At 36.4% G+C, this 144,179-nt stretch overlaps 2 protein-coding genes across 4 annotated transcripts; one reads left to right on the top strand and one right to left on the bottom strand.

Annotated features, from left to right (window-relative positions):
* The first annotated feature begins 54,005 nt into the window (after positions 1-54,005).
* On the top strand, positions 54,006-126,538 carry CCDC39 (coiled-coil domain containing 39). Of its 3 annotated transcripts, XM_030329055.1 has the most exons (21): positions 54,006-54,067; positions 67,162-67,234; positions 87,420-87,539; positions 89,398-89,544; positions 90,815-90,973; positions 91,729-91,821; positions 91,918-92,046; positions 95,653-95,844; positions 98,584-98,687; positions 99,021-99,153; positions 102,764-102,958; positions 103,899-104,063; positions 106,998-107,135; positions 109,416-109,624; positions 117,603-117,726; positions 121,492-121,651; positions 122,549-122,655; positions 123,163-123,303; positions 123,454-123,633; positions 123,791-123,876; positions 125,012-126,538. In XM_030329055.1, exons 3-21 carry the CDS (start codon positions 87,492-87,494, stop codon positions 125,166-125,168), a joined length of 2,667 nt encoding a protein of 888 aa, XP_030184915.1. In that variant the 5' UTR covers positions 54,006-54,067; positions 67,162-67,234; positions 87,420-87,491; the 3' UTR covers positions 125,169-126,538. The 3 variants fall into 3 exon arrangements, with proteins under 3 accessions (XP_030184915.1, XP_030184913.1, XP_030184914.1); XM_030329053.1 differs by lacking the exons at positions 54,006-54,067; positions 67,162-67,234 and adding an exon at positions 79,028-79,237; XM_030329054.1 differs by lacking the exons at positions 54,006-54,067; positions 67,162-67,234; positions 106,998-107,135 and adding an exon at positions 79,028-79,237.
* A 1,359-nt stretch (positions 126,539-127,897) lies between these two features.
* On the bottom strand, positions 127,898-137,877 carry TTC14 (tetratricopeptide repeat domain 14). The gene is made up of 12 exons (XM_030329056.2): positions 137,534-137,877; positions 136,917-137,041; positions 136,611-136,810; positions 135,594-135,678; positions 135,288-135,417; positions 134,854-135,009; positions 134,381-134,452; positions 133,859-133,978; positions 133,633-133,755; positions 131,516-131,633; positions 130,481-130,590; positions 127,898-129,403 (listed from the first exon to the last, which is right to left on the bottom strand). Exons 1-12 carry the CDS (start codon positions 137,692-137,694, stop codon positions 128,491-128,493), a joined length of 2,313 nt encoding a protein of 770 aa, XP_030184916.1. The 5' UTR covers positions 137,695-137,877; the 3' UTR covers positions 127,898-128,490.
* Between the last annotated feature and the right edge of the window lie 6,302 nt (positions 137,878-144,179).

Below are 144,179 nucleotides of genomic sequence, written 5' to 3'. Positions count from 1 at the left end.
GACAATTCCAACATCTGTGTCATATCTGAGTCTGTTTCTTATGCTTGCTTTGTCTCTTCAGACTGATTTTTTTCTTGCCTTTTGGCATACCTTGAAAGCTGAATACGATATATATATCAGATATAAAGAGCTGAGGTAAGAGGCCTTTAGTGTGAGGATTTATGTTAATGTGGTTAGGAGTTGAGCTGTTTGCTGGTCACTAAAGTTGGCTGAGGCTGCAAATTGTTCTGTTTTCCTTGTTTTTCTCTCTCTTTTTGAATGTGGGCTTTCCTAAATATTTCTGAGTCTATGTTTTGCTTTAGCTTTAATTAGCTCATTATATTGGAACACTTTGGTGTGGTGGTAAAGTGTGGCGGAGCATTCTATAATATTCCAATTAAATCTCAGTGTTTTAGTAGGTCTTCTCTTGGGACCGTGACCTTCACATGTGTTTTCCTCTTTTCTTCCCCCTCCTCTCCCTGCCCCCCTCTTTTCCCCCAGTTATAATATTCCCAGCATAAGCCCTGACACCGTTTGAGTTTTTTTTAAACCCCTTTAGTTGAGACAGGACAGGTAGAGTGTATAGGAATGGGAGGAATGCTTTACTCCAAGGAATCCTACCAGGTTCTCAACAGAGAAGACTAAGAAATATTCCACATGACTCTGTGAAAGTCATTTCCCCTGGGAAGTGGGACTTTGTTATAGAGAAAGCTTAGGGTGTATTTTTATATTTCCCAGTGCTTTACTCTTTCTCTTTCCCTGCAGAGCCAAGAGGGCATATTTCTTGTTTTTCTCTGTGAGAACCTGGTGAAGGTGCTAGAAAAAGCTCACAATATTGCAGCACGATCCCCCAATCCCTACTGTTCCCAGGAGTTTCCCACTCTCATGCTAGTTCATATTTAGCTTCCTGTAGTTTGTCTAAAGGACCATTTAAATGTTCCTACCAGTTGGAGTACCTGGGTGGCTCAGTACGTTAAGCATCTGACTCTTGGTTTCAGCTCAGGTCACCATGTCACAGTACCAGTTTATATTCCTACCAACAGTGCACAAGAGTTCCTTTTGTTCTATATTCTCACCAACACTTGTTATTTCTTGTCTTTTTAATTTTAGCCATTCTGACAGGTGTAAGGTGATATTGTGGTTTTCACTTGCATTTCCCTGATGATTAGTGATGTTGAGCATATTTTCATGTGTCTCCTGGCCAGCTGGATGTGTTCTTTAGAAAAATGTCTATTCAGGTCCACTGCCCATTTTTTTTTAATGTTTATTTATTTCTGAGACAGAGAGAGACAGAGCATGAGTTGTGCAGAGAGAGAGGGAGACACAGAATCAGAAGCAGGCTCCAGGCTCTGAGCTGTCAGCACAGAGCCTGACGTGGGGCTCGAACTCATGGCCCATGAGATCATGACCTGAGATGAAGTCAGTTGCTCAACTGACTGAGCCACCCTGGTGCCCCACCACTGCCCATTTTTAAATCAGATATATATACTTTTTGGTCTTGAGTCTGATTTATTAGTTTTTAATAGTATTCTTTAACCTATTACCTACATAGCAGTGGTTCACAATGGAGGTGATTTTGCTCCTGGGGGACATTGGCAATGGCTATATTTTTGGTAGTCACAACTAGCATCTAGTGGGTAGGGACTAGGGATGCTGTTAAACATCCTATGTTGCACAGGACAGCCCTCACAACAAAGAATTATCTGAGCCAAATTAATAGTGCTGAGGTTAAGAGACCTTGCTACATAGCAATCAACTTTTCTCTTTCTCTTTTTTTCTCATTTCTTAGTTGCATTATTTCTATTTTGTAACAGCATCTAATATTTGCACATTATTATTTCTTTGTCATTTTTTGAGGAAAATCTAGAAAAATATTAATCTACAATCATATTACGTATACATCACATTCATTTTGGCTGATGTTTTCTCAGTTATCTCTTAACTGGCCCAAAAAAATACAATTAGCATTACAGTATATTTTCCATGTTGTTATAAACTTTGATATAAATACCTAATATAGTATTATATAAATATGAATTCATTTACACACTGTCAGAAGGCTTGGTTGTTTGCAGTATTTCCCTATTATACATTTTATAATGAAGATCTTTGTGCAAAGTTTATTTTTCTGAATTTAAATTTTCTTTTCGGAAATGGAATCACTGAGGTCAAGGGCATTCACATTTTTTAGGGTTTTGATATCTAATGTAAAATTGCTTTTGAAAAAATTGTTGTCAATTTATATATCCAAGAACAATAGGATTTCTAGCACTGGAATTTTGAATACCATGACTGATAATAGGAGATTTTCAATAAGAGGCTTTCTATGTCATTGTAAAGCCACTTTATACAGGTGTCTTTTTAGTTTCACTAATTTGACCACATTGCCCACCCAGTCATCGCCTCTATAATGAGACTAATTCTGAATAAGAGATAATATAATCTCTAAAAAATGTGTCTATTCCAGCCCAGAAGAACAATATCTGACATTTTGGGGATGGCCTTTGGATACCATCTCAGTGGCTGTCAAGCTTTAGTGTACTTAGTAATGGGAGGGGTGGAGCTAAGGGTCAAGAATATACAGAATGTGGGCCTCAACTCTAGAGTCTGAGTCAGAAGGTCTGGGGTTTGGGCCCTGGAATCTGTATTTTTAACAAGGGATTCTGGTGTGATGGTCTCTCCCCCTCTGAAGAGAAACTCTGTGTATTAAATCACTGATTAATGTTTCTTTCATGATTAACAATGGTTGATTGTGAAAAGGGAGACATAGGGTAAAAATAACTGTGGACAGTGCTAAGTTCAGCATATTAAACAGGTCTAAATGTATTTTTCAGAATTTTTAACATGCTAGAGATGGTCTGTGACTTTCCAAGGAGGATTTAGTTTTTTTGTAGACTACTCCAAATTTACATAACCCACTGAATTTGTTTTATTGTTTCTTTTATTTTGTTTTGTTTCAGGATAGGCCATTATTAACATCTGGTGTTCTTGAGGACAAAGTTCAGAAATCTAGGACTAAGCAGTTTTTCCTATTACAGTATTTCCCATTGTCCCTTTAGTACCTTGATAGATTCAATAAACTTCCTCAGGCACATTGCTTTTATTATAGTTTAGGCAAAATAAAATCTTTGTATTTTGTAAATCTGAATTATCAGGGCTGGACTAAGTGACTTCCTAGCAATCACACATAAACTTTTTTTCTTTATATTCAAATGCCTTTTCTGTTCATTCTCTTAATAGAAAGTATATCAAAACAACCTGTTTTCAAGCCCTCCATTTCCTATTAGTGCCTATTAACTAAAGTAAGATGTGATCTAGAAGAACTTCACATAATAGAAATCAAGCCCATGTGACCAAAAATTTTAACACTCATGTAACAACAACTGCTTTAGAAGCGTCAGGGCCTTTATTGTTTAGACTTTCTGATGTTGGGGTTTTATTCAAAGGGTTATAAAAAGGTCTTTTGAAACACTCCTGTAGCAAATTATTTTGGCTGAATTATAAATCCTCAAAAGTGGGGTTTTATTATAATGGAAAAAGAATAAACTCTACCAGTGTTTGTAGGCAGCACTGTATAATGAGGATTGAGTGCATTGCTATGTTATGACTGCAAGTGTATCTTTTCACTATTTCAGTAAAGCACTCCTAGCTTTTATACACAGTGTTATTGGTCAAGTGCTTTGTGAGTTTCCCTGTTTCTTTTCATCTGATTGTTTAACACATCTTCTTCATATGAAGCACCATAATCCCAGATGACCCTGTCAGTTTTAAATTATTAGTCCTGCATCATTCTCCTGTTAGAAATGTTCCACATACTTGTCTGTGGAAGTAAATAACCGCTTTAGCTTCACATGTCAACAACTCTATAGAATGTTCTAGCCAACTTGGATGAGTCCTATCTTAATAGCAGCATCTCAGATTTGCTTGGCTGATAAGATAAGGAAGGACAAAGATGGTTAATTAACTAACTTTGTATTGATGCTTTATAATTTACAAAGCATTTAATATACATGATCAAATGAGAGAAACCCCGAAATGATTCTGTGAGGCAGATACTGTTTTTATCTCTATTTTCCAAAGGTGGAGAAGCTGAGACTTAACTAAATTGAGTGACTCATCTAAATGTCTTATTGAGAAAAAGAAGCCTAGGACCCAGAACCAGGCAATTTGATGTGAAAACCTGTGTTCTTTCTATCACACAAAGTTTCATTTTTCTAAGTCACCTTCCACTCAGGATAACTCAGAGATTTGGTTGTTTAAATCCCTGCTCCCCTTAAAGATCACCAAGAAACCCACTGACTTTCCAGTTACAGACCCTTTCCATGTGACCTCATGAAGGCAGTGGGATGTAGGGGACTGAGTGAGTCACAAAGCCCTGGGTTTGAGAATCTGCATCTACTTACTAGTCTTGTGACCTTGAGAATGATACCTTCCATGAGCCTGGTTCCTATTTGTGAAAATAGTGTAGCACTTCAGGTTGTTATGAAATTAAACAAGTGTTATGAAAATATGAAAATATTTGTAGAACATGCCCAGCATAATACCAAGGATATCCAGTAGCTTCTCAAGAAAGTGGAATGGTAGCTATTTTTAATCTCACTTGCAGAATTTGACAATGTTGAATTTTGCCTGAGCCTTCTCAACCTGGAAAACAGTAACATTAAGAAATCCCATCACTCTCTGTGCTCTGGAAAATTACTTAAGACTCACTGATGCCTCCCTTGTTTAAATATAGCAAAGCCAGGGGCACCTGCCTGGTTCAGTTGGTAGAGCATTTGACTCTTGACCTTGGGGTTGTAAGTTTGAGCCCTGTGTTGGGTGGAGAAATTACTTAAAAATGAAATCTTTGGGGGGAAAAAAAGATTTTCTCTAGGGGCGCCTGGGTAGCTCAGTAAGGTTGTGTGTCCAACTTTGGCTCAGGTCATGATCTCACAGTTCGTGAGTCTGAGCCCTGCATTGGGCTCTGCACTGATAGTGGGGAGCCTGCCTGGCATTTTCTCTCTCTCCTCTCTCTCTGCCCCTCCCCCACTCATGCTTTCTCTCTGTCAAAAATAAATGAATACACTTTAAAAAGATAATAAAACAAATATAATAAAGCCAGGCACAGACCCTCAAAATTCCTGTTCTTTGCCACATAGATGATCAGTTGAACTGTTTGTCCCCACTGATCATTTGCAACAAAACACTTGTTAACCAAAGTTTGGTTAATTCTCTATCCTCCAGGGTCCTGAACTTTGGTGCACCCTTTACATGAACCAGCTTATGATTATTCCTGAGGGATGGGAAGGTAGGAGGGGAAAAAGGAAAGAGCAAACTGTTTGGTGTTTCTTATTGTAAGAATGCTAATTCCACTAGGTCAGGGCCCCACTCTATGACCTCATTTAATCTTAATTATTTCCTTACTTCAGATGCAGCCACAATGGGGGTTAGGGTTTTAACACACGTATTTTGGGGGTTTGGAGGTCACATACATTAAGTCCATGACACACATACTTACTATAAAGCGGTTAAATAATTTAATGAGTTTATAAAACTCATTAAAGGTGCAACTGGTCCCTTTTACTTTTCTACTTCTACCCCAGAGACCACCACTGTTCAGGAGTCTTCCTATGCTCACACAAACATTCATGGAGGGGGAGGATACATATACCTATGTATATATACACACATTTATATTTGTACACATAGCCACATATGTGTAGTTACTTTTTGGTCTTAATGGAATCATATATTCCATATTCTGCATTTTGCTTTTTTTATTTTATGGTACATTCTGGACAGCTTTCCAACTCAGTTCCTGTGGATCTATTTTATTATTTTAAATAGCTACTTAGATTCCTTTTGGTACCATTATTTGTTGAAGGACATTTAGGTTACTTTCATTATTTTCAACTATGCTACCTTTTAAGCATTTTATTTATTTATTTATTTATTTAAAATTTTAATATTTATTTTTGAGAGAGACAGAGACAGAATGCAAGTGGGTTAGGGGCAGAGAGAGAGGGAGACACAGAATCTGAAGCAGGCTCCAGGCTCTGAGCTGTCAGCACAGAGCCTGACACGGGGCTTGAACTCACGAGCTGTGAGATCATGACCTGAGCCAAAGTCAGACGCTCAACCGACTGAGCCACCCAGGCGCCCCTTAAGCATTTTAAAGCAAGGATAAAAATCAGTACAGTATAAACCTAGTTTTAAATAAATAAACATTTTTAGAATGCTAGAATGAAATCTAAATGTAAAGAGTCCTTTTCTATGATGGCAGAAATATAGTTTTTGTTTTTGTTTTTGTTTTTTTTTTTTTTTTTTTTTTTTCAAATTCCACAAGTTTTATTTGTATTATTTTCATTATCTTTTAATTCTAAGTAGTTTACATAATTTCCTTTATTATATCTTCATTGACCTATATATTCTTTTTTTTTTTTTTTTCTTCAAAAATATAGTTTTATTACTTTAAAAAATAATTTGCTATATCCTCTGCTTCATACTTGGTAAGGTTACCGAACATTTTTTTTCAGTCTTCATTTAAGTCTTACCATCAGAGTGTTGGGGAGTTCTGCTGCAAAGAGGACAAATACTTCAACTATTGTGTGAGTTACTTAGTTTAGTTGTAAACATTAACCAGAATTATTTTTTATTTATTTATTTATTAAATTTTTTTTTTCAATGTTTATTTATTTTTGGGACAGAGAGAGACAGAGCATGAACGGGGGAGGGGCAGAGAGAGAGGGAGACACAGAATCGGAAACAGGCTCCAGGCTCCGAGCCATCAGCCCAGAGCCTGACGCGGGGCTCGAACTCCCGGACCGCGAGATCGTGACCCGGCTGAAGTCGGACGCCCAACTGACTGCGCCACCCAGGCGCCCTAACCAGAATTATTTTTAATTGCATTGTCATCGTCATTATCATTTTAATTATATAAAGCAGGAACTTCTTTTTGGAGAAATTGTCAAGAAGAATGTATATGGGATTTCATGTTTGGTAGACTTGGGTTTCAAACCTAGTTGAATTGTGTGACTTGGGAAGGTTAACTTTACTTCTCTTGACTCAGTTTCCTCATCTGCTAAACAGAGAGAATTGAGAGGAGCGCCTGGGTGGCTGGGTTGGTTAAGCAGTGGACTTCAGCTCAGGTCATGATCTTGTAATTTGTGTGTTTGAGCCCCGCGTTGTGCTCTATGCTGACAGCCCAGAGACTGGAGCCTGCTTCAGTTTCTGTGTCTCTCTCTCTGTCTGCTCCTACCCAGCTAGTGCTCTGTCTCTCTTTGCCTCTCAAAAATAAATAAAAAAGGTTGAAAAAAAAAAATAAACAGAATTGAGAGAATCAAGAAGTGAAGGGAATGAAGAGCCCACTTGCACGCGTGTGCAACAATGCTGACACACCATTTATTTCTCACTATATGCGTTAGTGGTGGGTGGAGCCTATAGTCTGTAATGTCCTTCTGGCCCTCCTTTGAATGGTTTGAAATATACAAGCAGTAATATTGGAGTTCTCTCTCTGTAACAGGTTTACACAATGGTTAATCCAGTCCTATGCCATTTCTCCCTTAAATTGTTTTTATTCTGTGCACACTTGCCTTTTTTTGTTATGCAAGCATTTTAAAAGTTATTTTGAGGGGAGGAATATTGCTAATGCTAGGCTGTTTTCAAGAAAAGGTCAGGACAGATTTTGATGGGTCAGGTTACTTCCTCTGGCATCCTGTTGGAAAGCATCTGAGAGTGTCTGCAGTGCCCTTGGGCAGTTCTTCTGCTGAGTATAAACAATTGGGTCCCTGTCACACACTCCAGCCAGGTCTGCTCTCAGACTCTTCTTCCACACTCTTACAGTAGGAGGGTGGTGGGGTTGAGGAATTGGCTTTCTGAGCTCTTTCCCCAGAGCATCAAAAATGACCTGGCTGCAAACTGTTCACCAAAGCCTAGGAACACAGGATACTCTTTAGCTGGACACAAACTCCACTCCGTCTACATTTAAAGGAAAAAGAAAAAAAAAAAACCATAGACATTGTAAGCTGTCAATACAAAGCCAAAGGTATAAAAAATAAAACAAAACTAGAAAGTCTTCCATGTTGCCTTCTTACCCACTGTTCTTGAAACCAATGCACACAGCTTGGTGTATATAAAAATGTAAAATATATCCTTAACTCTACATATGGGGCTGCGTGCACATGTGCGCGCGCACACACACACACACACACACACACACCCCATCTATCTACCTATCTATATCTTAACCTGGTTGTGTGTGTAAAAATTTTTTTGTTGTTGCTAAAAGTGGTGTCATAATCATCATATACGTGTAAGATAGTAGTGCTAGGGTGGCTGGACATAAAATTATAGAAGCATTTTGGCTTCCATTACTTTAAAAAAGTAATTTCACATATTTAAACTTCTTTCCCTCTCCTGGTCCCCCCAGCCTCCCAGCAGGCAGGCCTTGGAAAGCCTCACTAAGATCTTTCTTCTCAAATTTGCCAATAATTTCTTCCATGGCTAAGTTTCTCCTAGTGTAGAGTTTGTGCAGGAAAATGGTCTTTTTTGCTTAGGTATGATCTTTGTAATTTTATTTTTTTACTTCTCCAATTTGTAGACTAATAGATAGAAGGGACTTTTTTTTAGAATAGAATAATTTGAGTATTTATTTTGGAAATCTTTATCTTAGACTGTTGGTTTTGTGTCTAGCCAAACCACCCCGAGTTCAAGCTGAGACACATACATAGTCTTTGTCACAGCATTTATTGAATTCTGCCCCCACAGCCAGGCATTATAATAACTACATTAAAAGATATTTATAAAACAAGTTAGTTATGCCACAATTTAAGGCTTATGTCTTCTTATTTTCTGAGGGTACACAGAGCAGTTATTTCTGATTATAGTTCTGATTAAGCCAATAATTGGAAAATAATCACATCCAAATGGGCTTTAAGATCTTGAATGGCACTTGGGCACTAACAAATATTTCTCCTCCAGGAAGCAGGCGGTGTGGAAAAACACAGTACAAGATGCTTTAGGATGGGTTTGCCTGGCAGTCATTCTGTATCTTCTAGGGTTATCTGCAGAGAAGGACTGGCAGGGAGCGCTTTAGTTCTATAGAGTGGAACAAATAGCGATTCTGGCACTTTGCCATGTTGTTTGGCCTCAGGGTAACTTGCCAGGTCTTTAAAAAAAATACATGTCATTAAGTTCTGATTTACTGCCTATTTCCAGGTTGATCCTGAATAAAGTTCTATCTTTCCAACTAGTCTTTAATCCCTGAGGAAAGAGTTATTGGCAGCCAGGAGTAAGGTGTTTTGGATGACCAGCGGTTCTCCCCCTCAATCAGTTGCTACCTATTGAGAGCACAGTTGCTCTTTTCCCCTCTTCATGGTTTCTTTGGGCATTGTCCCTCTAGCCCAGGTGAGTTGAGGTGATCAGCAGTGATGACAGAAAGCCACAACTTTGTGATTATTTTTGTACCTGAATTGCATTTAAGAAAGAAGTCGCGATGACCTGGATATGTCTTGCTTAAAAAGCACCATTATTTTCCTCTAGTATATTATGTTTTAAAGGTCTATTAAATTCCTTTTTTTTTTAATGCTTGTTTATTTTTTTTTTTTTTAATTTTTTTTTTTCAACGTTTATTTATTTTTTGGGACAGAGAGAGACAGAGCATGAACAGGGGAGGGGCAGAGAGAGAGAGACACAGAATCGGAAACAGGCTCCAGGCTCCGAGCCATCAGCCCAGAGCCTGACGCGGGGCTCGAACTCACGGACCGCAAGATCGTGACCTGGCTGAAGTCGGACGCTTAACCGACTGCGCCACCCAGGCGCCCCAATGCTTGTTTATTTTTGAGAGAGAAAGAGAGCATGAGCAGGGAAGGGGCAAAGAGAGAGAAGGAGACATAGAATCTGAAGCAGGCTCCAGGCTCGAGCTGCCAGCACAGAGCCTGATGTGGGGCTTGAACCCATGGACTACAAGATCATGACCTGAGCCAAAGTCGGACACCCAACCGACTGAGCCACCCGGGTGCCCCAATGCCTATTAATTCTTGAGACAATTTTTAAGTTATTGTTGATATTTGTTTCTATGTTTTATAGGGTCCATGAGAACAGGAACTTTTTTTATGCATTGCTATATCCCCAGTACCTAGATAAGTACCTGGCACACAGTAGGCCCTCTATAAATATTTGTGGAATGACAACTGATATTGTTGCTTTACAGCTTTCAAGGGTCTCAGCCATAAGAAAGAGATTTTAATGTTATGTGTAGTAGGTGCTAGGTGTTTTTTTGTTTTATTCACTAGCAAAGATCTGTAGTTCAAATTCCTTGATAAGAAATATGTTCCCAAAGCACCAGGAAAAGAGCTCTCCATAGGTCCTCAGTAAAGGTTGCTGAGTACAGACTTCTTTCTAGCGACATTTGGTTGAGAGGTGGTTCAAACTCTGAACCCTCTCCTGACGTGGCCAACAAGAGCACCAGTGAGTACCCACTTGTTCATGTGGAACCATGGATCGTGAACTTTGGTTTTACCCATTTTCTTGATTTGTTGTCAAATGAAATCATTCCTGACTGTTTACTTGCATCGCAGTCAAAGCACCACACACATGAACAACCAATATACAAGCCACCCCGTGTGACTGCCTCTGTTTGTTGTATTGTACGTCTCCTGTTTTCTACCAGAAAAATCTTTTGAATGCTTGTCTGTGCCACTGTGACATCGTTGTGACAAGATGTAAAAGGGCAAAATAGGAACTGGTATAGGGATTATTGTTGTCTTAAGAAACATCACGTATACAATGTTATATGAAAATTATAGTATAAACAGTTAAAAATGTAATTAACCTAATAAAGTTCAGCTGAAAAATGGAATGAATGAATAGAGAGTAAATGGACAAAAAATAGTTAATATAAAAATCCATGTGTCTTGTACAATTACTAGATCTCAGGAATCTTGTTCTTTTTGTTGGCAGCATATGTATATTACATGGTCACATGTTTTAAAATGCTGTGTGTGGATTGTCTATATCACCATAAGAAGAATAGCTCACATTTCATAAATTTCATTGATAAAGTACTGAGGAAAAGATTCGCAGAGATTGTTTTCCCTCAATTCATTCCATTCATTTTTTTCTCTTCTTTTGTCCAATTATTCATTTATCCCATTACCATAAAAGGTGCTAGGTTTGCTAATACACTGGGGGAGAAAGTGCGATCTTTGGTCTGAAGATGCGACGGGGACTTTGTTAGAAACAGTTTTATTAAAATAATGCCTTAATTGCAAGAGATTTGGAAATTCTGATGTCAAAGTCTGAATTAATTGCCAGAAAGGGAAACCTTTTTGTTGTCCTGTTTAATATGCTCCTGCTTGACAGGGGCCTTAAAGCTGGTGTGTTCAAAAACTGAGTCCAGTGGGTTGAATGGATTCTGATCCTCTCAAGGTGGTTCTGATGAGGCAGTATCCAAGAGCACTTAGGTCAGAGTTAATGCTCGTTTACTTGTTGTTGTTGTTGTTGTTGTTGTTTTCCTTCAATTACTGCTTGACTCCTCTAAACATGATCTGTGGTTATTTCAGAAATCACCAATTCCTTACCATCAAAAATTGAACCAGATTTCTGAGAGCAAATTTAACCTGTATTTGAGAAATATCATGGTTGCTCAAAGTGTCTTAGACTGCGTTTGTTTTCCTTGATGCAATGCTTTTAATTTCTCACGCTTGTTTTTAATAAAAACAAAAAGTGAACTGAGAGGGGACGCTATCATAACATGCCTTAATCATGGGGAAAGGTAAAAACATACAGGAGATAGGAGAAAAATTATATTGCATGGCAGGAAAAAACCCCACCCAAATGCACGTTGAATTTGGAGCCCTTCAATACTTTACTGCATGCAAACTTTACTCTTTACTCTTCATTGCTAAAGAAACTTGTTTTAGTTGCCCAACTGAGAAGGATTTGTTTTGCGTACATTTGTGGAGATGGCTAATTTCAGTCACATTAAAAGAATACATTTTTACATGTATACATTTATACATATTTATTTAAAATTACTCTTTTTTTTCCTGTAGGAATGACTTTTGTTGTAAACTGTCTTGCTGAGTAGCCTGTGTTTCTATATAATGAAGTACCACTGGAGAGAAAAGTCACTTGTGGCAGGTAGCAAAGAAATTTCAATAAAGTAAACTCTTAGTATTATCAAAATTATACATTTGGGGCTGTTAGCATGGCCTAGAAAAAGATGAGGACAGGCTCATCTCATTAAAAGAGAAGAAATAGTGGAATTAGCTTGAATCTAATTACAAGCCACACTATCTAATGTAAAAACATGACTGTTTTTTCACTCCCATTCATTTTGACTAGTAATTAGTTTTGGCCTCTAAAATGCCACCCTTTAATCATCCAAACACAGATGTGATTTGCCGTGCAATTTAATCTTGCTTTAATGAAGAACTAATGGACGCATCGCAAATTACTTTCCCTGTTGGAGAAAAATTCTATTTCCTGCTTTTCAAAAGATCAAGAGTATCTTGTGATAATAGCCCAAGCGGCCCTGGCAGCCTCACCGCACAGAGCAAACAAGCTCTTTTACTCAACTCCCAATTCAATGGAGAAAAAGAGGCTACAATTAGCAACAAAGCAGGGGAAACGCAGCATTACAGCCGAATCACTTTCTGTAGCTCAACCCCCAGCAACCACTGGCTTGTTAGAGCCAGGTCTAAAGTGTCAGGCACGAACAATGCGCTGTGATAAATTACTCTCTTCAAACAGCTGCACTGCTAATTTTCAATTATACACACAAATGGCTCTCAGATTGGAAGAAAATGGAGTGCATGGGGAGAACAGTAGTAGATTTCTATGTTTGTTTGGTAGTGAGTATGGAGGCGGGAGAATGACATCTTGAAAAGAAAGCCATAGTGAGGAGTCAGTGTCTGAACTTCAGAAGATGATCCATGCGAAATCTTAGGGAGACCTGTGGTTTCCCCATTTTGCTCTGGGCTCTGGAAGGTGTGAAATTTCGAGTTACTCTCCTTCGTGGGTTTGTTTGTTTTGACCCATCACTAACTTATAATGAAAATTTGCTACTGACCTTGCTGCTGCTCTGATTTGGTGAGGAATCCCAAAGCCTTCGTTCCCTGGATACCTTTCCTTACCATTGTTGTACAAATCCTTGCAGACGCTTCCGTCTCCTTTCCTACTTCCTTAGTTCCCACCAATCTCATTGTACTTCACCCCTTTACTCTTTTTACTCCCATCAGCTACAGTCCTTAAAACCAGAGTTCAGTGCTTTATGCCTAGACTCTGAAGACACATCTCCTCCACACAAATAAATTCACCTCTTAGAGGAAGGAAAACTTTCTCAGGGTTTTTTTTTTTGGTGAACAAGATTTTGCCAGCAGGGTACTCAGGTTTTGCCCTCAAATGAAAACAGGTGTCACGACATACTCCTTCTTAATTTTTGGTTCAGAGATGTGAAGTGTAAATTAACACACATTATTATTCTGTTTTCTTTACCCATGTGTTTTCCTTGTGTCCTAAGTGCCAGATTATTTTTTAGTTAGTTTCAGAATTAGAGTTCAGGGAGGTACATGCTGCTGGACCATCTCTTATTCTTTCAGGAAGAAAGAATGGTGGACCTATACCCAAACCTGCCCCACCCGGGACCACTGGCATGTACCTTTGTGGAACAAGTGCTCCCCTTGCCCCATCCTATTTGATCAACTGTGGCTATTTCTCAAGAAACAAAAGGCAAGCGTTGGATTTTTCATAGAAAGACACTTGCTAAAGATCTGAATGGTGGCATAAATTTACTTTCTTATAGAAAACAGAAAGACTGTTCTTGATTAATCTGTTTCTGTCTTATTCCAAGCAGGAGGCTATAGGCACAAGTGCCTTTAGCTCACTTTTTTGGAAATGGATTTGTGACCACGGGAGCTGCTCTGTTGTCTTGAGGCAAGGATGTTGTTGTTGTTGTTACTGCATTTTTCACCTTGAAGATGTCATAAATCCCTTGCTGCTATCAGCATCAGTTCATTGTGTTCAGTGACAATGATGCACTGAGTTTTGGGTAACAGTTGGGTAACAGTCTGGGTAGGCAGGCCCCTATCTTACTGTGCTGATTTAAGCCCAGGCTTCCTTTGACTTTAGTAGCCGGAAATAAGACAACAAATGGTCTCATCTGTTTAAGGTCCACAAATTAACAAGACATAATAATTTGGCCAGAAGAGGATAATGGCTATTAACTGTTCTGATTTCTAACTATTTTCTAGAAGATTAAATGTAATGTAAATTAATGTTCAAAGGGGCCTCCAAAATAGAATTTGTTTTATTTTTTAATGTTTATTAATTTTTTTTGAGAGGGAGCAAGAGAGAGAGAGAACAGGGGAGGGATAGAGAGAGAGAGAGAGAGAAAGAGAGAGAGAGAGAGGGAGAGAGAGAATCCCAAGCAGACTCTGTGCTGTCAGTGCAGAGTCCGATGTGGGGCTTCATCTCACAAACAATGAGGTCATGGCCTGAGCCTATATTAAGAATCACGTAACGGACTAAGCCACCCAGGTGCCCCCTGGAATTTGTGTTAAAAAGAACAACCATTTTATGTATGTATGTATGTATGAACAACCATTTTATTTATTTATTTATTTATTTATTTATTTATTTATTTATTTATTTATATATTTTTTAATGTTTATTTTTGAGACAGAGCATGAATAGGGGAGGAGCAGAGAGAGAGAGGGAGACACAGAATCCGAAGCAGGCTCCAGGCTCCGAGCTGTCAGCACAGAGCCTGATGCGGGGCTCGAACTCACGGACCGTGAGATTATGACCTGAGCCGAAGTCGGACGTTTAACTGACTGAGCCACCCAGGCGCCCCTGAAAAACCATTTTAGAAGGGAGGGTAGGGTAACCACTTCTGGAGTAGTGTTCCTCAGCAAGGAAAGACTGTAAGCATTATATGTTTGAATTAGGAATATTACCATTCAGAGAAGACTATTGGAAAATTTGAAATGCCAGTTATTAAAAGTTACTTTTCTTGATGCAGTTGGGGAAGACTACTGGGAGGTGGGGGATGGTTGTAATAGTGAGTGGAAATGCGGTACTTTTTTTTTTTTTTTTTTTTTTTTTTTTTTTTTTTGCTGAAGTGGGATTTTATTCCTTCTACTTTATAATCGTTACAGAAATTTAAACCTCAAACCATTTCAGCCCAAGCTTATACTAAGCTTGTTAGTGGTTTCTGATGCTGTGGACGATAATGCTGCAGCATTACCATAAATCAGCAGAATTAACTATGATCTTCAGAAGCATGCTTGAAAGTGGGTGACAGAAGTCTGCAATTTGGTGCTCTGAATATTATGATAACATTCTATATTAAATGTTCATAATCTACTTAAAGCTGAGCTTCAAGTACATTTTGTATTTGTGCTTTGCCCAATATTAAAAACCTGTAACAATTATTACAATCCATATGAGGCTTCATTATTTGCAAATGAAAAATGTAAAAATATATGGTCACATATGTACCAAGTGGCCTTTTTATTAAATTTTTTAAAGTGTTAATTTGTTTTTAATCTAAATGTGGTTACTGCTTTGTCCATTTAAGAGTTGGCTTAAAATTGTATCTTTATCACATTACCAGTCACAAGGAAAATCGTATATAGATTCAAATACATTTTGGATATTATATTGTAAACTTCTAAAATATGTTATTCACTCTGCCTTTTGCATCAGATGTCAGTTTTTATATAATCTTATGCCTTGAAAGGGTCCATATTGGACACAAAGTCCCAGAAGCTAACACTCTACTTTGGAATAAACAATAATTAAGGTCTGTAATATGTTTTTTATACACTCCCCCCCCCACCTCTACTGCGATGACATACTCTCTGACTTGGTCCCCAAATGACCCATTTGTGAGCAAATTGAGGTTTCTTTATTGCCCTTGTTATTCTGTGTTACATTGCACATATACCAAAGCCTATTCCTCAGTGCTCTAGAGGTGAGACGAAAACATCTAGGCAAGTCATTCTTAGCACGTGGGTAGAAAGTGAATTTTTTTACAGTGTTGAAAAAAATACAATTGTTCATTGCTTAAACTGAAACCATCACCCCACTGGTTAAGCTTACTTCTAAATAGCACCTCCAACAAAGGTTATATAGCACAATTGGTTGGCTAATTCAACAGGCAAGCAAGTTAGATACACCAAGCATTTTAAAATTGTAATTTATTGGCCTAAAATGAGGATCAAATGATGCAAAATGTAAACTCAACTTTATTTTCCCACTGGTTTTGTGCAAGTGTGAGGAAATTAGAATTTTGACAGTATTTTTCATTTACAATGGTTATATAGAAAAGCTCATCTAAACCAGATCCTAAATGGGATTAAATGTGATCTATTTTAAATGGATCATCTTATAAAAACCTCATAAATTTCTAACACTCAAATGCTTTCAGAGAAGCTCTGCCTCTTAGGTCTTGATTGGGGATGCGGGAGGACTGAGTCCTTGAGATTCTGCAGGGCACAGTGCTTTCCTCAGCGCCCTCGTTCCCCGCCACCGCAGCCAGCAGTTGCCAGCAGCCCTCCCTCTCAATGTCTCTGTGCCCATATTTCATCCATAAAAAGAACATCAAGAGAAAAGATCCACAAAAGCACTTTGAAAGGAGAAACTGCTATGTGTGTGCAAGAGATACAACAGAGTAACAATGATAAAAATCACAATTTACTGGATACCTACTAAGTGCTGCAGTATTTAAATGCTTTACACACATTTTTCAAACTCTTACAAACAGCAGACAAGGTAGGCATTTTAACTTTTATTTTATAGATGAGGAAATTGAGTCTCCAAAGAAGTTAGCTTACCATGACCAACAATTTGAATCCAGGGGACTGATTCTAAGGCTCATAATTTAAATCTCTGGACTACTCTGGCTCTAATTATTTAAATATATCTATATCATCATCATTTTAAAATGTGTGTTAAAATGAATGCTCTAAATTACATGGTCAATGTGTTATCACTTATGAAAACTAGGATTTTGGTGAATTTCTTTTCCAAGGGAACCAGATTTGAAAGGCATTTATCTTTTGACCATATTATTGGGAAAACAAGGAAATGTTGGGGTTGCCAGGGGGTTGGGGTTCTCAGAACACTCAGTCAGGGACATAATGACTTTGGTATAAAGATGTAGTGGTTGAATTTGCTACTTTAAGTAGCTTCAAACTGAGACTTTGTTTTCTTTTTCTTGGCATGGAATGCATTAATGATGTTTTCATCAAAAATAGCATTTTCCCCATGAGTCTAGCAAAGTTACAAGAATAAATGGGCATGTAAGGTATACATGGGCCCCTTGGCATCACTGTTTATAATACTACAGAAAATTTAGGAAGAGAACTATGTTTAGAGACTTGCCTTATCAGTAGCAAAAGAAGATGATATGCTAGTCAAGATATGCTAATATGCAGAGGGGTTTTAATTCAAGAATAGACCAAGGAATCAGTGGGACAGAACATAAACATAAGATCAATGTATACATAGGGATGTAGTTATAATAAAAGCACATTTCAAATCAGTGGAATAGATGTACTCTTCAATCCATGTGTTGAGATAATTGGTTGCCAATTTGAAAAAAAAACCTGGCAATTACACCCCTTCTGTTTACAAAAAAGTCCAGAGGAAGTAATAATATAACAAGCAGGTAAACATACAACAAAGCCAACAAAATAACACAGCCAGAAAAATCCTAGAAGAAAATATAGGAGAATTTTTTTTTTTTTAACATTAGGGAAAAATGTTTCTTTAATTTGATTTTTTAAATCTTTATTTATTTTTGAGAGAGAAAGAGAGAGAGACCGAGTGCGAGTGGGGGAGGAACAGAGAGTGAGGGAGACACAAAAGCCTAAGCAGGCTGCAGGCTCTCTGAGCTGCCAACACAGAGCTTGACGCAGGGCTCAAACCCACGAGCCATATGAGTTCCTGACCTGAGCCCAAGTCAGATGCTTAACCTAACTGACTGAGCTACCCGGGTGCCCTAGGGGAAAACATTTCTAAGCAAATCACAAAACTGCCAAGTCATAAATGAAAAGAAGTGACAAGTTTAACTACAAAATGAAAATCTTTTCTATAGCTAAAGAAAGACCCATTAAAAAATACTAAGACAAGTAAAGGCTGGAAGAAAATATCTGTGATATATGCAATATTCAAAGATGTTATATCTACAATATGTAAAGTTCTCCTAAAAATCCAACAAGAAAAAGAAAAATATTCCAATGGAAAATTGAACAAAGGATATGGAGAGGCAATTAATTCCTGGAAGATGAAATACAACTAAGTAGTAAACACAGATGCATAATTTCACTAGCATTCAGGGAAATGCAAATGAGAACAAGTTATCTTTTTATCCATTAAAGTAGCACAGATTTAAAAGCGTACTCATATCCAGTGTTAGGATATAAAGAGCACACTCATACTGTGGTAGAATGTGAGTTGATACAATGCCCATCAAAATTAAAAATACCTAAACTACCTGATCCAAACAGTCTACTACTAAAAATAATCCTATAGAAATATTTTGCACATTTGCTCAAAGATGCACATACAAAGGTGTTCATGATAACATTTCTTGCAATGACAGAAAATTGGAAACATATTAAGAGTTTATCAACATTGGGATAATAAATATGGTACAACCACATGTGGAATGTTATACAGCCATTAAAAAGAATGAAATATAGCTATAGATCAAAATAAGGCCATTGATTAATGAAAAAAGACAAATCTCAGAATATGTGTGCTGTAATCCTTTCTATGTTATCTATATGTATATGTGTAGTACATAGAAAAGTTCTGGAAATTGTTAATATGGGAGGTAACGCAAGACTAAAATTGGCAAGTTGCAAAGTGTGTGTGTATGAAGGTTTTACTCACTATACTTGTGTATTGTTTGAAAAAAATTTTTACAATGGTCTTGCTTTTTTATTTTATTTTTTGCAGTGAAAGTAATAGTAATAAGAAACCCAACCATGTAAACAAAGCATATTGTGGGGAAGACAAAAGTTCTTATTAACATATCCTTGCATATTTTCTAGTTGCTAATCCTTTCCACAGTTTAGCACTGAGTTAAGAGAAAGAACTTTTGAGTCAGATATGTGCGGATTAAAGTTCCAGTGGAAAGTTGCTGAAACTTTGGAGGACTCAGTTTCTGCATCTGGAAAATGGGGATGGTGGTTCTTATCTTACAAAATTGTTGTGAGGGTTTATGAGGTAATGAACCTCAATTGCAGAGCTTGCAGTCTAGCCCAGAGTCAGAGTAGATTAATGGTGGCTCTGTTTTTATAACTTTACAACAACTCTGTGATGTGGGAAGACATATTTAAACTCTAATTTTTTTACAGATGGAGATATTCAGGCTCAGACAGGTTAAATGGCCTTTTCAAGATCAGACAGAATCTGGGACTAGAATCTGGATCTAATTATTATTATTTTGGCTTCTGGTTCTTTTTCTTGGAAGCTGAAGAAATTGAAGGTTGGATAATTTTTACTCTAAAAATTACCAATTTTTTTCTATATTTTAGAAACTACTACTGTCACCTGTGAAATGTTAAAAAAAAAAAAAAAAGAAAACTAATTTGCAGTGGAACTTGGCATTACAGGAACCCAGTAGCTCTACATAATTTTTTATGAATTGCCTGGCTTCTAGTGTAGAAATATCTGTCATTACTGGGGCACTAGGGCAATGAAAAGGGCAGATGTCTGTTCCTTCCTTCATCTGATTCAAATAATCTCTCCTTCCAGACTCCCATCTCACCCCAAGTAGCCTGCCCATTCTTGAAACTCAGCTTTCCCTTTTAGTTGATAGGATCGTCTTGTCTCCCGCTTGCTCCTCTGTCACCCTGATTCCTCTTTTGTAACTATAGTGCAGTGCCTGCTACCCATGTTCATTGAATGATGAATGGTTATGGAGTTTCACATGATCTTTTTTTTCCCTAGTTCATTAAGGAGGCAGAATGTTTAGTGCTACAGATTTCAGTTCAATATAAGGAAGAAATATCTAGCAATGGGACAGGTTGTCTGGAAAGGTTTGAGGATCATCTGTCAAGGATGTCTGCAATGAGTAGGAAGCTACAAGATCATATATACAATCTCTTCTTGACTCTGGGACTCCAGAATTTTAAAATAAGTGTTGAGAATTTGTTTTTGTTTTTGTTTTGTTTTTGTATCGGATACTTGAATCCTGACGTTAGGTAAAGACAATAATTTTTTATTTTTTCTTCATAGAACTCAAAACCTAGAATTAATGGGTTGGCAGACATGGGAAAAACATAATCTTAAGGAATCAGTCTTAGGACTGGAGGTTGGTGGGAAGTTTAGAGTCTGGCCAAGCAGGGCATGAAGGACCTGGGAAATTGACATGTCTTTTGGGGTGTGCTTTCTTGGAGGAAACCGAGCTGGATGCAAGAGGATATCCAGAGACATCAATAGGTGGTGTCTGGTTAGATAGCAACATTAAATGGTAGAGTTAAGAGAAAGGTGTTCTCAAAGATCAACAGAGAATCCTACACTAGGAACCATGTGGAGATTCAGGAAGAAGCCTGAGGCAAAAGTGGAAGAAGGTGGCTAGCCTCCATCTTCAGACTGGAATTCAGGGACAGATCTCCAAAGCCACAGGTGACTGGGGAGAATCAAGTAGGTGTCAAGGTAAGAATACAGTGCAGAGCATGGAAGTCACTACTCAGTTCAAGGGATAAGGTAAGATGCCTGGTCAAGATAGAAATCTAGTTACTAGAAATGGAGCTCAAGGTCAGAACACAAAACACCAAAGACAATGACATAGGATTTTTAAGTTACTCCTACATAAACCAACATTAGGATGAGTTCTAAAATAGCCTCTCTTGTCCCCAAACAGCCAGGAAGCATGTAAGGAACTGTTTTTACAGTTAATAGCCAAGTGGGACATTATAGTGGTAAAATAAACTAATATAGAGGCCATTTAAAAAGAAATGAAAAGATATGCAATGTATCACTTTATTAAAAAGGCTTTCCTCATACCTCCCACCCCCCATTTTGTTTATTAGGAACATTTTTGCAGGTGAAATTTCATTTAGTTTTACATTAAGAAAATTGAAAGAAGCAGTAGCATTTCTTCTGTTATTTTTTTACAGTAATTATTTTCAACTTTTTTTTTACTATAAACTACTTTTTTAAATGGTAGAATTATTTGCTCAAAAATTATGCTTATGTAGCAGATATGGTGTATATATCCAATGGAATACTACTCAACCATTAAAAAAGGACTGAAATTTTGCCATTTCCAACAACATGATGGACCTTGGGGGTATTAAGTAAAAGTAAATAGGAGAAAGACAAAAACAGTACAATTTCACTCATGTGGAATCTAAAAAACAAATAAAAGCCCACATATAGACACATACCAGAAGGGAAGAGGGTTAGCGGGTGGGCAAAATGGGCAAAGGGGGTCAAATATATGGTGATGGATAGTAACTAGACTTTTGGAGGTGATCACTTTGTAATGAATAAAGAGGTAGAATTATGAAGTTGTATACCTCAAAATTATATACCAATCCTACTCAGTAAAAAAAAAAAAAAAGTACGCATAGCCTGAACAAGTAAGCAAACAAAAAATTATGCTATGCAGTTGGAGAAAAAAATGACCTGTTGGTTGTTAATAGTCACAAAATTACCACTTAGCATTATGCAGTTTTTATGAGCCATCATCTATTTTGAGTAAATATTCCTGTGATCTGGACCTAACAATACTCTTTTCACAAAAAGGCCAAATAATCAGGTTACTCTGATCAGCGCAGAAAATAAAATCAGGATCTTTGGGCCTTGCCTTTGGCTGTGGAACTAAAACTGGGTCTCTAATGAAAACATTTTAGAAGACCAGAGATGGTATGAGTTTTCTTTCGGTTGACCACCGTAAGGCTTCAAGGACTTCCTTCCCCTATGAAGATGGTTTTCTTCAAGACTGTGGTCCAGACAGACACTCCAGGAAGCCAGCAGGTAGCACACAAGTTTTATGAGGGCTTTGATTTGCATGAAGTCTCCTGCACACTTCTGAGCAAAGGACGACAGGAGGGGGAGATTTTCCATGAGGAGATTCGTTGAGTTTTTGTGCCAATTGAAGACTATGAATTAATGCTTTTCTGATATTCCTAAAATTAAAACCCCATGAACTAACCATTTCAGGGTATTAAGCTTTGCTTCAAAATGCATTCTCCACAGATGAATCAAAGGGCCTAATGCATTTGCTATTTGGAAATAATAAAGCATGAAATGGGGTGCAGGACTTATATATTTACATAAGAAGAAAGAGCTGGAAAAGTTTAGGAAAAACAACAACAGAGGAAGGTGCCAATGTGAGACTTGCTCTGAAAAAGCAGACGTGTAAACCGCTCCTCTTCAAACTGCCACCAGGTTTATGACAATTGAGATGCAGAAAGGATTTTGGAGGTGTCCCCTCTTCCTTGGGTTCCCTACAACTTCCTCTAGATTTTGGCATTTCCCTTGCCTTGCTGTGTACTCCCAAAGGTCAAAGAGAAACAAAGGAAAAGAAAAACATTTTTTCCCCAAATTTTCAGTGTTGGTCAAGAATCATCACAATTAGGAAAATAATATTTAGAATGGAAGAGAAAAGGTCAGGTATAGGAACTATAGGAATACCAGAGACCTAATTTTTACCTTAAAATCAAGTCAATTCAGACATTGCATTTTGTGTAAGAAAAAGTTGTCTAAATCACATGTAAATATGTACAGCCTCTTTGCAATCTCCTATACCACCTTGTGGCCCTCAAGGTAATTCCATTGAAGACTCGTGGAGTCACATAGTGTTGTAGCTATGCATTGAATATCCTGTTAAGGTAACTAGGATTTTTGTTGTTGCTGTTAAACAAAGATATCATTACAGCATCTTTTAAAATTTTATTTACTCACAGCAAAACAAATTCACATCCAGAGTCCTGCTTTACAGTCCCTAGGCAAACAGAGGCTGTGTCAGTTAGCATTGAATTTGACTGCATGTGATGTCCAGTCCAAAGTTATAGAGACTTAAACAGGATTAAAAGTTTACTTTTCTTTCAAGTGGAATTAATGTGGAGGTAATGAGTCCAGGGCTGATGTGATAACTCCATGGTCATCAAGGAGCTCAACTCTTGTGTTCTTGCTGCTTTGCCATTCTGAGTTTATCTCATGTCCAGAAACAGAAGTTCTTGCTCCAGTCATCATGTTTGTATTTCAGCAAAGGAAGGAAGCGAGGGAGGAAGGAGGGAGGAGAGAAGGAAGGAAGGGTGAGAGAAGGAAGGGAAGGAGGGAGGAAGGAAGGAGGGATGAGAGAAGGAAGGAAGAGTGAAAGAAGGAAGGAAGGAGGGAGGGAGTATAGAAGATGGAAGGTAAAGGAGATTACCAGAAGCTGCCACAAAGCTCTTCTAGTGTATTTCTAAACCCATTGCTTAATTTAATGGCTATAGCTAGCTGCAAGGAAGGCTGGGACTGTATTCTTTATTCTGGGCAGTAAAGTGCTGGTGTTTTATTAGTCAGGAAGAAGGTGAGAATGAATTTCAGAGTAGATGGCCACCAGTCTGTGTTTGCATGCCAGCTAGATTCTTATTCTAATATCCAGTCTTCATTCTGTTTATTTCTTCACTTTTAACCAAGTTTCTCCTGGATGCAGGAGAAACCAAAGTACAGAGTACCAAAACACCAGTTATATTATGCAATGCCTATAATAATAATTGGGAAGACAAGAGGTAGAGATGGTTTCTGAGAAACAAAAAACAAGGAGGAAAGGCCCTTTTCAACTTTTTCTCTCTTGCCCCCCTCCACACAAACTTGTATTACAGCTATTTTTTTCTTATTACTTTGCCAAAGCACCTCACTATATAGTTGAAAATGTTTCCTATGATCTGGAGAAGAGAAGGATGACCATTACTTGGCTTTTTCGGGCTTAATGGCAGATTATTTGACAGACAGGTCAGCTGGTTTGTCTAGGGAATTAGTGTAGAAGAAAATATATAAGGGCCATCAATTATAAGAGAGATGCAAAATCTTTTTTTTTTTTTTCTTTTAAATCACTGTTAGCTGAAGGAAGTCAAAGCCTTGAGTTTTCTTTGGTAATTTCAAATACTGTCATTATATATCTTTTGCTCTCAAGTTTTTGCCAACCATGATAACCAGTAAAAATGGTGAGTTTTACCTATAACATCAACATGTGCTCAGTGTTAGAAATTCATTTGTTATCTATTTCATCTTCAGGGTATGAGTTGCCTTAATTAGGTGAAGTTATCTGGTAACATTCAAAGACAATGTAGGATAAGACTTGATTGTGCTGGCCTTGAGAATAAAATGATGTGAGTTAAGACCAAAATAATGTGGAATACCTGGGTAGCTCAGTCGATTAAGCATCTGACTTTTGCTCAGGTCATGATACCACAGTTCAGTTCATTAGTTTGAGCTCAGTGAGGCTCTTGCCCTGACAGAGCGGAGCCTGCTTTGGATTCTCTGCCTCCTTTGGATTTTCTGTCTCCCTCTCTCTCTTTCTGCCCCTCCTCTATTCGTGCTCATTTGCACTCTCACTCTCTCTCTCTCTCTCTCACTCGCTCTCTCTCTCTCTCTCTCTCACACACACACACACACACACACACACAAATAAACATTAAAAAAAACAAAAATTTAAAAAAACATGTGTTGATTAGATGATAGTGGTACAATATGGTAAAAATAACATATACTAGAACTGTGTTTCTTAAACTTGAGTGTGTATGATAACTGAGGGGTTTGTTAAAAATATGTGTTCCTGGTCCAGCCCCCAAACCCAGGTTTATCCCATCTGGGATAGGGCCTAGGAATCCAAATTTTTGACAAGCATTTTAGGACCAAGCTTTAAGAAATACTGACCTATACATTCCGGTAGCATGAGGACATTGATAGAACATGAGGTTTAATACGTTAAGAACTGGATTTGGCTCATCTTCCCCATTTACTAATTCTGGGAGCTTGGGCAAGCTACTTAACCTCTAAACTCAGTTTCCTCATTTTTAAAGTGGGTAAATATATAACTACCTTACAGGATTGTTTTTCAGATTAACCGGAAAAAGACAGGTAAAAGCATACTGTACATTGCTTGGTGCATAATAAACACATAAAAAAGTTCCTCCATCATGGCATAACCTGTTGTGCTCCATAGAGACTATCTACTTGAAAGCTCCATCACTAAGCACCCAAAATTCCTACCAAACAATCAGGCCTTTGGGTTAAAACATTGTCTTTAGAAAACACCTGTTGTTTCAAAATAAGTCACTTGGAACTGCTAACCCTTATCTGTTGCTTCCTGGGGTTTGTTGTGTGGAACAGGAGTCCCATGAGACATTTAAGAAGGGGTATAAAAATGTGTTTTTTGGTCAAATAATTTTGGAAAATATAGGATTAAATGGAATCAATAAAGTTTCTTTAGTATAAGACTGCTCTGAGCCTTTAAAACGTTAATGTACAATTTGAGTTTATAAGAGGGAGTTTTTGTATAAACAACTTCCAAATTTAATGGGAAAATCCCTTTTAATGAAACTTAATCAGGGTATTTGGGTCTACAGAACACACCTGAGAAACACAATGACATATTTCCACACTCTGAAATTTTAGATTTGCTAGTCGAGACCAGTAAGTCATGAGAGACACTAGCATGGTGATTTAGGGGAGAGGGAATAGAAAAAAAGCATGGGACGTGGGATCTCGCCTGAGAGGGCAGATCCAAGTGAAGAGCTCCCAGCAGCCAAGGACATCATGGGGATTCCAGGGGTCCTGGAGGCCCTAAGTAAGAAGGATTCAAAGTTAAACTACCTTAGTCACAGTTTAATACTGCTTGACTGGGGGAACAAGTTCCCCACTTGCTTTCTCGGTTCTAATTTTTACTTTTATAGTTTCTGATCTGCCTAATTGAGGTCACCCAGGTACTCACAATGAAAGTTCATTTCTCTTCTCTTCCACCAAAAAAAGCAAAACTCTTATTGGATATTTAACATATGTCAGACATTGGACTTGGAACTAAGATTCAAAAGATGAACAAGTTATTTATGTTCTTTAAATTTTTTTTTAAAAAATGTTTTACTTATTTTTGAAGGAGAGAGAGAGAGAGAGAGAGAGAGAGAGAGAGAATATGAATGAGTGGGGGAGGGGCAGAGAGAGAGGGAGACACAGAATCTGAAGCAGGCTCCAGTTTCTGAGCTGTCAGCACAGAGCCGGACTCGGGGCTCAAACTCACAAGCCGCGAGTTCATGACCTGAGCCGAAGTTGGATGCTTAACCAACTGAGCCACCCAGATGCCCCTATTATTTATGTTCTTGAACACCATCTAGTAAGAAAGAAGTATAGGTAAATAGATGATTAAGATTGTGTGGTAATGTCAATTAAGTTACATATACCACTTACAGTGAATGAGGGACAGTGTTTCAGGAATTGGGGGTATCAGGAATATTTCAGGTATAAAGTTATGGTTTAGCTATTTCTTAAGGGAATTAAGGGTTGCCTGAAATGCAAAGGCTTAGAAAAACTAAGGATAATAAATTTCTAGAGGACAGATTTTTATCTGGAAGCAAAGGAGCTCTCATATTTAATAGGAGCACATAGCCCTTTTATGTCATAAAGGATTGGAGGTAAATTCTTAAAACAATGATGCTAAATCCACCCTATAATTAAGAGCTATTTTTGATTCATGACACAGTGATATTTATGAAAAAAAGTCAGCACTTAATAGGCTACAGATAGAGGAACCTAATGGACTGGGTGGTCATCCTGATGGATTTTCCTCTCAGATGGGCTTTCTTGGAAACCCTCATGGTCACTGCTGAGTCTTGTTTTTATCATCTGTGCTCTTTGCTTAGACCAGTTCTTGGATCAGATTACCAATCTATTTTCATCTGAAATTAACTTGTGCTCCAAGGGGGAAATTCAAGCCTCAAACATAACCAGTGTGAAACTATCCCTGACTATTGGTGACTGATCCATAATACCATCTTTTTCTGAATTTATGGTCTAAAAAGAACATTAGACACACAACTCATTTGCTAGAGTTACCTCTTATATGGGATGATTCCTGAAAATTTCTTAAATTGCCATTTAAATTGATAGGGTCTGAGCACTCTGAAGTTAAAAAAAACAAGAATTGACCAATTTTGTTTTTCTCCTCTCTTCCTTGAAGCAGTGGTATTCAAGGTTTCAATTTAACTATAGAATGACAAACAGAGAAAATAGGAATTTCTCCCTAAGCGGGAACACTATATGAAATGTGAGGTTTAGGGACATGTCTAATATCTCTTTTTATTTTTCCTGGTTTCTTGTATGGTTCCTTGTTGGTTTGTTGGTTAGTTTGGGGAGAGAAGTACTATAGGCTCTTAGAATTAGAACAATGAAGCTACTTTCCTGAACAAAAATGGCTTACTGTGAAGGTAGCCAGAGAAGCCATCTCTCTGCCTCAAAGTAAGTATCTCTGATAAACACCTACCTTTTTTTGCAACACTCTATGTATTTAAATATTTTTTAAAAACCTGGAATTTTATGAAATAAAGCTGTTTTCTCTTAATTTTCAGGGAACAGGAGTTTTAAAATATGCATAGGCAAAGCAGAGATAAATGTCCATAGACCTATTAATTATTTAAGTTCTGATAGGGGAACAAAACTGTGCGATTAAAGAAATAAGAATGTTACAAGCCACTAATGTATATGCCTCCAGTACTTTTCAACAAAATGTAAAAGAGAAAAATAGAACACTGTCTCCTTCATAACTGCTTTTGCTTTAGGCAAAACTTTGGCCATGAGGTCTGCTGCCTTGCTTCCGTGATTTTCTTATTTCAACAATTGCACTAAATTCTGGGTAAATTAATTTTCCCTCAAAGTGAAAGGCTCTTTTAATAATTCCTTGAATGTTCACATCATTGTCATTAATGGGCTTTGTTCTGTTCGCTGTAGGATAACTTCTTTATATACTTGTCTTTTCAAACGCTTGCTTCCCATGAATAGACATCATAGTCACTTGAAAAATCTCCTGTAAATATGAATTTTTTTCAATATTATCAACCATTGTCTCATAATTTTCTTTTATAACTCTGACTTGGAATTACAGAAACCCTGGTCATGAATACCAGGTCAAATTCTATACTTGTAGCTTGAAAAAAGCAGTTTGATAATAAATACAAAGCTTATTGTAGTTAAAAAAAAATAATAGTAAAACATCAATATGGGTTAGGATTCTGAAGAATTTATTTTTTAAGTATCTTTTTGTTCTCATTCTATACTTTGAGGTTTAAACTGAGAATTCAAGATATAAAAATATGAAGAGTTAAGAGTTCAAGGAAATGTCATTTTTGGAGACCATATTCTTGAGGTTTTTGTTGTTGTTTTTTTGTTTTTAATTGCCAAGAGATGTATTCAGAGTAGAATAGTGTTAACCCTGTAGGCTCCATTGAGTGACACACCTGACTGAGTTCATCCATTGACTCCTCCACCCATTAGCTGTGCAACTTTGGTACATTCATCTATAAGTTGGGGATAATAGCAGCTATTTCAAAGGGATTTTTATGGAAATTAAATGAAGTAACCTATATAAAGGGCTTGGCAGTGTCTTAGAGGTAGCTATTATTTTTATCATCAAGAAAGCTATTGTTGTTGTTATTGTCTGTATCTATTATTTTGGCATTGTATGATATTTGCAGCAAGGAAACCAAATAATTCCAGGAATGAAAATTTAGAAACTTTCTTTTTTGTAGAGCCCCAAAGAACCATATTCAGGGGTTATAGTACTTTCATTTGAGGGGCTCCAGTAAAAATACAACTTTCCAGGAGAGCTATGTGATTAAATTTTATTTTTGTGTCCTCCAAGTGACTGGCTAGCCATGTAGAGCAGGTGAAACCCACACTCTTAGTTCTCAACATAGAACAACACATCATCAGGGGAACTGAGAGTAAACTTACACACCACATACCCAGTTGTGTCAAGAAGCACTTTATTTTTCTACAGGTAAAATTAATGTCTGACTCTAGCTCTCATTCCACTGAGAGACAGGAATTCAGTTTCTACCTAATTCAAGTTTGCGTCTAATCCTGCAGGGTTTACATGGAGCACACTCAGTAAGGGTTTGGGAAGCTTGGCTCAAAGAGCTGGGTGCAGGATTCATTTTCCAATTCATTTTATTTTTCTTATTAAAAAATATTTTTAACATTTATTTTTGAGAGAGAGAGAGAGAGACAGAGTGCAAGCAGATAGCAAATAGAGGTTGTCTAGACAAGGGGAAGTTAAAGGACAGAGGAGGATACAAAAGAAAGTAGTGTTAGAAGGTTAAAATGGATTGGAGAGGCACCTGGGTGACTCAGTTGGTTAAGTGTCCGACTCTTGGTTTGGGCTCAGGTCATGATCTTGCGGGTTCATGAGAGAACCTGGCTATTACTGCAGAGCCTGCTTCAGATTCTGTGTCTCCCTCTCTCTCTGCCCCTCCCCCGCTCATGCTCTGTCTCTCTCTCTCTCTCTCTCTGTCAAAAATAAACATTAAAAAAAAATTAAAAAGCCTGTGAGTTCTTTGTGTCTCTGTGTGAATATGGACAGTTAGCATTTAACAACATGCATTGGTCTACTTTCTCTTGTTTAAAAAAAAGAAAAAAAACTTTAAAAATGGGGTTATAGAAGGTTAGCAAAGGGTGGGTTTGAGATGTTTGGGTGGGGTAAGGGGCATTTTGACAACATGGCTTCTCCTTTGGCATGTTTAATTGTGATGTTTAACAGACATCCTTGCAGTTGAAGATGGCACTTTTATTTTTTTTAATTTTTTATTTTTTTAAATTTTTTTTTCAACGTTTTTTATTTACTTTTTGGGACAGAGAAAGACAGAGCATGAACGGGGGAGGGGCAGAGAGAGAGGGAGGCACAGAATCGGAAACAGGCTCCAGGCTCCGAGCCATCAGCCCAGAGCCTGACGCGGGGCTCGAACTCACGGACCGCGAGATCGTGACCTGGCTGAAGTCGGACGCTTAACCGACTGCGCCACCCAGGCGCCCCGAAGATGGCACTTTTAAAATGAAATTCTCTCTTAATGATGACTTGAGACCTGTCACTCAGTGAGAGAATCAGCAGAACCCATAGGATCTTATTTGGAATTGACATTCTCTGTTGTAATTTTGTTCCTATTTATTTTTAAATTTTCTTTTTGTTTCACTGGAAAGGAAGGATGATACTCAGTTTTAAATGTTAAAAGTGTATGAGTTGCAGTGTTACAATAAAACTAAAGGAGTACAGGGTGGCCTGGGTGGCCCAGTCGGTTGTGTCTGACTTGATTTCCGCTTAGGTCATGATCTCATGTTTTCCTGAGTTGGAGGCCCACATTGGGCTCTGTGCTGATAGTGCAGAGTCTGCTTGGTTGGGTTTCTCTGTCTCCCTCTCTATCTGACACTCCCCTGCTCATGCTGTCTCTCAAAAATAAATAAATAAACGTTAAAAAAAAAAAACCCACCTAAGTATGTACACAAACACACACACACACACAGCCGTGAATTCTAAAGAGCCTGTAATAGTAATCAGAAAATAAGAACTGAGGGGCGCCTGGGTGGCTCAGTCGGTTGAGCATCCGACTTCGGCTGAGGTCATGATCTCACAGTTTGTGGGTTCGAGCCCCACATCAGGCTCTGTGCTGACAGCTCAGAGCCTGGAGCCTGCTTCTTATTCTGTGTCTCCCTCTCTCTCTGCTCCACCCCCACTCGTGCTCTGTCTCTCTCTCTCTCCTTCAAAAATAAATAAAAACAAACTGAGGGTTGATGGGGGGTGGGAGGGAGGGGAAGGTGGGTGATGGGTATTGAGGAGGGCACCTTTTGGGATGAGCACTGGGTGTTGTATGGAAACCAATTTGTCAATAAATTTCATATATATATAAAAAAAAAAGAAAAAAAAAGCTTTGAGAACCGTAAAAAAAATAAATAAATAAAAACATTAAAAGAAAATTAAAAAAAAAAAAGAATTGAATGCATCTGTACTCTGCATTCTTTTTTAAAAACTTTATCTATTTTGGGAGAGTGGGGGGAGGGGCAGAAAGAGGAGAGACAGAATCTTAAGCAGAGCCATATGTGGGGCTTGATCCCATAAACTGTGAGGTCATGACTTGAGCCAAAATCAAGAGTTAAGACACTCAATTGCCTGAGCTACCCAGGCACCCTAAGTACTCTGCCTTCTTGTAGGTCATCCCTCCTTCTCTGAATAATGAATAGTTTTGGCCAAGTGAAAAAAAGTCACAAAGTAATATAATATTCTTAGAAGGGAGAGATCTTGTTAATATACCCAAGTTTCATCCTGTTACATCAACCAATCAGTCAATTCAGACTGTGGATGTGGATATTTGTAATGATTAAAAATATGAATCAGTGATACTTCCCTAATATCCTTTGGTTATTTATTCACCATGTAAGATGTGCAAAGAGATGGAGAAAGTGTTTTTTAATCAACCAGTTAGCAAGTAGGTTTGGGGGTAGGAGTGGGATAGGGATTGCACCATATGAGTTATTCTGCACAGTTTAGCTAATGGGAATCATTCTCCATGGCTAAGAGTTTGTGTGCATTGCTATAACCACACTCTTGAAAATGTAACAAGCTCCTATAAGAGAAAGAAGTTGGTAAGTGTAAAACCTGGTATTAAAATAAAGTGGTGGTAATGTTCATGCCAATATAAAACAATGGCAAAGGCAGCTACCATGCAGGCTGTAGGATATCTAGTGATATAGTGGCTAATTTCATCCCTGATTTGTTCCCTTATGGCAGAGAACTTATTCATAAAACATTTGTTGAGCACAGAGCACTGGACATGAAAAAACAGTAATATACAGACCCCAGTGTGGAACTCGTGGTATGGTGCAGGTGGACCACTGCTGATTACCCTCTCATGCTCCGACTCTCCCAGTTTATATGGATTATGATCCCAAACTTTATTTCTAATTAGTTTGAGCTGTTTTGTAACACGTAGATTTATTCTCCTTAATAGCAAAGAGTGGTGAAGATGAGCAACTATTGGATATTATAATTGAGTGCATTACTTTTCTTTGATAGCTTTGAAATTCAAAGCCAGGTGTAGGAGAAAAGGTGTTTTTCTTCTCAACTCATTTATTCTCTTACCCATTTCTTCTTTTCTTCACTCCCTATCTACCTGCTAGAGCCACAGTGAGAATTATTTTAATTTCTAAAAGGCACTTCTGTGAGGGAGAGAGAGAAAAAAATGTTACAGTGGAAATAAACGTTGGAACAGGCAGAGTGCCCTCTATGAAGGACACTGAAGTAGTTAATAGTTCCCCTAAGATATTACCAGTGAAGTGGTCCTATGTGAAAGAAAGGTGGCATGAAAGATCATTGCTTCAGTTATTTTTAATGGATTGCTATTCCCACAAAGATCATGTGGGGAATGGTTCTGATTGGTTGACTGGTGCCATCAGAGGTAGTTTGTTTAGCTGTGTGACTAATGCCACTGTTTTCAAGGTCTGCTCATGGTACTTCAATTAGATGGAGGCTGTGGCAGTTAGAGAAGCTTTCTTGAACTCTTCCCTGAGTTTCAGGAAAGGAAAACTTTTCCATTAACTGTGAAGTTTAGAAAAAAAATCCTATAATGTATTTCTTAACCAGATTAGAAACCAGAACCCTGGTAGGCTTTTGTTTAGCTATTTTGCTGAGGGTGTTCTGCTGAGGCCATGCAAAGAATGAATAATTCACATTGAAAACCTTAGCATTTTACTTAAAAGCCTTATTTTCATTTTTGGAAAATGTGACAGCAAGAATTAGTACTGGCACTTCTGTTTCAATAATGGTGGTGATGTTTAAATGACAACAAACACATAATTGGACTTACATGCACATTTATGGACACAAAAATGTCATTACCTATTTTGGTGGAACATTTTACACTTACTCTATAAACAACAAAAATCAGCTTAAGTTGTTTTCATCTATAAGCAATGAATCAATGTGAGAAACCCTTGTGGCATTCACACTTTGAGAAAAATATTCTTTTTCTAATTCCCTGATCTTGAAAGGATGAAATTGTTTGTTTTAAATAAGATCGCGATGAGTCCTCCTAAAATAAATGTTAACCCATTTTCATAACATTCCTAAAGTTCCTTTGAATATCAATAATTAGACTCCTCCTCAGATTAGAGATAAACTGTAGCAGAATGATTTTTATGCTTCCCTCAGTTTGATTGAGCTGAAATTGTCTGAATAATACAGGGTATGAGATTGAGCATTTTATGGTGAGAACAGAGGAAAGAGATTAGGAAATCGAACGTTGTGGGAAGAATGGGGGAACTCATTAATACTACCGTGGGTACCAATCATTTCACCCATGGAAAACACAAGATATAAATAAGTATGCAGTGCAACAAAGTAAAACAACTCTTCTCTCAAGATTACTTAAATACATAAATAACTTAAAAAAGTAAAAATACATTGCCTTAGTAGAGTGTTTTCCTGGATGTTGCTAACCTTAAACATTACAACATGCATTCGATTTGAGTGGCCATGAAACATTGATAGGTTTCTTCTAGAGACCCTTTTAGTCCACCTATTAGTTGGGACATATGGGTAAATTCTGAGAATTAAATACATAAAACAACTAGCTGTAGATATGTTAAGATCGACTGTTCTGTCCTTAACAACTTTAGAGGATGAATCTGTGTTTTCTGTCTTTCAGTGGCTCAATAAGAATGTAGCTGCTGCTGTGTGTTTTATGTGCTTCCTGTTCCTTTCTCAGGTCCAAGTGATGCTCTGTTCTTGCTGTTTGACCAGGTTGCTCCATAACTCAGGAGCCCTCAGTGGTTTTTGTGTCAAATACAACTCACTTCTCTAGCAGATGGTTCAGTACAATTTGTGTTTATCTTGGGTTCTGCCCAGGAATGCAAGCTGTCTCAAATGCAGTCCACAGTGGACCCCTTGCACCTTTGATCCCTGACATCTGGCTTACTGCTCCCTGCTTGGTCACTGAGTGCTTTCATGTTCTTTGTCCTATCAAATCTAACCCCAAGAAAGATTTTAAACTCACAATGTGGTTGAAATCAATTATATTGTTTGAAGTGTTATGTCTCTTTGGCATATCTACATTTACCAGCCAACGCAAGTTTTAGATAATAAAATTATTCTTTATTGGTAGAATTTTAAGTCTCAAAAGACCTAGGAAAAATTTTTGGAGGAGGGTGGGGGTGCAGGTGAGTCAAGGGGTCTTGTCCAGAACCTTGGAAAATACTCCCAGTCTCTTACTCTGCTTACTTATAAGATTAGTTCTGGTGAGGCATAACTCTCCTTCTCCCAAACCATCTCTCTCTCCCACCTTTATACTGAAGATCAGGGAAACCTCCACTAAGAAGCTTTTCTTGATTAGTTTCACCGTGCCTCAGCCAGCCTGTTTAAATTCTGGCCTCCTCTTCCACTGTTATCAGGCTGTTAAAGACCTCCCACTTTTATAGGCCCTACCCTACATCATATCACTTCAAAATGCACAGACATCCCACATTAACTATATTTATTTTTTCTATAAAAACAATTTAAAAGGATCATAATACTTTTACATCTAGAATTTTTTAGCTATGTATAACTTGTTTAAGATTGACTGTAATATCTTGGCAATAATTGTATATTTTCAAAAATCTTTGTGATGAGAATATATACCTTTTCTTAAAATTTTTTTTTTTAATTTATTTTTAAGAAAGAGAGTGCAAATGGGGTGGGACAGAGGGGGGTGGACAGAGGATCTGAGGAGGGCTCTGCACTGAGAGCAGCAAGCCTGATGTGAGTCTCTGACTCATGAACCACGACATCATGAGCTGTGCCAAAGTCAGACGCTCAACCAATTAAGCCACCCAGGTGCCCCGAAAATATACCTTTTTTAATGTAATGAAGTTTTATGAATATTAAATTTCATAGACAATTAAGAATGCATTAGGGTGACAGTTTGTGGAAATATAATTAGCACTTGTTAATTTACTTTAAAAGTTTTTTGGGGGTATCTGGGTGGCTTAGTTGGTTAAGCATCTGACTCTTGATTTCGATTCAGGTCATGATCTCACAGTCAAATTCCTACTTGGGATTCTCTCTCTCCTTCTCTCTGCCCCTCTCCCACTCAAATAAAAAAAAAACATTAAAAAAATCTTTAAAGTTTTTGTATCTTGAACTAAATTTTCTTTTCAGGTTTCAAATATTTTTACAAGTTCACAGAATGCTCATAGGCACTCATTTTACTGATTTCTATGTATTAGGCAGTGTACTGGCAGCTGGAATTAAAAAGCTGAAAAGACAAAGTCCCTGCCCTCAAAGAGTTCAAGGTGTGACAAAGATATTTAAGTAAATAATACCCACACAGTGTGGTAAATGTGCTAATAAAAATAGCATTAAGCACACAGATGACTCTGAATAACTCTGCCCAGCCCAGCTCCCAGGGCTTTGAGCATAGCACTGACTGACTTCCTAGATTGAAGAGTCCCTGGATCTAGGTACTTCATAGAGGATTGTCTCATTGATTATTTTCACATTCTACTTAATAGCTAATACATTCTTGAGTTCTTGTAGAAATCTGGAACATCTACCAGAATTGGTCTGACAATTTTCAACCCATCAGGCCACACTTTGTTTCCAGCTGCCTCCCCTTCTGCTGTAGAGATAGAATATGAACCACAGGGTGATCCGTTTGCATGTAATCTTCTTCACAGAGAACCTTTGAAGTCAATGCTAGCATGATTCCATTGAATAGGTGAGAAAATAAAACCTCAGAGGAGATCCATTTGCCTAAAATCAGGTGGCTAGTAAAATGGCAGAGCTGAGATTCAATCTCCTGTGTGTGGGACTCCAAAAACCTTACCCTCACCACTCTGTAGATTAGGACACTGAATAGCTCATCCTCAAACGCATTTGTGTGGCTGCTGTTCTCTAGGTAACTTTGTATATACGTTTTCTCATTAATTTCCTTCTCTGTCGATGAAGTGTAAAGGGACTTTGAAAAAGGAAAAAAAAAAAGAAAGAGAAACTCTGTCTCAAAAAAGAGGTAGAAAACTTTTATTGGGAAAAGATAACTCAGAACGGAAAAAATACTGAGTATAAAATCAATTCCCTCAAAACCCTTAGCTTTTCCCATAGGTTCTTTTATAAAGTGACAAGCATTTCCATCTTCACCCTACATTTTTTTGCCTACCTTAGCAAGAAATATTTTGCTTGATACATAATTTTTGATAAGGGAAGATTCATCAGAATAAAAAAAATCTATAATATTTCATATACTTGAATGAATTTTAGGATGGAAGTTAAACAGAACAATAGGAGTATTCATATTATAATAACCACTTTTAATGATCTAATTTTCAGATTTTGTTAGAAGCTGAGAGTAGAACCCACACAAACATTGAGTTAGTGAAAGGTACTATTAGCAAAAATTCCTCGGAGTCATGAAGATTAGTCTTTGCTGTAAGTTAGGATAATATTCTGTTAGAAGAGTTCTGATTTTAGTATTGTGTAAGCTGTTTTCTTAATACGTATCTACCCTCTGCCTAGGTGATATTCATGAAATAAGGCATAGATAATGCATTTAGTAACACTGAGCTGAATCATACAAAACATAATTTGTGTGCAATTTTGGGGAGTGTAAAATAAAAGTTGTTTTAAGTGTTAGAAAAAGAATCCATAAAAATAAAGCATTTTAATCAGAGAAAAAATTCAAAAGCTTGTGTCATAAAGGAAAACAATTTACTTGTGCTGGTACCCTTAATAAGTGCCCCAAAGCGTTCCAGTGCTGTTACATTCTCTAATGATATTACAGTATGTGGCACATCTCATCTAATCTGTTAGTAAAATCCTAAAGTCACTTATGTCAGTCTCTAATGCAAGCCAAATGAGTCTTTCCAGTAATAAGAAGCTTCGCAGAATTAGTTTTCGTTTTGCAGAAAATTGCCATTGGGGCTGGCACTTTTATCTAAAAATTTCACTCGTGCATAAGCAAAAAACTCATATATTATTTGGTTACATTCCATCAGTATGAGAAATAACATTGTGAGAATTCTATGCATGCTAATGATATATAGAAATCCACCTGCTTTCAGATAAAATGAGTTTAATTTTCTGTTGCCCACTGCCTGGTTGGCCTTTCATAAATTACTTATGCACAGCTATTATTAAAATAGAAGGAAAGCAAATTAGAAAGTCCTCCTATCTCTCTACTGGATTTAGCCAAGGCAGGGCTGTGACAGCTAGAGTCAGCGTTTTTGAAAAAATTCTGCTCTCTTGAAAAATTTTGCATCTCTATACAATTCTATACCACTGTTGTAAACGTTCTGACCTGCCTTCTTACCAAATTAACCTAAATCCTTTCTATTTTTCAACATTAATGGAATCCTCTAGAGTCCTGCTGATATATATTAAAATATATTTATTGGTTAATTTGAATTCCAGCATTTTGTACCTCATTTCCAGTGCTCCTGTTATATCTGAACAGCTTTGAGCTTTAGCATTAAAAACTTACAAATTAAGATACATACAGTACATCTTACAATTATCAGATCAAAACAACTTAACTTTTATTGGAGTATAGAATGGCAAATTTAACTTTCTGATAAAAACAGAAAATGAAGAGTGTGAAAGAGTTAATTGGATTTCGAAGGGTGTTTTTTAGATGGTGGGGGAGGGGTCTTTATTGGTCAATGAATACTTGACCTTTTGGTTTTAAGGACAAGTGAAAAGTTTTTATTTCTAGAGGATTTTGAAGCCCAAAGTTCCCAATCATTTAAGACTAATTTCTATTAATTATTTTGCTCTGGTCAATTATGATCACAGGCTTCTTAGAATGTATCAGGTGACCATGTCTTTGAAGGCTGAGTAAGCATCCATGAGGCTCTACCCTTGCCATGCTGTGGTGTTAAAAGAGCTATCAAAGTACTGCTTGCAAAGTGACTTCAACTGCAGTTCATATTGAAAAAGATAAAATAAAGACCACTTTCAAGCCATTTCATAAAATCTCAATATAAAGAGATCAGTTTTTAAGACAATTGCATCCTATGCCAGGAAGGATGGTTATATTACTCAAGTAGCAGTTTAACCTAATATTGGAAAATAAAATATGCTCATCAGTTTCTCTTGTTAAGATCTTTTTTATAGTGTTTTGATACAAGCTTTGTGTATAACTCAGTGGAGTTTTTAAGAATATCTTGATAGTATAAGTTTTTAATACATATAAAATTGAAAATATGTATTTGTGGTGTACGTGCGAGGTAAGGGTGGAACAGTTTTAGGAAACTATGGTGGAATAGGGAGGGAGACACATACCTCTTTTTTTCCTCATCTGTGCCCTGAATTCTAACTAGCCATTTTGTTTTCCTCTTTGGGAGGAATCTTTCAAAGGTAACCAATGAACTTACACTGATGTTCAAAATAGATGTTCAAAAAGAATACCAGGAAAACAAACCTAGCAACACAACTAGAAGACTTACAAATGACTTTGAAATTCTGCTGTTGTAAGATATCAGAGGAAAATTTTATTTTCAGGTCTGTCTACAGCAGTGTTCACATAGAGTCATCTTCCTCCTAATAAAGTTTAATGATAAAATGTTCCTTCAGAGAACCAGATGAAAAATACTATTTATATATCCAGCATCATTAATTCTAAAAATTCAGCATGTAATTACATGGTCTTATGATGCCTTTAAAATAAAACTATTCTGAAATTTGCAAAGTGAATTATCTCAGAAAGATAGAATACAGAATTTAAGATCAGTCAACCATGATATGTTAATCATCTGTTTATAAAATACTTAACTAGCTGAAGCTTCTTAGTTGTCATGTTTTTACCTTGGCAGTGGTGGTTTGAGCCAAGAAATCCCACTGAAGACAATCAGAGTGTCATTACTCCCTCCCCAGGCATCTGCATAAAGTCTAGCACCTGCATGAAAAGAGAAACATCTATTCCTTTAGATACTTTAAATTGTCAGCATGGTTGGCATTGTGTAAACACAGCTTCCTATCAGTTCTAATGGTTACTAGGAAGAAACATAAATCTAAATTGAGAATAGAAAATGAATTAAATTTTCAGGATAATTCAGACAAAAAGCCAAAATAAAGTGTAACAAATAAGCCAATCACATGCTATTCCTCAAAAACTGTAACTTTTCCTTTCAGACCGGTTGCTTTGAATTAATTCATCATTTAATTTATCAGTTGTTTCTCTGTAACTTGCTTGAAAGACAGCATGAATGGGGTTGTACATGAATGGGGTTGCAGCATGAATGGGATTCAAAAGCTAGGAACTTTTGAATTTGACAGAGCTAGATTTGAGACTTCGTTACGGCATTACCTAGTGATGTTATTCTTGCTAGGTATATAACCTCACTTAAGCCTCAGTTTCTTCATTTATAAAAATGGGATAATACCTTACTCATAGTTTGTTGGAAGGATTGAATAAGATCATGTATAAAAATTATTTACTTTTGAGTTTGTAGGTGCTTGATAAACATTAACCTTACTTTAGTGCATTTAATCAGCTGTAGGTATGTAAGGCTTTTTTACTTAAGTTTTTTATTTTTATTTTAGAGAGAGGGCATGAGCAGTGGAGAGGGGCAGAGGGGGAGACAGAGAGACAGAGAGACAGAGAGACAGAGAGACAGAGAGAGAGAGAGAGAGAGAGAGAGAATCTTAAGTAGGCTCTATGCTCAGTGTGGAGCCCGACTTGGGGCTTGATCCCACGGCCCTGGGATCATGACCTGAGCTGAAAGCAATAGACGGTTGCTCAACCAACTGAGCCACCCAGGTGCTCCTGTAAGGCTTTTTATTTTTATGTATTTATTTTTTAAAAACATTTTAATTTTTTTTAAATTTATTTATTTATTTAAAGAGAGAGAGAGAGAGAGAGAGGAAGTGCAAGCGAGGGAGGGGCAGAGAGAAACAGAGAGAATCTCAAGCAGGCTCCACACTGTCAGCACAGAGCCCAACATGGGGCCTGAACCCATGAACCATGAATTCATGACTTAATGTGAAATCAAGTCACCAATTCAACTGACTGAGCCACCCAGGTGTCCCCACCCACCCAAGGCTTTTTAAAATGTGCTTCAGATCTTATACATTTTTTGGTAGTATTATAGGTATGATTTCCATATATAACTTCCCTTTAGTCATCTGTAGGTATATAAAAATATTTTTGTTGTTGTTGTTCTTTTAGATCTTATATGTGGTTTTATAGTGTATTGGTATGATCTCCACATATAACTCCTCAGTGTGTACATCCCTGAATACAAAATTTTGTACATTTTGGAGATTTTGAAAATATGAAGGATATCAGTATATTCTTGAATATGAAAATACTTGAGATGCTCATTATAGAATATGTATTTGGGAATTATAGAACACTAAGTTAAAAAATGAAAATCTTTCCATATTCCAAAGATTTTTCAGTTGTCTTTTCAGCTAATTTCTATACATTTATCTATATGTTTAATTGAGATCATATTGTATTTGCTAAGATTTGGTACACATTTAATTTACTAACATATTAATCGTTCCTGATGACCTAAATATTTTTATAAGCACAATTTTTAATGACTGCAAAATATTCAGTTGGGTGACCTTACAGTAGTTTATCAAACCATTTGCTATTTTTGAATGCTTAGATTGTTTCTAATTTAGGTCTATTGTATAAATTTATTTAACAAACATTTTTTTGTTGCTAGTGGGTTTGAACTGTTTAAATGTGTATTTGAATAGTCTTTGGAGAATCATCTTTTCTTATCCTTTTATCATTTTTCTGTTGGTGTATTTATCTTTTTCTTATTGACTTATAAGACCTATGTATATATTAAAATATAAATCCTTAATCATTTTGCATTTTTTTGCCTTTTAATATTATGTTTTAAAATATATATAGTTTTACACTTTTATAGTGAAAAAGAAATCCTTCCTTTTATTTGTAATAGTATAAAATTTAATACTTTTATAAATATTACTTCCAAATATTTTACTTTTGGAAAATAGAAAAAATATTGCTTAAAATTAATTCTTTTTATAGTTTTATTTATTAAAAAAATTATTTTAATGTTTATTTTTGAGACAGAGAGATAGAGACAGAGCATGACTGGGGCAGGGGCAGAGAGAGAAGGAAACAGAATCCAAAGCAAGCTCCAGGCTCTGAGCTGTCAGCACAGACCCTGATTCAGGGCTCGAACCTGTGAACTACAAGATCATGACCTGAGCTGAAGTCAGATGCTTAACTGACTGAGCCACCCAGGTACTCCTAGTTTTATTTTTTACATTTTATACAATTCACCTGAAAGTAATTTTTGTATTTATGAAGAAGTAGGGTATTAGTTTTATTTTTTTCATAGAGTAGGCCACTTTTTCCTATTTCTTATATTGAACAAGTCTCATAGATTTATGATACTTTCTGACTTCTCAGTTATCTATTAGATCTGTTTACATCTGTTTATCTGCAGGTATTATTTCTCCCCTAATATTGTGTTCTTTTGTGCAATACAAACCTTGGTTATTTTTATCACTATTTTGGCCATAATAAAATAGTTACAATTACAATAAATGATAATTATGAAGAGGACAAGAATTTATCAGTTCAGTCAAGTCAATGACCTATTTGCTAGGTAACCGTGGTTAAACTATTTACCCCACTTGGGGTAAGTGAAGTGGGAAGGATCTGTAAAATGGGGACAATAGTATCCGGTGAACATTGTGGTTGACTCCTCACTAGGCATTTTACTCTAACTCTTTACTCCAACAGTTATGATGGCCTCATCATGGTTAACAGAAATTGGTTTAGATAGAGTCCTGTCTAAGCCAATTTGGGCCAATAACACTTGAGAAAAGTCTTGCTTAGGGCTTCTGAAAGGAGTAACAGATGGGCAGGATAGTTCTGGCCTGTCTCTGACACACACATACATTCCTCTTGAACATGAACAAGGAATTCCATTTTTTCTGTCTACTAGTGGCAGTCATCTTGAGATTGTGAGGCAAGTCAGTCTGAGGACTAAAGCTGACTCAAAGAGAAAGAAAAAGCTGAGGAAATAATGTGAAGTAGATCCTGAAGCCCTTATATCCCTTTGTCTGAAAGCCCACACTATTTCTGGAAGGTCACTGTTAGTTGAAGTTGGAAGCATCCTGATTGATACATATTCCCTCTTCCAAGTTTAGTGTGACAAGCAAATAAAAGCATGATTCCTTAGTGCTTTAGACTATTGCCAGCAATAATATGTGGTTGTCATCATCAAGATGTCATTAAATATGAAAATGTTGCTGTCATTATGCATGGGTTAGTCGATCACTCATCTATACCAGCAAAAAATGAGCATGTAGCTTCAATCTATTTATTTATTAGATACATTACTGTGCATGTATACATGATAGAGTGTATATTAGATATATATAACATTGCATATTATTGTATACATTATAAAAATTCACAGAAAAGGAAGGAACTAGGAAGAGAAATAAGAAATAACTAATTTAAAATCATTTTTTTTGTTCACTGATGTTACAAAAAACTTTTTCCTAACAGCATCATTATTATTAATTTTTTGTAAAGTATCTGCCGATAACACCCCATTGCCAAATACCATCATAGAAAAGGTCAACAAATCATGAGCAGTTATCTTTAAAAAAGTGGCACAACTCTCCTCATTAACTTCAACAACTCTTTTAAAGGGCTTTTTAAAGAAACTACTACAAACACCTATAACATACCAGGCTTTTCATGGTCACTCCCAACCTATTTCAGATACTGTAAAGATTCTATTCTTTTTTTAAAATTAGTTTATTTTGAGAGGGAGAGAGCGAGAAAGAGAGAGAGCATAAGTGTAAGTGGGGGAGGGGCAGAGAGAGAGGGAGAGAATCCCAAGCAGGCTCTGTGCTGTCAGTTCAGAGCCCCACACAGGGCGCAATCTCATGAACTGTGAGATCATGACCTGGGCCCAAATCAAGAGTCAGACACTTAACTGACTGAGCCACTCAAACGCCCTCAAGATTATATTCTTTAAAGTAACATCTGTGTGTATACTTAGTCTCACACATAAGCTGCAATAGGCTATAATATGCTGAAAGTTTATAGACTTTCAAGTAGAACTTTCCTGTTGACCCTCTGCATTGCTAAAATCACTTATTTCCCTTCACCGTACTGACAAACCTTTCCTGTTAAGTTGACCAATTTAGGGTGTCTATGTTAACTATAGTTAGGTTGACCAATTTAGGGTGTCTATGTCAACTATATAATACTTCTAGTGTTTATTTTATTCCTTTTTAAGAAAAATATAAATATAAGCTCATTATTTCTTTCCATAGATCAATGGATTATCTTATGTCCTCTTGGTCTATGAGCATCCTGCACTGGGATCCATTAGTTACATATCACTTGTGAGCTGTTATTAAAGAAAAACTAACAAAGCCTTTATACAAATCTGTTTTTTTTTTTTTTTCAAAAGCAGCAGTCATGAGATAACATGTCAAAACAGTTGAAAACAGATCCTACGAGAAGACTACTCTAGTTGACACACTGTTATAAATGCAATGGCTCTATGCCATACATAGATCTCATACAATGGCAAAGGTTTGTTATGGTATGAATTATAAAGCTTGTAATCACAGTCACAAATACAAAATAAGACTAGTTGTTGCTAACAGGGAAATAGAGGAAAAATAATACTAAATCAATGAGATTTGTTCTGGGTAAGGGACAGAACTAGGAATTTATCATGGTGTAACCAAACCACATGAAGTATTATCTTAAACACTTTCCACAGAAATAGAGAGCCAATAACATTTTCATTTATTTGTGGTAAAATTTAGCTGGATTGAAAATAAGGTAGAAATAGTTACATCGGGGTACTCTGAGCTCTTGGCAAGTGAGTTACACTGTATAGCCAAAGTGTATTGCTTCCTAAGGACTAAACACTCAATAATCAACCTTTTTATTATATTTTAATTTTTCTGGTATGAGTTTCAATCATTTATGAACTAAGCAAAAATTTCCAAGACTCTTCTGTAGATTGTTATAGAGGGCTCATCTGAAGTGTGTAAGACCATTTGTTACATCATTAAGCAACTCTCTACACAGCCACCCTTTTTGAATTCTTGCTTTGGTTTTTACAGTGTCTCTCCTCGTTTCTTTTCCTTATATATAGTCATTTCTTGTTAATAAATTAAAGTCTGCCTCTCCAGCCCTTCTCTCCCTTCCTAATTTGATTCTTTAAATCACTTTTGGCCTTGAAAGAAGTTAGAAATGTTCATTAAAGACTAAACTGGTTTTGATTACTGGCATAAGTTCTCTCCTATGAGCAGACTATAAATTTTACTGCCTGAGTATTATAACATACATTTTGGTTACTTAATATTATTTTTTTTGGTTTTGGGATTGGTGAGGAGGCTACAGACCCATGGTTCCGAGTGGGTTAGCTGTTACTTAAGCACACAGTATTTTCTGCTTTTGACTTGGTGGTAGTGGATTCCTTCAAATATGATACATCTGTTGATTGCTAAGCCTTTAATACACAAAAGATAATTATGACTCATTTCCTGTTATCCAACTTCCTGAAAATTTTTTCTCTCAGAACAGGGAATTTGGAAAAACATATAAACATCCTAAGAAATGCCAAGAAGGAATTCTGCACTGAACATTAGTGACACCCTATTTAATTTTTGTTATTGCCTTAATCTAAGACCAAATTACAAAGTATTAATTGACCATGAATTGTTTCTTATTGACTTAGGAAAATTCAGAGTCATTGCCGCAATTTTTGGCTGAAATAAAGAAGTAAATTGAAATAGTAACTAAAATAAAATAAAATAAAATAAAATAAAATAAAATAAAATAAAATAAAATAAAATACAATAAAATAAACTGTATTATTTGCCCTGCAATAACTTTCAAATTATTTGACTACTTACCAAACTACCTAGGGTTGACAGTGTTCACTTGATATTTGAAGTGCATTTCATAATATTTTTTTTGCAATTTTGTAATTATTTAAGACCTATTCCTTGAGAAGTTACAGAAATTTAGTAATCAGAATAAAGTCCAATACTACTGCTACTTTCTATCTGCTTTGTATTTACAATCTTCAAAGCATTCTGTCTATAACTTACTTTTTTTAGTTTTTGGAGCAGTGCCAAGAGGCAAATGGGGCAGGTATTAGAACTATTTTACAGATGAGAGACTGAGACACTTTAAAATTGCAGCTAAGGGACTGACCAAGGTCACAGAGCTGGCTTGTAATTGGTAGGACTGGGATGTCAATGCCTTTTGCCCTTTAGTATGCTGCCAGAGGGGGCAGTTCATAGAACTGTTACGAAGGTGAATGCTTGATAAAGACCTACTGATTAGGGGCACCTGGCTGGCTTTGTCAGTACAATGTGTGACTCTTGATCTCAGGGTTGTGGTTTCAAGCCCCAGGTTGGATGCACATCTTACTTAAACATAAAATCCTAAAAAAAAAAAAAAACAAAAAAAAACCCACCAAGAACCTACAGATTAATTGATTGGTAAAGAAGCAAGTCCTCTCTAACTGAAGTGACAAGAAGCTGGCAAGGATCTCAGAACAGACCTGGAGAGGACCTAGCATGTGCCTGTGCATTTTCATTCTCAGTCACTGCTAGACCCTGTTCGACTGTGGATGAAATGGCCCAGGAGTCCTTCTTCCCTGACAGTGGCTGTTATATGTGAAGCAACTCTCCATTTAACTAGGATTGAGGAGGGACCATAGAAGAGTGACAAAGGGAGTCATCTCCTTACTAAAGAGGCTGAAAAAATGTTCAGATTCACAGTTGTTAGAAACAGCAGATCTTTGACACCATACCATGTGGAAAAAGACAACTGGTGGAAATTCCAGTCCTTCAAAGTTCCAGGACTTCAGAGTTCTGTTGTTTCTTTGAATCTTCGAAAAGGACTTTAGGATGATGTACCACATATCAATACATATAATATTTTACAATAATCAGTCCTTTGTCCTCAGAAGTTAATTTTCTTTTTTATTTAGCATAGGACATATCCTAGGAACTTACTAAAGGGCATGCTACAATATTAAGAATTCTATAATTAATGTTGGCCAGGATTTGAATTTAAATCCTTTACTTTTCAGGGTCTAATTAAACTGAGACATTATTGTGAGTAGAATGAGACATTTTCATGACCAACCATATATTAATGGTTTAACGTGTAAGGATTTTATGTTAGAAGTTTAAAACATATTTGGAATAATGCGTTTTCCTTTGAAGTTGAGTAAAGTGAAAAGTTATCTTGCCTTAACATAAAAGGAAATCACCTTTGATATAAGAGGCCTTAGTAGGGCAAGTATTATTTTATTTCTTTACAATACTCAGTAGCTCTAAAATACACCATAAGATTGTAAATGTAATTATAGACACAACAGGAAGATAACCGCTATAGTTTAGTAGGTTTTGGTTCTAAATTACTAATTCATCTTAGATCACATTTTTAGCTGTTCAGTTGAACTCTTTGGGGAATGTTAATATTTGCAGGTAGCTTAACTGCAAAACTGTTGATATTATACAATTGTGCATTCAAGTGCTTAATTTCAGGTTGTACTTGGGCTATAAAATGTAGTTTAATATATGTTCTAGAAAGTAAGCAATTAGAAAATAATCATCTGTTGATGTTTATCGTGTACTCTACAAAAGAAATAGTATTCATTTTCTGGCAATTATTTTTCCCCCCAGAACTATAAATTGTATGCATTAACAGCATTAACATCTTAGATGTCTACAGCAATTTTTTCTCAAATAATTCCAGTGCTTTTTACATCTGTTATTTCATTGAATCTTAACATCACTGTGTTTCATTACATTTCAAACTTACTAATCAATGTTAATTGAAAATAGTATTATAAAACTTAAACCTGAAAGAGAAATGCATAATCTGAAGTTTATAAACTATAAATATTACAAAAAGAACAAACCTCCAAAAATGCTCTGTTCCATAAAAGAATATTCTTCAGATTTCTCAAAGACCAACATATTAGTTAGGTTATTTAAAACTCAACTAATGTTGAATAAAATCACCAGATATAAATAAAACAGCCAAAGATGCTACAAAATAAGCCTTCAATTTTTGTGTAAAATAAAAGTGTGTTTTCATGCTCATACAAGCTTATAATCTTCTTCTGCCCTACTTCTCTGATCTTAGGAAGAAAGGATCAAGTTCTTTTGTTTTTTTTCAGTTTTGTCAAAATAGAAATCATAGATCTTAGGAGAAGGGGACAGGGAAGCGCAAAAAAGGTCAAAGCTGAGGGCCCAGGGGACTGAAAAGAAAGCTGAATACATTTTCCCCGAATCCGACTGCTTTCTGGAGTTGGCTTATCAAAGTCTCGTGTTGTAGTAGTAGTATAACTGTCATCCAGATCTATATTCTTCCTGCAAATAGAAAAGTAGCCTATTAATTTTAGGAAGACTGTAATTTTCACAAAGCCCTTAGATTAAGGCCCAGCTCACTGAAAGGAATGGATGAACACTGAGAGATGTTTAATTTAAGATTGAACTTGGACGATTTACCTTTGTCACCACCAGCAAATCCCAAAGTTGGATCTCTTGAAATTTACTGTGTTTGGTTTCAGTAGCACAGGGGTTAAGTTTTCTTCCAACTTGCCCTAGGCTCTTCTTAGGAGCTGGGAAAGCAGTTCTCCCAATTCCCAAGTAAGTTTATTCAAGACAGCATAAGGCAGAGCTCAAATTCTTCTGTTGAGAACTTATCACTACTCAAACCATAAGGAAATCTAAAGAAGGCTGCCAAAATGCTTCTCTGCTCCCTTCCCGCACCAAGAAAGAGATAAAAATGGAAGATTTATAGAGCAAACTACAATGTGTGGAACACACACACACACACACACACACACACACACAAATTTTTAAAAACCCTACCACTTTGTCTTATTTGCATGAGCACAAATCGCTTTCAACTTAATGCCAGAGAAAAAGGCAACATTCCCTGTGATGACTTACTGAAAAGCTCACTGTATTTGTTTGATAATGGATTTTAGTTCATTGTCATGTACTTCACTCTTCATCAGCAGGAGCACTTCAGGGTAAAGAAACAGGCTTTTACCACACTGGAACAAAAGCTATATAAGAAAAAAAAAATCCTGAGCAGATGGAATATTATTTGCATTTGCACAAATAGTGCTTTTTAGCACAATTCATATTTCTCCATTGTGAGCTAAAGTAAGCCAGATGTGTCTACAGCATGCTGCAGGCGCAGAATCGGCTTTTTGTTTGTCAGACTCAGAGGTCTCAACCTTATGATATCTTTGTACTTGTATATCCATTAGTTTTATTTCATTTACTTATCAGGAGGGAAAAGAAGAAAGTGGCACTATGTATCTAAGACCATTGCAGAGATGGCCAAATTAACTATTTTTTATTTTCATGAATGAGGATCAAATAGGTTTTAGTTATCTGAATGTCCATCTAAAGGTCTAGATGATGATGTGAAATTAAAAAGCAGAATATAAGTGCAATAAAGTTCAGTTCTCTATGATTGCATTAAATAATCTTCGACATATTTTTTTGTTAAGTATCTCTCATGAAAAGTAGATCAACAAATTATTTGACATGATAGAATTAAAATAGAATTTTAGGTCTGAAAGGGATCTTTGACACTATCTTGTCCAACTTCCTCATTTTACAAGTCAGGAAACTGAAGCTCTGGAACTGAAGTGACTTATATGGAGTGGTACAAACAGGATTGGAGCCTGGGCTCCTGACCTTGAATCCAGTCATCTGTCTCTATATCAGCATTTAATAAAAGATTTTACTTGGGCGCCAAGCTCAAAGAAGTTTGATATTTAGGCTTCGGAAAAGTTAAACTAACAAATTTTTCTCAGCTGTTAGTGTGTGCCGTCTGTGTTGGACCTTTCTAAGAGCAGGAAATATCAAAAGCAGCCTTTCCCAAAATTATTTAGGACCTCCTTTTTCCATAGTACACACTAAGGGTCACTTGTGTAGAATGTCCTTTTGGGGATTGCAGCAGCGGAGCACTACATCTCCTCTATGGTGAAAAGACAATGAACCAGTTGAAAGAAATCACAGGAAAAGAAATGGATGACTTCAAGTTCTGGGAAAGATAAAATGAAGATATTCAGTTTAAGTAAAAACAATGAGTGATACATATATATTTTTAAATAGACTTATGTCCAGTGTGGGGCTTGAACTTATAAGATCAAGAGTTGCATGCTGTACTGACTGAGCCATCCAGGTACCCCCAAAACAATGAGTGACATTTTTAAAGATACTAGACACTGTTTTTTTTTTATCAGTTAACATTCATTTGTTTCATTTCTTTTTTTTTATTTTTTTTTTAAATTTTTTTTTTTTCAACGTTTATTTATTTTTGAGACAGAGACAGAGCATGAACGGGGGAGGGGCAGAGAGAGAGGGAGACACAGAATCGGAAACAGGCTCCAGGCTCCGAGCCATCAGCCCAGAGCCTGACGCGGGGCTCGAACTCACGGACCGCGAGATCGTGACCTGGCTGAAGTCGGACGCTTAACCGACTGCGCCACCCAGGCGCCCCTGTTTCATTTCTTAAACCTCTGCTTTCCACGTTTTCACTGTGCCTTATATATAATAGTATGCTCATTCATCCATGCTGATAGAATAGTGGCTGCTTTCCACCTGTGCTAACTCAGGGTCTAGGGGGTAACCTGAGAGGCATTTTGAAAATATTATTTTTTATTAGAGAGAGAGTGTGTGAGGGGCAGAGGGAGAGAGAGAATCTTAAGCAGGCTTCATGCCCAGCATGGAGTGTGATGTAGGGCTCGATCTCATGACCCTGAGATCATGACCTGAGCTGAAATCAACAGTTGGACGCTCAACTGACTGAGTCACTCAGGCACCCCAAGAGAGCCATTTTTATTTGGCTTTGAGATGCTTTCATTCATTTGACCATTTACTCATTCATGTTATGATGGAGCTCCTGCTATGTACCAGGCACCGTGCTAGACATTGAGACAATAGAAGTAAATAAGATAGAGCAGTTCTCCTCAAGGAGCTTATGGTCAGTTTAGTTAGGGAGAACAAAAAAAAGAAAAATAAGCAAACAAAATCCAAACAAGTAAACAAATATATCAAGAAAAAAATCAGTAGTTATGATAAAATACATTATACTATAATCTATGTCAAATCTTCTAGCATACTCTCTGATATCATCATGTACAATAAGTGCATGTAATAGGATACCATGGAAGCATATTAAACAGCATATTATACAGACCAAGAGGTTGAGGAAAGCCTTTTTCAGAAAGGCTATCTCAGCTGAGACTTGTAGGAAAACCAGATGTCAGCTATTGTTAGGCATGATGGGAAAGGGAGAAAGAAAAGGCATTCTGGGCCATTCTACAGACTAGAATGTGCAAAGACCAAGAGGTGAGTGAGAACTTGGTATGTTCTATGGGTTCTGGTGCTAGTGTTTCCATATGCTGGGGCAGAGATTATGACAAAAAGGTTAGAAGATATAAGGCTGGAGAAGTGAGTAGACACCAAAAGATGAAGCTCTCGGGAACTGTGTTAAGGAGTTGAGACTTTATCCACTGAACAGTGAGTATCAGAGGCCTCTGAGGGATTTTACCTGGTCAGATCTGCACTTCAGGATGATCACTCAGCTTGCTGTGTGGACTGAAGGGGAGGTGGCAAGGCTGAAAGTACACAGACAAGTTAAAGCTGTGAAATCATTCCTGAGGAAGATGCTGGTGAACTGAACATAGTGGTGGTGATGGTAATAAGTGGACAGTGTGAAAGACATCAAGGAGGCAACATATGCAGTTCTTAGTGATGAATGACTAGTGTGGACTGAGAAGGGAGAAGACTCCAGATGACTCACAGATTTGGAGCGTTTGTAGGTTGCTTTACTTAGTCATATCTGGTTTAGGTTTTTTCTCTATAACCATCTGACGGCAAAGGAGAAAAAGTGCCTTTACTGAGATTTGAAATGATATAGAGTCATAGAGACGCAGATAAATATTTAATTTGTTTTCCCTAAAAGCTGAAGTTAAAGGAAAAAATTTTAATCTGTTGTAAAAATATAAACATTTGTATCTTACTAACTTTTTAACTACAAAGGAAGCACTTTAATTTAGGAAATGTGCATGATCTATATGAGTAGAAGAAGATAATGTGTCATTTCTCACTCAGAAATATTTACTATTTTAACATACAGATATTTCTTACTGTCTGGATGCTTATTATCTGAATTCAGGAACTGAATTTTGATAGCACGGAATATTTGTATTTCTTTCTAATCTTTTTATGTATACATTTTACAAAATTGGCCTCATATTGTATGTGTAATTGTGTCCTGATTTTTTTTTTTTGTTAAACATTACATTGCATACACTTGCCCTATGTTATCATATAATCTTGAAAAATGGGATTATACTGATGATACAATAATCCACTGCACTGTAATTTATAGAATCATTTCTCTATTGAAGAACATTAAGGCTATTTTTTTTTTTTTTACCATAAGACTATGGCAATGGACATTTAAAAATTTTTTTTTTCAACGTTTATTTCTTTTGGGGACAGAGAGAGACAGAGCATGAACGGGGGAGGGGCAGAGAGAGGGAGACACAGAATCGGAAACAGGCTCCAGGCTCTGAGCCATCAGCCCAGAGCCTGACGCGGGGCTCGAACTCACGGACCGCGAGATCGTGACCTGGCTGAAGTCGGACGCTTAACCGACTGCGCCACCCAGGCGCCCCTACAATGGACATTTTAAAATACAATATTAGCCTTTGATTGTTTCCTTTACAATAAATTTCCAGAGGTGGAATTAGTAAATCAGAAGTTATTCACATCTTGAAATGTCTTTAATAGATAATGCCAAATTGACCTTATACTTTATATCAATATTTTGAGTGTTCCCTGTGTTCCTGGAAGACTATTTGAATATTTCCAGAAAGCCGAAGTATTTTTAAATCAGGAATACATAACAGATATTTGAATTAAAGGAAAATGTGACCATTTGCTTTGTTATTCATTTGAGAAGGGAAAGTAGATATACCTTCCATAATAACAAGTGCACAGTGCCTCTCACACCAAGTGAACACACAGCATTTATCATGGCCCACAAAGGTGGGGATGGGGAAAAGAGATATGATCTGATATGAAATGAACTTATTTAGTTATATAGTCAGTGGAGAATAAATTGGGCAATGCATGATCAAACGTTGGACTTACATACTTTCATCAAGAAAAAAAGAAAGTTCTTTGTCTTCCTTTCCACTTCCCAAGATATTTCATACAGACCCACTTCTTAGCTGAATTCCTTTTCCAAAATGTTGTATAGACATTTATCTCTTCTCTGCTCTTCCTTCAATAGCACTCTTCCAGTGCTAAATTATAACTTTCAGAGTGTTTGAAAATTCAATGAGCACTACAAGTACCGGCATGTCATGTTACCCAGAGAACTTTCCAGACAAGTACCATCTGATGTCTGGAGAGGAGTGGAGACTTGGTGTCCAATGGAGTCTATGCTGGATTCATTACAGGACTCGTGAGCCAGAACCACATAGTCTTCTCTTTAGACAACCTCTTCCAAAACAGCAACAAAAATGAAGTATATCTGGGTATCTTTTTCAAATTTAATGTATGTGTGTTTATAAGACAGTATTCAGTGAATACTTGAAAAATGTATATATCATTCATTCATACCTGTGCATGAGCAGTATTCTTCATAGCCAACAGAGCTCAGTTCAGCACAACTGCAAGTAGGTTACTGTAAGGTGTTTAAAATAAAATTTCTTCTAGTCAGTTATTCTTTTAATATAAGTGCCTATTTAAATGTGCCTGTTAACTTTTGTTGAATAGAATTCATTTGTTGCATTAAAAAAAATACAAGTCTCATACTCATACAAATGACTATCATACAAATGTAAACACATGGCAAAAAGTTTTTAAATGTTTATTTTAGAGAAAGAAACAGAGCATGAGTGGTGGAGAGGCAGAGAGAGAGAGAGAGAGAGAGAGAGAGAGAGAGAGAGAGAGAGAATATCCAAAGCAGGCTCCAGGCTCTGAGCTGTCAGCACAGAGCCTGATGCTGGGCTTGAACTCACGAACTGTGAAATCATGACCTTAGCCAAAGTTGGATGCTTAACCAACTGAACCACCCAGGTGCCCTGGCAAAAATTTTTCGACTTATTAGTCATTGAAGGACTGTCATTGAAACAATTATGATCATATTGAAGGAGACTTTGAAAAGCAGAGATATGTGCAAGTAGTTAGGAATGCAGAAATGAACGTACTAGTAGATGGAAAACTGGTTAGTATTCTTTAGGGCAATAAAATGGTATGTTTGAGGTTATCTTTTCTATAGGGCAAAAGTCAATTATACCTCTACTGGACAAAATTTATTTGTATTGCCATTACCAAGAATAATTGCATTACTATTTAGGTTTGCTTGTTTGTTTGTTTGTTTTGCAAGTAAACTTCCACCTCTACAGAGTTGTAAAATAGTTCATAGCAAGTTAATTGGAGGTACTATACATTGCTACAAAAGCAGATAAATCCTGGAGGATCCTCGGAGGACATTTAATAATTGTTTATGCCCATTTCGAAGTTTTGGATATTTTTCCTGACACAATCATGTCCTCCATTTTGGTTATATATATTTGAAATTTTTTCCTATTGTTAAAAAACTGTCCTATTTGTCTCACTTTCAAGTTACCTCCATGTTTCTTTATTTCCCTTTATCAACTTCTTGCAAAGTTGTCTAGACTTTCTGCCTTTATAACCCCCCATCTCATTTATACAACAATCACTATAATCTCCTTTGAAACTCAACCTTTCACTAGAATTGGAATTACAATGATCATCCAAGTCTTATCTGTCCAATCTCATGCTATAGTTGCAGACCTTGTTCTGCTGGATCTTTCTAGAGCATTTGGCACTGTTTAGCACTCCATATTTTCTGAAATGCTCTTCTCCCTCCGTTCCATGTCCCTGTTTCCTCCTGATTACCCTCTTACTTCTTGACTTCTTATCTACTCATGCATGAATTCGGCACACATTTCCTGAGAGGCTGGCTGGTGCCAGTTACTTTGTCAGAAAACAGAGACACAAAGATGAGTAAGACACAGAAGTATGGTAAGTAGAAATAAATTTATAAACAAATAATATCTACTGTTAGTCTAGTGTATTCTGTATGCTAGTCACTGTACCAAAAGCTTTATACATATCCTTTTTCCTCAAAATAACCTAGCTAGGGAAGTATTTTCGTCCCCACCCCCATTTTTTTTGTTTTACATAGGAGAAACTCATGACTCAAAAGAGGTTAGATAATTTGCCAAAGGCCACACAACTAGTGGATCACAAAGTGGAAATTCAACCCAGGTCTTTCTAAATCTGTAGTCTGTATTCTTGTCCTCAGTGCTACAGAATAAAAGTATTATAAGAATTACAATAAGAATATTATTGTGCAAAGTCCCAGGGGCTTGGCACAAAGGTTGAACCATTCAATTCTATTAGAGGATGAAGAATGAAAGATCCAACAAAACCTTGAAGTAATGTTATGATTGTGTCATGTCATTACAGATGAATATACATTCATGAGGTAGACAAAGGGAAAAGAGCACTCTAGAGGGAGGGAGCATGAATAAAGACCTACTCTTTAAATGCTGATGTTTTCACATCTAGTGGGTTCACCTTTTGCTATCTTTTATTTCTCACTTTATGGGCCATCTGTGAACAATCTCATCCACTCCAGAGGCTATAAACACTGGAATAGATATATTAGTCTCAAGCCTATATATCTAATGTGATCTTCTTAAGGATCACCAGAACTATATTGGTAACTCACTGGATGGCTCTATTTGCATATTTAACAAGCACTTTAAATGGAACATGATTTTTTCCTTTCCAGCCAGGGTTTCCTCCTATATATACTTAGATTAACCTGATTTCATAATCTTCTAAGATTTCTTATGTTTCCTCAATATTTAAGACTCTTTGAAAACAAGGTCACTGAGAACCATTATTTCCCTCTCTTTTTTGTTTTATTTTTTTAAATGTTCATCTATTTTTGAGAGAGAGAGAGAGAGAGACCGAGTGCAAGTGGGGGAGGGGCAGAGAGAGAGGGAGACACAGAATCTGAAGTAAGCTCCCCCCTCGGATGCGGGGCTCAAACTCATGAACTGTGAGATCATGACTGGAGCTGAAGTTGGACACTTAACCAACTGAGCCACCCAGGTGCCCCTATTTCCCTTTCTTAAATATCTCTTGATTCTGTTTTATCCTCCTATTCTGGCTGCTGTAGTCTTAGTTCAGGCATTTATTATTTCATTGAGTATATAGCTTTCTAATGGAAAAGAAGCAATGTGGCATAGATATAGTAAAGTGGAAAGAAGATAGGCTTTGGAGTTGAACAAGTCTTTAGAACATAATCTTCAACTCTTGATAATTAAATAAAGTTTTGGAACTTACTTAACTTACTTGAGTCATGATTTTTCCCTCTATAAAATGAGGAATCATAATGTCTACTTTTCAGATTTATTGTAAACATTTAATATGATGTGCATAAAGTACCCAGCACCATGCCTGGAATGAAATAGGTATTCAGTAAATGGCAGGTATTTTTTTATACTTGGTTGTTGAGTGAAATAAATGCAGTTAAAAGACAAACAAAAGAAGAGTAATATTGACACATGCAGCTGAGAATTTTAAGACATTGTCAATCCAGGGCTGACACAACATCCTTAGAGCTCTCTTTTTCCTTTTACCTATATTTTTCTAATATATTGGCATGTGTTTTACACAGACTCAATGTAATGGCCAGATGGTTGCTGGGAACTCTCAGCTTATATACTTAGACTATGTTAACTGAAAGGATTCATGGGTTAAACCTCAGGAAAGAACCCAGATTCTCCATGTGACCTGAGTCACATGCTTACCCATGAACCAATCATGTGTCCCAGGAAATGTAGCATTAACCCTGACCCAACCTTATGGCTCTGTGGGACATTGTGATTGACAGTCCCACAAAGACTCTACGAGTGGAGAGGAAGTTCTCATGAGGGAATGAATGTTTTCAGACAAAAACATGCCCACCATACCTTTCCTACCCGATCTCCTTGTCTCCAACATTTCTATCCACTGTATCTTCCATGATATAAGTGAATTATTTTTCTAAAATGTAGAGTGTATTATGTGAGTCTCGGAACCTTAAGAACTTGTACCTTTCTTAAAGAACATAGAGCCATCTTCTTTAGAGAGCTTCAAATTGCACACTATCTGACTCCAACCATTCTTCCATTTTTTCCCCACTGTGTACCAACAATACCATCCATTTCCTCAACATACACTGAATCTTCCCTCTCTCTTCCTCTTTCCCTCTTGAGCCTTTGCTCAAACTGTTCTTCTTAGAATGACCCTTTTCTCCATGTTGGCCTGGACGTGGCCAATCTGTCTTAATAGACTACAATGGAATTCATTCTTTTGGTTTACCCAGAACTCCTCTTTCTAAAAGAATCCTCTTCTCTCCCATTACAATTTTGTGTTTCTGAAAGCCTTACCAAACACAGTAGTGCCCCAGTTTGGGCTACATGACCCAGGCCAAACATATCATGCTTATGGCCACAATGATTGATCCAAGAATGAACAAGTAGCCCAAGCTGGGCCAATTAGAGTCCTTTTGAAAAATTTTAAATTTATTTTTATTTTTTTTAATTTTTAGAGAGTGAGAGAGCAAGCAGGGGAGAGGGGCAAAGGGAGAGAAGAAGAGAATCTCAAGCAGGCTATATGCTCAGTGTGGAGCCCAATGCAAGGCTCCACCCATGACCCTGGGATCATGACCTGAGATGAAATCAAGAGTTGGATGCTCAACCGACTGAGCCATCCAGGTACCCCTAAAGTGAAGTCCTTCTTAGAATGAAGGTAGGCAAGATAGATTATTTCTTTCTGAGTCATTAGTTTGGAATGATGTGTAGCCCAGAGCTACCAGTGACTGTATCCCCTAAACAAAAAGAAAGCATACATGCAGAAGGCAATGAGGCCAACATGTAAAGAGAATCAGATAAGAGAGGTGGAGAGACTAAAAGTTCCTGTGTTCCAGTCCTTATTTTAATAATGCCAACCCATAATCAATCTCTCTCTCTCTCTGTCTCTCTCTCTCTCTCTCCCCCCCTCCCCCTCTCCCCCTCTCTCCTCAACTGTTTGAGTTGAGGTTCTATTACTTGAAAGAAATAGTCTTTCAGGTCCAGCTTGAAAATTTCTTCCTTTGGGCAGTCTGTCTAGACCGAACCATTATAGACCTGTTTTATTATACAATTACGGTCTGCTTTTTAGAAGGTATAATTAGGTATTTACCTATTCCACTATGATCATTCATTCAGTAACATTGGCCCAAGTGCTACCATGTTTCTGGCTGTGCTAGACTGAGAGTTTAACTCCTACCCCACTCAGCACAGGGCCTTGTACACAGCAGAGTTAAAACATGGTTATTAAATTGAATTGCCAAAGGTCATTGAAAGAACGTTTTCTTCCCATTGTGCTTGATAACATGTATTTCTCTTTCCAGTCCAAGCTCTGCATTGGTAATAGAATCACAAATAATCTAAAATATTTCACTAAAAATGTAATTTTTGAAAAAATATGTGAACAACTGGAGAACATGAGCTACATTAGAAGCAGAAAAAGGTTAAGTTTTCAAATAATGAACTCAAGCCATTTCTATGTCTCACCTCTAAATAGCAGGTACAAATTGGTTTATTTGCATTTTCTTGGTTAATTACACATTTTGGAACGATCTTTCCATGTGGAAGTCATTGATAACAGGATCTAATTCCAGAGACCAAAGTGCCATTAGTTTCTTTGAATTGAAGCATTTTCAGAGGTTGGAGTCAAAGCCTGGGAATTAGAAATCGTGGGTTTTAATTACATCTTGGTCACAGATTGGTTGTTTTCTTGGAAGCACATAACCTCCAAGAATTCAAGTGCGTGTAAAATGAAGATGAGAATCTTTGCCTCCTTCAACATCAGACTTTTATGTAGTTTAATGAAATATTACCTAAAAACACCTTTGAATTCCTAGGATGGTATGTATTACTTGAACAGAGTGGCTATTTAGCTTCATGAACAAATAGGTAAATTAAGGTTACTGGTCCAGTGGAGAGCAAAGTCTAGTTGTTTGCAAAGGATGTCACAGAAATAGAGAAGGGAAAAAAGTTGGTCTGGATTGAGTGCCTACTATACACCAACTGGGTATTGGGCAAGGCTCTTTATTTATCTTTAATCCTTAGAAAATTTTTGCGAGCTAAGCAGAGAATACATTTTACCCATAATGAATCTGAACCTCAGATACCTTAAGTAAGTAATTTTCTTTAGAGTTACACCAACAACAGCTAGACGATGGTCTGTGTGCTGGTTTTTGTAGAATTAATTGTGATGTAAAAAGGCTGTGCTACTGGTCTGGCAAACTGAGACATTTACTTATAACATTTAATAAAAGCTAGGTACCCATTTTGGGTGTCTTTTCAAAAGTTTTATATATTTATTCCAATTATTGTCAGCAATAAGGGGAACTTTGTTTTTGCTCTATCAGAGTGACTCATAAATTTAAAAAGCTTACCCTTGAGTTTGTCTCTAGATGGAACTATAGGAATGCTATGGGCAACTATTCTCAAACTCTAGATTAGGCATTAGATTCACTTGTGGAGCATGCTGGAAGCAGACTCTGAAACGTGTGTGTGTGTGTGTGTGTGTGTGTGTGTGTGTGCGTGCCTGTGTGTCTACACTCTCCTCTCTGAAATAGGAAGATAGTGATCCCAGAATGACAAGTTTCCTGTGAGAAGACTAAAGCCAGGCCTGTGGAGATAGATGGGAGTGAGAAAAACTATGAAATCTAGGTTCTCTTTAGGGTAACCTAGAGTCCCTAAACTCACTCTATAGTTGCAGGCATTTCTAACTTGGGTTCAGAATTGGCCTGCTCTTCATATGACCCACTTGGCAGAGACAATACCTGGTCCTGAAAGGTTTTCTTCTCTCATCTTGGAGCACGTTTGAGTCAAAACAGCTAACAGAGGTGAAGAGACAGCATTCTGGGTGAATATGCGAAGCAGCTAAAGTGAGAATCCTTTGGCAACAAGCCGAAAACCATGCCATTAGGGAGGCTGCACCCCTTTCAACCACCAGATAAGACAGGATAATACCTTCATGTTTCACATGGCCAATTCATAATGTGGCACTCGAAGAGAATCAAGTCTGTCAAGCTTGTGTCTATATTATCTGATTTTCCTCACACTTCCCCTGCCATCCCCCATTGTGTCAGAAGTGCATTACTTGTTGGAGCAGTGAGGCTCAACCAACATGGAGAGTGGGGCTGGGAGGATTATGGTGAAGAGCAGTGAGGCTCATCTAATGTGGGGAGTGGGGAGAGCAGGGAGACATATGACAACACAAGCTCTGCTTTGACTCATGTGACCAAATCCAGTTGAAAAGGCAGTTCAGATTTTGGTGTAACAACTCTATTGGCAAAAGACAGCAAGAATTTTCCCAAAGCTGTTTCTTTTGAATTCAGATAAAATAGTGTTAGAAGGATGGAAATGCCACTCCCTTAATTTAATTTATTAAAAAGAGGTTTTGTGTGTGTGTGTGTGTGTGTGTGTGTGTGTGTGCGTGCGCATGCGTGCGCATTCATTACTCCCTACATGGAAACACAGAAGGAGTCTCTCTTGAAAATGGCCCTAGTGTGCTAAAGGATAAAGCTATTTCACTGATCTTTTTCTTCTCCATAAGACACAGGAAATTTAACCTGATATTTTTTTCCCATGGAAACTGGCAGTAGTTAAACAATACAGCATGGGTGTCAGATAAGGATTAGGGTGTATGAAGGCCCACATTTTGATTCAAGACTGTATCCATATGCAAAAGCAAACAGTCTGTGGCATAGTCAAAACAATCAGTGTAGGCTGACTATGGATTCTGAATAGTTCATGAAAATGGTCCATTATTAACCAATACAGGAATAGTAATCACATTGGTTATTAAAACTGGCTTTAGAAAACATGAAGGTCATTTAAAATGTTGACAGTTTGATAAGTTTAAATATTTCTGATTACATATGATGCCTTGCTTTTTTAAATCTACGTACTAAAGAAAAATTTAAATTCTTCAGGTGGGAATACCACTTAGAAAGTTCATGGTGGGGCACCTGGGTGGCTCAGTCAGTTGAGTGTCTAACTTCGGCTCAGGACATGATCTTGCAGTTTGTGAGTTTGAACCCCACATTGGGCTCGGTGCTGTCAGTGCAGATCCCACTTTGGATTCTTTATCCCCTTCTCTCTGACCCTGCCCTGCTTGTGAGCTCTCTCTCTCTCTCAAAAATAAATAAACATTAAAGAAAAAATGCATGGTAACTTTTACTAGAGAACTTCAAATGTACCTTTTTTTCAAATTAAAGGGTTTTTTTTTTTTAATTTTAGAGAGTACAGGTGGGGGATAGGGACAGAGGGAGAGAGAGAGAGGGGGGGGGAGAGAGAATCTTAAGCAGGCTCCACGCTCAGTGCAGAGCCTCAGGGGGGCCTCCATTCCATGCCCCTGGGATCGTGACGTGAACTGAAATCAAGACTCGGATGCTCAAATGACTGAGCCACCCTGGGGCCTCTCAAATGTACTTAAAAAAATTAAAAAAAAATTTTTAATGTTTGTTTATTTTGAGAGAGAGAGAGAAGGAACAAGCAGAGGAGGGGCAGAGAGAGAGAGTGAGAGAGAGAATCCCAAGCAGGCTCCACACTGCCAGTGCAGAGCCCGATGCAGGACTCGAACTCATGAACTATAAGATCATGACCTGAGCCAAACTCAAGAGTTGGACACTTAACTGACTGAGCCACCAGGCATCAGATGTACTTTTTAAATGAACATTAAAAAAATAATAAGTGATAATAATAAAAACAGCGTCCATTTACTGTGTAGCAACTATATAGATGATACAGTGGTGTTTAACACATATTATCTCAATAAATTCAAAAGCCCTATATTCTTAGTGTTGTAGTATCCCCATTTTACTGATGAGGAAAATAAAGCCTGGAGAGTTCAAGTTCACACAGCTAAAAAAAAGGGTGGATGTAGGGATGGAACCTATAGAAGCCTGATCCCTGGAACCTGGCTCTTAACGATTACTGTATCCTAGAATCACAACCCCCTTCAGCATAGCCCAGGGATGTAACAAGAGGAATTAAATGGCTTGTCATGTTAAGTGGGCTTTCCCAAATTAATAAATTAGAAGTTGTTACTAAATCACATAAAATCTTCATTAAAGTAAATCAAGTAATCTTCCTTGCTAGCTTGATATCAATAAAGGATGCGGCAATCCCTATCAAAATAACATTGCATTCTTCACAGAGCTAGAACAAACAATCCTCAAATTTGTATGGAACCAGAAAAGACCCTGAATAGCCAAAGCAATCCTGAAAAAGAAAACCAAAGCTGGAGGCATCACATCCTGGACTTCAAGCTGTAATACAAGTTGTTATCATCAAGACAGTATGGTACTGGCACAAAAACAGATACTCAGATCATTGCAACAGAATAGAGAACCCAGAAATGGACCCACAAACATATGGCCAACTAATCTTTGACAAAGCAGGAAAGACTATCCAATGGAAAAAAGACAGTCTTTTCAGCAGATGCTATTGGGAAAACTGGATAGCAATGTGCAGAAGAATGAACCTGGACTACTTTCTTACATCATACACAAAAATAAACTCAAAATGGATGAAAGACCTAAGTGTAAGATAGGAAGTCATCAAAATCCTAGAGGAGAAAACAGGTGACAACCTCTTTGACCTCGGCTGCAGCAGCTTCTTACTTGACATGTCTCCAGAGGCAAGGGGAAAAAAAAGCAGAAGTGAACTATTGGGACCTCATTAAGATAAAAAGCTTCTGCACAGTGAAGGAAACAATCAGCAAAACTAAAAGGTACCCAATGGAATGGGAGAAGATATTTTCAAATGACATAGCAGATAAAGGGTTAGTATCCAAAATCTATAAAGAACTTCTCAAACTCAACACCCAAAGAACAAATAATCCAGTGAAGAAATGGGCAAAAGACATGAATAGACACTTTTCCAAAGAAGACATCCAGATAGCTAACAGACACATGAGAAGATGCTCAACATCACTCATCATCAGGGAAATACAAATCAAAACCACAATGAGATACCACCTTACCCCTGTCAGAATGGCTAAAATTAACATCTCAGACAACAACAGATGTTGGCAAGGATGCAGAAAAAGAGGAACCCTTTTGCACTGCTGGTGGGAATCCAAACTGGTATAGTCACTCTGGAAAACAGGATGGAGTTTCCTCAAAAAACTAAAAATAGAACTACCCTATGACCCAGCAATTGCACTAGTAGGTATTTATCCAAAGGATACAAAAATGCTGATTCAAAGGGACATATGCACTCCAATGTTTATAGCAGTTGTATCAACAGTAGCCAAAGTATGGAAAGAGCCCAAATGTCCATTGACTGATGAATGGATAAAGAAGATGCAGTGTATATATATAATGGAATATTATTCAGCAATCAAAAAGAATGAAATCTTGCCATTTGCAACAACATGGATGGAACTAGAGTGTATTAAGCTAAGCGAAATCAGTCAGAGAAAGACAAATATATGATTTCACTCATGTGGGATTTGAGATACAAAATAGACGAACATCAAGGAAGGGAAGCAAAAATAAAAACAGGGAGGCAAACCATAAGAGACTTTTAAATACAAAGAACAAACAGGGTTGCTGGTGGGGTGTTGGGTGGGGGGAAGGGCTAAAGGGGTGAGGGGCATTAAGGAGGGCACTTGTTGGGATGAGCACTGGGTGTTAGATGTAAGTGATGAATTACTCAATTCTGTTCCTAAAATTATTACACTGTATGTTAACTAACTTGGATTTAAATTTTAAATAAAAAAAATGAAAAAAAAAAGGGTGGACTAGGGAGACTAGATTTCCAGTTAAAATTAAAAAGCTTACATGAACAGCCAAGCCTCGTTGTTCATGTAAACTTAAATAATGTAAGCTCCATCCTGCTGTCAAAAAGACTCCAGAGATATTCTATTAGATTTTCTTTAGGTTGCTTTTAAATTAAGAATTGCTATTTAGAAAAGAAACATATTTTCATTGTAAAAATAAGAAAGAAAAATACAAGTATATTTAAGAAAAAAAATCATCCATTCATAACTCAGAGACCACCATTTATGTCTGTTCATATTCTTCTAGTCTGTTTTTTGTGCCCATATACAAATAAAATATTTTTTAAATAAAAAATATTTTTTAAGTAAAATATTTTTAAAATATTGATTTTTTTATTTTTTAAAATAAAAATAGATTTAACATAATATAATTTTATTTACTGTCTTCTCTTATCCATATATCAATATATGGTTCTGCAGCTACAACCCAGCCTTACATCTTATGAACTGTGAAACTTTGGGAAAATGGCTCAATTTCTAAGTGCCCCATTTGCTTTTCTGTAAAATTTAAGAGATATTAGTACTTTATAGTGTTGTCATAAAGTTTCATTTTTAATATATGAAAAATGCTTAGAGCAGTGCCTGATACATAGTAAGTACCACATAAGTGTTTGGTAAATGAAAAAAAATAAATATTGGAGCAAAGGATATGCATTTTTAAAGGATTCTGATGCATATTACCAAATTACTTTCCAGAAAGATTCTACCGATGTATAGTTGTTATAGCAGGATGTAAGTGGAGTATCCACTTTCCTGCCCCCATGGCAAAGTGATTAAAAGTATGGGAGGTCAGGCCACCTTATCTCAAATTCTGGTTTATCACCCAGTAGCCACTGGTAGTCAAGATCTTGTGATATCTTGACCATGCTAAGCTTTATTTCCCTTTTCTGTAAAATGGGAATGACAATAAATATATACTTCACTGGAATGCTGTGAGACTAAGACGAGTTTATATAAATAAAGTGCTTGGTATAGTGCCTAGCATAGAGAATGGAATCCATAAATGTGAACTACTAGTCTATGTTTGCAGTCTCTCCATTTTATTTATTTTTATGTATGTATATATGTCTTTAATGTTTGTTTATTTTGAGAGAGAGAGTGCAAGCACTCATACATGAGGGAGGAGGGACAGAGAGAGAGAATCCCAAGCAGGCTGTGTGCTGTTAGTGCAGAGCCTAATGCAGGGCTCCATCTCACAAACCGTGAGATCATGACCTTAGCCAAAATTAAGAGTCTGACACTTAACCAACTGAACCAGCCAGATGCCTTCCATTTTAAAGACAAGAAAAATCAGGACCAGAAAGTATGTCATCCATGGCTGAGACACTAAGGTAATAGGTCAAAATGACACAGGAAATCCAGTGAGAGAAAGGAAATATCTGGTTCTAGGTGATACATCTTTTGTGCATGGCTGATCAACATAGATCCCTTTTAAGACATATTTTCAGGATGCCTTCCTGTGACTGCTCAGCATATATTAGTGACATGGACAGTGAAGGCAGAAAGTATGCTCATTAAACCTGCCAGTGTGAGGGAGGGAGTGAGCGAACTTCATCTTGAAGAACCAAGAAGACCTGATTCTACAAGGAAAAGTGATAGATGGCTACTTGGAAAGAAAAATCATTTGCCCAAGTGCCAAGTGGGGAATGAGTGATTATGCTCAAACCAGGCAGCAAAAGTTGCATTAGCCAGTCTATGCAAAACAACAACAACAAAGAACCCAAACAAGCAAACGAAAACTTATGATGAATAGAATTCTATAGATTATGTTGACCTAGGAGACTTGAGTAGATAAACTGAGAATGGAGTGGTATTCTTCTGTTTTTGGACACCACTGGTCAGCTTTCTATAAGTAACAAGGTGGATTGGGTTCCCTAATTAGCATCTTGCAGAATATAGGATGTCATCAGAGACCTACAATACATATGTCTGGAAAGAGAAAAGGACCTAGCATTATTCATTCTGGGGAATTTAAGTTAGACAATTTTGTTATTGTTTCAAGTATAGACAAGACTCTCTTAGAAGGAAAAGTGTACAGTTGTTTACTTCTACTGAGAATAGAACTATAGGAAGTGGATTTCAAACTGCAGCATGAAAGATTTAAGTTGGAATGATTGAAAAAATATTAGTAATATGAACCATAAAACATTGCAAATGATTACCAACATAAGCTATGTAATCTCTTCAGAATTATTTAAAATAGGACTTTTTTTTTTGTATTGGCTTTAAATTATTTTAGTAGGTATTAACTAAAGGCAGGAGAATAGCCTGGGTAGACTCTCAAGGTTCCTTTCTATGATTTGATGATAAAAAAGACTTGATCCTATAAAGATTGCTCTGGCTTCTTTTCTATTGCAGCTACCCAAGGAACAGCTGTTGCCTTGACAACAAGAGACAGTCTTAGGTTCCTCATATGCTAATAGGAAAACGGCCAATTTTCTTGTTCATAAAAGAAAACTGTTGGTTAATGTGTGCATCTCTCTGTCTCTTTTTCTCCTACCATTACTAACCACCTCTATGTGAACCTCAGTGAGAGGTAGAGTTAAAAGAAAGAGGGTAGAATAGTTTGTATTTTCAGAAATCCTCACTGAAACTTAAGAAACTCATTCACAAAGGAGTTTGGAGTATGGTAATGACATGGGAATAACAAGAAATCAGCATTCAGTGTGCAGAGAAGAAAAACAATGGAGAGCATAAAATTCTAAGTCTACAGTAGAGTATAGGCAGACACTCTGAACAGATTGCAAGAGGAAAGATTCAGTATACCTTCACAGATGTCTCAACACCGACAACATCTGCCAGGCAGTTTCAACCACTTCCAACTGTCTAGGTGCATGTATATGCAGACATCATCAACTTTTGACCAAACTGAGTAGATTGTATGTGAATATTATAGAACATAGCAGAAGAAAAGCAATTACTTCCAAACACAATTCACTTAAGTAATAGGCAACAATTAGTTCTCCCAGGGAAAAAAGCATGTAATAATCCCTGCTTTCTCCTTTGCTATGTGAAAGATAGCCAAATGCAGGCTAAGAAACACATTGACAGCTGATAAAAAGTACTTTGAGTAAACTTACATATTATGTGGACAGCTATAGCTCATTGAATAAAAGCAGGCCACCTCTCTGCAGTGTCTTTTAATGCTTTATGAAAAAGCCAAGTTTCTTAGCCCTGTGGAGTGGTGCTTTTTCCATATAGCAGTATGGAAGGTGCAGGCTGCGGCCCCATACCAGCCTTGTTTTTATACTGGTTTCACATGGATGGTGTGTACGGCATCATGACAAACACACGTTTCCTTGTATCTTTACCCTACATTTTTTGACATAGTAGTTATATGGTGGGTATGTTTTTGTTTACTGTTTTCACCACTCCTCATTACTTCCCAAGGATTTTGGTGGGGGGGGGGATATTGTTAAAAAGTGTTTTTCTTCTGATCATAAAATAATTAATGCTCATTATAAAGGTATAAAAAAAGTTTACAAAAAAAGAGGGAAATGAAAGAATCTTTGTTTTATTTTGAAAAGCAATGCTAAATGCAAAGGAGCCCGTTACCAGTCCATTACCAGTATTTGTTTTACTAATTGCTAGGACAGCATAAGAAACAGATTATATACTTCCTCTCTGCCTTTCCATGTCTACCACGGGCCCTGGATAATAAGAACACTGATGATATACACAAACCTGCAGGAACCTATGGGTGTTACTACATGCTCTAATGACTTAAAGAGGGGGATTGTCAAACACATGGGAGAATATATAAGGTTTAGAAAGCTAGGTGAAAACACATTTACAGTTTGACAGTATAATTTTAAGGAGGTTTTGAAAACTTTGCTATTTGTGGGACAGTATTGCTGGCAGATTTTGGAACTAGCTTTTCTCATCCAAAGCCCACTGGTCCCTGATATTTCCAACAGGATGAGAAGACCACTCTCTTGGTTAGTCCTACCTCCAAAAAGTCACAAAGTCTTACCATCTGCCTCTTTTATTTCAGATCATCATTACTGATCTCTTTTCCATTTGTGTCTCCCAATCACAATTATTTGATGTATCCCTATTATCTACAAGAAAATATTTTTGTGACCTGGTACCTTTCAACTTTCCCAGCCTCATCTCATATTGCCCTCCTAGGCAAATGCTATGCCACAAAAGTCACCCCATTCCCCATTCAGCAGTGTTGAACTACTTGTAATTTCTCACTTGCCTTTATCTCCCAGGTTCAAGATTTTTCACAACTTTCTCCCTCAACTTTTCACCAGAAACCTTTGTATCTCATCTTTGAAGTTTCAGGTAAGACCCTATTCAATAGGTGACTCATCTGTCCCTGATGCCCTCCTACCTGGAGACAGACATGCTTTCCTGATGATTCCTGATAGCTTTTCCAAACTGTGTGCACTCTGTCTGCTTTAGTTAATTTAATGAAAGTTCTGGAAGGCAGCATCCTAGTCTGTTCCATTCACTGATACATGTCCCTATCACTTACTACAGGGAGCGTGTCACACATTAGGTGCTCAATGACTATACAATGAATCAATGAATGAATGTCTACTGTGTGCTTAATGCTTGGAAGCCAGGGTTAAATGAGCTACACACTCTCTGACTTACGTTGCTTATAGTGTAATAGGGGAGGTGGAGAAGTAGAAAGTGTAAGTGTCATGACAGTGAAAATATGATGCTGGGGAAGCACATTTACATCAGGGAAGGTTGACATTAGCTGGGCAAATATGGGAAGAGTGGACCTTATAAGCCATGTTAAGGAGGCCACTGAGAGCCAAAGAGAGGTTTTTGATTGGGAAGGATAATATACTGAGATTTGAGGTTTAGAAAGATCTTTTTTGCTGAGGTGTGGAAATGGTATCAGAGAGGTCGATTATGAAGGCAGTTACCGATTAGGAGGCAGCTTCTCTGCTTAATGGTTAAACTCTTTGAGGGAAAGAATAACCTCATTTTCAATTTTGTAACTTAAGGGCTAGGTCAATTTTTTTTTTAATTAAAAATTTTTAAGTTTATTTAAAAAAAAGAGGCAAAGAGAGAGAGGGAGGAGAGAATCCCAAGCAGTCTCTACACTGTCAGCATGGAGCCTGATACAGGGCTTGAACGCATGAGCCATGAGATCATGACCTGAGCTGAAATGAAGAGTCAGACACTCAGGTGATTAAGCCACCCAGGCACCCTGGGCTTGGTCAATGTTTTAACAAATGTGATGTTTCTTTTATGAATGAAGAACTGCTTTTATGTCCATTATCGTATCTCAGAAAGACAAAAACAAGCCACTTCCTTTAAGAAGTTGTGTCGCTGTGGTTCATCTAGTCATTGGGTCAATGTTACTGCTTCCAGGTAAGCTAGTTACAAAGGAGATTTAGTGGCACCCAACCCTGAACTTGCTCTCAATAGACATATAAGTTGATTTATCTTATCTTATCTATATTATAACCAACTATATGAATTGTATTTTTTTTTTTTTTTAGCTTTTTCATCAAGATGTCATTCCTGGATTAAGACCGTGGCTTTTTCATGTTGTGTAGTCTACTTAGGAATAACTGATTCAGTTTTGCCTCCTTGAGTTTGTTCAAGGACTGGTCAAAGCATTAATGAAAATATGAATAAAGGAAAACATAAATGACAAAATAGTCAACTAAAAGGTTCCTACTGACTCCCTTATATTTGTATTAAAATCTAGTCCTTAAAGTGATCTAATTCACTGAATAAAACCATTTTATTAAGCCTTTGGTCAGCAGATTATTAATACCTTTATTATGTATAGAACTCATCTAAAATTAGTGACTATAGCTCTCCTTTTTCTTTGGATACAATGAAAAGAGTAAAAAAATTTAAATAATGCAAAAGGACATTATGAAATCATATCACCATTAACTGAATCAAAATTTAATACAATACATTAATACAGTACTGAAAATGTTCTAATTTTTATATTAGTAGTTGATGTCCCCTTACCCTTGATTTACAATAAAATGATTTCAAAGCATTTTGAATTTGTTAGCTAATAGCATTACAATCTGCACAGTAAAAGGAGACAAAAAATATATAACTTCTGATTCAGATTATATGTCAGTTTAGTTGTGTTTATAATATGTAATTAACATAAATTAACCATTTGCAGGTTGCTGGGTGATACAGATTATTTGTGCTGATACCTAGAGTCTCTACTTTTATAAAGCTTTCAGGTTTTGATGATTCACAGAGAAACAATTTGTATGGTCAAGCTTAATTGCTGATTTAACAATAAATTTTATCTTTATAAAAATTTATATACCTATGTTTTTTGCCGTATGTTATCTTCTTCCATGGTAAATTTACATATTGATCTACCCATTACAATCCTAAATTTAAACTTTCATTGTTACCTATTATCATTGTTATGGCTGCTTCATAATAATAGCAAGTAGTAATATTGAGAAGAATAAGAAGGATTCTGACTTTGCATCTGGATGTTTTTAATGGACTGACATAGAATTCTGTGTGACACTAAAGATTTTGTCATTTTAGAGTGAAAATGAGCTGAAGAAAAAAAAAACTGTTAATAGATTATTCGGTTGGTATTTGGTCCACAATTATTTCTGGGGGGTTTTCTACTTAAGTACATCTTTAATGCTACACCCAGAGATTTGTCTCAGGTGTCAGGAATAATAAGCTTTATTATAATAGTAAACCTTGGTGAGAGTTCTGGCTAAAAAAGAGAGAAAAGATAAAAAAGAAAAAAAAGGGCATTTGTGGTACTTTACATATACAGACATGTAGCACCATCTACTGGATTAGAGTAAATGAATAAAATCTGTAAAATATGTATTTCCACTAGCAAAAGTATGAACCCATGAATGTCAAAGGTTTGTATAGTATTGGTTTAGCCAATTCTTTGGTTGTAAGTGGTTTTTGGATAGGTGAGAATATTTGATATAAAGGACCTTCTTTTTCCCTTTGTCCTTGCAGCTAAGAAATAGTCACAGACAATTGTTAACTGTTTAAGTTACCCATCTACAGCAATTGATTTTACACATGTACATTTGTGTGTGTATGAACACGTGTGTGTGCACACACACATACCCTACTGTACCTGACTCGATTTTGTAATACTTTTTTACAAAGCAGTGGTTACCATGGGCAAAATAACTTTTGTGGACATGTATTTCTTAGAAAAGGATATTAGTCTGTAAGTAGAGAGGTTTTTCTTCTACTGTTTCTCTGTAGTAGAAAGTGTTTTAAGTATAGTTATGGCCTCCTGTTACCAGGAGAAATAAATCCTTGGGGATAATCCATTCATTAATTCAGCAAGCATTAAGTAATTATTGTGTTTCAGAAACAATGATAAAAAGATTGAAAAAAAAGAACAGTGATTTCAAAAATACTGCATAAGACTGGGCTGTGAGGTGAATGTTCCTTTGTAAAGACTTATATCCATCTTCTTCATTAACAGGGTGCATCAGAGCAGTCAAATATCTGAGACAGCCTTATGAAATGTACAGGTTTGCAAGATGTTATAGATAATGGTCAATATATTCACCACTACAAATGTGTTTTACACAAGTAGGGAGGTTGAGGAATAGGACAGTTATAAGACTCCTCTGACATTCTTCCCATAAGACTGTTAGGTCCTTATCCAAGTCATTATCTATTTCATAATATTGACTATTCCTCTGGAGGGAGTGACTACTTCAGCAGCAGAAGCATAAAAACATTGCATGGTGAAGTACATGTTATAGCCACTGGCGTTCTTGGAAGTTTCTTCTGAGTGTGTGTAAATACTCTGAATCTGAATCATATACAACTATATTAAGAATGAATTGCATAAAGGAAAATATGAGAAAATGGAGACATTCACCATTTTCCTGGGTAGGAAGACAATAAAATAAAAGTTTCAGTTTTTCTGAAATTATTATGTATATTCAAAGAAATTTCAGTGAAATTCCTAGGGTCTTTCTCTTTTTTTGGCGGGGGATGAGGAACTTAACAATTTGATTTCAAAGAAGTGTTTCAGAATAGACAAAAATAGTTGTGATGGTGGTGTTGGATGGTGTGTTTGACTCTAGCATATTAAGAAGCTGTGTTACCCAAAACAGTGTGGTACTTTTACAGAGATAGGTAAATACATCAATGAAATGCCACACACCCAGAAACATACCTTTGTATATATAAGAATTGAGTATATAAAAAGGATGCGTTTCAAACCAAAAAGCAAGATAGACTATTTAACAAATGGTGCTGGGAAAATTACTATTTGTTTTGAAAAAGAGCTATGAGTCTACTTCCTCTCACCACGAACATCAATTTTATGTGCATTAAAATTTTAACACATATTATAAAAGTACTAGAAAAACTATTGGAGGTCATTTTTATAGTGTTCTGGAAAGGGCTTTCTCTAAGTGTGGTACAAAACAAAAGTTATTGAAGAAGAGCAACAGATTTAATTACATAAAAATTTAAAATGCCTCTTTTAATTCATGTTTATTCTTTTGGCAAATTTTTATTGAGCACTACTTGTACAGGTATTGTTCTAGTTTCCAAATATAGGGTGAACACAGTGCATATGGTCCCTACTGTCGTGCATATTATAGTCTAATGGCAAAGATAAAAAAATAAGCAAACAAGCAAATAAAAACATTAACTACCAATTGTGGTGAGTTGTCAAGTAAAATTACTAAATGTGAAAAATTTGCTTTAAGAGGAAATAACAGGAGGGGTGCCTGGGTGGCTCAGTTGGTTAAGTGTCCAACTCTTGACTTCCACTCAGGTCATGATCTCGTGATTTGTGAAGCCGAGCCCTGCGTTGGGCTCTGTGCTGACAGTGAGGAGCCTGCTTGGAATTCTCTCTCTCTCTCTCTCTCTCTCTCTCTCTCTCCCCCTCTCTCCCCCTCTCTCCCCCTCTCTCCCCCTCTCTCCCTCTCTCTCCCTCTCTCTCCGTCTCTCTCTGTCCCTCCCCTGCTGGAGCACATGTTCTCTCTCTCAAAATAAATAAGTTAGGGCCACCTGGGTGGCTTAGTCGGTTGAGCAGCTGACTTTGGCTCAGGTCATGATCTCGCGGCTCGTGAGTTTGAGCCCCGTGTCGGGGTCTGTGCTGACAGCTCAGAGCCTGAAGCCTGTTTCAAATTCTGTGTCTCCCTCTCTCTGACCCTCCCCCATTCATGCTCTGTCTCTCTCTTCTCAAAAATAAATAAACGTTAAAAAAAATAATAAATAAATAAATAAGCTAAAGAAATGCAGAAATACCAGATATAAGGAGCAGTCATCATTCTTAATTCTGAGATAGAGTGTCCTAGGAAGAAGACCCTGTCAGGGCTCACTGAATGGCAAAACTCCTTGTGCTGCTGGTTGAACTTGCTGGGGAGTGAATGGGGAGATGTCTCATTAGAGGCACTCTGCTGAAAAACTGCCCAAGCTGGGGTGGGGGTAGGTGCTAGGGGAAGCTGCTATGCACTGCAGGAGCTGGGAGCTGGAGAAGCCACCGGCACTGCAGGAGCCTGATGCTACAGATACTGCTTGTGCCAGGCAGGAACCAGATGCTGGAGAAGCTGTGCGTGCCTCAGGAGCCTGCCATGTGAGAACACTGGAACCAGGAAGAAAAAACACATTTTCCCTCCTGTAGGGTCTCTTATGTGCCCTCTGTTGATAAAGCTTGATTTTGTACCAATGGTCAAAGGAGAAATATTTGAAGAGCCCATATCTGTCTTCACAGAGCAGACAAAATGGGTAAATTTGGAGCTGAAAGGCAACACATTGCAAAATGGCACAACATAGTACTTTTCCATTTATTTGAAGTTTTAAAAGAGAAGAAACTAATTTATGATAGAGAAAACATTTGAATAGTAGTTGCCTCTGGGGGTTGGGGGGAGGTGAAAGCCAGGATTGACTGGAAAGAGGCAAGTGGGAACTTTTAGAGTAGTGGTAAGTTCTACATCTTAAGAGTTTAGGTTAACTGGATGTATGCATATGTCAAAACACAAGATTTGTGTATTTCCTTGTATATAAATGTTACCTATATAGGAAAGAATATAAACAAAAGTAAACATGTGTGGTGAAGCATTTAGGTGGAGAGTATATTTATTCTTGCAATTTACTTTGAAATGCATCAACACAGACTGGTGAATGAATAGATTGATAGACAAGTGTAGTAAAAAGTTAATGGTAGGATCTGGGAAACATCTAGATCAAGGGGATATTGATGCTCACTGTAAAATTATTTTGACTTTTCTGTATGTGGGAAACATTTCAAAATGAGTTGTTGGAAGTAAAAGATTACCTTAACTGTTGAGGGAGAATGGATTTTAGGGGAACAAGAGTGGAAGTGGGGAGATGGATTGGAGTGGCGGCGGTGGCGATGGAGAGAAGTAGAATCAATATAGTCCTGCGGGTGGAAGTGATATGTCCTAGTGATGTATTGGAGGTGGGAGGTGAGGAAGAGGATAGAAATCGGTATTGACAGGTGGGATCTGATTTTGTACAACTGGGTATATGGTTTTGGTTCTACTGTGCTAGGGAAGACTGAAAAAGAGGCTTGGAATATGTGTGGGATGAAATCAAGAATTTTGTCTTGGGCCTGTGTATTAGATTTGAGACATCTCATCTAGGAGACATCTCAATGGAACTGTTAGGAAGGCAGTTGGATATACGTTTGGAGTGTAGAAGAAAGATCTGTGACAGAGAAATGCTAATGGAAGTCGTTAAAGAAACCTGTGGTATTTATTATTTAAAAAACTTTTTTTAATGTTTATTTTTTGAGAGAGAGACAGAGTGTGAATGGAGGAAGGGCAGAGAGAGAGGGAGACACAGAATCCAAAGCAGGCTCCAGGCTCCAAGCTGTCAGCATAGAGCCTGATGCGGGGCTTGAACCCACGAACTGCAAGATCATGACCTGAGCCAAAGTCAGATGCTTAACCAACTGAGTCACCCAGGCACCCCAGAAATCGTATTTAAAGCCATGAAAATGGATATGATCACCGAGGAAGCAAGTCTAAGAAGAGAAGAGTAGAGAGGCAGGCTTTGCATCTTGGGGAAAGCAACATTAAGAAGCTAATTAGGACAAGATAAAGGAACAAATGAAATTGAGAGGTTAATGGGAAACGGACAGTCCTAAAAGTGGAGAGAAGAACTAGGGAAGGAAAAGCTGAGCTGAATGCAGCCCACAGATCTGGCAAGTTGATGACAAACTTACCTGTTGGAATATGAAGCATACTAATGGTGACAATAGCAGTTTCTGAGGTGTTTATGGCAAAATATACCAAAAGTAAAGTTTTAAAAACCCCAAAAACAGATTGGGAGAAAAATATTGTTCATACACACATGTCAGATACAAACATACACAGAGAATACTGTCCATAAAATAGAAAGCACTGCAAAAAGAAGAGACAACCTAATGGAGTAAATGGGCAAAGGATACGATACATTTTATTTATTTTTATTTTTAAAAATTCCAGTATAATCAATGTACAGTGTTATATTAGTTTCAGGTATATAATATAGTAATTCAATTCTGGACATTACTCAGTGTTCATCATAAGTGTACTCTTAATCCTCTTGACTTGTTTCACCTACCCCCCACCCACCTCCCCTCTGGTAACCATCTGTTTGTTCTCTGTAGTTAAGAGTCTTTTTGTTTGTCTTTTTTTATTTGTTCGTTTGTTTTGTTTCTTAAATTCCACATATGAGTGAAATCATACGCTATTTGTCTTAGGATCTGATAAATTCTTAGCAGAATAAATGTGATGCTCAGTCTCATAATTATAAAATTGTCAATAAACATGAGACACCACATTTTTCTCTTTAGGTTGTAAAATATTACTTTATAATATACAGAGTATGCAAGAACACTGCCATATTCTGTTGGTATGTAAAATCTTTTTTTTTTTAATGTTTATTTTTGAGACAGAAAGAGACAGAGCATGAGCAGGGAAGGGGCAGAGAGAGAGGGACACACAGAATCTGAAGCAGGCTCCAGGCTCTGAGCTGTCAGCACAGAGCCCGACACAGGGCTCAAACTCATCAACTGCAAGATCATGACCTGAGCTGAAGTCAGATGCTCAACCAGCTGAGCCACCCAGGGACCCCAGTATGTAAAATCTTTTTGAAAGATAATTTAATAGTATCTATCAAAATAAAATTGCTTATACATGTTTTTCATTAATTTTACTTCTAAGAATATGCCATACACTTAATGCCCACACATAGGTGTGCAAGGTTATATCTTATTCACCAAATTGAAGACACCACTGATTGAAATATGCATCCCAATTTTAGAGATACTAAAATACGAAAATAAGTATACCCCAGACTTGATGAAATACAGTGTTACAAGATGTTCATTGTAGCATTGTTTAAAAAGTTAAAATTGATGGATAATATTGAATTTTAAGCTGCTGTTAAAAGACCAAGGATCTAATGTACTGATACAGAAATATGGCCACTATTGTTAAGTGATAAAATGAATCTGCAAAAGAATATTTATAATATGATTCTGTTTCTATAGGAAAAACTAATATATCTATAGATTTATTTTTTTTATTTTTTTAATGTTTATTTTTGACAGAGAGAGAGAGAGAGAGAGAGATAAAGCATGTGTGGGGGAGGGGCAGAGAGAGAGGGAATCACAGAATCTGAAACAGGCTCCAGGCTCTGAGCTGTCAGCACAGAACCCGACGCGGGGCTTGAGCTCACGAACAGTGAGATCATGACCTGAGCTGAAGTTGGACGCTCAACTGACTGAGCCACCCAGGAACCCCTATGGCTTTATTTTTAAAAATGCTGGTAGGACACAAGCCAACAGTGGCAACCTCTTGGGAATGAGGTTGGCATGGAGGTGAAGGATATCTTTTCCTTTATACACCTATCTTCTTTCCTTCTCTTTCTTTCTCTTCTTTTCTCCCCCTCCTTCTCCTCCTCCTCCTCTTTCTTCTTCTTTCCTTCCTCCTTTTCCTCTTTTCTTTTCTTTCTTTCTTCTTTCTTTTCTTTCTTTCTTTCTTTCTTTCTTTCTTTCTTTCTTTCTTTTTTCTTCACATTATTTTTGCAAAACCAAAATCTCTTCATATTTTAGCCTGAACAGTGTGATCTGGATGAAGTTATCTACTTGGGAATGAAGCAGTAAAGGGATAGCATCTACCTTAGCATTTTGTAATTAAATTGAGTATTTCATGGTCAGCAACAAGGCTTGAAAAACTTTGGGTTTTGTTTCCAACTCTAGATTTTAATAAGTCAATAGAGTTATAATCTAGAAGTTGTAGAATTATAAAAGTGGGAACTAGATGATATGGAATGCCATGGTGATGAGGTGGAAAAGCATGACTATCATTTTAAGGCAGAAATGTAGAATTAGGAGGAGGCATGGACATTTTGCACAAAATTCAACACTGTATAATTGTCATCCTGAAATTCAAGAGATAGAATCCCTGAGATACAGGAAATGTGGCTCTTTGCATGAATTTGGCTGCCAGACTTCTTATGTCCTTGGGCCTACAGGAGTACACAGCAAAGACAGCTGCAAGCATGCATTTTGGCAGCTCCTGCTAACACTGAGAGGGGTGGATCAACAGATTGGCACAGGCTGAGGCAGCTGCCTCAGTATTCATATTAGTAATGGGGATGAGAAATTAGAAAGGAATGTTTAAGACACATGGGCAGTAGCAACACTAATAATTTTAGGAAGCACACTGCCATAACAAATCTCAAGTATAAATAACGATGTGCCATCTTAATATATGCTGGATGCTAACATTTTCATTACTAGAAATGAGTAAATTGTTATAAAATAGAAGATCATCTTTTATAAGGTTATTTAGACTCTAAAATTTCGTTATTCCAAATAGGTTGAAATTTCCTCTACAAGCTTTCTCCTCCATCACATTGGGAATTTAGGCATTGCAGAAGTGAGGAATAAAATGCCGTGGTAATTCTACCATCTATTGAAGATATTTCTAAGAATGTTGTATATGTGAATAAGTACAACGTTTTCTACAGTGAATGATGTTTCACCACACTGTGCTGCATTTTATATGGTCTATAAAGACATGCATATGAAAATTATTTCTAAAAATGGTAGTTGTATATATAGATATAGTATTATTTCAGTAAAGGGATTTGTTCATTAAACTTTGACTCATGAAATATACTATGCATAGTCAAATGTATAAAAGTCATTTCTAAGAATAATAGAATTCTGCTGCATCTGAGTGAAATTTCATTCAGTGAAATAATGTATGCTGCATTCAATATATCTGTAAAATATGCCACATGTATAAAATGTTTCTAGTGTTAGAATTTAAAAATATAAATTGTTTTTAAGAACACAAAAAGCTAAATCTAGTCTTTGAGACTAGAGAAATATTCCATATAATTCAATATATGGAAAACCATGTAAACACAAAGAGACAAAGCTACTACAAGATTTCAAAAGCATAATAACAAACCAACAGTAAAAAGACATTTTCAGGACAATTGAAGAAATATAAATATGAAACAGTTATTAGATGATATTCAAGAATTTTGATGTTATTAATTTTGACAGATGTGATAGTAATACTGTGTTTGTGTTAGAAAACATTGAATGTTAAACATTAGTGATGTATGCTCAGGTAGTTGGGGTAAAATATGATGTCTGATTTGTTTTAAAATGCTTTAGCAAAATAATATAGATGAAGTGAATGTGGCAAAATATAAATGTTAAATCAAGATAATGAGTATGTGGGTGGGTATGTGCGCGCTCTCTCTATATACACACATATATATATTTAAACTTTTCATAATAAAAAGCGTAACAAGATAATGGTAAAATAAAATTCAAAAGGGCAAAAAAGGCTACAGATAGTTGCTTATTCGATAAGCAAAGTTAATTTATGTTCATGATGCCGTAATAGAGGGTATTTCAGCCAAGAACAACTCTCATTGCAGACAGCATAGTTTGTAGTAGGAGATCTGTATCCTCATTTAGGTTCTGCTGACTTTAATCGCTTCACCTCAGGGAGCCTCAGTTTATTTGTTTGGAAAATAAAAGGATTAGATTAGTTGATAGTTTTATCCTTTCCAGTTCTGAGATGCTAACCAACAGAGGCAGTAAACTCAAATACCTACCAGTGCTAAGCAGGTAATTCAAATTACTGAATAGGTGTAGTGCTTGCCACTCTAACTGGGACTCTTCTTCAGCCGAATGCCTTCATGATAATGTGGACTCAGTGTTGCCTAGCTTTTTTGGAGATTAGGAAGAAATACAGATTTTTATGTGAAATTGAAGATTTGTGTATGTTAATAGAAAAGGTACAGCGAGGGGCGCCTGGGTGGCTCAGTCGGTTAAGCGGCCGACTTCAGCTCAGGTCATGATCTCGCGGTCCGTGAGTTCGAGCCCCGCGTCGGGCTCTGTGCTGACAGCTCAGAGCCTGGAGCCTGTTTCAGATTCTGTGTCTCCCTCTCTCTGACCCTCCCCCATTCATGCTCTGTCTCTCTCTGTCTCAAAAATAAATAAACGTTAAAAAAAAAAAGAAAGAAAGAAAACGTACAGCGAAAAGTGTAGGAGTGGTGAGGCGGGGGTGGGGGTACTACCAAACCCTGCTGCAGTCCATGTCCGCGGTCAGCTAAGACGCTGCGAAGGGCAGATGAACACGGGGAGGAAGACCAGGAGATTAAAACAAAAGATGGAAACACACATCAGTGATTCTAGGGAGTGAATTCTGCTTCAAAATATCAGTCTACCTCAGCCGACGAGATTTCATCTATGGATGAAACTCAAACACCACTTGAAAAGAAAAGTCTGTTTTCGATAGCTCTCATCTTCTGCGTGTGATCCAGCAGTTGCGGGGCGCAATGCCATTCCCGTTACCAGTGTCCCCCGGAGACCGCAGGCGCCACAGACTTTACACTCTCTGGGAGCGCCCCGGGGGACGATCCCGAGCTGCAACTTGAGGGATAGTTATGCTGGGGCCGCCAACCCCAGCGAACCTGTGGAGTAATTGCTTCGCTTCCTCGGAAGTTTAAAAGAAAAGCTGCTCCGGACCGGACCGAGGCAAGAGTTCTCAACCGGAAGTTTTGCCTTCCTGCTTGAGCACTTCCTGTTTGGTAACTAAGGACGCGGGGCGGTTGCTGGGGTTATCGTGGTAATTACTGGGGAGATTTGCGGGTGTAGGGAGTTGCCTCGTGTGCTGCTCCCAGGCTATACGAGAAGGTGGATCTTTCCTCCCCGCCCTGTCAGAGGTTCTCTATCCTTTTGCCATCATGAGTAATGAATTCTTGGCGGAGCTGCATTGGGACGATGGGTTCGCCATCCCGGTGGCAAACGAGGAGAACAGGATCCTGGAAGATCAGGTAAGGGTCAGGTGAAGAAGGCCGGGAAAGAGGGGGTAGTTTCTTGGTTGGCAGGAATACCCCAACCCTTTTATTCTTCCCTTTTCCGTCCCCAGTTTTATCTCTTTCTGTCTAATGCTCACCGCACCATCTCCTTCCTCCCTAACCTGTTTGCCCATTACGGTACTTGCAAAGCATTACAAAATGTATATTGAAGGATGATTGATATTCGCGACTATAAAGTCTGAATCGTTACTCTCTCCCCTCCCACTCCATTTCGCCTCAGGGGCAGGAGAGGAAAGTCTGGTTCCTGCGTCCCCTTTTCCCTTCCTCAGAATTAAGCGCGGCTTGCAAAGGAACTCTGAGGTTTTCCTGGCAACAGTTGTTTGCGGATGTTTATAAGCAAATCACGCTCTGGTTGACATTACTTTTTGAGTTTCTGCCTAAGACATTTAAAGTTGAAAGGGACTTGAAGAAATATTTTCAAGAGAGACGTTTTAGTAAGAATGTAAAATGTGCAGTTTACAGCTTTTCAAAGTGAGGATGTTGTCACAGAGTGATATAAAAATATTTTACGTTGTAAGGAATATTTTACACCGGCTTGCAACCAATGAATGCATAGTAGTTGTTAAAAATAAAATTGCATCTGGCTCAGAAAACTTTTAAAAACCTTTAGCAGTTAGTCTAAAGTTCTGTCACATGGCAGTGTGTTGTGTAGAGGAGGATCCAGAAACAGATGACGTTTACATTACTTTGTAGAATGGAAGAGAAGGTTTTCTTCCCTTGGAAAAGAAAATGAAAATCCATCACTGTTTTTTGAAGTTTTTTTTTTTTTCCAAAATATTCTGACCTGTTTACTAATGTCTAAATTAGATAGCTGCAGTTTTTTGTTGCTTTGTTTTAATGAAGGGCAACATTAGGGAATATAAGAAATTTGGCACTAAAAAAACCAAAAAGCAGAAATTTGGCACTGAGTACTGAGGAATAATAATATTAACAAGTTTCCAGCCCTGGGTTCAGATCCTACTTACCAGCAGTGAACCTGTTTCTTCTTATATAAACTTGAAATAAATAATCATTTCACAGGGTTGTTTACAGCTCTAAGGATGTTAATGTGGGTTAAAGTTCCAATCAAATATTAGTTTTTTTTATTATTTCCATAATATTTGTCTCATATGATTTTATATACGTATTAATTATATTAGCTATTTAAAAAATATTATGGAGCAATAAAAAGAAGAGTGAGGGCCAGAATCACTTTACCTGAATAAACAGTGGCATTAAAAAGGCAACTCTAATAAGTTTAAGATATTCAAACAGAAGGGTAAAAAATAAAAAATACCCACTATTGACTCTAGAAGTGACTATCATGGCATTAAACAAATATTCCAGACATCATAGTCTACAGTTATATAGATAGAAAAGACAGACAGAAGTATCATTGTTTTTTAAAATTTAAATCCAAGTTAGTTAACATATAGTGTAACAATGATTTCAGGAATAGAATTTAGTGATTCATCACTTACATATAACACCCAGTGTTCATCCCAACAAGCGCCCTCCTAAATGCCCCTCACCCATTTAGTCCTTCCCCCCACCCAACACCCCTCCAGCAACCCTCAGTTTGTCAGTTCTATGTATTTAAGAGTCTCTTATGGTTTGTCTCCCTCTCTGTTTTTATATTATTTTTGCTTCCCTTCCCCTATATTCATCTGTTTTGTATCTTAAATTCCACATATGAGTGAAATCATATGATATTTATCTTTCTCTGACTGACTTCCTGTAACGTAATACACTCTAGTTCCATCCACATTGTTGCAAATGGCAAGATTTTGCTCTTTTGGATCACCGAGTAATAATATTCCTGTGTGTGTGTGTGTGTGTGTGTGTGTGTGTGTGTGTGTGTGTGTACCCACCACATCTTCTTTATCCGTTCATCAGTTGATGGACATTTGGGCTCTCTCCACACTCTGGGTATTGTTGATAGCGCTGCTATAAACATTGGGGTGCATGTGCCCTTTCAAAACAGCACACCTGTATCCCTTGGATAAATACTCAGTAGTGTAATTGCTGGGTCGTAAGATAGTTCTATTTTTAGTTTTCTGAGGAACCTCCATCCTGTTTTCCAGAGAGGCTTCACAGTTTGCATTCCCACCAGCAGTGCAAAAGGGTTCCTCTTTCTCTACATCCTTGCTAACATCTGTTGCTGCCCAAGTTGTTAATTTTAGCCATTCTGACAGGGGTAAGGTGATATCTCATTGTGGTTTTGATTTGTATTTCCCTGATGATGAGTGATGTTGAGCATCTTCTCATGTCTGTTAGCCATCTGGATGTCCTCTTTGGAAAAATATCTATTCATGTATTTTGCCCATTTCTTCACTGGATTGTTTGTTTTTTGGGTGTTAATTTTGTTAAATTCCTTACAGATTTTGGATACTAACCCTTTATCTGCTATGTCATTTGCAAATATCTTCTCCCATCCGTCTGTTGCCTTTTAGTTTTGCTGATTGTTTCCTTTGCCATGCAAAACCTTTTTATTTTAATGAGGTCCCAATAATTCATTTTTACTTTTGTTTCCCTTGCCTCTGAAGACATGTCAAGTCTCCAGAAGTTGCTGTGGCTGAGGTCAAACAATCAGGTTGTTGCCTGATTTCTCCTCTAGGATTTTGATGGCTTTCTGTCTTACATTTAGGTTTTTCATCCATTTTGAGTTTATTTTTGTGTATGGTGTAAGAAAGTGCTCCAGGTTCATTCTTCTGCATAAGACAGAAGTATTATTAAAATGGAATCCTACTATATGTGCTGTTTTTAACATAAACATTTTTATTTAATAAAAATTTTAATTTTATTTGTCTTAAGAGAAAAAAAGAAAGGAATTATTGAATTTCAGGTAAATATTACTTGATTACAGGAGATAGTGATTGCTAAGAAACTTTCTTAACATTAAGAAAAACTGCATAAGAAGAAATGGTTAGATTATTGTTTAAAAAATTCTTTGTTTCATTTGTAGGCAGTTATGGGTTGACTCCCTGCCCTTTCATTTTTCATTTTTAAAGCAAAGAAATTAGCTCTCTCACTTCTTTACACCATCTTTTACCCATATTACCACTATTAAAAAATAGTGGCTTTATTATTTTTATATTATCAAGCTTTATTTTTTATTCCATTCAGTGCCTTTAATTTACTACAAGTGTTTAGCCTTAATTTTATATGAAAAAAATTTTAATGTTTTTATTTTTTATTTATTTATTTATTTTTAATATTTTTTTTAATTTTTTTTTAACGTTTATTTATTTTTGAGACAGAGAGAGACAGAGCATGAACGGGGGAGGGTCAGAGAGAGAGGGAGACACAGAATCTGAAACAGGCTCCAGGCTCTGAGCCATCAGCACAGAGCCTGACGCGGGGCTCGAACTCACAGACCGCGAGATCATGACCTGAGCCGAAGTCGGACGCTTAACCGACTGAGCCACCCAGGCGCCCCTGTTTTTATTTATTGTTGAGACAGAGAGAGACAGAGCATAAGCAGGGGAGGAGCAAAGAGAGAGGGAGACACAGAATCTGAAGCAGGCTCCAGGCTCCTAGCTGTCAGCACAGAGCCTGACACGGGGCTCAAACTCACAAACCACAAGATCACATGACCTGAGCCAAAGTCGGACACTTAACCGACTGAGACACCCAGGCGCCCCAGCCTTAATTTTATATTTAAACTGGCTTAATGGTCCTTAATGTAGCCACTTTTATTCAGTTTATCTTTTCTTGGATTTTTCACTTTGATTCATCTTTGCCTAGTTGGGTCCTATCCTCAAATAGTTGTTTCAAGAAGTGTCCATTGTTTTGTGCTTTTGATTCCTTGCATCCTTGGTTGCCAATTGATTTCTTGCATTGCTTGCTTTAAGTTTGTATTCTTTTAATCACAGTATCAGATCTTCAAGATACCTTCTTTCTGCCTCTACTCCTTCCTTCTGGAGTCCTGTGTTTTTTTAATATGGACTGTTTTTCCACAGACCTATTTCCCAATTGTGGACTACAGAATTCCCTTTATTCTTTTACGTGGTCGATGCTCTACTTCCTGTCACATATCTTCTTTCTTGGGTTATCTCCTTATCTCCTTATCTCAACATAAGGAATACTTTCTTGTGTCTTCCTAACAAGGGTGTATAGGAGGTAAACCCTGAATCTGAAAATGTTTTTTATTTAATCTCACATTTGATGGTGTTGGCTGAGTCAAATGTTCTAGGTTAAAATTTTTTTTATGAAGAATTTGGAAAAATATTATCTTCCAGTAGTGATGTTGGTGAGTAATCTGCTATTAGAAATATTTCCATTTCTTTGTAGGTTGCAATTTTAATGTCTGGAAGCTTTTAGGGTTTTGTTTTATGTTTACATTGTAGTTTTTTTTTGGCAACTATATCATATTTTTGATTTTCAGGTTATTTGTTGCTTTTTTGTAGCACCTGGTCTTCTTTTAGTAGTACAATATCATTTACAATCTAAGTGTGTGTGTGTGTGTGTGTGTGTGTGTGTGTGTGTGTGTGTTTAGTTCTTTTTTGTGTCTTGAATTATGTTTCCTTTGGGATCTTTTTACTTGTTTATCTTGATATCTCTCACTTGATGTAAGTCTTCAATAAATATCTGGTGGTCCTTGCATGTCCTTTTATATTTAAAAGAAGCAAAAAATGCCTGGATATTCTGTGGGGAAGGAATTATCAACTTGTGGAGAGTTAATCATTATGCTTTCATTAGGAAAGCAGATGCCTTTGCTCTGGGTTCATTATGCAATCATAAAAGTTAGTAAATGATGAAGAAAATAAAAGTCATAAAGCTGTATGCACCAAACAACATAACAACTAAGTACAGAAAAGTAAAAACTATTATAAATACAAGTAGACTTTGACAAAAATACAGTTGTAGTAGGATACTTCAATATTGACATCAGAATTGGACAGTTCTAATAGACAAAAATAAGAATATAAAGGTATGAATAATGCAGTAAAAGTAAAAACAGAGCATATATCCCTTAAATAAACAGTTTAAAAAATATGTCTGTAAACCATTTAACAAAGGTGGATCATTTACTATACCAGGATGAAAACCTTAATGCATTAAAAGTGAATGATATAGGAATGCAAGCTGGTGCAGCTACTCTGGAAAACAGTATGGAGGTTCCTCAAAAAACTAAAAATAGAACTACTACCCTACGACCCAGCAATTGCACTACTAGGCATTTATCCAAGGGATACAGGTGTGCTGTTTCAAAGGGACACATGCACCCCCATGTTTATAGCAGCACTATCAACAATAGCCGAAGTATGGAAGGAGCCCAAATGTCCATTGAAGGATGAATGGATAAAGAAGATGTGGTATATATATACAATGGAGTATTACTCAGCAATCAAAAAGAATGAAATCTTGCCATTTGCAACTACATGGATGGAACTGGAGGGTATTATGCTAAGTGAAATTAGTCAGAGAAAGACAAAAATCATATGACTTCACTCATGTGAGGACTTTAAGAGACAAAAGAGATGAACATAAGGGAAGGGAAATAAAAATGATATAAAAACAGGGAAGGGGACAAAACAGAAGAGACTCATAAATATGGAGAACAAACAGAGGGTTACTGGAGGGGTTGTGGGAGGAGGGATAAGCTAAATGGGTAAGGGGCACTAAGGAATCTACTCCTGAAATAGTCGTCGCACTATATGCTAACTAATTTGGATGTAAATTTTAAAAAATAAAAAGTGAATGATAAACCTTAAGGACCTTATACAAAGTGAAATAAGATGGACACAAAAGGACAAATCCTGTATGGTTTCACTTATATGACATACCTAGAGTAGTCAAGTTCATAGAGACACAAGTAGAACGGTGATTTCCAGAGGCTGGGTGGGGGGTAAGAGGAATGGGGAGTTAGGGTTTAATGGGCACAGAGTTTCAGTTTGGGAAGATGAAAATTTTTAGGTGGATGGTGGCAATTGTTGCACAACACATAAATGTACTTAATGCCATTCTTCTTCTTTTTTTTAAGTTTATTTATTTTGAGAAAGCACACAAGCAAGGGAGGGGCAGAGAGGGAGGGAAGGAGAGAGAGAGAGAGAGAGAGAGAGAGAGAGAGAGAGAATCCTAAGCAGGCTCCATGCTGCCAGTGCAGACCCTGACGTGGGGCTCGAGTGAGATCATGACCTGAGCTGAGATCAAGATTTGGATGCTTAATGGGCTGAGCTACCTAGACAACCCGATGAATGACACTCTTCTTAATGTACACTGAAAAATGGTTAAAATGATAAAATGTATGTTTATGTACATTTTACCAAAATTAGAGAAATGAGTGGTGGGAATTTTATAGGCCATATTTTTCTGATCATAAGCCAATAGGATTTATAGTAAATGATTTAAAAAATTATTCTCCATTTTATGGACTGTTTGCCTGCCCCTCCCATTCAAATGTTGAAGCCCTAATCTCCAGTGTGTTGGTATTTGGTGGTGGGGCCTTTTGAAGGTAATTAGGCTTAGATGAGGTCATGAGAATGTGGCTCCCATGATGGTATTATATCTTTATGCGAAGCGGAAGAGAGACCAGTGCTCTCTCTCTCCACCATTTAAAGATGCAGCTAGAAGGCACTGTCTGCAAGTCAGGAAGAGAGATTTCACCAGAACCAAATTTTCTAGTACCTCAATCCTGGGCTTCCTGGCCCCCAGAACTCAGAGAAATAGATTTCTATTCTTTAAGCCACTCAGTCTATGATATTTCGTTATGGCGGCCTGAGCTGACTAACACCTCCATCTTAAATACTTAGGCCAATTTCTCAGAAACCTAGATAACTCTTCTATCATGGAGAAATTGAAAGGGAAAAGTTAGTCTTTAGAAAACAATAAAAAGAGACTGCTTCATACCTGTATCCGCTGGAAATAGGAAAAATCTTACTTAGAGAAAAGTTACAGGCTTAAATGCCTTAAATGCCTTCATTTTTAAATCCATGCTTTAGTTAGCTTGGGTTGCTATAACAAAATACCATAGAGTGAGTGAGTAAAAAGACATGATTTATTAAAAAGACATTTATTTCTCACGGTTCTGAAGGCTATAAGTGGAGATCAGGGTGGCAGGGTGGTTGGGTTCTGGTGAGAGCCCTCCTCTTGGCTTGCCGATGGCTGCCTTCTCACTGTGTTCTCACATGGCAAAGAGAAAACAAGCTCTGGTCTCTCTTCTTCTGACAAAGACACTAATTTTACAATGAGGGTCCTACCTGCATGTCCTAATTTAAACCTACTCACTTCCCAAAGGCCCACCTCCAGATACCATCACATTGTGGGTAAAGGCCTCAGCATATGAATTTGAGGGTGACACAGACATTTAGTCTATAGCATCAATGTGACAAAAAAGTAAAATAATTAAAACCTGTTCTTAATAAATTTTTAAAAAAGAATAACAAAGTGAACCAAAGAGGGAATTAGAAGAAAAACTGAAATTAATGAAATAAAAACAAAAATACATATTTAGTATGATTTACTATGTTTAATGAAATATAGGAGATAACATATAGTACATTAGTATTTTATTACTTCCTTATTTAAAACATTCAAATAGCGTCTTTTGCACTTAGTGGATTTGTTGTGCTCCTCCTGGGTTGTAGCCCCAAATTTGGGAACCACAGATCAAGACTATAAGGAAGGATATTTTTGTTATGTTGAGTTTTTATATTGTTTTGAGGGGTGATGTATTCTAATTGTCCTGGGAATCTATCTTGTAATTTCCTAAAGTTTTTTGTTTGTGTGTTTGCTATGCATTTACATTGTTTTGTTTCTACTCAGGGTTTTAATTCAATGACACACAACATACATTAAGAAAGAGGTCTTAAGCACATGGAAGTTTGTTCTGTTCTGTTAAGCTCTGTCCAAAATCTGTTTATTTTGAATCAGGGAGGAGCTTGTTATACCTGATGTCCGCTGCTTTTAAAATTTATGGTTTGTGTTCTGTGTTTTTGTTACATCTGTTATTATGCTCTTGTTTGCTCTAGAGATGTTGTGGTTTAATTATGTAATAGGATCTCTTTTTTTCCTTTTAAGTACTGCTGTATGAAAATTGCGTTTTAGCGGTGGTTCCTGAAAGATTTCTGAGAAATCTTAGAGATTTCTATTCTATTTTAATATAGTGCTAATTTTCCCACAGCAATGTCTAAATTATCACATGTATTATTTACAGTTGTCAAAGCTGCAGGAGGAAAAGTCAAGCTTGCAAGATCAGCTACGTGACTATGAAGATCGAATTAATGCTATGACTTCTCACTTCAAAAATGTTAAGCAAGAGTTTTCGTTTACGCAGGTATAGTAATCTTGACATTCATGTTGATTAGGTCATGTGTAGTCATGAACATTTCACATTGCATATACATCTGTGATTTTATTTTAGACATACACGAAACTTTAGCATAGCTAACTATTGTAAATGTAACCTTGAACCTGAAAGTAAGTAGGAAAAACAGGCTTTTGAGGAATTCGCTACCGTCACCAAGTTCGAGGAATAATTAACTCATTTGAAAGAAGAAATCATTCATACAGTGTAACGTAATATTAGGCAGCAGATTATATGAGAAGGGTACAGTGACGGCAATGAGAAAAATTCTAAGCCAAAATAGACCTAATATAACATGTGACAGAATTTCCACCTCATTTTCACTTTTACAGCACGACCCACTGGGGCCTTTTTGAGTGGGAACAAATAGTTCACACATTTCAGTAGCCCTTAGGACACCACATTATTTTAGGATCCTGAGATAGTAGGAAAGTTAAATTATATCTAAGACACTAGTTAAGATAACTGGGGAAAGTATAATGCATTTTAGAAATATTACTACAAATAATAAAAGTTAAAACTTAGAGTGATAAGTATATTTGTTTTATGGACAATCTATTCATGTGTAGAACATCATTCCCTGATGATGCCCAGCAAATAGCTCAGCAAATCAGCCTTGGAGAGTTTACTAACTTCCATATCAAACTATTTTTTTAAAAATGCATCTACCTTTCTTTGAAAGGTATGTAATTCTTAATAGTGAACAAAGCATGTTTTTAATACCAATTTATAATTAATATTGATAAGTAACCATTGTGTGGTTTACAGATTTTATTAGGAAGCAGCAAATTGATGAACTTTTAGAAGCAATACTTGAGAGTTTTGAATCCTGATATGATTAATTAATAAACTGGACAACATCATTCTTTAAGTTATTAAACCACTGAGTTGGGGATTTGAAAGTCAGAGATTCTAGGGGTGCCTGGGTGGCTCAGTCGGTTAAGGGTCTGACTTTGGCTCAGGTTATGATTTTGTGGTTCATGGGTTCAAGCCCCACACCAGGCTTGCTGCTGTCAGCCTGTCAGCTCAGAGCCTGGAGCCTGCTTCAGACTCTGTGTCTCCCTCTCTCTCTGCTCCTCCCCTGCTCACACTCTGTTTCTCTCTGTCTCTCAAAAATAAATAAATGTTTAAAAATTAAAAAAAAAAAGAAAGTCAAATTCTCTGTGGGTGTATATTTCATTATAGTCAAACCTTAGTTAAATCGGATAATAGTTATAGAAGACAATAAACTTCCTATAGCATTAACAGCTCTAATAATGTAAAAATAATACTGATGATGATAACTTAGAAGCACTACAAACTCAGTAGTCAATAAATACAATTTTATTGAGTAAAGCTTAACACAAAGGCATGGTTGTTTACTAATATATTCTATGAAATATTTATAACCATCGGTGTTTACATAGTCACTTATAAATTATCTCTGCAATCAGCTTATGTAGTCAGTTTATAGAAACAACCCATTTCCTAAAGTATTTTTAAATAAATTTTATTTATTTTTTAGGTAAGTCATGAGTTATATCTTTTTAACTCTTACCATATAAACTTTGATTTTCTGCAGTTTTTCTAGACCAACATAAAATCTAAAAATGGCTGACAACAGTATTTTCTTCTAGGTCATTCCATGAACTGACTTTCTTACAACTAGTAAGCAACACCAACTACACTGAATTGTAAAGTCTAACATGGCTTAGGTTTCAGAGAAGTGGAATTACTAGTACTTAATCTAAGTATTTTGTGGGAACTTTTTTTGGGCTAATGGGTTATTATAAATATTGTATAATGTTAAAAATTAAAAAGTCTTTCTATCTTGTAAATTATTCTGTAGTCTCTTTGTAAAGCAAGAGAGCATGAGATTGAAAGTGAAGAGCATTTTAAGATCATTGCTGAGAGAGAACTGGGACGAGTGAAGGATGAAATCCAACGACTACAAAATGAAATGGCTTCAATACAGGAAAAGAAAAGTGATAAGGAAGTATGTGTTGAAATGTTACTTAAAATTTTGTGCTATTAGTTCTTTTTTCCCTCACCAACAAACACTGATTTTCTTTTCTTTTCTTTTCTTTTCTTTTCTTTTCTTTTCTTTTCTTTTCTTTTCTTTTCTCTTCTCTTCTCTTCTCTTCTCTTCTCTTCTCTTCTCTTCTCTTCTCTTCTTTTCTCTTCTTTTCTTTTCTTTTCTTTTCTGTATGGGAAGGGCATTCATTGGTTTCCTGACATTTACAAAAAACATTGTTTTTTGGACAATGAAAGGCTTGCGGAGTTGTCATTTGAATGAAACAATGATAGAATGTTGCACTTATTTTCCTACTATTCATTTGCCAAATAGTCATTGAGCTATACCACGTGCAGAGTACCATACTGGCTATCTACTATGCAATACTAAGCATCATTTATTCATAAGTATCATATGATACTAGGCATAATTTATTCATATATTTTTAAGGGCCACATTAAAAATTACTTTTAATATTTTCATTTTTAATTCAAAATTTTTACCTTTCATATCAATTTATCAGCCTATGACTCTAATATTAAGCTACTATAAACTCTTTTTCTCTTTTCCTTCATTTTTAGTTACCTGATTTGGACGTTCTTTCCAAATTTGATTCTTCTCTTTACATATGCATATATATATATATATATATAAACACACATATATATGTATATGTATGCATACATATTTTAATATATTAATTTGTACTTGTTTGCATATTGACTTGTTTTCTTTTGTGGATCTAGATTTGTTAAATGAATACATTTACAGAAACATTTTTATCTCGTTAACAACTATATTTATTTCAATTAGAAGTACTTCTAAAATTTGCATACCACCTCTTAGTGGCAGCAATCTGATTGGAGCTGTAGGGGACTTGTCTCAGGCTTAGTTAGCATATCAAGTACATTATTTTTATTCAGATTTGGTGGAGTGACTAATATTAGAGATTGCTCTGGGGGAGTTTCCCTAAAGCCTTTTTAAACAACCTGTGGCTCAACTATGATTCTCATCTTTTATAATCTTCTCCCTTCTATTTTATAACTAAAGAATTAAATATAAATGTGGTTACATGATTAAATATGGTATGTTACACACACACACACACACACACACACACATATATGTGGTGGTAAGAACAGGATTTCTTCTTTCCTTTTTAATATGTTCTATAGTATTTAATGTTTTATTTTAGTTTGTATAGTAAATAATATTTTGTAATCTCCCCCTAACCCTTTTCTTTGGAAATTAGACTAACATATTTAAAACTACTCAAAAATTGGATAGTTTGAAATGTCAGATGAACTGGGACCAGCAAGCCTTGGAAGCCTGGTTAGAAGAATCAGCTCATAAAGATAGTGATGCCCTCATTCTTCAGAAGTACGCACAACAAGATGATAATAAAATTAGGGTGAGAAATTATAAATTGTAATGTTAGGTTTTCTCTGAATCTGTAGTATGTGATCCTTTTTACCGAAATTTGATTTATAATTTTAAAGCAGTAGTTCTTAAACTTTTTTGAGTCAGAGACTCCTTTGACAATCTAATAAGCCAAGGATCCTCTCTTTAGAAAAATGACTGTACTCAAATAGTTACAAAATTTTACTGAGAGTTTTATAGATCCTCTGAAACCCTCTGACCATTTAGGAATCCACAGACTCAATTCTGATTGAGAAGAATTCTCAAAAGTATTTCAGAGAAGAAAGTTTTTTACTAAAATGTTGTATAAATATTTTAACTACTTTTATCTAAATAACGGTTTGAATTTAACATAGTGTTTGCTGATTTGAGACTATAGTGCTATTGATTACTTAATATATTATTATAACCATTACTTAAAATCTACTTGTAATTAAATCTGTTAATACTTTTGTATTATGAAACATGCTATTTTCTAATAGATATGATACAAAATGCATTATTTTAAATGACAAATTGTTAATGTTTTTTCTAACTAAAAAGTATTAAAAGTCTTTTTAGAAACAGTTTAGTTTTCATTGCAACCCTTTGGAATTAAAAGGAAATGTATGAATTATTTCGTAGTTGTTTTAGATGGCAAATAAATGTGTATCTATAATATAATAATACTTAACGTAAGACATGCTAATAGCTTTTAAGTGAATAAAACAATAATTATGAATATTTTTACATGTAACTACATCATAGGCACTGACATTGCAATTAGAAAGACTGACTTTGGAATGTCATCGGAAAAGAAAGGTACTTGACAACGAACTTACAGAGACTCTAAGTGCACAGGTTAGTTTAGTGAGTATTTTTATTTCTTAATTGTCAAAGGGATGTATGCAAAAGCACTTAAATTCACAAAAATGTTATTTGCTCTGTATTTGACAGTTAGAATTGGATAAAGCAGCACAAGATTTTCGTAAAATTCATAATGAAAGACAAGAACTCATTAAACAGTGGGAGAACACAATAGAACAGATGCAGAAGAGAGATCGAGACATTGATAACTGTGCCTTGGTAAAGTAGTTGTTTGGTCCTTGCAATGTTCAAAATTATTCTCTTTTGTATTTAACCCATTCATTTCAAATGTAACTCACATTGCTATTTGAAAGTCACTTTTGTAGCAGGGTTTAATAGTTTTGGTAAATGTTTTCCAAGCTTAACTCTTTCCATTTAGATATGTGATTTTATGAAGATTATTTACTTATGGTATAATGATGCTGAAGACTGGATCCTGCCATCTCTGAAATGTGGAACAAGAGAAAGTCAATAGATAATGTTGGTGCAGTAAAGCCAATGCTCTGACTTACACATGGTTATCCACAGTGTTTTGAATTTAACGTATGTGCTATTTGGTAGTAATTACTGGTGTAGGGAAATGAGCTTCATGGATAGTCAAGAAACAAAAAGGGAGAGTCAGGAAAGAAACCTAAACTGTGATAAAGCTTTCACTTTTGAAACTGAGGCACCCATAATAGGTTAGAAGCATGGAAGGGAAGGAATACCACACTGATTAAACATAGACCTAGTGTTATCTTTTGCTATTTTCAGAGGTTAATTTAGAAGTTTTTTGAAAATCATTAAGGAACAAAATAGGGGTGAGTAAAAATGGGAAGATTAGGGAAAGTTGGGAAGGAGAAGGAATTGAGGAGGAAATAAAGCAGATGAGAAGATGTTTTAACTTCCATTCTAAATCTACTACATGGAAAGGCATTTGGCAAGTGGCTCAGGTCACTGGAAGTTTGGAATTCTCATATCTGTATGAGGTTTACTTGTTATATGTGACTTAAATATAAATATTTTATTTTAAATGTCTGTAAGTGACCAACATTTTATCAACAAAGTGGCCTATGCCTTCTTTGGAGGGACAAGGGAGAACCAGTTTTGACTATGAGTTCGACTTAATTCTTAATGCTGATCTTGGCTTTAAACATCAAGTCCTGACTGCTTCCTCTTTGTAAATCAAATGTGATAGATCCAAGACTGCAGATCTATGTGCAATAGAACTGCATTCTCTTACAACCCCACAGCTAAATTGACTCAGCCTGCTGATTTGGCAAAATATACAGCTGGTCTCTGGTCATATTCATATTGGTTCCTTATTGACATCTCCTGGTTGTCTGTATTGTAAGAGAATAGGGAGGATGCTAAGAAGTGGCTCCATAGGTAGGGGTTTGCTTCTGAGTGTTTAACAACTGGCTCCCCATTTGTAGCATTTCTGATTTCTGTGGTGAAACTACTTCCATACCAACATGACTCTGCTCAACAGAGTTGAAAAGAGATGTGTCAGTCAGTTCTGGTGAGCCAGTGCAAGCCAGTTCATACCGCTAGAGGATTTAATCTCTTGTTCCTCTTCCTCCAAAACAGTTCCTGCCTTCTTAGTGTCTTCTTGGCAGGAGTCTGAGTATATGAACCTATGAACCTGAAATTGGCTTTTTTTTTTTTTTAAGTTTACTTATTTATTTTGAGAGAGAAAGGGAGGGAGAAAGCGTGCTTGAGAGTAGGGGAGGGGCAGAGAGCGAGGGAGAGAGAGAATCCTAAGCAGGCTCTGGGCTGTCAGTGTGGAGGTTGACATGGGACTCCATCTCATGAACCATGAGATCACTACCTGAGATGAAATGAAGAGTTGGATGCTTAACTGAGCCACCCAGACTCCCCTGAAATTGGCTTCTTAAAATAAACTTTTGCATCATTTGGAAAAGGAAAAATATTTTTCTATTATGCTTTTATTCCAGTGTAGAAATTTTGGGACATTGCTGTACTTATCAGCATCACCTACATAAACTTAACTGTGAGTAGATAACACTGTTAAAAAATGTGAATGTTGAAGTAGGTGTTAGAGTATCTGATTAAATGGTAGAAAAATCAATATAAGGCAGAAAATTCTAGAATGGTCATTTGACATATATGAACTTAGGAAGTTTTGACCTGTCTTTGGTTGAATAAACACAGCAGATCTATAGAACGCTACATTATATAATGTTAATTGTTATAGAAAACATATAGGAATACTAGACTGAATAAAGATTTTTAAAAAATGTACATTTCAGATATATATCCACTTAATATGCTAATATGTACAATATTACCTGCTGCATTTCTAAAATTTATTGATTTCAGATACCCTCTGAAATTATATGATTTCACATACCCTCCCCCAACCTGATTTTCTGTGATTAGTTGTTTCGTGGGACCCCATTTGGGAAAACTTGAAAGAAATACATTTTAGAGTAAATTTTCCTTCTCCCTCCAATTCATTCAATACATTGCTGTCAACATCACTTGTAAAATCATAGATGGCCTTTTTATTCCTCAGCTCTAAAATCTTCTTTGTTTCACATTGCTTAAAAATTGAACCTCTTGGGGGATGCCTGGGTGGCTCAGTTGGTCCAGCATCCAATTCTTGACTTCATCTCAGGTCATGATCCCAGGGTTGTGGGATTGAGCCCTGCATTAGGCTCCGTGGTGAGCAAGGAGCCTGCTTAAGACTCTCTCTCTCTCTCTCTCTCTCTCTCTCTCTCTCTCTCTCTCTCCACCACCGCCCCTGACTCCTCCCCCACTTGGGCTCTCTCTCTCTCAAAAAAACACAAATTTTTTTTTAAAAATTGAAGCTTTTTAACATGGCAATTGGAAAATTGAATTTATTCACAGTTGGGTCCTAACCTCTACCTTTCCAGCCTCATTCCTTTCATCTGTACCTCCCCCTTCTTAATATATGCCCATTCTATGCCTGCTTTCCTACCCTACACCTTAACCACATTAGAGCATTTATGCATATCCATTTATTTTTTTAGGTCTGACTTAAAAGAAGCCTCTTAGGTAATGCCTTTTGATAATTCTTCTCAGGTAGACTTCATCATCTCTTTGTTCCCATGGTGCTTTGTTCACATCTCAGTTACTACTTTGTATATTCTGTTTATTTTGTATTCCCAAGACCAAAGGTCTTGAGTGAAGGTATTCTTATTGAAACCAATAACTAAAATTTTATTCTCAAAAGATGAAAAAAAAAAAAAAACTAGTCCTGTGAAATATTTGGAAAAACCATTGGAATCCAACTTTCTATGTAGAAATATTCAACACTGTTATGTTTTTTTAGATGTCACCTTTTGTTGATAAAAGATTGATATTTTTCTCATCTCTTTAGCCAAGTACCAGATTAAAGAGAAAGAAATCCTTAAAAATATGAGCTTATAGATACTGATGTATAGCCTATTAATATTTTGTTTTTATTCATATAAAAATAAACCTTTTTTTATACATTTTTAAATGTTTTATTTATTTTTGAGAGAGAGAGTGCAAGTGGCAGGCGGGGGGGGGGGAGGGGGGCAGAGAGAGAGGGAGACATAGCATCTGAAGTGGGCTCCAGGCTCTGAGCTGTCAGCACAGAGACTAATGTGGGGCCCAGACCCATGAACTGGGAGACCATGACCTGAGGTGAAGTCAGATGCTTAACCAGCTGAGCCACCCCAGGGCCTCTAAAAATAGACTCTTTAAAGAAAATATTGTCCTAAGAATTTTTGATCAAATACTGAATTTGGTTTAATAGAAAAATAATAACTAATTTCCATTTTGTTTATTTTGTTCATCATATTAAACATATATTTAACATATTTTTAATCTTAGGCATTAGCAAGGATAAAGCAGGAAATAAGAGAAAAAGAAAATTTGGTTAAAGAAAAGATCAAGTTTTTGGAAAGTGAGATTGGAAATAACACAGAGTACGAGAAAAGAATTTCTGTTGCTGATCGGAAAGTTTTAAAATGTAGAATGGATTATCAGCGTCATGAAACTAATAGAAATCAGCTGAAGGATGAGGTATGTTAACTAATAAGACTGGTTTGTGTGTTTATGACAAATTACTATAAAAATAAGCATAAAGGCTCTCCTTTGATTAAGGAACTGCCTTCTAGTTCTTTGTCTTATGTCCCTTCACGTTGTGGAACTTTTTGGGTATTCCAATGGCGCCCTGTTTGGTGAAGGCAACAGGAGTGCCAGTCATATCACATGTGGTATGAAGGGGTCCCCCTGGAGTTGTATAGCACACACCTTGCTTGTCACACGTGGTGTTTTGTAGGTGACTTGAGGCAAAATGCTCCTGAGGGGTCTAGACTGGAAACCATAATTATAACTTCCAAAGGGGCAGATGTGAAGGTGAATGTTGTAGTGATGACCTGAAGTGGACATATAACATGTCCAGTGCTACATATGTATGGTGGTTTTAACTCAGAGTAGGTGGAGCTATTTGCTTAAGTTCAGTTTCTCACCTTGAGAAGGGATAATATTTCAGTCTGGTAGTGAGACAGTGTAGGGGTAAAATACCTTGAACAGAGAACAAAACTTTTCCTGCTTTGTTCATTTCTTCTTTCGCAGGCACACATGCCCAACTAGATTGTTCCATAGGGAGTGTTTGCCACAAAGGAATTTTTATGAAATTTGTGTCTTGAAGTCACATTAGCTGAAGTTACTGCTGTTTAGTCAGGAAACTGGAATATTGTAGAGCATTTCATTCTATAAGTTGTTATACTTTTTATTTCTGATAAAGAAGGAAAGATGTTTTATTGTCCAAAAAAAGAATAATTACTTAAGATCCTAAAATAGTAAAATAAGCAAATTTCTTGCCTAAATTAAATGTCATTGCTAATAGTTCATTCTTAAAAATTTTTAAATTGCAGAAAAGAATGCAGGGATTCATTCATTCATTTGTTCATAATTTGTTTATTGAGATGCAATTCATATATAATAAGTTACCCTTTTGAAGTATGTAATTTAGTGGTTTTTAATATTTCATAGGATGTGCAACCATTACCACTATCTAATTTTAGACTGTCTTTTTCTTTCAAAAAGAAACCTTTTGCCCACTAGCAATCACTCTGCTTCCCTCCACCTACCCAGCCCTGGCAACTACTAATCTACTTTCTGTCTCCATGGATTTGCCTATTTTGGACATTTCATATAAATGAAACCATATCATACAGAGCACTTTATGTCTGGACTCTTTTACTGAAATAATGTTTTCAAGGTTCATCCATGTTATATAGCATGCATTAGTACTTCATTCATTTTTTTCTCTCCAAGTTTTAAAATTTTGTTAAAGTACACATAACATACAGTTTACCATCTTTTTAAAAAATATTTATTTGGGTGGGGGGTGGGAGACACAGAATCCAAAGCAGTCTCCAGGCTCTGAGCTGTCAGTACAAGCTGTGAGATCATGACCTGAGCCGAAGTCAGGTGCTTAACTGACTGAGCCACCCTGGCGCCCCTACAGTTTACCATCTTAATCATTTCCCAGCATGCAGTTCAGTAGTGTTAAATACATTCCTAATGTTACCCAACCATCACCATCATCCATCTCCATAATTCTTTTCTTCTTGTAAAACTGAAACCCTGTACTTATTAAACAGTAACTTCCCATTCCCCCCTCTTCCCAGCTCCTAGCAACTACCATTTTGCTTTCTGTCGCTAGGAGACTACTCTAAGTTAACTTCACATGAATCAGACAGTATTTATCTTTTTGTGACGGCTTATTTCATTTATTTTACTTAGCATGGTGTCCTCAAGGTTCATCTATATTGTAGCATATGTCAAGGTTTTCTTACTTTTTAAGGCTGATTCCTATTCCATTGTATGTGTGGACCACATTTGGCTTACCCGTTTATCTGTCAGTGGACACTTGGGTTGCTGCCATGTTTTAGCTATTATGGATAATGCTGCTATGAACATGGGTGTACAATTATCTCAGAATTTCTGGATGGCAATTATGGTAATTATGTTTCTGATTTTTTAAGGAACCACCATAGTGTTTTCCATAGTGGCTGTACCATTTTACATTCCCACTAACAGTGCACGAAGGTTCTAATTTCTCCATATTCTCACCACCACTTGCTATTTTCTTTTTTTGGCGACAGTCATCCTCATGGAAGAGTGTGAGGTGGGATTTCATTGTATTTGACGTGCATTTCCTTAGTGATAGATGATGTTGAACATCTTTTCATGAGCTTATTGGCCATTAGTATATCTTTTTTGGAGAAATGTCTATTAAAATCCTTTGCTCAGTTTTGAATCAGTTTATATTTGTTGTTGATGAGTTTTAGAAATTTTCTGTATATTCTAGATATTAATCCCTTAGCAGGTATATGATTTTGCAAGTATTTTCTACACTCTGTGGACTGCATTTTAACTCTGTTGATATTGTCTTTTGATGCACAGAAGCTTTTAATTTTGATGAAATCCAATTTGTCTATCTTTTGTTGCCTGTCATATACAATTAATCATTGCCAAATCCAATACTGTGAAGCTTTTGCTCTTTGTACCTGTCACACATCTATGTGGGACTCTGTAATTTGCCAGTATCATACAATAAGTCATTGAAAATGTAATATCAGATCAAAAAGAAAAACTGTTAATATGTATTACAGAAACATCGTTATTGTGTTTATGGGTATGATGTAGGTTAAAAATTAATATGTTCAGAACAGAACTTCTCAAAAAAGAAATTACCTTATAAGATGTAAAATAAATATATATAATTTCTGTCTGTTAACTAATAAATAGCTGGATTCTTTAAAAGCCACTGTGAATAGAAGTTCTAGTGATTTAGAAGCTCTGCGGAAAAATATTTCCAAAGTAAAGAAGGACATTCATGAAGAAACAGCAAGGTAAGAAAAAAGATATTTAAATATGTTTATAGTTTTTGACTACTTCTAGAAAAATTATTAAATATTTAAGTTTTTGTTAAATAACTGAAAAATTATAGCTACTAAATTATTAAACGTGAAAATAAATTTTCCTGGGTTTTTCATCATAAAGGCTTAGGAATAATATTTTTGTGGCTTATTAAATATGTATTTAATAAATATATAGGGTTTACATAAAGGTAATAAAAAGGTTTATGGCAAAAGAAACCTTCAAGTTATATGAAGATAAACTATTCCTTGTTTGTATTAATTTTTAGACATGTTTTCTATTTTTTCTTCATAAACTCTCTCCAGGTTACACAAAATTAAAAATCATAATCAGATTGTAAAGAAAAAATTAAAGCAGATAACTGAGAAAACTATGTCTGTAGAAGAGAAAGCTACCAATTTGGAAGATATGCTAAGGGAGGAGGAAAAAAGTATTAAGGTAAGGTTTACTTTCAGTTTTTAAAGAGTCACAATACATTTAGCAATAGTGAATGAGACTCTTGCGATTATGGGATAGGAGGTCTTTTAAGAGGCTCTGCCTTCTGTTGTGATCCCATTTGTAATTTGTAATCAGAATTTTGAGTTGTTAGACCTCTTTTTATGTGTGGCTTTCTAAAGAGGTTTCTGACCTTCTCTTAAAGCTTCTAATTCTCCTTTAGCTTCACGTTAAGCATTTAATATTGATGTCTTCTTTTGAAGGTTACAGGTAGCCCCTCTACCTTGGATCTCATCCCTTCCCAATGCCTAGTGTGTCCACGTCTCTGCTTGTCATTCATATGTATGTTCTTATATTGTAAACATACCTGGAAAAATGCCTGTTTTACAATTGATTTCCACCTTTACAGTAGGCTGTCATTTTTTTGTTTTGTTTGTTTGTGATCATATCCCCCCCCCCCCCCCCCCCCCCCCCCCCCCGCAGTGGTCTACGTTTATTGCCTGTATTTCTTTATCATTTAATGTCTCTGACAGTCTGGCACCATTTATTAGTAAATGGGCTCTTAAGTGCATTACTTTACTAACTCTATTGGAATCTCTTTGACATCTTGGTAGCATTTAGGCCAATTTTGAGGAACTGGAAAAGGCTGGTTCACCATTTCCTCTTTGAAAACTTCAAAGTGACTTCTGTGACCTGACACAATTTGCACCACTTCTTGCTTTTTTGCTTTCTTTGAGGGGCAGCTGAAGATCATGGCGAAAATCCCCCATTTGCTACATATCCAGTATGGTTTCACTTATATTTAGATACAATCCAGCTTCTTCAGTATGCTGTTGTATATTTAAATTCCTGAATAACGAAGTCATGCATCAATATGGACTTGAGCAGTATTTGAGTCCAAATCACACATTATTTTTTTTTTTTAATTTTTTTTTCAACGTTTTTTATTTATTTTTGGGACACAGAGAGACAGAGCATGAACGGGGGAGGGGCAGAGAGAGAGGGAGACACAGACTCGGAAACAGGCTCCAGGCTCCGAGCCATCAGCCCAGAGCCCAACGCGGGGCTCGAACTCACGGACCGCGAGATCGTGACCTGGCTGATGTCGGACGCTTAACCGACTGCGCCACCCAGGCGCCCCAACATTATTTTTAAAAAGTTATGTTTTTTGTGTGTATGTGGTTTTTTTTTTTTCTCCTAAGAGAATGATTTTCAGTTGTCCATGAGATGGGACTATATTAGAACTTACTAGAAATCTGTAAAGACTGAAATTCATATGAAATAGGACTTTTGATGATGACATTAAAAAGGAATGACATTGTAGGGACACCTGGGTGGGTCAGTCGGTTGAACGTCCAACTTGGGCTCAGGTCATGATCTCACCATTCGTGGGTTCGAGCCCCACGTCGGGCTCTCAGCTGACAGCTCGGAGCCTGGAGCCTGCTTCAGATTCTGTGTCTCCCTTTCTCTCTGCCCCTCCCCCATTCACGCTCTGTCTCTGTCTCACAAAACTGAATAAAAGTTAAAAAAAATTTAAAAAACGAGTGACATCGTTGAAATTAGCTAAATTAGAAAAAAACATAGGGTTGGCAGTGTATATGTGCTGCTTGTGCTGTAGCAAAGTTATATTCACAGTCTTGAGTTTTGTAGTTCTTTGTTTGGAAAAATCCTAACCCTATGTTTTGGAGATGTACTATGTTATTAACCACCAAGCACTGACTTTAAAATGCCAGGCAATCTTTGGGAAGGAGTTAAAACTAATAAAAATTGTCTATTATATAAAAATGAATTTTATAAGATTATATTAGATTATATTTCTTACTTTGTGAAAATTTAATGTGCCAATCACAGATTTTTCTTTTTTTTTCATATTGAAGTTCATTTGTTGCCAAAGGGAAATATGCATATCTGGCTGTAAGAGCACAGAGGGAAATTATTTCAACATTTTAAAACGATAACTTTCAGGGCACCTGGCTGGCCCAGTCAGTACAGCATGCACTCTTGATCTCAAGGTTGTAACACCCCATGTTGGGTGTAGAGGTTACTTAAAAATAAAATCTTAAAAAAATAAAATGATAACTTTCAACAGATGTTGGCATGGGAGATCTATTTGAAGCCTTGAACACATGGTCATGAAGCCTTGAGGTCAAGACAAATCTGCCTCTTGAGAAATGAGCAGTGGGAATCAGGGACTGGTTTCTGTTTCCTAGAAGGCTGCACTTGTGGGGAGGCCAACTGGAGGCAAGGTGTGAGTAAGGGGTAGTGCCAGTAGTGTGTTGGGCCAGCTCTTACCAGCTCACAAGAGTTGATAATTATATTTTCTGGAATTTTGCAAGTCAGCTGCTAAACATAGCTATTATTAAAAATTAAATTATATAGACTTATAATTAAATACATAATATTAAAAAAAAAAGTAATCAGTACTGAGTAATCAGTACTCATCACTTCCAAATTATTTTACTACATTTTACTATTATCTGTTTATACTCTTAAGTTTCAGGTTACTTCCATTTACAGTGTATGGTGTAACCTCTGTACAGTAGAAATGCTACATAATAATCTGCTACTGCATATCACATCCCAACTCTGCATTTAGTAGAATCGTGTCAGTAGCTTGAAATTGGCCAGATTGGGAATATTTATACGGTGAAAATCAGCTTCTTCCCCCTAATCTCCCATCTGCTGGAAAGCTGGTGGTGGTGGTTAAATATTTACCTGCTCACCACTAGATAGTGTCCAGAAGAAGGTGGGAGATTGAGTGATGTGATTTCTTCCCTGTAACACTCTCAAGACTTCAGCAACTTTTGTGAACTTACAGGCTGTGTTTCAGCAGTATATTTTCTTTCCTTTCTTTCTTTTTTTAATGTTCATTTATTTTGAGAGAGTGTGAGTGGGGGAGGGGCAGAGAGTGAGGCACAGAGAGAATCACAAGCAGGTTCCATGCTGTCACCACAGAGCCCAACCTGGAGCTTGATCCTACAAACCATGGAATCATGACCTGAGCTGAAATCAAGAGTTGGATGCTTAACTGACTGAGCCACCCAGGCACCCCTCTTTTATTTTCTAAGGAAACCAGTGAAATGGCCAAGTTCCAAGGTCAGAGTGACATGGGGTAGAATTAAAGATGATAGATCAAAGTGAATGATGTGGGGATAGAAAACTGCTATTCTGGGGCGCCTGGGTGGCGCAGTCGGTTAAGCGTCCGACTTCAGCCAGGTCACGATCTCGCGGTCCGTGAGTTCGAGCCCCGCGTCGGGCTCTGGGCTGATGGCTCAGAGCCTGGAGCCTGTTTCAGATTCTGTGTCTCCCTCTCTCTCTGCCCCTCCCCCGTTCATGCTCTGTCTCTCTCTGTTCCAAAAAGAAATAAATAAACGTTGAAAAAAAAATTAAAAAAAAAAAAAAAAAAAAAAAGAAAACTGCTATTCTATCTACTAGAATAGAGTAGACTACAAGAAATGTTGGAGATGTACTGAAATTGTGGGAAGGGCATTTTTATATTCTGAAGGGCTAAATGTTGGGGGGTTAATTTGTGACCCCCAAAATTATAATGTTCATATAATAAAACCTTTCAAAGTATTATAATTTCATTGATCACTGTTATTCTTATCATCAGGAAGTGCAAGTTCAATTGAACATAATGAAAGATGTGCTATTTAAGAAAGTTCAGGAATTACAGACTGAGACAATGAAAGAAAAAGCTGTCTTATCAGAAATTGAAGGAACTCGTTCCTCTCTAAAGCACCTCAACCATCAGTTATATAAACTGGATTTTGAAACCTTGAAGCAGCAAGAAATTATGTACAGTCAGGTAGATGATACTCTTATTAATATCTTCCATATTGATTTGTTATAGTTGTGGTGGTCAGGATACTGCAATGTCCTGAAAAAAAAACAAAGATTTTGAAAGCACTCTTGGAGGGATAGATGGATGCTGAAGATGGGGTTTCATGTTTGGTCAGTAGTAGGGTAAGGGAGCCTTAAAAACTATTTTTTTTCTTGATTTGAAATAAACTGGTAAGAGGATAGACAACTCTAGTGAGGGACAGCCATGCTTTAAAGGAACATAGGGCAACCAGGCCTGGACTGAAATAAAATAAGGAGTGAGATATATGAGACCTGGAAAAATTGAGTCTTAGCTGTGCAAACATAGACATCCCACCCCGACCTCTAGACTGATAGTTTAAAAGTATTTTAAAAGTTTTTCTTATTTGTTCTATTCATAGATTCTGTCTCATGAAGCCTTAATATGACCCCTCTCTACATCTTAATTTCCCTGTCTAATGTATTCTTAGTTTCTCAAAATTAAAGATGCTAAAGTATTATTTAAGAAAATAATTCATTGGAAGTTCGTTGAGCCACACTTGTGGCTAACAATTTGTGACTCCTTTTGTGTATCCCTTAGAAAATGTACCCTCGAAAATCCATGTCCTTGTAAATCCATTGGATTTACTGCAGTTCCATCCTAGTAGTAGGGGAAATACCTTCCTAGCTGACTTCTTATATTTTCAGAAGATTACTTACTTCTATGTCACTATTATGTATCTTGGTTATTGAAGAATAGTTTGCTATTTCTCCGCTTAGAGTTAAGAAGGATTTTATATTATAAATTATTGAAGGATTAAAGTGACTTTAGTAAATGATGACACCTAAGACTAAACTTATAAGAAAGTGTTTATTGTGTTTTTACATTTGTAGAAATGGTTTTAACTTTGTTTGTCTTTGCTATCTATTTTTAAAATATGTAATAGGATTTTTACATTCAACAAGTGGAACGCCGAATGTCACGATTAAAAGGAGAAATTAATTCTGAAGAAAAACAAGCTCTTGAAGCAAAAATTGTTGAACTTAAAAAGACATTGGAAGAGAAAAAATCTACATTTGGCCTTTTGGAAACACAGATCAAGAAGCTTCATGTAACTTAGTCAAAGTACTTTTGATGCTTTAAATATCCTAGTCATTAGTTACTCTGTTTTAAGTCAACATGTTCCTAAGACTTTACTTTGGATAAGATGATTGCCAAGTTACCTGCATATATAACAAACGTATGAACTAATGTTCATGTTTCTATACTGACTATGAGAGAGAATATAACATTACCATTGATTATGCATTTTTTTAAAAAAATTTTTTTTTCAACGTTTTTATTTATTTTTGGGACAGAGAGAGACAGAGCATGAACAGGGGAGGGGCAGAGAGAGAGGGAGACACAGAATCGGAAACAGGCTCCAGGCTCTGAGCCATCAGCCCAGAGCCCGACGCGGGGCTCGAACCCACAGACCGCGAGATCGTGACCTGGCTGAAGTCGGACGCTTAACCGACTGCGCCACCCAGGCGCCCCGATTATGCATTTAATATATTCCAAGTATATTACATGTCTTTAGCATTTCATTTAATCTTTATCAGTGTCTTGTGAGGGACATATTATTATTTGTGTGACAGATTAAGTAAATTGTCCATGGTTACACAACTAGTATGTGGAGAGCTAGGATGTGATCCCTGGTCCATCAAAATACTCTTAAATAGTACCATGATTTAAAACATTGATAAATTCCATTTTTGATTTTGTTTTTTCTAGATAACTTGATTGCCCTTTATCACTGAAATGACCCTTTATGGGTCATCTGTTGTTGTTATTCATATATTTACTTGGTAACAATATTTTGAATGACTATTTGTTAATAAGGTAAAAATGTTCTTCACCTTTCAGTATTTTAATGTTTATGGTCATATAAAACCTGTATTAAGGGAACCTATGTAATGTAAAACCTATGTTAAAATTTAACTGGAAAGTAAGAGTGAAGGAGTGAGATCATGGATCTGAATGGGATGAGAACCCCAAAGAATTTGTCATTTACAATTTGAAATGCTTGTGTTGAGTGTCCTCTAGTGGTTATAAAAAGAATTGCTCTGAATTCCTTTAGGGCTACCAAGGTGAAAGTGAGCTCTTATTTTGTAAAACAAACAAACAAATAAATATTTATTTTAATATATTTTTTAGTTAATATATAGTATAGTAATGATTTTAGGAGTAGAACCCAGTGATTCATCACTTACGTATAACACCCAGTGCTCATCCCAACAAGTGTCCTCCTTAATGCCCATTACCCACTTAGCTTATCCCCCCACCCAACACCCCTCCAGCAACCCTCAGTTTGTTTCTCTGTATTTAAGAGTCTTATGGTTTGCCTCCCTCTCTGTTTTTATCTTATTTTTCCGTCCCTTCCTCTATTGTGCTCATCTGTTGTGTTTCTTAAATTCCACATATTAGTGAAATCATGTTATTTGTCCTTCTCTGATTGACTCATTTCACTTAGCATAATACATTCTACTTCCATCCGTATTGTTGCAAATGGCAAGATTTCATTCTTTTTGATCACTGAGTAATATTGCATTGTCTATATCTACCACATCTTCTTTATACATTCATCAGTTGATGGACATATGGGCTCTTTCCCTAATTTGGCTATTGTTGATAGTGGAAATGAATTTTTAAAGATATTAAAGCTAGTTAGCCTTCTAATGAAGGTTTGCTCTTCTAAATAGTAGCATGACATTGTGAAGTCATTCTGCATTACTTCTCCCATCCCACTCCATCTACTCTTTTGCATAATAGAAACAAAGTCCTTCTGGTTGAAAATCACCTTCAGTTAAAAGTTTTTCATTCTAAAAGTTAATTTTATGAAATGACATGTTTATAAAAAAAATTCTTACTGTTTTACTACAATCTTAGGCATTTAAAAAAAATTTTTTTGAGAGTGAGACAGAATGTGAGTGGGGTAGGGGCAGAGAGAGAGGGAGACACAGAATCTGAAGCTGGCTTCAGGCTCTGAGCTGTCAGCACAGAGCCCAACATGGGGCACGAACTCACAAGCTATGAGATCTTGACCTGAGCCAAAGTCAGAAGCTTAACTGACTGAGCCACCCAGATACCCCTACAATCTTGGGTTTTGATTTCTCAGAGAAATATAGGTAATGAGAAAGGCATAGGAAGGAGGGAGAGAGGAAGAGAAAGAAAAAGACAGAGGGAGAGAGAAATAGAACTACATCTTGAAACTAGAATGTTTTTGCTTTAGATGCCCAGACAGGACTGAGAGCACTAACCTTGTTCTGAGCTCTGGGTGAGTGGAGAGATGCAAACTGTTATAAAAACAGTAAGCTGGTATCTGGGAATGTGTGACACAGTTAAGCATCTACTGGAATTAGATCTTTTCTAGCATTTTTCTCTCTAGCAAGATGTGATTATACATGTAATTAAATAATAGTAATAATACATGACATTTCTTTGTGTCAAACACTGTTGTATATACCCATCGAGAGTAACATCTTTAATCTTCACAGTAGCCTAGGGAAGTAGGTGTTGTTACCATCTCTATTTTAGAGATGAGGAAACTGAGGAAGAGATTACCCACCAGGGTCAGATGACTAATGTGTAATTGAGGCCATCTGATTCTAGAGCTTGTGCTGTTAACAAGACCCTATGGTTTTTAGACTGTTAAGGTTTATACCTTCTGTGACTTGGGTTGAATCAAATAATGAACTTCCTCCTCATATTTCTACCCATAAATGGCAATCATTCAGTAATTCAGGTTGAACCATACATACTATTTCCCAGAATTAGAACCTAAGCCAAATCAATAAAATCAATACGTGATAAAATGAAAATGTTTGTATGTGAATATATCCATGTATATTATATTGGAAACATTAGAATGTGAAGAGTGAGATTTAAAAACCCAATTATCATAAATATTCAATGGAGCATATAATTTAATGTAAGATATGTTTAATAGTATGTGCTTAATGCTATTTAAAATATGTATTTATGTACCTTTTCCCCCTTTTTACAGAACGATCTTTATTTTATCAAGAAGTCACATAGTAAAAATTGTGGTGAAAAACAGTCCCTCATGACCAAAATAAATGAACTAAACCTTTTCAATGACAGATCAGAGAAAGAATTTAATAAAGCCAAAGCTTTGAAACAGGTGCAGTAAAATCATATATGCATATATTAAAAACCACATGTTTTAATACTAATTATAGAAAAAATTTAAAATATATCAAATTATAAGGAAGTAAACTAAATAAGTCACTATAGTAGCTGTATACTAGAGAAAGTGTTAAAGTTATATTATTTCCTTTCAGTCTTTTGAAGAAAATTGGCTTTATATATATTATAAAAAAATGGAAAATATATGATCTCTTTCCATGTATGTCTCCAAACATTAAATATTAAACATTAAGTATTCTTTAAAAATTATTTTTAAGGGCTTTCTACAGGTTATTGCTGAAGTTACCATAATTTAGTTAACTGTCTCCTGTTTTTTGGATACGTGTTTATTTCCAATGTTTGGTTATTCTGTTATAGTAATCTCAGGGGTGCCTGGCTGGCTCAGTTGGAGCATGTGACTCTTGATCTCAGGGTCATGAGTTTGAGTCCTACATTAGGTATGGAGCCTACTTAAAAATTTTTTAAAAAATAAAAAAAACATAAATAGTATTATCATATACCATGGACATGTATCATTGTGTAATTGTTCAATGAGTTCCTTAGGGAAAATTTCTAAGTGTATAATTATGGTCCAAAAAGAATGAATATTTTCAGTGTCTTGAAACTATTTTCAAGCCTAATTGTTTTCTAGAGGATTCAGTTAATACTCCCACCAACAGGGTGTAAGCATTCTGTTGCATTCACCACCAGTAAGCCTGGATATTATAATTTATAAAACTGTTGCCAATTTGATGGGCAGACATGGTATCTCATTGTTTTAGTGTAAATTTTTTAAATTGGTGACACGTGAAAACATTTCATGATTAAACATAAAATTTAAAATATTTATGTTTAAATAAAAATATTTAAAACATTTTTTCTATTATGATATATTCCATAATCTTTCTTTTTTGGATCTCTAGTTTATTATCTTGGCCCATATTACCATTAGGAGATATATACATACACACACACACACACACACACACACACACACATATACACACACACACTTTTTTTAATGTTTATTTTGAGAGAGAGAAATAGAGAAAGAGAGAGACAGCATGAGTGGGGGAGGGGCAGAGAGAGAGGGAGGCAAGAATCCAAAGCAGGCTCCAGGCTCTGAGCTGTCAGCACAGAGCTCAATGTGGGGCTTGAACTCGTGAACTGCAATATCATGACCTGAACCTAAGTCAGACACTCAACCAACTGAGCCACCCAGGTGTCCCAGGAGGTTTATGTTTTTAAGTAGCTTTGCAAAAGACCTTCGTACGTAAAAATATTAACTCTGTCATAAATATTGTCAATATTTTTTCCATTTATGTTTAAATTTTTATTTAGGTTTTTGACATTAAAATCTTAAAAATTTTTTTTTTAAATTTATTTTTGAGAGAGGCAGAGACAGGGCATGAGCAGAGGAGGAGCAGAGAGAGAGGGAGACACAGGTCTGAAGTAGACTCCAGGCTCTGAGCTGTCAACACAGAACCTGACATGGGGCTTGAACTCACAAACCACGAGATCATGACCTGAGCTGAAATTGGACACTTAACCAACTGAGCCACCCAGGCGCCCCCTTAAAAACTTTTCTTGACATCAAATATTTAAGTGTTTTTCCCTGCATAATTTTTATGCTTAGGAACTTCTTTATCATACTAAAAATCAAACAAATGTTTACTATTCCAGTAATTGCATTGGTTTCATCTCTTAAATTAAGTTTTTCGTGCTTCTGGAATTTATTTTTGGTACATTTGAGATGTATGGATCTAATCTTTTCTCCAACTGAAAAGCTATGTTTTGAAATAATAAAGTCTTACATTCAGGAGGGTTTGTTTCTATTCTGAAAATTGATCTATTTGTGTATTCTTGTATCAATCCCCTATCCATGACTGAATTGTTTAGAATAAAAATTTTTTACACATTGTTTTGTGAGATTTAATTTAGAATATAAATGTGCTTATCCATAGGGCTTTACATATTTCCTAGATTGTAAATTTCATTTTTAGGAGTGACTTCTTTCTTTTTTCTTTTAGTAAAATTTAAATTTCAAATTGAAATATAATTAAAGACTTGAAATAACTATAACCCCTTTCTTAAAATAAAAAACGAAGAAAAACCATCACTCAGAGCAATCTAAATTTAATCCTACTTATCTTGGTCAGTGGTCAAATTAGAAAATGTTGTATTTTCAAGTTTGACTTTTGTGGCAATAACAAAAAAATTTTGGTTTGGGTATAACATTAATTATTTCAATATCTGACAATTTTGTTGTTGATAGGATTTGATGATAGAAGACAACCTTTTAAAACTTGAAGTTAAGCGTACTCGAGAAATGCTTCACAATAAGGCAGAAGAAGTACTTTCTCTGGAAAAAAGAAAACAACAATTACACAGAGCTATGGAAGAAAGAATTGAAGAAATTAAGGTTCATAAAACAATGCTTGCATCACAAATAAGATATGTTGATCAAGAACGGCAAAACATAAGGTAATAATTCTAGTTTAAAATACTGCTAAAATGTTTTTGAAAATGTATGGCTGATGTTAGAAGAACTGACTGGATGTTTATCTTCTCCTTGTTTGAAAAGGCTTTTAATATATAGGGCATATTTTAGTCATAAATCTATGCTTTTTCCTCTCTTTTTTAGAAAATTAATTATTTAATATACATCCAAGGTAGATAGCATATCGTGCAACAATGATTTCAGGAGTAGATTCCTTAATTCCCCTTCCTCATTTATCTCATACCCCCTCCCACAACCCCACCAGCAATTTCCCCCATTGAGGATAATTTTTAAAAAATAAAAAAAACATAAATAGTATTATCATATACCATACTCTCCCCCTATTTCTATCTTCTTTCCACAAGCAAAAACAGCTCCCTGCCCTCCACGGCTTCTTTTTCCCCAAGTTCAGCTCTCTGTGTAACATACCTGTCAAGTTCTGTGGTTCAAGTTTTGCATATTGTTTTGTTAATCCTCAAATAAGTTTTGTAGGTATGCAAGATGGTTTAATGTTGATCTGGCTGCATTTCAGGGATGAAAGATGCAAAATAAACTTCCATGCCCTTCCACCATCTTGGCCTCTCTTCTCTCTTTCCTTTGACTTACCCTTCATTCTTTAGATCATCCTTTTTACAATGAGATCAATAATTCTCTTGGAACTGATTTTTGTGTATGGTTTGTGTTAAGAGTTCAATAACATGTTTTCCTTTATGGATACCCAATAGCTGCATTTATTGAAACATTTTAGGGGGTTTTGCATATATTTTATAAAAAAAGATTTATTCCTAGCTACGTGCTATTTTTAAAAATGTTTCTGTCAATGTTATCTCCTTATAAATTATTTCATTTTTGGTTTGTTGCTGGCATTGTAAGAAATACAGTTGATTTCTATATATTAAGAATCCAGCAACTTGCTTAAACTTTTATTAATTCTGATAGTTGATCTGTAGATTCTGATTTCTAGGTATTTCATTCACATCATTTGCAGTGACAGTTTTGTGTCTCCCTTTTCAGTCTTATAACTTCTCTTTCTCTTGACTCACTGCCCTTGTTATCTAACCTTTAGGTCAGTGCTGACTAGCAGTGGTGACTACAGGTCCCCTTGGCTTGTGCCTGATTTTGAAGGCAAAATGTTCATTGCTTTATCATTAAGTATGAATTGTAGAATTAAAAAAATACTCTTTAGAAGATTATGGGAGTACCCACCTATTTTGATTCATTGCTAAGAGGTTATTTTGTTTCATCAAAAGTGGATGTTGACTTTTGTTATGTGCTTTTCCTGTATTCATTGATATGATGTAGCTCCTTTAGTCTGTTAATATAATTAAATACACTGATTGCTTTTTCAAAGTTTAAACAACATTACATTCCTGGAATAAACAAAACTTGTCTGCCACATACTACATTTTGTATATATCTAGATTTTGTTTGGTAACATTTGTACACAATTATTGCATCCATGGTTATAATTCTCCTTTCTCTATTGCCCTTGTCAAGTCATCAGATTATTAAGGTTATGCTGGCTTTCATAAAATAATTTTGTGTGTTTCTTACTTTTCTATAGTCTGGATAAGGCTGTGAAAGAGTAAAATTATATCTTTCTTGAATTTTCAAAGATCTTACCAGTAAAGCCATTAGAGGCCTTTTTTAAAAAAGATTTTAAACTGTTGGTTCAATTTATTTATTGACCATAGGACAGTGCGTATTTTTTATTTATTCTTGAGTCAGTTTTAGTTAATTATATTTTTTCCTAGGAAAAATTTCCATTTCATCTAAATTTTCAGTTATTGCCATAAAGCTGTTCGCTGTATCATTTTATTATTATTTAAAATTTTTTTTAATATTTATTTTTGAGAGAGAGAGAGAGAGCATGAGTGGTGAAGGGGGGCAGAGGGAGAGGGAGACACAGAATCTGAAGCAGGCTCCAGGCTCTGAGCTGTCAGCACAGAGTCCAACATGGGGCTCAAACTCACAAACTGTGAGATCATGACCTGAGCCAAAGTCAGACACTTCACCACCCAGGTGCCCAGATTTTTATTATTTTTTAATAGCTATAGTGTTTGTAGCTTTTCATTCCTGGTAATGGTTATTTTTGACTTCTCTGTTTTAGGAGGGATCATCTTTCTTATAGTTAATGAATGTTATTACTGTTTGAAAAAGAAATGTTTCTTGATTTTTTTCTATCGTGAATTCATTTTCTATTTTATTAGTTGCTGCTGTCACATTTATGATTTTTTCCTTCTATCTTTGTGGGTTTATTTTGATGTTCTTTAACTTCATGAGAGTGATGGTTAGCCAATTATAATTTTCATCTTGAAGGCTAAAACAAGTTAGCTATCTCACGCAATTTTTTTCTTTAAGGGCCAAATAGTAAATATTCTAGGTTTTGTGGGCCATGTGGTCTCTGTTGCAACAACTCAACTCTGTCATTGTAGAGTGAAAGCAGCTATAGATACTAAGAAAATAAATGAGCGTGGATGTGTTTCAATAAAATTTTTGGATGCTGAAGTTTGAATTTCCTAGAATTTTTACTTTTCATGAAGTATAATTTTCCTCTCATTTTTTTTTTTTTGGAATAACTTTACATTTAAAAATGTAAAAGCCATTCTTTGCTCATGGGCAGGCAGGATGTTTTGCTGACCCTAGATTTTTATCACTGAGTAGTTCATTTTCCATTGCACACATCTACCCCAATTTATGTGTACATTTACCTATTGATGAACATTTGAATTATTTCTTGTTTTGGCTATTACAGATTAGGCTTTATGAATATATGTTTTCTTGGTATGAATATATACTTCCTTTTCTCTTGAGTAAATACCTAGAAGTGGATCATATGATAGGTATTCTTTTTGTCTTCCCTGTCTTTCATTGGCTTTACTGAATTTTGTTTTTCCTTTGTTTCCTCTTTTATTATTTGGAATATATACATTCTAATTTTAATATTTTTGTTGGTTATTCTTAAATTCAAAAGAAACTTTAACCTTCCCATTTCTCTGTGAATACTGAAGATTAATTAGCCTCTGATTTTTTTCATTCATAAAAGAGATAAGACCTTAGCATCTTTTATTGCTATATTTCCTCTCTCCAACTTTCACATATTGTTGAGATCACCAATTATAGTTTTAGGTTGTTATTTATTGTTTTTAACATTATGTCTCTATTTTTAAAGAACTCCTTTGTCATAACTTGTGTTAAACTGTACAGTTGCCAGCAAGAATTTCAATGTAGCTATATACTTTTTTTTATTTAATATTCTCTCATGTATCCTTTGTCATCCTATTTTTTGGATTCTCATTTCATTTCTCTGAAGTATGTTTTGAATTATTTTCCAGAATTGATGTTTTCTGAAATTTTTGAGTCCTTGCATGTTTAAAACATATTTATTCTACTCATATTTAAATTACAGTTGAACTTTGAAAGCATTGTTTTGTATTCTTCTAGATGATAGTGTTGTTTATGAAAGGTCTGATTCAGACTAATTCATTTTATTTTGTATGGTGTCTGGTTTTGTTTGCTTTCTGAAAAGGTTTGGGACACTCTTTTTATCCTTAGGGTTTAAGAATTTCCCTATGTGTCTGGGTGGTTCTTTTCATTTTTCATTTTTGTTTTTTCATTTTTCTTGTTTGAATTTTGGTGAGCTCTTGCAATTACTTCATTAATGCTTTTCTTCAGGTCAGGAAAATATTTTTCTACTAGTTCTCTAATTTTTTTCTCATACTATTCTCTGTTTTCTGATTTGTTGGCTCATTTATAGTGGATATTGGTCTTCTTAGATCTGTCTTCTGGATTTCTTAATTTTACTCTCATTTTAAAATTTCTGTTCTTTTTATTCTACTTTTAAAGATAGTCTCATTCTCTGTCCCCCTCTCCACTTCCTTTTTGCCTGCTCTTCATTCTCTGCCCCTCCTCCTCTCTCTCTCTCTCTAGATCACTGATCTAATCTTTCTTATTTACTATAATTAAATTGAAAAGGGAAAACTATTTGCAAGGATTTTTGTTCCTTCATTGGTCCTTTCTTTTCATACTAGCCCATTCTTGCTTTATGGATAGTTTTGGATCCAAATTCTCTCATCTTTTCGAGACACTGGGATACTTTGAAAGTTCTCTTTTGTCCCATGCATTATTTTTGTATCTCCTAGGGTATGTTCTGTGTTTGCTCATTTTGTTCTTTTCATTCATCCCGTTAACTTCCCAAAATGTCTGATAGTCTTTGGCTTTCTGTTATATTTATTAACGAGTGTTTAATTAATAATCATGACGATTGATATAGTTAGCTGGTGTGTGTGTCTTCTGCAATTAGGTAGATCTTTTTTTCCAGCTGGTCTCTCCTGTAAAGGGATGGCTGCTTGTAGGTGCTGGGCTAATCTGTCCCTTCAGGGTCATCAGGAGTTTTTCCCTGAAGGAGTTTATTTTGGGTGATAAAGACTTTATTTTCTTTATGGATGGAACTTTGTTTTTTAATAACCTCCACTTTTCTGGGGGCCTGGAATTACATCATGTTCTTTTTTACTTTTCTCTCCAGCTCCAACATACAATGTTAGGAACTTTCGTAATTTGGAAGGTTCTCATTGGAGCATAAATAATTCCTGCCAGCATTTCTGTATACTTTGAGGGGTTGAGGAGAGTGGCCCAAATGTTCTGTAGCAATCCTTTTATTAATTACTTTAATAAATGGCCTCAGAGATCATTCTTGCTCTTTTTCTTATTTCTGGGCTTGAATTTTCTCCACACTTCTTTGGTGAAACATAGCTCTTTTTTTTTTTTTTTTTTTTTGACTTTTTAAATGTTTACTTATTTTAGACAGAGACAGAGTGTGAGCAGGGAAGGGCCAGAGAGAGAGGGAGACACAGAATCTGGAAGCAGGCTCCAGGCACTGAGCTGTCAGCACAGAGCCTGATGTGGGGCTTGAACCCATGAACCACAAGATCATGATCTGAGCTGAAGTTGGATGTTTAACTGACTGAGTCACCTAGGCACCCTGGTGAAACATGGCTCTTACTTCTGCATTAATCTTCTGTACATATCTCCATTTCCCCCCATGTCAATCATATCCCATTTGTTTCTCATTTTTTTTCATGAATTCATGACAAAATGTGTCTTTCTTGTTCCCAGAGCTGTGGTGGGTTTTTTCCCTTTTATTCTTTAACATTTTAGGAAGGAGAGATATACTTGTATTCAGTCCACCATCTTAAGCTGGAAGGCCAGTTATACAAAGGATGAATAAATATTTTTTGATAATACAGCAGTAGTACTGTTACTGCAAAGCCATAACTTCTGTCACTTAATATATTTTACCACCAACTTTCTTTAAGAGTAAGAAAACTGGTAGGTTGAAGATCTCTGTTTGCCATGGTTAGATGGTGCACCTTTATGATGTTGTAGTAGGCAAATGAGTCATTCTTCATGTTGCCATGCAAATATTAGCATTATTAGTATTATTATAAAATAAGTTTTAAAAAGTTCATAAAATAGGAATTTACTGGAATAAAAGGAAAAAATAATCAGCATATAAAAATTCTAAATCTTGGGAGACAATTCTTCGTGGGTTTCTCATATTTCTGTATGCCTTGCAAGGAACGGTACTAAGTTTCCTATTCTGGACTATCTTTAAAAAATCTTGGTAAGGGGCGCCTGGGTGGCGCAGTCGGTTAAGCGTCCGACTTCAGCCAGGTCACGATCTCACGGTCCGTGAGTTCGAGCCCCGCGTCCGGCTCTGGGCTGATGGCTCAGAGCCTGGAGCCTGTTTCCGATTCTGTGTCTCCCTCTCTCTCTGCCCCTCCCCCGTTCATGCTCTGTCTCTCTCTGTCCCAAAAATAAATAAACGTTGAAAAAAAAAAAATTTAAAAAAAAAAAATCTTGGTAAAAAACATATCAAATATACCATCTTAACCATTTTTAAGTGTACAGTTCAGTGCTTAATATATCTTTAATATTCACATTGTTGTGTCAGATCTCCAGAACTCTTTCATTTTCTAAAACTGGAACTCTATATGCTCTACACACTAAGCTTCCATTTCCTCCTCCCTTCAGCCCTTGGTAACCACCATTCTTTCTGTGTGAATTTGACTGCTTTAGATACTTCATATAAATGGAATCATGCAGTATGCTATCCTGAGGCTGTGAGGTGATATTGTGGTTTTGATTTCCATTAAACTTTTATTTTATTTATTTATTTATTTATTTATTATTTATTTAAAAAAAATTTTTTTTAATGTTTATTTATTTTTGAGACAGAGAGACACAGCATGAGCAGGGAAGGGGCAGAGAGAGAGGGAGACACAGAATGTGAAGCAAGCTCCAGGCTCTGAGCTGTCAGCACAGAGCCCGACGCGGGGCTCGAACCCACAAACTGTGAGATCATGACCTGAGCCGAAGTCGGACGCTTAACCGACTGAGCCACCCAGGTGCCCCTAAACTATCTTTTAAAAGATGTTCTGATAGTGCCGGAGACCAGCTCCAGCAACCAGGGGTTCCTGAAGGATGAAGGGCGTCAGCGAAAAAGTGAAAACAAAACAAAACAAAAATAAAATGGACACAGACAACAGCAGTGTGTTGAACTGGCCGATTTATTGTAGCAAACGTGGCATTATATTTGCTAGTGATTTCCTTGTAGCATATGTCATCTATGTTTTGACCTAATCTTGAAAATGTTCTTATTGGAATCAACCTTTAAGAAATAACATGGCGATTTTCTCGTAATGTTCCCGCATACCCTTTGATTATTGATTAATCTCTTACATTATTCCATTATGGACCTGTGTTTATCTATAATCTTATAATTATAAAGCATTTGCTTTGCTGTTTTCATGAAAGGTCATCTCTCTCTCAACACCTCAAGTGGAACAGTTACAGGGACGTGACCTCCCGGTTGTTTTTTTCCGAACCACTTAAAGCCAGAAGACCAATGTGTGTGCCTCGGTCCGAGGTGCCAGGAAGGGGCCGAAAAAGCCTTAGAAACCCATGCCTCATACATTCTCGGAGAGACAATGCACCTAGGAACCAATGAAGCATTCTGTACCTTAACCGACTAAGTTCAGTCCTCATCTGGAATGCCTCTGGGGGCCAGGTGGGCCTAGGGGTTGAAGTCACCTGTGCCCAGAGATACACTCCTTAGGTGCTGGAGTGGGGCTTTCAGATCCATAAGTCTCTTCTTTACAGGCCCTCTTTGCTGGCAAATGCATGAGGTTATCCTTCCTGTAAGTAGAGTAGTCTCCATAGGGGTGTCAAGGGCTAAATGTAAGGCCACACAATTTCTTGCGGAACCTTATTTTCTTTCCTAATGGTTCTTTTCCCAGGGGGCCTGTCAAGGGCAATTCCCCAACAGACAATACCCCAGGTACTTTTATTAAGGCCAAATTACCTAAGAGCGGGAGTACAAGTACTGTCGGTGGGCCGCCTTGCAGTCACCAATCCGTCCACAGCCTGGGCCTTGCCATCAGGCTGGGATAGCTCGGCTTCCAGCAGGACACCAAATAGCTTCAGAAGCTAGAGGCAGTATCCTCCCTGTGGAGTAAATATTGAATATATTTGCTTAGTTTCCATCATAAAATATTTGGCTTACCTAGCTTGAGGTTTCTCAGCTGTGATATAAACCTGTGGTGTGTGTAGCATCCATTTGAGCTCCTTCTCAGCTTCATGGGATTTCAAGAGCACTGCAGGCAGGAATCTCATGCTGCTTGGTATGCCATAAATGATAAAGTCCTTTTTCTCTGACCTAGGAATCTTGTGCCAACATCCATGCCAACATCCATTAAACCATGGCAGGCTAACTTCTTAGCTTTCAAATAGGGTGAAGCCTGAGACCTTCCCACTAATTATAAATTGAAAAGAAAAAACACATTTAACCTGTTTGAATTCAGTAGTAACACAAATGTCTTATATAAGAATACTGTAGTCCTTTTTAAAAAAGTACATTATTTGTTTTTCAGTGCTTAATTTTTCTTTTTGTTTCCATTTTAGTGCTGAGTTTCATGAGAGGCTAAGTAAAATTGATAAGCTGAAGAACAGATATGAAATCCTTACTGTTGTTATGCTGCCTCCTGAAGGAGAAGAGGAGAAAACACAGGCCTATTATGTAATAAAGGTAATCTTAATCGATTCATAGTTGTGATAAAGTGAAGTATCTTTTGTACTGGCAAGTATTTTGCCAGCTCTTTGTTAATAACCAAAATGTCATTGTTTTTTGTTTTTTGTTTGCCATGCAATTTCAAATTTCATGGCGCACTCATAGCTACTAGATTAGAGCTATAAAACATTAGTGGTTAGGTGGAGGTACTGAAGGTATTTTTATACACCTTGAGTCCATGAGGTCAAAGAGGGGTCTGGACAACTCTTTGATACTTTTTTTTTTTTGGCTATCATTTGTGTCATGTCATTTTCCCTCATTTATTCAAGATTTATAATCTGTTTTATCCTAAGACCTGCATGTCTTTAATAAACACTCATGTAACAACCTGTTCAACACCTCACGCTCAAAGCTTTACTTCCCCATAGCTATCTGCTCATATGGCTGTATCCTAGACCACATCATCCCCTGGAGCTACATCACCTTTGAATCTTATTCTCCAATTTACCATTGCAGCTCTGGTAAGGCAGATATCCAGAGAGCAAGAGGACTGTTCTTTTGCCTTCATGTTAGATGGGAGACAGACACATCAGGTGAATCTGCTCTGTTCTGATGTTTGAGAGTTGTCTGCCACTTCATGGTTACCTTTACCTAGTAACCCATAAGGAGAAATGGAGAAGTGATCAGAAATCGGATGCATTTCCCTGAGTACTGCTATATTCATCTTTCCCATGTAGAAAATACCCTGAATAGGTGTGATTTACCTTACACAGAGGTCTGGGAAGTTACTCAAGACACTAAAAGGGAATGGAAAATTTAATTCATTTTTCCTCTATCATACACTGATAGACATCTCCCAATTCATACCTTTAGAGGATGGCCCTCATGGATGGATGTTCCCTTTCCTTTGAGTTGTATTTAATCTTCCAAGTTTCCTTCTATAGCCCTTCTTTGAGCATGCTCTTAACAGACGCATGGAGTAGGATATGCCTGCCACTTTGCCTCAGGAAATTCCACCTATATGAGAAAGGAGTCCCAGCTGTCAAACCCTTCTTGTAACTCATCAGTCTGTATTACTTGAGGCTTCTGCCCTATACTAATGAGACTTTCCTCCTCTCTGGTTTTGAGAGTCCCTGAGGGGTGAAGGGTAGGCTCTAGTTTGTTCAGTGTTGGGAAGAAGGTAGATGTTGCAATTCCAGTTAAGTTTCTCTTTTAACAAGGGCTGCGATGAGTTATCTAAAAGCACTGGTGTTAAGAGTGCCTCCATCATCAAGTGACCTTGAATAATTTATTTAATCATTTGGGGTGCTTAGTTCCCTCACTTGCAAAATGAGGATATTATTACTTTTGCTGTGAGAAGTAAATGAAGAAATATATGTAAAGCTCTTAAACAGTGCCTGGAGTAAAATGAGCCCTCAGTAAATGTTAGCTGTCATTATTTTTATTGCTGTGATGATGATGGTGGTAATAATGCATCCATTTTTCAGGAAAACAGGCAAATTTTTTGAGGAAAAGAGTATATGCCTTCTGTTCACAGTGAAGTTGCTAGATAAATGTCAGTATAAGGGATATGTAAGATGAATAGAGGTGATCAGTTACCTTCCCAGTTTCCTAATGCCACTCCACTTTCCATCCTCTCCAGGGTCCACAGCTTGCCACATTATTCCATGTTTCATTGCATAGCATATTTAAATGTTTTACTCTTAACACTTACATATGCCAGATGTATAAAAATGAAACTATTTCTTTGTAACTAAACTCAATGTATCTTACATAGTCCTTATAAGGAAACAGCTCAACTCTGACCACAATTTAATGAAACTATTAGAAAATGAAATTACTAGAATATGCTTTAAAATGCTGACAGAAAGGAGTAAATAAAAATTTCACCCTAATATCAGCTTTCTAAATCTACAATAAAAGTTATACATTCTCTATTCTCTTAGAGCCTAAAAGGATCATGGAGTTTCTAGAAGTTTGAGGTATATATGGAATTAGATCAGAAAATATGTATAAATGTACAAACTCAGCACCTTTGTTTGACAAATAAAGAAACTGAACTTGGAGAAGGAAAGTGAATTGTTACTCAACTCACTTGTGGGAAACCCAAAACTAAAATCTAGCTGTTTTGATTCATTCTAGCTTTCTCCCACTACAGTATTTTTCAAATAAAAAACTTGCCAATTCTATACTCCATGTACCAGAATTATAATTTATCTAAGAACTTTTTCTAAGCTATATTTTCTATTATGTACTTTTTACTACAAAAATGTGTAACATATTTTGAAGCATAATAAATACAAGTGAAAATGTTAAGAGTTAAGGAATTACCAATAATTTTTTAAATGACCACTTTCTGGGGCGCCTGGGTGGCTCAGTCGGTTAAGCGGCCAACTTCAGCTCAGGTCATGATCTCAGGGTCTGCGAGTTCAAGCCCCGCGTCAGGCTCTGTGCTGACAGCTCAGAACCTGGAGCCTGTTTCGGATTCTGTGTCTCCCTCTCTCTCTGACCCTCCCCCGTTCATGCTCTGTCTCTCTCTGTCCCAAAAATAAATAAATGTTTAAAAAATTTTAAAAAAATAAATAAATGACCACTTTCTTGTTTAAATACACGTACGTAGGGATTGAATAAATTAACAAATGAAATTATTAGTTGATTTTGATTAAAGATGTCTTTTGGCACTTTTTAATATATATGTACTATCCCTGTCAACCTTTATTTACAGAAATTCTTTGAAACTTTTTGGATTCAACTCTTGACATCCTAGCCCAGTGACAGAGTTAAGCTGGAAAAGTCACTGAGTATGTCTACTACTGAGGAATTTTTGGTTTTCAGCAATTTATAGACTGTATTTTTTCCCAGCCACTTTTAGCAATTATCTTTCTCTAATTTTTAAAATTTATTTTTAAAATATGTAAAATACACTTAAAATTGGCCACTTTAACAATTTTTTAAGTGTGCAGTTCAGTGGTATTAAGTACATTCCCACTGTTGTGCAACCAACACCAACATCCATCTCCAGAACTTTTTCATCTTCCCAAACTGAAACTCTCTACCCGTTAAACACAGAGTCACAGTTTTTCCCTCCCCTCAACCCCTGGCAACCACCATGCAACCTTCTGTGTGTGAATTTGACTATATATAATAGGCATCTCATGTAAGTAGAATCATGCAGTGTTTCTTTTAAAGATATGGAATGCTTCACAAACTTGCATGTTATTCTTGTACAGATGTCATGCTAACTTTTTCTATTCTGATTTTAATATGTACTATTGAAGTGAGTACTCTGATTTTAATTTTACTTAACTTTCAAAGATGTTGAAATCCTGGGTTGGAAATACTAAGCATTTTACTTTTCTAGGTGTACCTTGCTCACCTCTTTTATTCCTGACTTAAAATGAGAAAGTATTCCTAAGCCTCTTTCAGGCCAGAAACATACATTCTCCTTATTGAATATCTAGTCTGAAGCCACCTCCAAGTTAACCCTATCTCCACTAAAGTTTATACCTGCTTTCTGGTAATTTTTGTTGGAAAGTCTTAATGCAAGCTTTGATTAGTTACTACACTTCCATCACAGTTTGTATCCTATGTGCTATATTTTGAATGTCTTGGGGATTTAGTGTTCTACTCTAAATCAAGTGCAAGAAATAAATGCTTGATGCTACATGTAGGCCCCAAGGTAAATTGATATTGTTGTGAGTAAACTATTTCTTGCCCTGAAAACAGACACTCTCCCCCATTGTAAATAATTTTATTCAATCAGTTCTATTCTGTATTTCATAGGCTGCTCAAGAAAAAGAAGAACTTCAAAGGGAAGGTGACAGTTTGGATGCTAAGATCAACAAAGCTGAAAAAGAAATCTATGCTCTAGAAAACACCTTACAAGTGCTGAGAAGTTGCAACAACAACTATAAACAGTCTTTTAAAAAAGTGACTCCATCTAGTATGTGGGAGTTATTAAAAATTTTATATGAATATATGCAATTAAAGCTGTAGCTATTTATTTTAATTTTTTTTTTCAACGTTTATTTATTTTTGGGACAGAGAGAGACAGAGCATGAACGGGGGAGGGGCAGAGAGAGAGGGAGACACAGAATCCGAAACAGGCTCCAGGCTCTGAGCTGTCAGCCCAGAGCCTGACGCGGGGCTCGAACTCACAGACCGCGAGATCGTGACCTGGCTGAAGTCGGACGCTTAACCGACTGCGCCACCCAGGCGCCCCTGTAGCTATTTATTTTAAAAAGAGGAACATTGTGAGACAAGGAAAACAAGAATGTACCATGTTTGACGGAATCAGAAAAACTAATCACCTCCCCCCTTTAAAATAAGGGCTAAGGTGTTATTTCCATTATTCTAGTGATATTGAATTCTCACTTTTCTAGGGAATTAATTTCAAATGTGAAGAAAATGGCAGCATATTGGCTATGTTGACAAAACAAGAATGGCTACTACATGACCATATTGATTTTCTTTTTTTTTTTTTTTTTTTAATTTTTTTTAACGTTTATTTATTTTTGAGACAGAGAGAGACAGAGCATGAACGGGGGAGGGTCAGAGAGAGAGGGAGACACAGAATCTGAAACAGGCTCCAGGCTCTGAGCAGTCAGCCCAGAGCCCGACGCGGGGCTCGAACTCACGGACTGTGAGATCGTGACCTGAGCTGAAGTCGGCCACTTAACCGACTGAGCCACCCAGGCGCCCCGACCATATTGATTTTCAACAAATAGACGTAAGGAATTTAACCTCCTATAACAAAAAAATGTTAGAAGTTTAATAGATAGAAGATTGAAGCTTGCTTTCTACACAGCATGTTAAAAATTTAAGAATTCTCTAATTCTAGGTGATGAGTATGAACTAAAAATCCAACTAGAAGAACAAAAAAGAGCTATTGATGAAAAATACAGATACAAACAAAGACAAATCAGGGAACTACAGGAAGATATCCAGGTAAATTCTACACACTTTAGTAATAAGTCCTTAGTAAAAGTTAACTATCATTATTATTATACCTACTATCTCGTTATCTTGTACAAAGGCAATTTGTTTAGAGAAATAGAGAGTAAAAGTCTCATTTGAATGAGAAAAATAAGTGACCAAAGTGTTAAATAAATTAATTAAAGCCACAATACTCAGCACAGGATGGACTGCTGATAATGACTTCTTAATTAGCTGATGAACTATAGCTAATTATCCATTAAATTTTATTTAATTTTTATTTCATTCAGTTCCTTAAAGATCACCTTAAAGATTGATCCTTAAACAAAATTTGAAAGATAAAAATAATCTAGTAGAAAGTAGTTACTAAACCACATCACTGAAAGAGAAAACAATGTGTTTGGTAAGCAAGCTTTATATAAAAACAAATGAATTAAAATTAAATGAATACTTGAAAATTGGCAAGTTGTAAGTTATTGATTCTAACCAATAAGTATGTTAACACTTTATTTTCTGCAGAGCATGGAAAATACTTTAGAAGTTATAGAGCACTTAACAAATAATGTCAAAGAAAAATTATCAGAGAAGCAGGCTTTTTCATCTCAGCTACATAAAGAAATTGGGGAGCAGAAGCCAAAATTAGAGAGAGTAACTAAACAGGTATCACTGTCTTTTTAAAAACTGACCTTTGATATTTGTATGTTTTGGAGTTACAAATGGTAACTCCAAATCCTCCTTCATCCATCCATCAAAAAATATTAAGCTCTGGAAAATAGGTTTAAGTAATAATTGACTACTATTGACCAACAGTGTGCAAAACTCACCAGGGAAATCCGACTTTTGAAAGACACAAAAGATGAAACACTAGAAGAACAAGACATCAAACTTCGTGAAGTGAAACACTTCCACAAGATCATTGATGAAATGCTAGTCAAGGTCACTGAAGAAAATGCTGAAATCCATATTATCCTTCAAACATACTTTCAGCAGGTAGTAACGGTACCTTCTAGTTAAAATATTTTTTAAACACTTCATGAAATAAACAGTTTATGGCATTTATCATAAAGTGAGGTCTAACTTTATGTGTGGAAAAATATTCTTCTGAAAATGCAGTGGTACTAATTATCGCTGTTGAATATTCTTCCAGAATGGTTTAGAACTACCTACAGCTGGTAGTAAAGGTAGTCGCCAGACTTCTAGATCACCTTCACAGACTTCACTGTTGTCAGCAAGGTAAGTGGAGGCTTAGAAACCACCTGTTAATAACCCTCTAACCTATGCAAACACAGAGCGATTGGAACTGCCAGTGCTCTCCTGACCCTTACCCACTATGTCAGTGTCACATGCAGAAAACAGCTAGGAGGATAAGACTCTTCTGATTTCTGTCTGACGTCAGTTTCTATTCGGGCATGGAGTGCTTTGTGACTAGCAGCTACTGCAGTAGGATAAAGTATGGAATTCTGGAGGTTACATCTTGCATGGTCAACCCTGAGTAGGGGAATTTTTTAAACCATAAAAAGACAATTTAGATGTACAAACATATGGAATATGATTTTTATTATTGGAACCACGTTACAAATTTTTAAGTTGTCAGAATTTTACTTTGTTTTTCCTGCTTTATTTTCCTAACAAGGAAATGATTCTTTACTTTGGCAGTTTAGTTTTTTCCAGAATTCTATCAGGTAGATAGATGTTTAACCAACACTCCTGTACTTTGCTGACAAAATGAAGTTAATGAAATCCTAATTTTAAAATTCCTAATCTCCTACACTCAGTAGCCATTTGCTTTTCATTAGTTGCCATAGAGCTTTCACAAAAAGGGACATCCTAAAACGTTGTGTTTGAAGTAAAACAAAACTGTTTCTACATAAATATGGGAAGCAGTCACCTGAACATTGCTGTACTTTCATATTTTTAAAACTTACCATTTCAGAATCATATAGCTAGTTATGCTTTTCAAATGACCCCATCACTTTATCCTGTCAATAGGACTCGCATTTTCTTCTATCTTCAGTTACATATTGTTATGGTCACTCTTGCCAGCACCCAAATTCCCTTGGCTCTCGCTTTATCTTTTATGCATAATGACTTTTGCAAAACCTTTAATGCTTAATGATTCCACTTCTAAAATGATTATAGTTGAAAATATTTTTCTCAGATTTGTTGAACTAGTTGAAACTATTCTTGCCTTTTTTCTTTGAACTAATTTTTTTAATGGTTATGCTTTTAAAATTTAGTAGTACTATTAAGAATATATACTTTTTGATCTCTTTATTTTCTTGTGGGACTATGGTATCATTTGCTATTAGTTAGGGGGTCTCTACTGATACAAATTTTGAATTTAAAATCATGCTTTTTTTCCCTCTAGATCATCCAGAAGTACAAGTACTTCTGCTTCTCAGACTTCAGTTAAAGTATTAGAGCTGAACTTCCCAGACTCTTCTCCAGGAATTGGTAACACAAGTAATAGGCCAAGTGCTACCAACATCTCTAGTAATGGTAAAAACAAAAAAGGCAGCAAATAAACATCTTAATCTCTTTTGTAGAAGTTGTAAACACAAAAACAAAAATCTTACTTCAAAAATAGTGAATCTCCCCTATGCATTTGGGTGCTGTGTAATGTTATAATCGAGGCCTAATGAAATCATGTTTAGAAATACATAATGACTAGACCAAAGTTTAATCCAGTGGAAGATGTGAAAGCTGTTAAAAAAAAAGTCAAGGAATTTAGGTCTAAATAAGCCAAAGAAACATTTAATTTTCTTAGCTTTTGCCACACTGTTTTCTTCACAGAGAAGGAAAGCAGCAATAGCAGATTCTTAACAATGCCACATGTTCTGTAAGCATAGATAAAATTGTTTTTCACTGTTCTTTTGATGTTACATTAGAAAATAGTTTGCTTCATTATTTCACACTAGCCATGAAACTACATTCAATTGTAATGTAACACAATCTTTCAGGCAATTTATGAAGAATCACGGTCTATGAATAGTTTATAATACTAAAATTCTCACTTACCCTAGAAAATCCTGAAGTTAGGTTTTCTTTATTCAAAGAAACAGGTTTCTTGGACTTCTGGGGGAGAAGTCTGTTAGTTTATTCTTTTGGTATGATTCTAAAATTTTTAACCAAAAAAATAGCATTTACCCTCCCCCCTCCAAGAAAACAATTAATAGGAAAAGAGATAGCACTATGTATCAATAAAAATATTTAAGTTCCTAGGAATTACTCCACTTTGATCTTGAAAGAAGTCAAACACATTAAACATTTTGCTCTCAATATACAACCAAGCATAAAGAATAATAATGTATTTTCAACACGTTTTTTTCCCAAGACTTTCTTGATTTAATAAACGAAGAGAGCTAGGTATGATTTGATTTGCAATAGGAACTCCATATATTTACAGTGGAGGTGTAATACCAGATTTATTCAATTTATACCTTATTATATACCATGTGCCTAACACCCTGAACTCTTGAAACAGTGTGGAGTATGATTATGTTATAAAACTGGCTTTTAAATGTATTAGAATCTATGTACTTTAATGGAGTATTTCTCCTTCAAACCTTGGAAGAAAGTATTTATGACAGTTGTCATTGTTTAAAAGTGTCATTTGCAGTTCCTTTTGAAAGGTAGTAGTGGCAATAAACCTGTCTTTCCTGATCATTATTTGAATATTTTATTATTTTTAGAAATAGCCAGGAAACGGGATAGCCAAGTCCAATGAATAATTTTTTTGTAAAACATAGTTGTAAATGCGTGAGATTCAGGAGACCTAAAAACGGATTAATTTTATGGTCACTTTGTGTGTTCACTAGTTCTTATTCTCTGCCCTAAATTACTTTGTAAATTACTTACAACTTGCATTTCAATATTAAACACTATCTTCTAAGGAGGCAGGGATTGTCTTACTAGCTCTGTGATCTTGGAGAAGTTACTTCTACTTTTTTCCTTATTTGTAATACTGAGACAGTAACAGTTACCTACATCACGTTTATTAAAATAGTCAAATATATGCAAAATGTACAGGGCCTGACACAAACTGCACAATAACTTCTACCTGTTGAGTCACCACCCAAAGGCTAGCACAGTATTTGTGGGATGGTTAGGTTCTAGGTCAGCATACAAGCCTACATTTAACTCCTAAATAAAGTAACAGTTCCAGCCTCATGTGTTTAATAATGCTAAATGGTGACACAGGGATCAACCCCATTAACTCCAAATCTGGAGTTAACTTCCATATATTGTGTTAGAAATTTATTTACTTATTAAGTCAAGACACAGACTGGGTGTGCAACTACAGACATAATAAGGAGAAAAACTGCTAATCACTAGCAATTCTTGACAAGTAAATAAAATGGTTTAAGTAAAATACTAAAGATGTACTAGCAATTCCTAAAGGCCAAAGACTATGTTAAGAGATAGTTTTCATGCTTTACAAAAACCACTATGTAGGACTATGTATGGATGATAAAGGAGGTACACAGAAAGAACCAGACTCTTTTAAGATGAGTTTCTTGTACAAAGATGAACGCATGAGTAACCTTTCTACTGCTATCAACCATGATTTTTGACCAGTTTTTCTCTATTCCATTGCAAAACAACTGTAGCTTTTTCATTAGGCCCCCAGTGCTGAAGTCTGAAAGCCACAAATAGTACATACCTAGTAAGAGTGACTTAGAGTGATAGCATTAAAGGTCTGTTGTCATTTACAGCGTCTAGAATCTGAAATTGGAAAGATTCTAAAGACCATTATAAATCAACAACAATGACTCCTATCTCTATCTCCAAATCTGTTTTCAAATTTGGGAGGATCTTTAGATCCAGGTCACTTCTTCAGCTCTAGTTGCTAGAATTTATTCTGAGTAAAACCAGACTTTGTCGGCCTACTCATTTATTCAGACCTACGAAAGGAGGCATCAAGGGAAGCATTAGGAGAGAGATATTAAGAAAAGAAGAAATGCAGGCCAGTTCTAGGTTAATTAAAAACATGCCCAGTGCCTTCCCAGCTGCACATATGCAGTACTAGGACGGTTTCTGAATTTTCTTTCCCTTAGGAGAAAAGCAGATTTACAGTGTGCTTCTCTTGCCACTGCTGTTTTTGCTAAAAGGATTCTTTTTATTCTGATCTATTCTTGCTTGGAACATAGACTCTAAGGGTCTTGCCAATATTTAAAGTTAAGAAATTTCTTAGGGCTATACTGTTAACAAGGTTTAAAAAAAAAAGAGAGAGAAATAAGCAAAATCAGCCCCCTTCAGTTTTCATGGCTTTATTCCTAAGCTGGTACACAAACCATATTAAGTCAAGCTTCAGAGGTCATTTAGGCAAGACAGATAATCTGCAATATAATCTTAGGGGTTCTACAAAAAATTGTTACTCAAATGATCAATAAAAAATGGCACCTAAAGAACAAATACTGTAGATCTCTTTCAAAAGAATTTAACAGAAACGACCGTTAAATAATTTTTGAAGAAAACAATCCAAGTGTTCAATGAATAAATTTAATTTTCTCTCAAACAGCAGGATAAGGTGGACCCAAGGAATTCTCATATACTTTAATACAGTGAAGAAGCAATACTATAAGAATTATCTTTAGGTGAAGTTTAAATCATCACAGTAAGAAATACTGTACAGAAACATATACATGAAAAGCCTAAAAATCAAGCTGTGAGGACACCCACAACTGAAACAAACATATTTTGAGAATAGCTGAAAAGCATTTGCTTTCTGCAATCTCTACAAATAAAATAGCTTTTGGAGTGGAGATTTCTGCACTGGACTTAAATAAAAGACCCAAAACTTTCATTAACAGCCTTTTGTGTAAGAGTGCGGATTCCCTTGGCATATTAATTTTTTGGCTTATTTCCTTTTTCTTTTTCAAATGCAGCTATCTGATTAAATATATTGAGTAAATTTTGAGGTAAATTTTTTTTAACTCCACTTTCTGACTGCTCTTTGCTATTTAGTCCATCTGTTTCTGGAGCCTCTGTTTTAATGTCCTCCTCGTAAGTATCCTCTATTTCATATTCTCCTTGATTTTTATTTAACTGGTATCTTTGTTCATGTCTACCAAAATCACGTGATCCAGAATAAGTATATTTTTTATATTTTTCAACCGATTTATAAGAGTAGTCTGAGCTGGCTGGTGAAGTGGAATGCCTCATGGAACCTGGCTCCCACCTTCTATAGTGTTCTTTTCTTCCCTCTGTATCTTTTTCAAATCTTCTGTAACCATAAATTTTCACCTTGTCCTCTGAATTCCTGTAAAAGGAATCTGAGGAATCTCTTCTACTGGAGAAATGTTTTTCTGATTTATATGGTTTTTCTGCTTTGCTACTACTTGCCTGAGAATAAAAATCTCTTGGATCTTCAGACCTACCTCCAAAATCATCCGGAATTTCAACTGAAGATGAAGAGACAGGGCATCTATCTTTCTCTTTTACCTGTTTCTTTTGATATGGTAACCTATCCTGCTTTTCCAGTAGTTTTTCCACTTCTTGTTTTTGGTTAAGAAAAGATGCTAAAGTATTGGTTGGAACTGGGAAGAACTCATCTTTCCTATTCTGATCTATCTGACTTGAGGATGCCTTATTAGCTAAATGCCTTTTGGAACTTCGAGAAGACTCTGAACGGTTCCTCCTATGTTTCTTATGCCTTTTGTGACCAGAAGAGGAAGAAGATGATGAAGAAGAACCAGATTCATCAGCAGAAGAAACACTTGAAGAGGAAGAAGTTGATTTTCTTCTTTTCTTCTTTAGCCTAAAAAATACAGTTAACCCATCAGGTGTTAAGTACAAAAATGTTTCTTAATTATTCATAAAGATTTTGGTTCTATTTTAAAGTTCTATTGTTAGTTCTCCTTAAAGGTTTCCTAAAATCTGTGGCTTAGATAAGCAATTACTATAATAATCTTAGTTACTACAAGGTCCAATTTTACCAGGAGGCATGACTTTTGGGAAAAAATACTGGGTAGACAGTTGTCACTGAAAGTAAATCCATCATTTCTGAAGACAGTTACATTTCCAACATTATCTAAAAAACTTAAGCCCATCTGAACACACAAAGGACAGACCTGAAGTCTTATATCCAGCTAGCTGTAATATATGTGGTTTTTCCACCTTAACACTATTGACATTTTCAACACCTGAATAATTCTTTGTTGGGGAGGTAGGATGATGGTGGGGGGGTATGCTACCACATCACTGTAGGATGTTCAGCAGCATCCTTGACTTCTAGCCATTATATGCTAGTACCACTTCCAGTTATGATGACCAAAATATGTCTCCGGGGGGAGGGGGCGGAGTTAAAGCTGCCCCCAGTTGAGAACCACTGCTGTAGTTCTAAAACATTTCTCTCTAAAATACAGGTAATTAGGGGCGCCTGGGTGGCGCAGTCGGTTAAGCGTCCGACTTCAGCCAGGTCACGATCTCACAGTCCGTGAGTTCGAGCCCCGCGTCGGGCTCTGGGCTGATGGCTCAGAGCCTGGAGCCTGTTTCCGATTCTGTGTCTCCCTCTCTCTCTGCCCCTCCCCCGTTCATGCTCTGTCTCTCTCTGTCCCAAAAATAAATAAATGTTGAAAAAAAAATTTTTAAATAAAATACAGGTAATTAAAATAACTTACTAATTTTATTTATTGTTTGTTTGCAGAATTCTACCTTCAGATTCCACTTTGCTTAATTTCTTTTACAGAAAAACTTGTGGTATACATACTTACAAAGTATCACTGATTATAACTCAATACTTTTTTTTTTTTTTTACTTACATTACTTCCATATGGCACTTTGGTTCAACTCAGTAGTTGCTTTAAGTTAAAAAATACTGAATGTTATAGTTTACCTTTTCTCCTCTTTTAAGAGCTTACGCAACTTTTCTGCACTTGTTTCTATTTTCTTTGTTTTCTGCTTTTCTTCCTTTTCAGCTTGTTTTTCTCTTAATTCCAAAGATTTCTTTTAGAACCCAGATATCGGAAAAAACCACACGTTAAAAATAGCAGAATACATAAAACCCAGTTTTCAAAAGACCACCCCCCCCAAGCCAGAAATCAAATGGGGTATACCCAAATCACCATATATCCAGCATTAAAGAAATATTTTTAATATAAAAATTAATCATACAGGTGTTTGGCATTAATCATTGGAAGAGCCAGAGTAACATTGAGGACCATATTGCAGTTGGTATTCCATGAAAAAAGGGGAAGCCATCGCATTGGTACCCATGACCCAGAGTGCAAGAAAGGGAAAAAATAAAATATATAATAAAATACATGAAAAAATATTTTTTAAAAAATTGAAAAATTTAGACAGGACACAAATTTTATAAATAAATTCAAATAAATTCCATTAAGGTGAATTGTGGGGGGAATCACCGTGTTCAAATACAAACCATTTAAAAAATAGCACAGCCCAGTTGGATGCATGATTACATAAGAAATCATTTTCCAGTTTGAGGATGGGGATGAGCAGCACCAGATGTCACAGACACAGCAGCAATGGTCCAAATCAGAAGAAAATGCATGAGAAAACATTATCATCAGTATTACAGGAAAAGGCAGTTTAAAATATTTCTCAAAGAGGTTTTTATAATTAACTCAATTACAACAACACTGAATTTGTAACCATCAGGAAAGCTCACTACAAGGACAATTCCCAAAACTACATACCACACATAGGCAGTAGGAATTTTCTCATAGGGCTATTTTTACTTTTAAGTACTATGAAGCAATGTCAAACCCAATTAGGAAAAGCTGTATCTAAAAAGAAATTTTTTATAACGTCTTACTAAGTAATCTAGAATAGTTTTCCTGAGAAGAAAGTTAAGTTTTGGCATTAATTTCAAATATCACTAAATTTCTAAGAGGAAATAAAGAATCACCTGCATATATTTATGAAGCTTCTGCAAAGCATCCTCTGCATCTTTAAAAGTCTCATCCAAAGCCAAAGCTTTCTTATAGTAACTTTCAGCATTTAAAAACTTTTCCTCTTCTTCTAACCTAAATTTGAAACAAAAGGTTTAGCTTTCTGCAAAAACAAATTCCTCATTTATACAGGTCAGAGATTTATGACAGAACTTAAAGAAAAATTTTTTAGCAAATCATTTTCCAAACTAAGCAGTACTTAAATCAGGTACTTTTTACTATTTCTTTGGTAAAAAGACCACATAAACCAAAAAAAAAGGCAACTCAGATATGGAGAACAGATTGGTGGTTATGCGGGGTTGGGGAGGGTGGCATTGGTGAAATGGGTGAAGGTGGTAAAAATGTACCATCTTCCAATTAAAACATAAATAAGTCCTGGGGATGTAATGTACACCCTGGTGACTACAGTTAATGATACTGTATTACAGAAAAACAGGACTCCATTACTGGTAACTAAAGACAAATGTAGGTCAAGCATTGGGATTTTAGTCTGATACATGAAAACACATTATCAGCCAATGTCTTCAATAAATTTAGTATAATCTGAGCTTTAGCATAGAATTATATAGGTTGGGTGCACCTGGGTGGCTCAGTTGGTTAAGAGTCTGACTCTTGATTTTGGCTCAGGACATGATCTTGAGGTTCTTGGGATCAAGCCCCACATCAGGCTCTGTGTGCTGACAGCATAGGGGCTGCTTGGGATTCTTTCTCTGCTTCTCTCTTTCTCAAAATAAATATTTAAAAAAAAAATTACATAGGTTGGCTTTTCCAATAGTTTATGAAAAATTTTCCCAGAATATTCACTAATGAAGTTGGAAATACCAATGTATACATGTACATTACAAGTAGCCTTCAGAAAGAAGTATTAGATTACAGTCATGTCTACACTATGAAAAATCAGAATTAGAAAGGGTGGATACAAAGCAGAAAGGATTTGCAAAGTACTTTCGGTTTTTCAAAAGTAGGAAAAAGTAATTACTGTGAAACAGAACAAAATCCAAAACCCAATGGCTTCAATGGGATCACTTCTGTATCACTGGATATGGGCAGTAAGGGACCAGTTCAAGGCTATCAACATTTTTGGCTTGGATAACATACAGATGATGTTGCCATCCACTCAGCTAAACACCAATATGTGGGTAATAAGATAACCATATTTAAGTAGCTGTCTACCTAATGAGAAAGTAAAAAGGTGCTTCAGTCACTTCGGTACAAAAAGAAGTTCTTGAGTTGAAAACAAATATTGCAAATCTCTTTAATTTAGAATTATGGAATGATCATACAAACTGGATTAATAAAACAAATTCATGAAACAGAAAAGTGATAATTCTATTTAAAAAAATCAGTTGCAAAAAGATGCTACTAATAACAAATTGGTTTTTAGTTGTTAAAGTAGGCTATAACCAAAAATATTTATATTGGAATATTACATTTCTTCACATTTTATAAATTAGACTAGCCTGTTAGTCATTCAATATTTATGATACAACTATGCAAAGTAGTATGCCAGCATCTCAAGATAGTAACTTAAGTTATAGGGTTTGTTCTTAATGATTTGCTCTTCCATTTAATCTGAGTTTGTGGATTTTACTGCACAGAGCAGAGCAATAAGCTGAATATAATGGCAAAATATTATTCACAACTAACTACAGAATTCTCAATTCATACTTCTGGCATTATACCACTGGATTGATGAAATAAATTAAAAATCCAATTCCTCTCTATTAAAAAAAAAAAAAACCCTCTTGTGTGCGTGTCCAAGAAAAGAGTACTTCCCTTATTTTTGGACCTTCACGTTTATATTTCTATATAAGGAGAATAGATATTCAGAACAATGAACTCAAGACACTAAAATATCTCCAACCTCCTATCATAACCTCAGTAATAAGGGAAAAAACACTAAAAGGCTTAAAAAGGACTATATTTAAAAAACATTTTCAACCAAAATTGAAATTAAGAGTGTTCTGAATTAAGTGAGTTAAAGATGCTACTTCCTTACATTAAGTTTAAGATTTTATAGTAGCTGCTTGAGTATTAGATCTCTACTTAATATTAAAAAAAAATTGACACTTACTGCCCTCCTCTTTCAACAAGTGTCTGACAGAGGTATTTTCTTGCATTCCTATGAGTTGGACAGTTTTCCAATGCAAGCTCAAAATCTTCTATTGCTTTGTTCAGACTTCCTTTTGTTGCATATCTAGAGATGTGAAATAAATGAGAGGAATTTATCTTCTGAACTATTAGTAAATCTTATATTCATTTACCTTATAAATATTCCTTAAAAGCCATGATCCACTTACAATGCTCCACGAGCCACCAAAGCTTCCACATTTTGTTTGTCTATTTCCAGAGCCTTATTATATTCATTCATAGCATCTACGTGGCGTCCAACCTTAAAATAATCAACTCCAATCTTCACACTAAAAAGACATTTGTAAACCATCACATGCATTTCTCAGAATATCCAAACATAACGTTAGCATTGATAAACTTTTAAAACAAATCTAATTTGGCTAATATTTAGTCTGCAATACTCTCAATATACATAGAGAGTATTTTGCCTTTCAATAACTTTATAACAAATATCTATGAATCCATATATCAATATACTAATTCCTTTTGAAAACATGGAAAATGTTGGTTAAAACTTAAGTCTGTTAAGCTTATAGCACCATTCACACCTATAAAAAAGCTAATGTCAAAAACACATCATTTTAATTCATTTATAAACAAATTTGGTCTTAGTAAGGACTTAAGAATGCCTGCCTTATCCTAACCTTTAGACTAGATAATGCAATTGTTGAAAGATAAAGTTTTCATACCATTTTAAAGCCCAAGATGCAGACTGTTTCTTTCTCAATGCAGAAGCAAAATCATCTTCAGAGAAATTTTTGCTGTTCAAAGAAAATTAAAGTCAAACTATATGTTTTTTGTTTTTTTTTTTTTTTTTTGGTAACAATCCTCCACTCTAACAGATAAAAATTCAATTCTGAAAAAGTAAATCACAGGCAAGAAATCTGTATTCCACATACAAAAGAATATTCTTAAACTCTCAGGAATGACTATTATTGTCAAACAGTATTTTTAACCCAAAATTCTTATAAACTTTCTGCATCGTTCTCTACACATATCATCACAACAGATTCCATTCCAGGAGATAGGATCATCTAGTTCACTCGCTTTTTAGCATATTGCAGCTGCTAGGCTTAGAATAGTCAAATATGTCCCTCAGTTATATAGCTTTTGATCTCAGCACCATTTACTTCACCACTTCAAAGAATAATAACTACTATACCTTTGTAAGCCTCGCATTAAAGATGGTGGATTAGATTCATCTATTCCTAGTTTTCCTAGAAGGAATTCAACTACTCCTGGATTAGCAAATCCCAAGGAACTCTGCATGACATTTTCATAGGATTCCAAAGAATTGCTATTTAGTTCAACACTTTTCCTTAAAAAAAAACAAAACACACATACAACAAAAATATAAAAATGACTAAAATAATTAGCATGTTCCATTTCTATTAAGTAAAACTCATATCATTTTTGTACACAAAGGTACAGTAATATTTTGGTTTCTTTTACTTAAGGGTTATAAAAATAAAATGAGCATATTTTGAAATAAGAGAAATTAATTTTCTACTTTGTTGTCACAAGTTGGACACAATTTGGTATTTTTAATCAAGCAACTTTTGCAGTTAATTTGTTGAAATAACATGGATAACTTACCTGTAGTACAAAGGAAGCTCTTCAGAACTAATTACACCTAATTTGATACCAGACAGATGTGGTGGAAGAGATGAACTATATAGAGACACTGCAAGCTTTTCATGGTATCTGTCAATATCTTTGATTCCAGCTTAAAAAAAAAAAAAAAAACAAAAAAAAAACAACTAAGCTGATTAAAAAGAAAATGCAAGCTAACATAAAAACACATATATTTTTCCAAACACTACTCTCATTAGACAGATTTTCAAAATTAATATAAAAATCTGACAACTGTTACTTTTTTATTAATATGATGAAACTGATCACCTCGAATAATGTCACCAGTTTGGTAATATGATAAAGGATCCCCATGGTTACTGTGAGAAGGTACATCTCTTAATGGACAAAGAGCCTGCAATGAGAAGTATTTTAAAATACCAGACATTCCATTCTTTGGTGAGAAATATCATCTTTTATCCTAGTTGTTCAGTACAATGAGCTAATAGTTGACACAAACATTAAAAAAACTAACACTCTAAAATCTAAATTTAAGGATTTTAATTATAAGGAACTTCTGTGCGCATAGTACAACAAGTTCTCTGGTTCAGTTCAAAGACTAAAATCTCACAAAATTTGCAATCAGTTCTAGGAACCAAATGTAAGTATGGATTATGAAACACATAGATATTTTGTGCTTGTTAAAAACAAAACTAAAACTGTTCAGAAAGTAGGAGAATTCCAGTGAAAACAGTGCAAATTCTCCAAAGTTTATGTCTATCATCCAGTCTGTGATGCCTTCTGCTTTTCTTCCTCTATCATCTACCTTGACAGACGGCAAATATCAAACCTTTTAAATTGACACATTATTTCAAATTCAAGACAATTCATCTTGGGCAAAGTATCTTATTATAATGCACAAGCCATTTACATTTAACTACTGTAACTATATAAATAAGAAATTTGTTTCTAAATTATCCACACGTAAGTATCTAATGCCAAATACTAAATAATTAAGAACATGTTCAGTAAGGAGAAATAAGCCTGGAACACCAATGAATCTCACCACATCCACTGATAGCTGTAAGCATTTAAAGAAGGACCCTACCCCTGCCAACCAAAGGGACCAAATAAACCTCCAAAACCAGAAATGGAGGAGGAAACTACACAAGTAACTATATCACCGTTCTTTCAAAAAGAAAGAGTATTTTATTTTTCTCCAATATTTATTTCTCGAAACTACGGCAGCAGGGTACACTGAAGCATAATTGGATGCAAAAACATAATTTTCGCATTGAGATGACTCTTATCAAAAACAAGCAATCAAATAACTGAAAAATAACTTACTGTGATTTCTAAGTGGGAAATATCTCTTATGATGCCACTGCCTAAACAAATCAACACCATGAAAAACCCAAATTCCCGAATGGAACTAATTCTTCCAATCACTATATCACCACGCTCAATATCTCGGAAAAACAGCTCTCTCCGGTCCATACTAGGGATCTCCATGAACTGCTCTAAAGGTGGCATGATTGCATAACCATCTGAAAAAAAAAAATTAACAGAATTACAACTGCTTTGTGTTTTGCTTCATCTCAAGTGCCATTAAAATAACCCAAACCGCAATCAAAATATTTTAAGAAAACTCACCTTCATTGTCTTCATTGACTTCAGAAGTTGCAGGTGCATCTGATTTCCAGGAAAGTGCAAAAAGCAAATCTGCTTTTTTGGAAATGAATTTTTGTATTTCAATGTTGTCAACTCTCTTCTCTTTTCTTAAAAGGAAACAAAACTTATGAAAACTGGCTTATGGGTAAAACCTTTTTTTAGCAAGGCCAAGCTTATGCTCTTGGCTTTCATTGCCCAAGCAGATCCATCCTAAGCTCTGGGCCGCACATCCTGCGAGAAAAAGTTTTAATCAGAGACTCCCTCATTCGCCAGCCAGTAGGCGGGGAAAGTTAAAAAGTAGCCCCCGCAGCTCGGGGCGCGGGGTGGGGGGGGCTGTAGAAGAAAGCCCAAGGGATTTTGGATAAAGACTCCGTGCCTCCGCTAGCCAGCACGGAAGAAAAAGTTCAGTCCGCTTCCCGCCTTTCCCTCACACCCGCAGCGTGGACCCTCCGCCATTCAGCCCTCGGCACCTGCGGGGCAATCTTCACGTGTTCGCGGCCGCTGCTCTGCTCCTCCAGGACTCAGCCACCCGGCGGCGGTAGTGGGGCCCTGACCTGCGTCCCCTCCCCCGTCTCACAGAGGCGGCGCCGTACCATTACCTGCCCTGTAACTGCTGCTGGGGCGGCGGGCCCCGGGCGGGCTCGGCTGCGGACCCCAGGAGGCTCCGGAAGTGCGGGTTGTCCTGCTGTTCGCTCCGGAGAAGGGAGAGCAATGACGGCCCGTGGTAATTCAATGACTGCCGAAGAAGGTCCCGGTCCATGGCCAGAGATTGCTGGACCCAGTAACAGGTGGGCTGCTAGGTGCCCCCCGCCCCCACCCCGTTTGGTGCTCACTACTTCAGCTTGGTGGCCCCCGAGACTGAGGAAACAACCTGGAAACTGCCGGAAGGCCACATCACAGACACACAGTTGTCTGCCGGAAGTGTTCCGGGACCGCCCCAAGCGGCGGCGCGGAGGAGCTCAGCCTCGGTCTCGCGAAATGGAGCGAGACTACGGAAGCCGGAAGCACTGGGTTCAGCATTTCCTGAGCTAAGGGCTGCCTACGGCTCCGAGGTAGTGCTCTGTGAGAAAGTTTTTCAAAATTTCTGTGATGTTATTACCTTGAAATGGCCCCGGCTCTAAATCATCCTCTTATTTAGTGAGGCGCTTCTAAGTGCCATTGCCAGGGTGAGAACCCCATACGAGTTACAAAGTTTCTTCCTTCAGAGTGCTCGCAGGATAAGTCATTCTCTATGTCTCACATACAACCACATTAGAGTGACTGCTCTGGGAGATTTTCTGGTAGTCTAAGGTCAGAAGAAAGGAAGGATACTAGCATCTATTAAGCACTGGAATTGTGTTGTCCATCCATACTCCATTCACCCTGATGATTTTAGAGTTAGGTTAAAATGGCTGTAGACATGTGCATACATGGATTCTATTTTATTTCTTTATTTAAGTGGTGTCTAAAGATTTAGTGCCCACTAGATTTACTTTGTAGTGCTGTGTATTTAAGTCAATATATTGTTTTTGTGGGTAATTCAAGTGATTTTCAAATATAATTGTGATTTAGGCTCCCCCCCACCACCTTAGTTAATGACTTGAGCTGCTAACCGCTTTAATTCATTATACTCTCTCCTTAGAGATTGAGGACACAGTCCCAAGAGTCTCAACAAATTGCTCAATGCCACCCACCTGTTAAAAGGTTAGAGTTAGGATTCAAACTGAGGTCTTGATACATCTTCACAGACACAATTGCTGAAGAGTGTTTTTATCATATAGAAGACATAACTTACTCTGATTTTGAGACAATATGACTTTATTTCAATATATTAAAATCTGTTCCACTTAAGTATGTATAGTTTAGTATAGTCCTCTTGAACAAAAATAAATGGTAGCAGTTATTCCACCTCCTCTCCAGCTATGTGTTTTCACTGTCTCACCACTTGGATAGAAAACCCAGCCCAGAATATAGTGTACGACTCCACACTATTTTGTGAAAAATCCAGGCAAATAGTTTACTGAGACTTGAGAAGATGCAACAAAGAAGAATGCAAGTTTAAAAGATAATAAATTTTAAGCCACTATGGGCACATCAGGAAAGTTTGATCAATGGCACAGACCGACTTGTGTTAAGCTATAACTCTAGAGAATGACTGTTACTAGGAAAGAGGAATTATCACTGAAAGCCAACCACTAAAAATGAACTATATAGACATTCTGGTAAATACATGATTTTAGTTAGAGTTGATCTGTTATTGAGGATCTAATTATCTCCAGAGGGACTGAGAAGCCCAGTGTCTGAGAACCAGATGCCAGACAGCGGCACTTAGTCTGAGAAGGCCACTTTGTGAAGGCATTCTTGAGTAGCACATGTCTTCATCACTATGGGATCTGTCTACTGTTTTTCCTGATTTTAACACTAGAGTAAACTCCAACCACCCCATGTCTTGAACAGCCAGAATTGCTGTGGTATTACCATGAAGACAGGAGTAAGTAGCTGCTTTTAGAGGGTAAACAGTGTTCATCAAGAATGGAATTTATCAAGTGCTTGCTGTATACACAGTAATGATGGGAAAGAAAAAAAAAAAACTTCAAGCAGGTGTAATCAAAACTTAGGCTGGGTCTTATCTTTGGTTAGGGCTGGCCTTACATGGAAGTAGTCACAGTAGTTATGTGACAGAGACAATCTTGTTCTTCACTTCTCAAGTACTACAATCACAGTATGGGAGTAAGCCTTTTACAGTTACTAATGTATTGGAATGAATTTTCTGCTGGGATAGATATATCCTTTGACTTTTGAGGCCACTGAGCACTGAATCTTTGACATAGGACTGGAGGAAGTGAGGAGAGGAAGTGAGGGGATTAGTTGCTTTTCATCTTGGAGAAGCTAGTCCCACATGCAGGATTTCTCAAGGTGGACATAGAAAGAAAACACTTTATTTTTCACTTCTTGAATATTTTTGTTTACTGGTTTGACCTTTAAAACGATCTTTTAAAAATCCTTTTCAGTAAGTTTTCCAGATTAAACAGTATGAATCATCATGTGACTATATGGGAAGGAAAAGAGGGAAAGGATTCAAGACATTCAGATCTTTGGTGTCTAGATCCTGGGCCTATTTTTATTGTGATATAAAATTCCATTTTAAATAAACACATAAGTACATCTCTTAACACATACTCTCTAGGCCCTGGAAATGTAAAGATGAAAAATACTCCTGATTCTTGAGTGATGCACAATCCAATAGAAGATTAGACATAAGAAGAAATGTGACACATGGTAAGTACTATTGTTATGGACATCTACTAGGTGTCTGCTTAGAGCCCTTATTTTTCTTGGGGGTTGAGGTAGTGGGAGTTGATGGGGGTAAGAAGGAGAGGAGGAGGCAAGTGCATTCCAGGAGGTGTGGGAAGGAGTAATATAGTTAAAGAAGTAGAGATGTGAAAAAGCAAGATGTGTTCTGGAGACAGCAAGTGTGAAATCGAGGTAGGTAGGGTTATTTTAGTTATGGACATTTTAGTTATATACATCATTACAGGTAGGCTGTAGATTGGTGAGAAGAGACCCGTTTCCTCTGTGTGAGAATACACACACACACACACACACACACACAGATTAAACGCCTGATTTTTTTTTTTTTTTTTTTTTTAGTAAAGGACATAAAAACTTAGCCAGAGCAAGGTAGCCATATAAAGCAAGGGCAAAAGCAGCATATCTCAAAGTAGCTTTTCTTGGATCCCCCAAGTTTCCCAAAATAACATGCAGAGCTGCTAGTGACACAGTGTGCAAAAGATGAAGTCTATCTGGACCTGAGAAACTTGCTTATTACAATGTGGGAAGGACTATACAAATAATCTGTGACTATATAAGAAATCTTGGCTCTGATGTAAACAATTTCAAAAAGCCTCATCCTCATCTGAGATTGAGGATGAGATGTTTGTATCAGGAAAGTGTGGGTAGAACCAAATAAGACCATAAGTATGTTAATACTCCTCCCTTTAATTTTTCAGTATTTTTTTCTATTCTTTTTCTTAAGAAAATCCTTTTTTGTTGCTTAAGCCAGCTTGAGTAAATTTATGGTTTGGTACCAAAAGAATCTTGACTATACTAGGAAGCCACCAACTAGTAGCTTCTGCTGTTTCTACTCTGCCATTTAAACAATTAAAAAACAGATATAGAAAGGTTGAGAATTTGTTCAAAAATGAACTTTAGAATCCACATTATCTTAGTATTTATCTAGTATTCTTTCTACCATGCCATACCATCTAGAGGATTAGCTGAAACCATGTTCTTTAAGGATATAGTTGTAAATGTACATGTGTGGAATTTGTTTTACTTTAAAAATATCTATTATTATGTTAACTTGTTACAATAGCCATGAACCTTTTTTCCCCCTAAAATGGGGCCACTTGGTTTCATTCATAGGCATATGGTGCAAGAGGCAACTTTGCTTCCATAGAAGGTAATTCACTTTGTTCTATTTAGAATTATATTTGGAGTCACCTTGGGTTAACTTAAAGAAGAATGAGGAATACTAAAAGAAAGTATGGCTAGATCAGCCAAAAATCCATCTTCATTATTAAGGAAATAATTCAGACTTCTTCTGATAAGGTTTCACTCATTCAGTAGTCTTTGAAAGGATTATACCACCTTCTCTCTTTTTTTTTTTCATATCACAGATTAACACATCTCATTAAGAAAAACATTGTCAAATATTTATCCACACGAGGGTGCTGTAAGATCATTGTGGATATCAAGTTTTCTATCATTCACCAGAAAACCTACTGCCAATTAAACAAGTATTGTGGCCTACCATGTAGAATCATTTTAAGATAGTTCTGTCTCTAACACCTTCTCCATATTTTAGTTATTGGTAAATGTTTTGAGGATACTATTTTAATATGAGTTTGTTCATATCTCATTGTCTTTGATTGATTAGCTCTGTAATTTTGAATTTTTCAAGAGGAAAGATCACCAATTTTAGTTACAATTTAGGCCGATTAGTTCTGAACAGACCCGGAGGTGAACATTGCATAACTCCAGGGAAGAGTGGGGGTGTTTGCACTGTTAACATTTACATCATAATCTATGTATGACGTATGTGGAACTCCCAGAGTTGTGGAATATTGGACCATACACAGTGGCTGTCTGCAGTGTTATTCCAAGCCAGCCATTTTGGTGTGTGTGTGTGTTTGTATTTGTTTACAAAAAGGACTTGGGAATAGGATGAAGATATTTCAGAACAAATCCATCATAATGGGGAAAAAAACAATTGAAAAGATGTGTGCAATACTGACATGGAATAGGTCAGTGTGCTTATCTTCAGGTACTTTGTCAGGACTGCTTAGAAAGATACAAACATACACATTTCTTAGATTCTCATTTTGTGGCAGTTTGTCAGAATACTATGCCAGGGAACATGTCAGAATTATAACAAAAAAAAAAAAGACAATTTGATGTTAAATAAACAGTATTCTTTGTCAATACATTCTGGATTGGTTTGATACTCATTTTTAATGTAATTTGGACATTTCTTTGAAAATGAGTAAATTGATTACCTTTTGATTATTAAACCATAACTCCTTTTTATTTTATTGGTGGCAACACCAAAGGGGAATTTCAGAAACTAGAAATGTATTATTGTTTTAGTATATTGCCACCTCCTTAATGGAATCCATTGGAAGATCTAGAATATCTGGTTAAAGATTAAATGACATTTGATTATTGGTAGATAGACTCTGATTTCTAACGGCAATTAATTGAATGAATGAATGAATGAATTTGGCAATTATTTATTGAGGGTTGGGCACTGTTTCAGATTTTAGGACTATAAATAGTGAAAAAAAATCAAGATTTCTGCTTTCAAGAGATTATATTCTGGTGGAGGGAGACAATGAGCAATAAACATAATAAATAAGTAAATGGTGTATATTGGAGAGTGATAAAACCTATGGAAAAAAATAAATCTGGGAAAGGGGCACTGGAAGTGCAGAGGAATGGGTTTAGTAGTTTTAAATAGAATGATCAGGGCAGGTCTCACTGAGAAGATGACATTTGAGCAAAGACTTGAAGGAGGTGAAAAATTAGTCATTCAGCTTTTTTGGGAAAAAAGAGTTTCAGGCTGAGGGAATAGCCAGTACAAAGGGTTAAGGCAGGAAGGTATGTGGTGTATTGAGGAACAGCAAGGAAGACAGTGCGGCAGGAACATAGTGAGCATGAAAGTGTGGTTTGTAGAGTATGGGAGGAACTTGGCTTTTACTCTTAGCGGAATGGGCATTGTTTCAGGGTTTTAAGCAGAAAGACGTGTTATGACTTTGATTATAAAAGGATCACTTCAGCTGCTGTAGAGATTGGAGTTAACTAAATAACTATTGCTTATAATAGAAGAGAAAAACTTTTAACTTTTTTAAAGTTTATTTTTGAGGGAGAAAGAGACATGAGCAGGGGAGGGACAGAGAGAGAGGGAGACATAGAATCTGAAGCAGGCCCCAGGCTCTGAGCTGTCAGCACAGAACCTAATGTAGGGCTTGAACCCATGAACCATGAGGTCATGACCAGAGCCAAAGTTGGACACTCAACCAACTGAGCCACGCAGGCACCCCAGAAGGGAAAAACTTTTGTAAAAGACTAAATATCTCTTGTGTCTTAGGAAACATAATTTTATTTTAAAATTTACTCATCATTGCATAGAATGAAAATATGAGGTTTCATTGGCTCCAAGAAGATTAAGAGTGTGAGCAACTATTTATGATGAGGTAGGGAGTTATCTTAATGGAAACAGTTTAGCCCAGGAGTCCAGGCTGCATCTTGGGGGCAGATCATCTAATCTCCCAAGCCTCTTGTCACCTTTAAAACTGAGGGCCTGGACCCTTTACATTCTCTGTGCTATGATAAAAACAATCCAAGTGCTAAAACTTCATGTTTCTCTTTAAGCCACTCTGCGTCTTTTTCTATGAAATCTGCATGGATTTTTTTTTTCCTTTTACATTGCATTGCTGGTAAGTTCCTACTGTGGATGGTCTCTTTAAGTGAATGAGTTTCTCTAGTTCCAATTGGTTGTGTCTAGAAAAGAGACCAGACATATTGAATCACTGTACTGTACACCTATTAACTCTACTGGAATTAAAATAAAAATACATAGAAAGAAAGAAAGAAAGAAAGAAAGAAAGAAAGAAAGAAAGAAAGAAAGAAAGAAAGAAAGAAAAAGAGAAAGGAAGAAAGAAAGAAGTCATACGGAGAGATTGGCTGGTCAGCCTCAGGTAGTCT

This window comes from Lynx canadensis, chromosome C2 (genome assembly GCF_007474595.2).
Source record: "Lynx canadensis isolate LIC74 chromosome C2, mLynCan4.pri.v2, whole genome shotgun sequence".
In the NCBI taxonomy this organism is placed as follows: Eukaryota; Metazoa; Chordata; class Mammalia; order Carnivora; family Felidae; genus Lynx; species Lynx canadensis.
This window is presented reverse-complemented; position numbering and strand designations above follow the sequence as displayed.

What these genes read in the sequence shown, in the direction of transcription:
- CCDC39 (XM_030329053.1), top strand. Translation starts at nt 79,148, where the DNA reads ATGAGTAATGAATTCTTGGCGGAGCTGCATTGGGACGATGGGTTCGCC. An exon ending in AAGCCAAAGCTTTGAAACAG is followed by an intron (nt 107,136 to 109,415) that starts GTGCAGTAAAAT and finishes TGTTGTTGATAG; the next exon opens with GATTTGATGATAGAAGACAA. An exon ending in AACTACAGGAAGATATCCAG is followed by an intron (nt 122,656 to 123,162) that starts GTAAATTCTACA and finishes TATTTTCTGCAG; the next exon opens with AGCATGGAAAATACTTTAGA.
- TTC14 (XM_030329056.2), bottom strand. Translation starts at nt 137,694, where the DNA reads ATGGACCGGGACCTTCTTCGGCAGTCATTGAATTACCACGGGCCGTCA. An exon ending in AGTCAATGAAGACAATGAAG is followed by an intron (nt 136,811 to 136,916) that starts GTGAGTTTTCTT and finishes TTTTTTTTTCAG; the next exon opens with ATGGTTATGCAATCATGCCA. An exon ending in GAGCTTCCTTTGTACTACAG is followed by an intron (nt 135,010 to 135,287) that starts GTAAGTTATCCA and finishes TTTTTTTTTAAG; the next exon opens with GAAAAGTGTTGAACTAAATA.